Source organism: Pocillopora damicornis, chromosome 5 (genome assembly GCF_964200805.1).
Source record: "Pocillopora damicornis chromosome 5, jaPocDami1.2, whole genome shotgun sequence".
NCBI classification, from domain to species: Eukaryota; Metazoa; Cnidaria; class Anthozoa; order Scleractinia; family Pocilloporidae; genus Pocillopora; species Pocillopora damicornis.
In genome coordinates, this window is record NC_142674.1 from 17,309,945 (window position 1) to 17,438,767 (window position 128,823).

The 128,823-nt window shown below is 37.1% G+C and overlaps 3 protein-coding genes, 1 long non-coding RNA gene and 1 pseudogene across 6 annotated transcripts; 3 read left to right on the plus strand and 2 right to left on the minus strand.

The window, feature by feature from the left end:
• The first annotated feature begins 9,773 nt into the window (after nt 1-9,773).
• LOC149045700 (vascular endothelial growth factor receptor 1-like) lies at nt 9,774-23,337 on the plus strand. The gene is made up of 10 exons (XM_089205944.1): nt 9,774-9,780; nt 10,011-10,259; nt 11,350-11,622; nt 14,346-14,627; nt 15,073-15,207; nt 15,577-15,604; nt 16,474-16,661; nt 18,218-18,334; nt 21,974-22,158; nt 22,654-23,337. The coding sequence occupies exons 1-10, from the start codon at nt 9,774-9,776 to the stop codon at nt 23,335-23,337; spliced, it is 2,148 nt and encodes a 715-aa protein (XP_089062070.1).
• Nucleotides 23,338-31,922: 8,585 nt separating this feature from the next.
• On the minus strand, nt 31,923-68,544 carry LOC149045701 (cadherin EGF LAG seven-pass G-type receptor 1-like; annotated as a pseudogene). Its single transcript, XR_016186479.1, has 27 exons — nt 63,025-68,544; nt 61,093-62,019; nt 59,897-60,140; nt 54,943-55,067; nt 54,516-54,523; nt 53,384-53,544; nt 53,040-53,303; nt 52,100-52,384; nt 51,423-51,532; nt 50,401-50,469; nt 49,480-49,633; nt 48,753-48,899; nt 48,122-48,206; nt 47,127-47,238; nt 46,924-46,970; nt 46,123-46,243; nt 44,933-45,037; nt 44,438-44,544; nt 43,987-44,138; nt 43,429-43,495; nt 43,207-43,273; nt 42,267-42,379; nt 37,388-37,442; nt 37,020-37,209; nt 36,368-36,412; nt 32,776-32,936; nt 31,923-32,695 (listed from the first exon to the last, which is right to left on the minus strand). The product of XR_016186479.1 is annotated as a cadherin EGF LAG seven-pass G-type receptor 1-like (transcript).
• Nucleotides 38,478-40,662, plus strand: LOC149045702 (uncharacterized). Its single transcript, XM_089207428.1, has one exon. It carries the CDS (start codon nt 39,522-39,524, stop codon nt 40,260-40,262), a length of 741 nt encoding a protein of 246 aa, XP_089063554.1. The 5' UTR covers nt 38,478-39,521; the 3' UTR covers nt 40,263-40,662.
• On the minus strand, nt 38,510-41,935 carry LOC149045703 (uncharacterized). The gene has a single exon (XM_089207427.1). It carries the CDS (start codon nt 41,764-41,766, stop codon nt 40,699-40,701), a length of 1,068 nt encoding a protein of 355 aa, XP_089063553.1. The 5' UTR covers nt 41,767-41,935; the 3' UTR covers nt 38,510-40,698.
• A 5,553-nt stretch (nt 68,545-74,097) lies between the features above and the next one.
• Nucleotides 74,098-77,046, plus strand: LOC149045704 (uncharacterized). Of its 2 annotated transcripts, XR_016186911.1 has the most exons (4): nt 74,098-74,197; nt 74,938-74,983; nt 76,073-76,136; nt 76,936-77,046. It is a non-coding gene; the product is annotated as an uncharacterized LOC149045704 (long non-coding RNA). The 2 variants fall into 2 exon arrangements; XR_016186912.1 differs by lacking the exon at nt 74,098-74,197 and having other exon boundaries at nt 74,931-74,983.
• The last annotated feature ends 51,777 nt before the right edge of the window (nt 77,047-128,823 follow it).

A 128,823-nucleotide genomic window follows, 5' to 3' on the forward strand; every position in this document is an offset into this window, starting at 1 on the left:
GAAAAAGATTTTTAGAAAGGAGGGCTAGTTCGTCGCGTTCCGTGTGCAAAATCTCGGGAGAAAATGCGAAAATTCTTTCCGAGTGTATGCATGTTGTTTTGGTAAATAAAACTGTAACGTATTTCGACTTGTTTGTGGGCCCTTTTAAGCGAGGCGATATGTCTCTAATGACTAGAGTGCCAAACTTTATTCTTTAATTTTGATCTTCTCCACACTGCACGTAGTTCATGACCAGATATTTCAATGAAAACTATCTCGAAGGCGCCTTCCGATCACCTTTGTCTACTTTGTAAGTCACGCAAGCGCGCAAGCGTTACGACCGATCCGTTTACGCAACGTTTTAGGACAACTCGGCATCTTTTCTTCATTCAGTTGTTATGAAAACCTGAAATCCTCAACGTAGTGGATAAACAAACGAAGTTTGATCGGTCAAAAGGAGATCTTGGTCGAGTTTCAGAATTATGCAAACGATCATTCACAAGAGCGCAATTAAGCAAACACGTGGATTTGCGTTGTCTTTAAGATGTTGGTGGATGAAAGCTTCGGATATACCCATGGGTCTGTGGCAATCTTTTAGCCCGATTAACGCCTGCATTTTGAGAATTCTTTCGTACAAATTGGTGAATTTTGATATGCAAATAAAGGTCGAATGAAGAAGAGTTGTATGAAAAATATTTCTGCTGAAGTTTCCATATTTTCTCATTGAACTGATTAAAGGCACCTTGTAACTTGTAGCAAGATAGAATTGCGTGAGCTATATTATTGCAGTCGCTGCGCGCTGGACAAAATCTGTGAAATTTACACTTTCGATCGCTGTCCACACAGGTGTACCAGCCAAAAATCATTTTTGGCTTCTAGCGACCCAAAAAAAGAGAATTGGAGAACAACTAAACTATTTTTGAGACATGTGTCCTAAACCCTTTCCATGGGCAAAAAATAAAAGAAAACTTTTTCCCGACGGGAAGTCGAGAGGACCGTTCTTAGCGAGAGCGGCACTTAATAGTTATTAGCGTAATGATTGTTACTGACTAAATAAAATTGCTACAAACAAGTCGAGTCGAGTAATTGTATTTCGAGAAGAGTAAATATTTCAAGGTTTTTACCATACATTACATTAGGAAACAATTCAAATTGTGTTTACTTTGTTGCTCTCAGAATAGCACAGACAGTGTTAAACATTATGCAAAAAAGTATAAGTTTTTAATTGCTATCATGCAATTAACTTCACAAAACATCTGAAGATTAAAATGTCCTTTTTGGGGGGTTGTATTTAATGATTATAGGTATTCATCAAATTGCGTTTGTACTCTAGTGTACTTACTTCCTTTTCTTTCTTTCTGTATTTTCCTTTAAATCTTGCGCATTGACCCAAATTTGGGAAATTAGACAGTAAGTAACATTTTCATTCCTTCTAAGTAGCTATTAGTTAAGATAATGTTTTCTATAGGATTGGAATTGCTTGAGGCGAGTTGAATATCTATTTTGATATTAAATGTAATTAACAAGTGAAATGTAATGCCAAATTTGCTCTCTGTCTGTTCGTAACCTCTAATTGAGTTTCATTGACTAATTGTAATACGTGTTCTAGTTTGTTTACTGTCTCTATAATTTTCGCGAAAAAATTTGTGCGACATCTTCTGACCAGTTCAGATCTTCTTTTCAGTAAGTTGAAATTTCGGGTGCTTAAGACGCATAGTGTAGCAGCCGACACAAGCGAAGCAAATTTCAACGACAACTATGAGTTTCGCTGGTGAAGACGCACTATGAAGCGAGGATATATTTTTCGGAAAAGACTTGAATCGTTTTATCAGCGTAGTCGAAGTATCCAAGTACTTATTGTAAACTGAAATATGAAATTATAAGGAAGAAGCTAAGCTAAATTCTAAGATACGGACCGACATTCCAATCATTCTGATATAAAAGCAAGATCCCAAAAGACTAGCTAAAACTCTAAAACAAACTCACAAAAGACTATCTTCAAGGATAAAGGAGAACCGCTTGCAAACGAATTCTAACAAAACTATTAACCGAGTGAGAAAAAACGAGCGGCTTACTAACAAAGCATGAACAACGTAAGCCAAGTGTTAGAAAGTTTCAAAGAAACTGGTATAAAAAACTGGGCGAAACTACCGAAAGACTAGATGTTTAAACAAGTACGAAGAGAAGGAACATAAGCATAACATAACAGTCCCGCTTGTAAAGGTTTGACCAAAACGAACTTCGAGATAAGGTGGGCAAAAGGGCGCTTTTCGATAAACACGTCTTATCGCTATCCCAACGCAAGATAACTAACTAAAATGCGGTTTTGGGTGGAACTTAAAGAACACGTCCCTAATGGACAAACAGTAACGTCACTATTGCGGTTTAACACGTTTAACACGAAACAAACTTATAACAAATCAATGTCCGGTAGCAAAGGCGTGGCAGCCGTTACACATAGTTTCTTCTCGCGATCAATAAAAGAAAGCGCAGTTCGAACCGTTACTGAATTTTTTAAATTTGAAACTTGTTAAATTCTGCTCGCGCAGAAAATTTCAGTCAGATGATCGCTTAGTATGTGAAAATCCAGTTACAATTCATCTTGTCTAGAATTTATATTTTGCGTAGCATATCTTTTCTTAGAGCACTTTAGGGTGAGTGAAACAACCTACGCACGGCACGTTCAATCTTTTAGTTAAAAAAGTAGAAAATCACTCACGTAGGAAAGTTTCATTGTGTAGTGGTATTTGCCTTTTTCCTTTTGCGATCATTGGCCTTTCGGTACGTTTAAACTCTAAGCAACTCATAAACTAGGTTATACAATACGGTGAAAGAAAACAAAATTCTATAATTTATAGAATTTTGTTATCTTACGCCATATCAAGTATTTAAAAGTATCAATTTGTTGCCTTAGTATTATTATTTTGTATGAAACACTTAAATTGAGCTAACAATTTATTTCTGTTGCTCTTTCCTCTGTAAAATCATGGTTTGTGGACGATTTAGCGGGTAAGAAATTATTTTAGTTCATACCTAGATCATGTTATTGAGCAAAAAAAAAGTGAAAAGTAAACAACCCTTCTCGAAGCCCTTTTCTTTTATTCTGTTCAATTCAAAATTCTTTGCAAGATATTATAACCTCTTGATGTCTGAAAATATGCTCAAAGACATAAATTAATTAGCATTAATCGATTTTATCATATGGCCCGTCTGGCCCTGCTCGCGCGATTCCATAGAAAAGCTGACGTGTGTAGGGCCGGACGGGTTTGCGTGAGCCGGCGCCCGTTTCTCGAAATGCCTGGTAACTTAACGGGCTCGAGGCAATACTTTAAAATCAAAATTTTAGGAAGAGAGAAGCAGCCTGGCAACCTTAGTATTCCATTTTGTTTCTTTAGCTAAAAGTTTTATTGTAGAATCTTTAAAGCATTTGAAACCATCTTGAAGAAAAGCAGAACAGCTTTACGGGCCCGTTGAGTCACCAGGACCCTCAGAAACGAGCTACCGGTACGGAAAAACCGCCCGGCCCTAGTGTACTTGGGCAAGAAATATTAAATGAAAAACATTGTCCTCTTTTGTGGCCAAAAATGAGAGACAGCAGAGAGTACAAATGGAAACAAATGCCACGTTTTTCGATGAAATGTGAGTTTCCTGTTCTAACTCGAAAACAGAAAGGAAAAGTATTCATTGTAGAATCGCTTTTATGGTTATTCCGCGCGCGCCAGTCTATCGCGTAGTATTTAGGAAAAAAAAATCAAAATTTTCCACACTGAAAAGTCATACGATAAAATGCGTAACGACTTAGTTAGGTCGGGCTGGATGGGAAATAGTTGGCTTTCGGTCATAGCACTCGGACCTCTGTGTTGTGCACGGTCCGTACGTCATGAGCTCGAGCCAAATACTTTCCCGTCCGGCCCTCCCACTCAGTCAATTAGTACACAGTATCTCACAACGGCTTTAAACTGATAGTAAATTTCAGTTGATTCATTTTCTCCTCTTTTCCATCGGGTTCACCAACGTCTAATTGACATAACAGGTCGTAAGTAGCTTTTTCTTTACTTTTCCTCATTCATTTTTACATTTCTAACAAACCAGGTACTATTCGACAGTCATCATCAGTCATCATGTGTTAGACTCTCTTCCGAGTTATCATCATTTTTGCGAAAGAGTAGATTTGTAAAAGAAAAAGCTTTACTTACAATGAACTGGTATAGTTCAATCAGCCCAAGTCAATATTTTTGATTGCGGCCAAGAGTTATACTCCTTTTTACTATTGGTGGCCGACAGCATGTTAAAGACTCTTATCTGGTCAGACTTCACCATTGACTGCCAACATGGTAACCATTTGAAATACCCAACAGTTGTGGCTAGTGTAATAGGATGCGTAGTCATACTACTGGCTGTTCCATTAACAAGACACTTTTACTTAACGATACCAAACTGAAGAACAATGTCGGCAATAACAAATGTGCATCACTAACTAACATATCTCTTTCTCCTATTTCCTACCTTAACGGGCGAATAGATCGTAAGTATGTCTTCTTTTTATAGTTATTTGGCGGATTTCACATGTCTTTTCACTACTGCAGTAACAGTCATGTAACATATTTGTGTCACTGTCGCTTACTTTTGTAATAACGAAAGCTACAATTTCGTTTTATTGATATTATTATGGATGAGAAATTATGATCATCAATAAACATGGCATTCTGATATTCGCCTTGCTTCCTAACTTATGGTTGGAAACTTGTTGACGTCGTTTTGAACTAGGCTATGTGAAAATGTATATTCAGTGTGAACCATAAGTAGATAAGGATCAGATTTTGATTCAGTGGCTCAGTTTACGAAAAGATTTAATGTCGTCTGTGGTAGACTGTAAAATTGAGGTGTTAGTTACTTGAAACTAATTATGAGAATTAAAGCCATAATCATGAAAATGGTTTCATATCAGAATTATTTGTAGAGCAGAGGTCTTAGCCGACTGATAAATGAATATCAACTCTCTTAGCAGTTAATTACTTTCCTTTTATTTATTTTTCTGTTCTTGATGTATTTTTTTTTCTTCTTCCTTGGCCTTGGCAACTGTGAAAAACTATTAGGACGTAAGTACATGTTTCGCTGTGATTTAAAGCATATCTATTTGCATGGCACTTTTACAGTACGTTTACGTTAACATATTTAACTAAAGTACAGGTGATAAAGGAAAGAAAAAGTGTATAGCATTTCTCAATAAACAAATGAATGTTTTGAGCAACAGATGCACGTTTTAATTTTATTTTTTTTAATAACTTTTATTTACATGCCACTTCTGCAATCACATAGCTGGTAAGTTGAATTTAGTTTATCTCGCGCAATTCTTATTCTTGATAATCATGCTCAAGACAATTTAATTTTCCTTTAGTACCTAAGATCCTATTTACAACCGGGCCGCGTATGAATTGTTTACTCTTTTCGGAGTGTATGTCGATTAAGTGTCGTAAAAACAAAGCTAGGTTTTCACCACAGCGAATCAGAACAACGAAAAATCATTGGAGCCTCAAGAATCTCATATTCAAAGCAAACATTTGGCATGGAAAACGCACGAGATTATGTGAAATCAAATTTGCTGAGAAGCTGTAGTGGAGGACGAGGCGTAACAAAACTCCGATGTTATCAAGGATTACTTCTGAAACCCCCATTGAAAATCGCTTTCTCTTACAATAATACAGTTTCAACCAATAAAATTTACGCTGACATCCATGTCATCAATGTGTTTTTAGTCTACTTTTATGCTTTATTTTGAATTTTGAGCTCAACTCGTGCTTTCGGTACATTTTTATTGGTAGAGACTTCCATAACTGGCCCCTCATCCTGTGATCTGCTGGTGATAGCTAACGAGGAACATTCGATTTAGCAATGCTAACTTTCTTTACTTCCTGATAGCGACTAAATCTCGTCCAAGACCGCAAACAAAAAAGTTCACGGTGTCTACCACAGGATCATTATAAGGCGTGACAAACGCAGAACCATTATAAGGCGTGACAAACGCAGAACAGAAGTAAAACAAAGTTTAACACAAGTAATTCAAGGGCTGGTCATACCACCCATAAAATCAGTCAAACCCTTCACGCGAAACCGGCGTGAACGAGGTTAAACAGAAATTTATAAATGCAACCTATCCTTGACAATTTTCTCTTAAGTTTCTGGAGAATCTTTTTCCAACATCACATCCTTCTCTGGGAAATGTAAATTTAGGCGCTGATGCTCGCTTTCCATGTGTTGAGAAAGTACTGGAACCTAATTCCTTTCCCAAAAAAAAAGGGGGGGTAGAATTTTTCGATGAATTGTTATTTCATAACTTAAGCTATGTTATTAGATCATTAACCGCTCCTCCTTTCTTATCTCGTCTTTTCTGCCTAGCCAAAAGGGAAGGTAATTATCAATATCATCCGTTCCTATAAATAAAGAACTCTCCTGTGGCTCAATATACACTATTGACTCTCTGCACCGGCTGATTACTGATCAGGAAACTGCAATCGTAAATAGCAAAGAATTATCTACCTGTGTATCAATGACAGTTACTGATAGCTGTTAATGTTATAATATTACTATCCAAACGATTTTACTGATGTGGACGGTATAAGTATAAAATCAGTACCTAAATTCTGTAATAAACGATATTTGTATAATTATCATCAGTAATCAGTCATAATTGGCTGATTGTTTGTTTGATTTAACAAATTCTGTTGCATAGTTATCGAATTCAATGTAGAATATTGACGTACTAAACAAACTGGTTGGTTCAAATAAATAAATGAACAGATAAATGGATTAACATCTTTTTCAAATTTGTTTTTTTCTTTCACGGCGTTCTTTTCGGATTCAAAAGCGGGTGAGTGCCACGAGTTCAGTTTGTTTGTTAAGCTTATGATGTGTTAGTCAAGTAATCCAAGGCTATATTAAGCCACTAATTTACTCATCAAATGTGAATATTTTTTTTCATGTTCACCTAACATCCTCATCCTAACTGATATAACAGATTGTAAGTAGCCATGCTTGAACTATCATTTATCAGTAGGCAGGATAAAAGGTCGATAAAGATGGATGAACAAACGAATCGATCCCAATAGAGGGATTCAGACAGGATACTCTTCTCTGTGGATCAGTGGATGTGTGGAAAAAGATGTTACATAGAAATAAAACTTTTAATTGTTGCAACAATTGAATTTCAACGTTTCAGGCCTCTGCCATATACTGATGGAACTTTTACAGTAAAGTTGAAAATTAAAAATTGAAAACGTTAAAATCTTAGTTTGTTTCTTTTAACATTTTTGCACAGTCATCCATTTGAGCAATAAAAATCAATGTCACTCTCCTTGGCATATAACATGATAAATCCCTGACAGGTGTTTAGAGAACACCAATGATGCGTATAAATAGGGAACTGTAAGTTGGGTGATTTATAAGCTTTAAGCCATCAATCTTTTTTAACTTGGAGATGTTACTTCGAAGTCTCCCCGGAAATTAGAAACTGGGGATATCGACGATAACGATTACGTATTTTGGTATCCTTTATGAGTAAAGAGCATAGGTAGAGTGATATCATGACATATGACTCTTTGCGCAAAATTTGTTGTTTTCAAAGGTTGTATGGCGTGGTCATTTTGGAGTGGCTGTAAAGAGTGCGGTCAGTACCGGCAAAGAGTCGGTAAGTAACAAGAGGGAGTGTTTAAGAATTTGTCACTCGAAAGTGTAATGGTGGGTTTTCGCCATTGTTTTACAGCTTCCAAAACTATACAGCATTTATAAGTTTTTATTCAATTGGGTTAATTCTTGTGTATATATTGCATTTATAATTAGGAAGGAACCTTCAGCAGTTACTGCCAATGGATGTTTTCTTTACTAGAAATAAGATGACTTAATCTCCAACCGTTTATTACTTTTAAAAGATTATCTTGATATCCTTACTTCCAGAATTTAACTGCTCAAGAACTCGGGAATCACGACCTTGTAAATGTAAGTGGTTTTATATATGAGGAGAAAGTAAAATATTCATTTGTTGGTAGAAAATACTGCACAGATATCCTTCAACCGTCCTTTTATTAAACGTCAAACTCTTTGTTTAATATACTTTGGTTTTATCAACAGAGTTGGTAATTTAGATTGGCCACCGTAAAAATTATCAAAGCTGACGTTTCGAGGTTTAGCTCTGACGAAGCGCTAACGGTCGAAACGTTAGCTTAGAAAATCTTTACGGTGGCCATTTTACATTTTCAATTTAGTTGATAAGACCCGAGATATTTTGGAAACTTACCCCCTTTTTCTTTATAAAAAGAAAAAAAATGGCTCGCACTGAATTAAAAAGATTTTATTTTTTCTGCAGGAGTTTCATTACTACCGATTAGATGCTAGATTTACATTTGGTCACAAAAAAACAAAGGCAATTTTTCTTTAGTAGAAAAGAAAGATCATTACAGTTTCATGTTCATGTAGAACAGGCGTGATTTTCGCGAGCGGGAGCTGAGTATTTTTCCTTGGTGAAAATCATGGTTGCAAACTTTGATTTTAAGGGCAGGGGAGAGCTGAGGAGAGAAAGAAAGTTGCACTTAGATTGTGAACGACGGTTAAAAAGAAGTAGAAGGGGAGGGGATGGGGATCAAGTTTTATATAAATCATTATTTTCCTTTTCAAAATTAAAAAGGTCCTCCTGAAATAAATTCTCAGCGAGAGAAGTCTGTCAAATTACATTCAACACCTCAAATTCAGTGCTTCGTGAATGGTTTTCCTAAACCAGAGGTGAACTGGACAAAAGATGGAAAGTTACTTGATACCAGGAACATGCTCACAACTAATCGAGTGACTTATGGCGATGCTGGTCAATACAAATGCAGCGCTAAAAACAGTGAAGGGAAAAATGAAGCAGCTTTTCAACTTACAGTCACAGGTAAATGTTGACTTACTTTTTTTATTTCAGTTTCTATTCTCATTTTCTAATTTTTTTTTTATACTTTCACCTTTTTTGAATTGTACTTTTGAATTCTATGCCCAGGTCCTCCTGAAATTAATACTGAGCTCAAGAATCAGTCAGTTGCCTATAACTCGTCTCTTAAGTTCATTTGCTCTCTGAACGGTTTCCCTACACCTAAGATACTGTGGACTAAGGATGGGGTTAATCGCGGTAACAAGAACACTCTCACAATTAATCGAGTGAGTTATGAAGATGCTGGTCAATATAAATGCAGCGCTGAAAACAGTGAAGGGAAAAGTGAATCAGCTTTTCATATTACAGTCCCAGGTAAACGTCGACTTAATTTTGTTTCCTTCAGTTGCTCTTCTTATTTTCTGACGTTTTTTTTTCTTTTTTTTCGTACTTTCACCTTTTTTGAATTGTACCTATGAATTCTACGCCCAGGTCCTACTGAAATCAATACTGAGCTCAAGAATCAGTCGGTTATATATAACTCGTCGCTTCAGTTCATTTGTTGTCTAAGCGGTTTCCCTACACCTGAGATACTCTGGACTAAGGATGGGGTGAATCTCGGTAACAAAATCATGTTTGCAAGCTTTGATTTTTACGGCAGGGGAGAGCTGAGGAGAGAAGGACAGTTGCACTAAGATTGTGAACGACGGTTAAAAAGAAGTAGAGGGGAAGGGGATGGGGATCAAGTTTTATATAAATCATTATCTTCCTTTTCAAAATTAAAAAGGTTCTCCTGAAATAAATTCTCGGCGAGAGATTTCTGTCAAATTACATTCAACACTTCAAATTCAATGCGTCGTGAGGGGTTTTCCTAAACCAGACGTGAACTGGACAAAAGATGGAAAGTTACTTGATACCAGGAACATACTCACGACTTATCGAGTGACTTATGGCGATGCTGGTCAATACAAATGCAGCGCTAAAAACAGTGAAGGGAAAAATGAAGCAGCTTTTCATATCAAAGTCACAGGTGAATGTTAACTTACTTTTTTTATTTCAGTTTCTATTCTCATTTTCTAGTTTTTTTTTCGTACCTTCACCTTTTTTGAATTGTACTTTTGAATTCTATGTCCAGGTCCTCCTGAAATTAATACTGAGCTCAAGAATCAGTCGGTTGCCTATAACTTGTCTCTTAAGTTCATTTGCTCTCTGAGCGGTTTCCCTACACCTGAGATACTGTGGACTAAGGATGGGGTGAATCGCGGTAACAACAACACTCTCACGATTCGCCAAGCGAGATTGAAAGACTCTGGTTCATACACCTGCAGCGCCAATAACAGCGAAGGAAGCGAAAACTCAACTTTCTGGATCCAAGTGGCGGGAGGTACGGTTCTCATTTACACATAGAAAGAACTGCAGTCGATAATCAATTTAGATCTTTGGTTGTATGAGGATAAAATCGTTTCCATGATACCAAATTTAAGGACTTGAAACCACAAAAATTTCCAAATTGACTAAAAATAATAAAAAAGTACTTAATTGATGATAACATTTAAAGGGCGAGAACATGCCAACTTACACACCAAATGTAAATGAATTTCGTGATCAGACACATGCAATTAATTTTTGGGCAGTTTAAACTAATTGCCTTTTGGAACGTCGAGCAATTTTGACTTTATAGATATCACCATATTTTGTCACGGCATTTATTATAAAAGTCCGTTTAAATTTTTTAATTACCTTTTTTTCTGCTTCTTAAATACCAATGACTGACAAGTCACGATTCATATACCATTTTAGAAGTGCAAAAATGTCAAAGTGGCTATCAGTGCATTATTATTTAAGTATTTATTACTGAAGTTGGAAAGCGAAACATCCATGTAAACTTTTCATTGAGTTGAAATTTGAAAATTCGGCGACCAAAACTGCAAAGAAATACATGAAAATAATCCCGCTGTTACGTCGTTATGAACTTGTACTCCTGCTACAATGGACGATCTGAGCGTTTAAAATGACAGATTTAACGCAATCTTTTCATGGAATGCAAACCTTTTAACCATTACTATTTGGCTATTCTTCAAAGTAAATGTGTAGTTTGAACTTAGAGAAACTGGTACTCTTGAACATGGTAGCACGGGGTGTTGATATTACACCTAACAACCAGTAAGAAAATGACGAAGAAATTAATAAATAGGTAACTAAATTATTACTTCTTGGGCTGTTGCTAAGATAGGAAATCTTTTAAGGAAATAAAAAATGTTTTGATGTCACATTGGGCTGACTTATACCTTCCTATATCAAGAGTGAAGAAAACTAATTTCAAAATAACCTTGGATTAAAAATAGACTTGGCAATAACGTAGTTTTCTTTTATTTTGAAACTAGTTAATTTAGGGTTGTATAAGGGAAGGGGGAGAGGGGCTTAAAATGGAAAATGCGACCCTTTGTTTAGCTTGGTGATCTTTTTACTTCAAGTCTCTCCCCAGATCATTGAGCCTCCGAAAAGCCAATTTCTTACCGAAGGATACCCTGTAAACCTTAATTGCGTAGCCTCAGGTATTCCAACACCAACCTTCGTCTGGACTTTTAATAATGGTGACCTGCCATCTGGTATCAATCAAACCGATCACGAAGAAGAATCATTCCTAGTTTCGCCAAGTGTTACGAAAGGGATGAGTGGGACTTACAGGTGTACAGCAAAGAACAAAGCAAACAAAACCAGTTCCTCAGCAACTCTGCGTGTTTATGGTAAGTTCAGTTATAATGATATTGATGATGATGATGATGATGATGATGATGATGACGACGACGATGGTGACGTTGATAATGACGATGATAATGTTGAAGATGACGAAGAGAAATAGGGAGAGAACAAATTAAGACAGAAAAATGAACTTGTAAATCCATGGGCAATAGCGACGGAGAAAAGGAATAGCGCGAAGAGAATTCAGGCAAACTCGGCCCAGTTGTATAAATGGCAGATAACGCTATCCAACGGTTAAATATTTATTCGGTGAATGAGTGAGAGTAAAACATAAAGCGTTATCCACCAGATAGAGTATTATCTTGTGGACAGTGTTATCTACCCTTCGATCGACCGGGGCCTGACCTTAAAAAAAAACGGGTGATACCAATGCTTAATACTAATGTCCTTGGATCTTTATGATTCCAAACGCAAAGAACTGCGTAGATCTGAGTAGGAAAGAAACGCAAAGGAAAAAGGACAGGTGATGGCGCTATAGAGAGAGTTGATTGATTCGAAATACTTGACGATGTGCAACGTACTTTCAAGCTAGAAAAATCTGAAGAAGAGAATTCCGAGACGGAGAGATCCAGAATCTCGGAAGAAAGCAAAAAGGAAGCGAGACGCAAAAGTCAAAGTTACACACGACACACAATTGTAATCTCTACATTGAACAACAAGACTAAAACAGAGGAAACTACTTAAAGCGAATACGCTTGTATCCGTGATCGAAATCGGAGGTCGAATAGCGATTAAGCATTCGAAAGAATTCCCTCGCACCCTCAATTCTATTAGATCTCTCCAAAAAGTTGATTTATGGCTTTGTAACTCGTAATGTGGCTCAGCCAATGAGGATGGAAGATATTACAGAGTTAAGATTTAGGGATTTACAAGCTGAAAACGCATGAAATAAAATTTTTTCTCAAGCTGGTCCAAGAAGCCGAGAGTCAATCAAATGGCGCATATCGCTTTTTTTTACGCGGGAGGAACTGCGTATCGTGCTTTTTCACCCGTGAAGCGTATGTTATTCTTATTTATCACATAAACTGCGGTGTTATATTGGGATTTCCGGCTCAGAGAAAAACCGAAACAACACACGTGAAAAAATACGTTGATATAGCCAATCGGCTGCTGATACGTCACTCGCCTTTGGCGCCACTCGGTCAGGTTGATGAATGAATGGCAAAGCGTTCACGATTCTCGATACAACTTGTTTGTCGGAGCTTTCTCGAATTACGGCAGCTAAAACACTAAAAAATCCGTATCGCTAACAGACAGTGAAGTTCAAACTTTCCTAAAAAGCAAAGAAAACCAATATACTAAAAGAAAAACCGAAAGTTTCATTTTCAGTGGCTTTAGTGTTAGCATTTCTCTCGGCTGAGAATGAAAATCGACAACTGGAAGATTTTCTACTAGCAGATTTTGGCCGTTTACCTGAAAGACTTCTTCTGTCGGTAAGGACAAAGTCAATAAATGAGAATTTTGTTAATTGAAAATTACGAGCATTGTTGTTTTTGTAATCGTGATTCAACGCATTTTTCCATCTTGGGAGTTAGCGCCAACGCACTCTACGATTGTTATTCGGGGATTGTCGATTAATTTATATTCATTTATAAATGAAGCCGGCTTTTCTTCTCAGTAAAGGGCTATTGTGTTTATATGATAAAAAAAAATAATACATGGGTGCTTATAGATATGGAATTTCTCTTCTCGTGTTCAGCTCGACATCTCACTCATTCGCTGCGCTCACTCGTGAGCTATCGAGTACACACTCTAAGAGAAATTCCATATCTACGCGCGCCTATGTATTATTCTCTATTAATCCTTCACCGGCATAGTTTCCGTTCGTAACATTATAAAAATCGGCTTTCAGGACTGTTTATTAAATCAAATTACTTATAAAAGATGACTGAGGAACCTCTGTGGAGAATTATGCGGAATAGAAAGCATACAGAGCAAAAACACAAAAGAGATAACAGCGAGTCGGTTTGTACAAGAAATCTCATTGGTTCGCTGCGCACACCTGTTCGATTTCCGATACTACCAACTCGCGCGTAAAATACCATACGGACAGACTTTCCATGAAGTATTCTCTGTCGATGGAATTGTCATAACAGCTCTTGGTTCTAGTTCCGTCTATGATATCCACAATTTTTCAATGGAAATTTAACAGTGTCAGCTTGAAAAAATGTTGTAAGTCCACTCGAGAAAATGTAGTAAGTCCACTCTCCTCAGGATGTGATAGAAAACCACCTAATGAAGTTGTTGTAGTACTTTAGAATTTAAACGGACGATCATCTACTTGAAATCAGACCCGCTACCGCAGTGCTGGAAAAGAAAAAACTTCGTGTTGCATGACTCACTTGTTGTGTCCATTTGACACAAGGGTGTAGAAGAAAGAACAAGAGAAGATGGAACATTACCGAGACCTTAATTTAGAAGTTCAGCGGAGGATCTGGGGCGGTTAAAACAGTAATCAGGAAATTTAAAACATAACGGTTTCAAGCTTGTTCTGAAAATCTTACGAAAACCTTACGAAACTCACAAGGAAATACTTTTCTTTTTTTTTTTTTTTCATCGAAAGCAACATATTCGAGGCATTATGCAGAAGGTCACATTTGATTCGTTCCGTTTCAATGTTTGTGTGTGTTTTTTGGTGTGTTTATAATGCAGTTGTAGTTTTAATGAGAAACCAGCATACTAATGAATTGCCCCTTTTTCAACGCAGGAAAAGCCTCTGCTCTAGTTTTTCCAGAGAAATACATAACACTCACAAAAGGAGATACCCTCAAATTGATCTGCATAGTCAACGAAGAAACAATCAACATTATGTGGAAAAAAGATGGAGACCTAATAACAGAAAAAGCAGTTATAGAGACACGATTAGATAAGGAAAATAGTAAACTTGATATTACTGAGGTTGTGGAAGAGGACAGTGGTGAATATTCTTGTGAAGCACGTAACAAGCTAAGAATTGTGGCTCGCTCTGTTGTGACAGTAAATGTCAAAGGTAAGCTGTTTAAGGAACCACATATAATTTCAGTAATCAACTATGTAAGGTCATTATTATAAAATACACGCCCACCTCTTATGTTCCTCACAAGCTTTTCCAGTGGTTTTTTGGTCTTCTGGGAACTAGAAATTTTAAATGAATTAAATTTGAAAGAAATTTAAAAAACTGTTTCAAAACGAGTTTCAAACAGTAGCAGCATGTTATACATATTCTATAATTCTTTCACCAATCTTTCTCTGTCTATCTGCCTGTTTTTTGTAACTTAACACATCTGCGTCTGTTTTTCCATGAGTTATTCCCCGTCACCCAACGCAAGGAATGAACAACGTAAATTGTTGGAACAAAAAAAAGTTAGCTCTCTATCTAGATAGTTGGTGATATCAATTTTTTGCCGACCAGCAAATTACTTTCCTATTAAGCTTCTTCTATTATTGTGTTTCAGGAAATTCAGAAGCTCCTTCCAGCAGCTCATTTTCCTCCAGCAGCTCACTGGAGTGGTACTACATTGCGGGACCTTTGGCTGCTGTCGTTTTTCTACTGGCGTTCATTTCATACATTAAAAAACGCCGTGCTACAGGTAAAATGTTACCATACGAAAATAAAATTTCTTCATATGGCAGATTGTGGCTTTTAATACGTCAGTGTCTTGGAGCACGAAGGAGCTATTTTAAGAAGGTCATATTCTGCATTTCCAGCACTGATTTTGAAGGTCCCTCTACAGTCCCGGCAAAGCCCATTACTAATCAAATTACAAAAATGTTGCAAATTATATGAAACTAATTACCATGATAACCCACCTTATTCCTTCTCTCATTGTTTGACTACAGAGTCAAATATAAGTCACACGTGGTTTCTGAGTCGCAAGCTTCAACTTAGTTAATGATGTCATTCTTACTCACAACTAAACGATTTCTTTCATCTCTTTTCACATATCTTTTGATGATAGCCCCACCCGAGGTGCCACCTAGGCTGAAGTAAGTAAATTCTCTCTTTTTGATGCTCATTGTTTGAACGTGTAGTTGTATTCGAAATTTCTAACTCTTGAATAAGTCTCAGGTGAGTAGCGATAATCGCCACTGTTGAGAAAATAAGTCTCTTTTTCAGTTTGGACCGATTATATTCACAATCAAGAGCACATGGGCCAAAATAAAAGATTTTCCTTTCGAAGCAGCAGCAGATTTCGAAGCAGTTCTTATCAAATGGCAGTCAACTATTTCCCGACGTTCTTTCTGTTTTGAATTCCTCCGTCCTTCACTTGTTTTGATACCTTGTTTAGTATTTTTTGTTTTTGTTACCAGTATGCTGGGTTGTGGGTGGCATACTTGTAAAGAAGAAGAGAAGCTTTGACCCTTCGTCACTGTTTGTTACAGAAACTACAGTTGAAACACACTCGGAGTCTTGTAGAACGATTTAAAATACCACTCGATATATCGATTGTAGACAATACTTCGGATGGTTTTGGTTAGTATTTCATTTCTCGCGTAGGAGGCACGATATTTATATGACGTAAAATGCCGAAAAACACAGTCGGCGCTAGATTATCTTCAAGCGAGGTTTATTCAATCTTTTTCTTTTTTTTTTTCAATAAAATCTCCTCCCTGGGTCGATGCGTCGAAAAAACGGGTTCAGTAAATTAGCATCCAAATTTCACCTATTTCAATAATTTTTCATTGGCAAGTGATAATTTTCTGAAGCACCCGGAAATGAAATGAAAAGAAAAAAAATTTAAATTGAAGATATAGAGGATATCTTTACCACGTTATGTTAAACCAGATTCAAAGAAGGAAAAGATAGATAGGTAACACAGATAGTTAAAGTCTTGTTTTCATCTGCAATTATTCAGTGAAGGGGAAGATGAAGTTGAGATGGATCAGCTGAACGCAAACACAGACGGATGGGAGATTACAGCTGACCGCCTTAACCTTCGTGAGCATATTGGCAAAGGGGCATTTGGTTCAGTGTGGCGAGCGCTTCTGGGTCGTTCCCGTGGCAGACCTGGAAATCGCACAGTTGCAGCGAAATGCTACCTACGTAAGTACTTTTTCAGGTCTTTCTTTCGTACAAACTTCATTGAACTATCCTTTATTAATTTTTTGAGTAATTTATCTCAATATAGAGCATTTCTCTTAGAACATGCTTTATTAACCTACCTAATACATAACATGTATAGCTTAAAAACTATGCGCTGTTCAAATGATTTATCAGCTGGCATGTCAAATTAATTGTTAGCGGATGGTTACCGGGGGGACCAGTTGTTAAATCTTTTGTCATACAACGCTACTAAAATAGAAAAGAACACGAATATCATTTGGAGTATAAGAAGCTGTGGAGAAAAATGAAAATTTATCGATTAAATTGCATTCAAGTGTATAGAAGCGGAAAATACTACAATACTAAAAATGTCACTCTGTCGTATATTTTGTAAAGTTGCCCGCTTAGAAACTTTTAGTGGGAAATTATGTCATGAGACCTCAAAGAAACCTTGAGAGGGTGAGTCTAGCGGAAAAAGCTCGGAGCCATTTGCCAGTCTAGTGGTGGTAGTATGATCTTCTTGCGCTGGACAAGCTGAAAATCACAATGCAGTAGAGCCTGAATTAAGCGGTCACCTTATAATAAGCGGTCAGTTTTGAAAGTCCCGAAACTTTCCTCCTTTACTTATAGTACTTTTTATATCAAGCGGTTGTGGTCACCCTTTACTAAGTCCCAACAGCCTATTTGTAATGTTCCCCACCTTTATCGAACGGTCACTAAAGCGGAAGTAATCAAATAAAATTAAGAATAATCTTTCAAGTAAAATTTAATCCATGTTTATCTCCCGAAATCAATGTTAGGAATGTTTTTGAGCGAGGTTGTGTATGTAAAGTGGTCCATGATAGCATAGAGTGGCATTTTTAAACTTTTATCAATAGTAGCTCTATTCCGTGGAACCTATATTAAACGGTCAACCATCCCCGCGCGTGACCGCTAAATACAGGTTCGACTGTAACAAACTTACAGAGTCAAATAAATTTACAATAACTCTGGGAATGCTTACGAATTATTGTAGCTTTTTGTAAGATAAAAGCAAGGATTATCTAATTTATGAACGATGGGAAACAAGAAGGCGCAAACAGAGCATGTATTTTAAAAAAACTGTCTCAAATATATATTCGACCGACTATTAGGTATTATAACAGATGGAATTTCTAGGCTTAATTGCGTCTATACTTTTGAAAGTTATCTGTAAACAATTGCACGGTTTAATGAGCTTGTTTAGTTAACAACAATACTCGAGATGCGTAGCGTTTTCCTAGCAAATGATTTTTTCAACGAGGATGAATCTATTTTGGAAATTTCATGTTCAATACAATTGAACAATACGGCTAACTGACATTTTGGTGGCAAGTATGGATTATATATGGATTATAATCATCAATCAATTAGTAAACTAATTTTTTTTTATGTAGACCAAATGCATCATAATTTGCGCTGGTAATATAACACCAAGCATACAACAATTCGAGATGCGGATGTTTATCACATAATTAATTGTGTCTCTCTTGACATGCAAAGTTTGTTTGTTTATCCAGTTTTTTGTGATTTCCTAGCAATCTCCGGAGAGAAAGGAAGGAAGGCCCTGCTGAGAGAGATCGAGTTATTAAAACTCTTTGGAAGGGAGGGCCATGAAAATGTTGTTAAGTTCATTGGTTGTGTCACAGTTGGAGGTAATCAGCTATTGTTATGATTATAATCAGCTAATTCACAGCAACGATAGAGACATCTCTGAGCTCAATCACAGGTACAATCACTTCTATCAGTATTCTTAGTCCTTGCTAAGATGGTGTACTAACTCAATGGTTATTTTCAATTTTTTGACTGTTTTAAATGAAATTACTTCGCACTGTATGAGGGGAATTTTACTTGGAAGATGTTAGCTCTAAAATCTACATGCTAATTGTGATAAAAACTTCAACTTACGATGGCAAGTCTTTGTCTATTTATCTGCCATCTCTGTTTTTTCTGTCTGTCTGTCTGTAGATTTCTATCGGCCGTATTTGTCCGTCTATTTTCTATCTGTGTGTTTTCTTCTTTCACTTTCACTCTCTGTCTCTACTTTGATTCATTACAGATATAACTTGAGGTATAACTAGATAAAGCATGTACAATTCAAAAACGTTTTGGAACTTCTGCACTGCTTGCCGTAAAATAATGTTCTTGTTTTTCCCTTTTAGCTCAGCCAATACTTATCATGGAGTACCTGTGGCGAGGTGACTTGCTGGGTTATCTCAGAAAATCCAGGGGGGTTTTCGACCAATATCATCATGGGGTCGGAGGGGTCGACCACTTGACAACATATGACATGGTGCTGTTTGCTAAACAGATTGCACATGGTATGACTTTCCTCGCGTCCAGGGGGGTAAGTGCTCTAACTCTTTCTGGTCAGCATGTGGTCCTGCATGTGATAAAATGGCATGACTTGCAAATCGTCAAAGTAATACTCCATACGGCTAAAAATATCCAGCACATTAGAGTCACTATTTCACAGAGAAATGGTCTGACATTAGCATGATGTTAAACTTTCTACCTATATTTTACTTTTTTATTTTACGTAGTTTATAAAAGTCCCTTTTAGCAGATCATATAATTATTTGTTTTCGATTTCAGATAATTCATCGCGATCTTGCAGCTCGTAACATCCTTCTTGATGAGCATCGTGTCTGCAAGTTGACTGACTTTGGGCTCTCTTATCAGGATTTCAAATACGGCCCAGGAAATGCCAAGAAGGTAATTTTCAGGATTTTTTCATCATTTAGTCAATTGGTTTTGGAACTGCTGGTATGGAAGATAAAAATGTGAAGAATTAAAATATTACTGTCCTTACAAACCTTTCTTTTCAGTTATACAGTCTTACTGCAAAACATATTTCCCTTTAATGGGAAGCCATTCTAAGCGTATCGAAGCTTTCACAGAAAAAAAAAATTGTACCTAGGGAGTGAACCCAGGAAATAAAAAGCCGGAAGAGATATCGTTCTCTGAATAACAAAGATACAAACTCGAAGGGCAAAGTAACACAGGAAATTTAAAGCAAAAGGAGTGTGTGACTTGTTTTCATAGAATTTGTACAAAGGTGTCTACTGCTGTTGCCTTTATCGTGAATCCTCACGTCACGGTTTTAATCTTATATGCAAATTATTTTAGGAGCTGTATACAAGCCTCTTTAGATTTCAGATGTTTATAATATTTTGGTTACCCATCCAGGGATGTATCCCAATCAAATGGACTGCACCCGAGATTCTCTTTGGACATGTGGAGCAGCTGTCAACCAAAAGCGATGTGTACGTACTGTATTGGTTATTATCTATATATATTCCATAAGTAAATTTTTTTTACGATTCTACCTTAACGTAGCAAGGGAAACTAGAATATTCAGTGCTCTATTGATTAGAGGGTCATTAGGAAACGTCAAGCTGAGGAACAGCTGAGGTTACAGCTGTAGTATGTGACTTTATATGAATATTAAGTTTAACGAGCAATATCCACAATCTGTTAAGGACGAGAAAAGACTGATGAAAGGATGAGTGGATAATCAAACTAAAAAATATGGCGTTTTCTCTTAGGGAGGTTGCTTATATCTTGAGGGCATGTTTCTAAACATCCCAAGTATCTGAGTAATTATTATCTTTCTAACCCAGTTGAGATATATCGTATCCTTCCATTTCTTTGACAGGTGGTCCTACGGCATCGTCTTGTATGAAATCTTCACTGTCGGTACTTAACTTATTTGTTACTCTATATTCAGGAAATATACCTGCCGAAATTGCACGCATAATTACTAACTGATGAGTGATACCGAGCGGACAAAAGAGCATTGTACAATAGAGAAGTAGAAGCAACACTCATTGTCGCTGATAAATAATATTATGACGACGCATAGCAACTTGAAATAAAGCTTAAGTTTAAGTAGAACTGAAAGTATTTAGTACATTATTGAAAAACCTTAAATCCATCGCTACACTTAAATTTTTTTTTTTTACAGTACTCTTTCATCTGATGTAAAATCGAAGTGTATTTCAGCAATTAATTGTCGTTTTGACAGAAGAATCATTTCGATCGAGCTGAGAGAAATGAAAGTGATTACAACAAAAAAAGTGTGCTTTTTTGGCCAACAGAAAAAAACATTATTTTTCCACAGGAGGCATTCCTTACGAAGGATGGTCTCAATCCACGACAATGAAAAAAATCGAAGAAGGTTATCGTCTACCAAAGCCTGAACATATCGACGACAGTTTGTAAGTGTTGCTTCCTCTCTGTGGAATGTTATATAAGTCAAAAGCAACATCAATTGCTGCTGTGGTCAGGTGTTTTTGATACACTCGCTCTGAATAAGTAGCCTTCCTAAGAAATTAATTTTATCTAATCACTACAAAAATTAAAATGAAAAGTTGTTTAGTCAAATAAAGAATACGATGGGTTTTTCATCACAGAATTCGTTTGAGCTGCAATGTAATGAGATAAACTTAGCATTTCAGTTATTTTGGTAATTAGTTGTGGTTTCTCAACTTTGCTACTCGCAATATTAATGCCTCCGCAGAATTACTGTGATCATATGTCCCTGTGTTTTTCTATAGATACGCGGTGATGTTAAACTGCTGGAAATACGAAAGCGCCAGCCGGCCACACTTTGTGAAGCTCTACCAAACAATGGATACATATATTAAAACAAAGGTTTGCCTTACAGCGTCTAATTCAGTATATACTTAAGAAATTGAGTCAATTGCGAATTTCTTTCCACGTCAATGTGATGTCAAAACGCATTAACTACCCAGCCGCTAACAATTTGTGAATTCAGTTTCATCATGAGCCAATGTTACTTTTAAACATATGCAAATGTGGTTACGTTGTGTCAGTCTGGATCATCCTTATTTTCCCTCTGTTGTCTACAAACAAGAAAGAACGGAAGAGATCTTAAAATAACACTTTTGGAAAACTTTGACAGAAAGGAAGACCATACCTGACTTTCAATTCATGCAAGTACTAATGGTTCTTGTCTTTGTGATTGATATCTGATCTGCTCTTTTTTTTCATTTTAGTGACTCATTTTTTGGAATTTCTTCGTTGAATTTTTTAAATTCATTCGTTCAAGTTTTATTAACTCCTGCAGTTCTTGATTACCCTCTAATCTTTTTCATAGACATATGTAGATATCTTTGACGATGACAAGTATGATCAGGATAAGTACAACTTTGTCGATGACCGTGGAGCTGTTGCAAACCCAGGACCAGAAGAGCTAGGAGCAGCTGCAGCAAATCCCATCGGTGAAGTGGGTGAACACGGTGCTACGGCACATCCCTTTCTGGTTGCAGTGGACGATGATGCTACAGCTTTCCCTCTTGGAATTAACGCAGGAGACGAAGGAGCACCTGCAACAGATCCCGACAGTAAAGTGGGTGAACACGGTGCTACGGCACATCCCTTTGTGATTGCAATAAACGATGGTGCTCAAGCTTTCCCTGTCGCTATCAACGTCCCAGAGAAAGGGGCAGCTGCAGCAAATCTCTCCCATGAAGTGGGTAAGCACGGTGCTGCTGCATATCCCTTTGTGGTTGCAATTGACGATGGTGCTACAGCTTTCCCTTTCGCTATTAACGTACCAGAGGAAGGAGCAGCTGCAGCAAATCTCGCCTATGTAGTGGGTAAGCACGGTGCTACTGCACATCCCTTTGTGGTTGCAATTGACGATGGTGCTACAGCTTTCCCCCTCGCTATTAACTTACAAGACAAAGGGGCAGCTGCAGGAAATCTCGCCCGTGAAGTGGGTAAGCACGGTGCTACCGCACATCCCTCTATGGTTGGAATTGACGATGGTGCTACAGCTTTCCCTCTCGGAATCAAAGTAGAAGAAGGTTGCGCAGCATACCCTTTTGAGAGTGATAAGAAAGATATGGATGCCCAAGCGTACCCTTTGGAGAGTGATACTTTACCATACCTTAGCGAGAACGAGGAAGAAGATGTTGATGACTCCGAGTGCCCTCTTGCGATTGAGGAAGAACAAATTGATCCTTTACCATCCTCCCTGGTGATGGACGAAGACGGTCTAGCTGCTTCAGCATGTCCCCTTGTGACTGACGAAGAAAATTCTGATTCTCTAGCATGCCCCCTTGTGGTTGAGGAAGAAGATTCCAATAACTCAGCATGCTCCCCTGTACTTGGGGAAGAAGATTTGGAAGCCACAGAATGCCTTTCTGTTACTGAAAAAGAAGATGCTACCTCTTTCGCACGCTCCGCAAACGAGGCGAACAAACCCGATGCCTCACCATTCCCTTGTGTGATCGAAGAGGAAAATCTTGATTCTTTAGAATATAATCCTCTGATCGAAAAAGAAGGCCTCAGTGTTTTCGTCTTCCCTCCAGAAAATCAAACTAATGACGAAGAAGGTGTAACAAGTGAACCTGAAAATACCGTTAGTTATGAAGGTGCTGTAGCAGTTCAATCTGAAAAGGAGGCAGTAGAAGAAGAACCTAAGACTTGCCAGCTAGAGTACACGAAGGATGAACAAGACGATCTTGGAAACTATATGGACGACCAAAGTGATGCTGTAGACCTTTTTGACGGAGACGTTGGCGTACGAGAGTATGATGGTAATCAACTTACTGCTGCGGATATAGACGAAACTGGAAGTGACGAAGACGAGGAGTCATCTGAAGCAACTCCTCTTGTGCAGGACTGAGGCTTAATAGCAGAATTGCTGAACCTCTAAGGTTGTAGTCTTATAACACTTTGTGGTAATTTGTAGTTTATATTTCGAGAATTTCAGCCTCAATATTTCATAGTTTTTTATTTTAAGACGTAGGTTTTTTCGTACTTTTACTTTAGTAATGCTTTGGTAGTGATGATAACCATTTTCATAGTTTATAAATGGAGGTTAAGTGGAATTTCCTTCAAAGAAAAACTTGTTTATTTACTTCACTTTTGCATTTCTTAGTTTACCGTTTATTCACTTGGTGCACTTGTTAGTGCTTTGTTGATGTTATTGACTGTAGGCTGATAGAGACAAAAAAAAGAAAAAAAAAAAGAAACTGCTGTTAAGATAATTTTTATAACTGATCAAGCCAGAAATGCTGCGTAAGTTTGTGAGTGTTGTTCCTAGTATAAGTAATATTTCCTAATCTTATTAAGAATAATTTACTTGTTGTAAAGCACTCCATAAATGCTTCAATAAACTTATTTAAGCTAACTCGTTTCGCTTACTCCATTCATTGCAGCAAAATTGCTGGTCTGGATCTAACTGTAGATTTGAAGGATACCATAAACTAAAATGACATCTGGCCTCCATCAAAGAGTAAGATTGACGAAAATCCAGTAGCGCTGCGTTAGTTCTGATAAGTGTATATATATTTTTCTATTCCCAGCTTACACTCGCTTAGCAACCAGGAGTAGCATATCCTCAAAACTTTATTAACCCAATACATTTTATCCTTTTTGTAGACAGCTACTGACCCACCGTTCTCTATTCCAATTTGTTGATTAGATAGGTGGTATTAAGCTGATTAGTCTTGAATGTTGTTATTTCACATCACTGCTTCTAATCATTGTCTGAGAAAAGTGTTTTCGAAGTTTGAAACATAAATGACCCATTGTGACGATTCTTAGTGCAGAAGTTGGCCTAAGGCAGATATTCCAAGTCCCAAGGAAGCATGATTTTTTACTTTTTATCTCCACAGTTTCAGGCATTTGGCGTCTCGGGATATTGTGTTTGAATATTGTTGACACTAATCGTGCCTTCCTGGTGCACTATGTCAGCAAATATGTCGAGTTTAGTCAAGCAATAGATGGTGTTTTCGAGAAACACAGACGAGCTAATATAATAATGGATTCTCATTCAGTCATTTTCAGTTGTTTTTTTCACGAGCACTTACATATAACGCTGACATTGCCTAATCCATTACTTCAACTTTCATCTTGAGAAGTACTGTGCTATGATTTTTAGAGAAATAGGCAACGGCAGTTATTTTCTTACTGTCCGTCGTCGTGTTTCTTGACATGAGCAAGTCCTTTGACAAAATAAACGAGGGCATTTCGGCGTGGCTTAGTTCATCATTAATCCATCAGCAAGAAAACAAGTAGCGCTCATAAATTCTGAGTCCCTGACTCTCTGGTCTTTGAATCCAGAGTGCCACAAGCGGTTATTCCATGACTTGTTTTGTTCAGAATTTATGTAAATGACTTTTCATATGCCCTTCAATCTTGTTTTACTGAATATTATTGGATGATACTAAACTTCAGATTTCTCTCCCAGTTCAAGGCTGGGCTAAGACAACAATTCTTTTCTGAGACAGGGAGTGTCCTTTAAATGAAAGTGAAATAACACCACGATCTTCGATCAAAAGATCGGTGGTGACTCTGATGTCGATCTCAAAAATTTTGGTTTTTGCCTTTTTTCAGTATTTATTTACTGTTTGATATTCTTATAAGGAAGTATTTATCATTTAGATAGGATTTTGAAATTTCTGCACACGAAATTAAATTAAATTATTTTTTTGTTTGTATCTTCCGAAAATCTGACATATTTCGATCCATATATAGATATAAGGAACCCAAAAGTAGTAATTAAAACGTTACTCCGCACATCCTTCTCCATTCACTTCCAGGGGATTTGCGCCCGAAAATGTTGTGATTATTACAGGAATATATTATTCAAAATCATGTTTTTGTATTATTTTATCTCACAGTATTAAATTATATACAAAAACAAATACTCATCTAAGTGCCGGTGGCTAGGGGTAGATATTAACATCTCCACTTGGCAGCTTGGTAAATATCCACCACTAGTGTTATAAAAGTATAACAGCTTGAGTTCGCTTTAGTGTCACAACTTGTCTGTATCTCAGCCTCAATAACAGATCGAGAAGTCTGTCAACACTGATGGCTGTTGATATCAGTACAGTCACTCCAAACAAAACATAGTTGGATATACAAACAACCTCTTCGACGTAATACAAAATATCTATGTCGGTGTTACCAAGATCAATGTAAAGAAATAAAAAAGTTACGAACAGAGGTTGTGAAAATTGATCCACACAAATATCGGTAGTGGCTAGACATTCAAACCAGACCTTTGCAGCGGGATGCAAAGAGGACACTTTATAAAATGCTAATAGAAGCAGAGCATTACCAAGAGATGCAGTGAAGGAGAGGACAATGTTGAAAGCGAGGAGAAATGCTACTACTCCAATTGGTAATTGTGAAGATAACTGGCTTGTGAGGGTCGCCATTGGCGCTCACGTTCACACTTGTGGCTCTGTCTTTCCCTCGTTTGGCCGCAAATGAACGTTTATTGGGCGATCCGTCTTCGATATAAGAGTATTATTGTTTTGTTGAGAATTCTAACAGTTTCTATTGGATAAAAAATTCCTCCTGTTGTCTGATTTTACGATGACAAATGTCACAGCTATAATTAGACTTGTTTTTAACTCTTTCGTGTTTTATTCAAATTCTTCGAATTTTCATCATGTTTAGTGAGCGGGTGCTACATTTATTTAACAAACTAAATGACGTAGAATCTGCGAGTTATTTTTCACCGATACTATGTAGAGCTTCCTCAACAAGTCAGCTTTTCTTTCCAGTTCTTGACCCATGTGTGTCTTTGTCCTTCTTAGCTATGCTTGTTTTGTTTTTAAGGTAACATATTTGTGGTTCCTTTATGATGAGCAAGTGCTTTTTAGATAAAAAAAATTTGCATAATATACTGATGTTTAAGAACATTGAGGTCAATTCTCATAAAATAAAGGCATCCTTGAGCTATAAACAACAACAAAATGCTCTGATTGTCTTCTTTACTGCAATTCTCACTCCTCTGAACTTCCAGCACTAAAGAAAGAGATTCAAATTTAATTTAATGTTATCAACTGAGTTGATAAAGTAAACTGGCTACCGTATGCCAGTTCCCAATTATTCGTAACAGAAAAATTAATTACTTTGCCGCGAGTGTGTTCCCTAACTTCAGAACTCATTAGCGAGAGCCAATTTGCCGGCACGTCATTATTAATTATCAATTCGGGCAGGATTAGCTGATCCAATACTAAATTATCCGAACTAACATTAAAAGAATTCTATGGTTGACAGTAAGGAGAATTACAAATTTGATCTGGGAGTTGAAGAGTTAAAGTAGTGTTTTTCAAGAGGGATGAATGTGGTAGAGTATCTAAAGTTTCGTTTACACAAAAGACAGAATTGGTGTCGAATTGTTCATTAGTCGTAGGAGTGCCAGTGACCCAGAGAAAATCGAGAGTCGGAGTCGTAAGTGGAGCCAAAAGCTTGACGAAATAGGAGTTGGAATATTCCGAGCAATTTCTTTTCTTCCGATTCCGCTAAGAACTCCAACGCTTATGATCCAGTGAAAACTCGATTGTCGGAATCACAGGCAATGCCAGTTCTTAACTGAGCTAACCGATGGCTCAAAACTCCAACAATTTATTTTTCACATGTCATTAGCGAAGGAGTCATAAGTGGCATCAGTATTTTGCTTCTGATTCTTTGGTTTGATTTCACAAGGTCATATCGCTCTGCTCTTTTTTTTTCTTTAGAAGTCGATCCAAGTTGATAACGAAGGAGAGACAAGTTTGTTTGTTTGTGAAGTCTCTTCGAAAATTCAACATCCGTTTTCAACACTAAGCTGATTGTTCTGCACTGCAAAAAAATATTTGAGGGATAAAAAGCAAAAGAATACGTCCTCAATTTGGCTGTAATATATACACGTATATTTTGTCTTTAAACATGATCCGTTCCTAAAAGCACACAGTTTTCCTCAAGCTTTACTCTCCGAAAATTCTTGGCCTCTCTAGACAAAATAAATGTCCACCAAAAAAAAGTACGAGCATATTTTTACACTAAACAGCGGCTACTGTTTAATAGTCGATCCTCGCTCAAACTTGTTAAGTTTCTAAATTATCCTTCAGATTGAGTACACGTTTCTCACAAGCTTCCCACAAACTTCAGTGAAGAGAGTCTTACAGTTCTTCTCATTACATCAAATGATCAAGTGACTTGTTACAGCACATACCTCCTGATATTCTCCCAAGGGAGTCAGATAAGATATCTATATCTTAACCTTGTACACTACCTTGGATCACCTAACTAAAACAACCTTCTACTTACACCCAGTTAATAAACATGTACACAAAATTGAGTTAATTCAGAAGCTGAAGCTGTACAAGAATGAGATAAATCTAATTTTCCCCAGGAGGCCACTTGATGCTAAATATTTTGTCAACTAAATTTTCTTTTTTCTCTTTTTCAGGTGTGGTGACCAAAATGTTCAAAGCCTGAAGTGCTGTGTAAAGTAAGACCAGTAAACTATGATATAAATACCTGTAGCATATGATCTTAGGGTTCATATATTTTTTTTCATCCATAGAAATAAAGTAGAAATTGTGCAATTTAATATTAAGTATTTAATTTTTTTCTAAAAAGGAAGGGAGTGCCATGCCACAGAAACTGGACACAATTTCTGGACTTTAACATGGAAATTAAGCTGATGAAAAAATGTCACATCTTAATATTATTAACCATTTAACTCCCAGAAGTGATTAACAAGTAACTTCTCCCTATAATATTCATACATCATCCAGCAAAAAAGGTAATGAGAATAGTCAGACTTATCAGGAAGAAGTTGTCATCTTGATCTAATATCTTGCAAATATGTAAGAAAATAAAAAAAATAAAAGTGTGAAAAGTGTGAAACACCAAATTCTCATAACTAATTTACAAGGAAATGTGTAGCAGCTAGAGGAGAGAATTTAAATCAGATCTTGGGAGTTGAAGGATTAAGAATACCTTGCTAAACTTACCATATCCTGAAAAACTGCAGCACTTTCCAGCCCAGGCATGGCATTTAACAACACTCTGGCTGCAGTGCAGTTCAGATCAAACTGTTCCACAGTGCTCATGATGTAGGAGTTCAGTAGTTTGTCCATAAATTCATCATTTCTGAACAGTGCGTTTCCATGCTATGTTTTATTCGTTCAGAGAGAGGAAAAGGATTTTTTTTGGTGTGTAATTACAGCCACATGCCAATTCAACAACAGTTTTGGTTGGATAGAGAAAACAATGACAGAAACAACACATTGCCATTGGGGAAACATATTTGTTTTGCGATAGTTGGGGGCTGTGCGGAAATTTTACCAAAAATACTACTACTATTACACTTCACCAACCTTTGTAGTGTTTTAACGGGTGATACATTATCCTGATCTTCCTTTCGCCAAGTATCCAAAGGATTACTGAGTTCAGAGGTGCTATCCAATGCAGCCAAAACAAATAGACAGTTTACTACAACGAATCCACAACGTGTAGAGTTTCGAAGATTGAAAAGCCCGCCATTTTTGATCCGAAAGATATAATGATAAAGGATTACATGGTCTTCCTCTTCGAAAGTGATCTCGCTTTTCTCGGCATAATTACTCCGATATTACTGCAAGTGATTTTGTTGACTGTGCGAAGATCAGATGTAATTCCTGTGTGTAAACTATATTTACGACGATTAGTCACATGGCGAGTTCCAACACAACACGCGCTAAGTCCCAGGCTATTATCAAATTTGCGCGCGGAATGCCTAGTTGTTATTGACCTCAAACAAGTCTTTTTTATTTTGCGACTCGGTCGGCTGTGATCTTATTTGGAATGGTTCACCTTTAACGACCAAAAATAATCAGGAGAAATGAATGACTTCCATTGTATTTTGCCCTCTTTAACTTTTGATTCTAGTTTGATAAATTTTTTGAAGTGCTTAGGAGGAAATTAGAGTACCACAACTGAAGTTCAGAAAGGTTAACGAAAGTTACTTAAACAGTTACAAGTTCTTTAATGATTTTACGTTTCCTTCTTTGAAGGCTCATCACCAGATGATTATCCGGACAAGTTGAGGCAGTTTTTCTGTGTAAGGTATGGAGAAGCATGGGGATCTCGTTTTTATGCAATGTTTATCCAAATTGTTGTTTCTGAATTTTACAGTAAATGTCTTACTTTTTGGTCCATCACTTTCTGTCATTTGTCCTGACTTTCTCTGATACTTGTCTTCTGAATTTTTCAAACTGTTCATTAACAGAGTAAACCTGCAAAAATGTTCCCCGGCATCTGAAACTTGGAAAATATTGACCGATCAGCTTGACAGGTATGAAACCATCTTTTGGATTCTGCTATATTTACTCCCCTGGTGTGGGAGCTAAATGATCTTTACGTAAGGATATTAAAACGGTTTTCAAATGAGGTCCACCAAAACAAAGTAAAGTACTCGTTACCAGCCACAAAATCTACAAATAGCTAATCATACAAGTAAACAGACAATCAGGCAATCGGGCAATCAGAATTATGGACAATTTCATGCAGTTAAACGTGGAAGTCGTTAATGGTATTTTACTTGGTTCTCGGGGTAAGTTTTTTTTGCCGATCGCCACGGGAAAATCGATTTCATTCCTTCAAACTGTGGGTTGAACAATGGTCTCTCCGTCATCTCTGTCGTAATTCAACACCGTCTGTATGTGGGCTTTGAGATGGTACATGTCCTCTTGTCCTGTGAGAAGGGTGCCATTAGCTCGGAAATTGACTTGTTTGAAGAGTGTGTGCGCCAGGTTATTGGCTGGAGTTGTCATGCGATTCACAGTGTCATTGCGTGAAGTGAGATTGGCATTTCCCGTTGTCTTGAATCCCGAATACAATTTCACAAAACTCCGCTCCAGATCAATGTAATCCGATTGTCTTTCTATGTAAACGTGAATCGGTGTAATACTCGCTGTCTGAGGTGGTACTTTGACGTACCTGTAACTAGCAGTAGAAAAATCCGTAGGTGGAATCGTGAATAGGTTGAGATTAGGATTGATAGCGGCTTGTTTTCGCGCCCATCTCGCTACAGATGATGTGTTTACTTCAACGTCTCCATCGTTTAAGGGTGCGTCAGCGAGTAGAACGGTTCTTAAATGGTCTTCTCTTCCTCAGAAACCCACTGCCTTGCTGACCATGATACTTTTGTCTTCCTTTATACTTTTTTAAAATAAATTTCTAAAATAAATTTCAAAAAAAAAAAAAAAAGAGATTTTATTTGTTGCTCTCAGTCACCTCACTTCAGTGGAAAGCACTTTAAAAAAAATGCAAACTTTTCAGATTTACTTTCATTTTTCCTTAATTAGTACGAGTACACACGTCACTTTAAATCTTTTTTTATGGATCCAACTATTATATTTAGCGGGATATCCTTTCCACTTGACGTACAATTTATCTTTTTGTCGTTTCAAGACTTTCTCCACTCTAAAATACGAGGATTCGTCCAATTGTAGTTTTTGTAAATCCCAGGCGTAAAACGTACCCTGCAAAGGTGTGTCGTCGAATTCTTCCATTTTATTGGTGGTAGTCATAACCGGTAAGACTTTGCGTACCACAAACACCTCTTCAGTCCAACCAGGTAAGTATCCTTTTTTGAAAGTTCTAAATTTTTTATTCAATCTCACTTTACCCCCCACTTTAAAGGCAGGAGGTTTTTTTCTTGAGATTCACATACTTGCCGTACAAATTGTCCCAAACTTCTTTGGGATTGAACATAGTGACTTTGGCGGGAGTCATGCGAATACTTCTATGATACGTGTGATTATATTGGTACACGAGTTTCGGTAAGTTGTCTACATACTTTAAGGTATTAGCCGCTGTAAAATATTTGTACATTTTAGATTTCACACTTCTATTAAATCGTTCGACAATACTGTCTTTGGCATCTCCGTGGGTGGAAAAATGACGAATGTTCTGCTGTTTCATCAGAGTCTGAAAGACTTGATTGTAAAATTTTCGTTTTGGGACGTGAAATACCTTTAGCTTGAGCATACTGAGACACGCTCCCTCGACTGCCGACGACACCGGGTGTATCGTAATCGAGTATCTTCTTTGTATCGGATTGAGTCTTCTTATTCTATTTAGCCATAACAATTTGAACAAATGATTCACACAGTAGTAACCAATCCAATACCCTCCCAAACACCATGCGTACAATCGATTCCACACATTGTATGTGTACTTTCCCTCGTAATGTCGCATGAGTCATCAAGTGACGAATACGAGTATGGGGAAGATACAAATGAGGTTTCATAGCATGTTTATACACATCTTCTATCATAAGAGAAGGAACCCAGTCGTAAGGTATTCTATACACGTCATCGTCTTCGTACACGAGTACCTTAATGCGTACACATACCCACGATACGAATCGGTAGTGAGCGTAACAATATAGACGACGCCACCAAGAACCCATGATTGAACAAAATGAGAACATGATTTCAATTTACACACATTTTATTTATCTGCATTATAATACTCCAGACACATGACCTCGTTTTCTAAACATTCCAGCTCACTACTAGTTAGGCTTAGTCGTGGAGCTAACCTCCTAAACAATGATAATCCAATCCTCTGCGCAATATGTGCATGCTCTTCTTCAGAAAGCTCACCTATTAAAAAATCAAAACAATTACAAAATTCATTTTTGAAATAAAATCGTGAAAAATTCTTCCACTTTTTTAGGATCTTCTTTGGCTAATTCCTGAGCTAATAAGAACAGTTCTTCATCTGTGGATATGCCTTCCTTAAATCTACGCTCTGAAAAACGCGAATTATACCATTTTACTTAAAATTGATATAAATGTTAGAAAATCTCTAGGATCTCCTTGTTCTAAGGCATCGAGTTCATGAGGTTTAAAACCCATAAGTTCTTAGGCGTAACTTCGCCATTTACCGTCCGAAAATTTTTCAACCTATGCATCTACTCCTTCTTCTTCTACAATTTAAAATAAGGGCAGTGTAAGATGACGTCGTCTATCTACGACAAAAAATGTCATTCTATGTCAGCACACAGAATTTGCTGTGTTTTCCTGGAGGGTTTGTAACGCCACCAATGGAATAGATTACAATTCTTCTGACGAAATTTCAAATACATCTTTTGATAATTCATGTCTGACTTGTGATGCCACTGGGTACCATTCACCGCTATGTGAGGCAATTTTGAGAACCAACAACTCTTTGTAGTTGTACGACAGTTTACCATCAACCAACTGAAATAGAAACGAAGTTCACGTAAGTATATCAACGTTCAATGGCTTTTAAAAAATGTATCTTGATTTACATAACTTACCTCCGGCACCGAAGATGATGACGAAAAAGAGATTTCAAACAGAGTTCCTGAAGGCTTAGCTGTGCGGAATCTCATTGAAACACTCCACAGAAGATTGACCTTTGAGTTGGCAGGCACCCTCTTAAAACTCCGTCTTGAGAATCTCCTAGTGTACTTCACACCTGTTGAACAAGGAAGTTTGTATGAATTATTTACATCAAAGAACCCGTGATAAGAAATTGACGTTCTCCTTAGTTGGGGTATTTTAGGGTAATGCGAATCCCAGAAAATAAACGCTGACTGGAGGCCTGGATAATTTCTCTCCAATTTAACCCTTTAACTCCCATGAGTGACCAAGACAGTATTTCTCCTTACAATATTAATACAATATCAACCAGGTAAGTGATGAGAATAAAGAAAAACATCAATTTGGGAATAATTAGTTGATCCAATACTAAATTCTCTGAACTAACATCGTAAGAATTGTGTGGTTGACAGTAAGGAGAATTACAAATTTGATCGGAGAGTTAAAGGGTTTAGGAAATTAATTAACCCGAGTTACATCAACCTTTACCTGCCATAAATGACCAAGACAGAATTTCTCCTTACAATATCAAAACAATATCAAGCACACAAGTGACGAGAATGAAGAAAAATATCAATTACAGAATTATTAATTGATCCAATACTAAATCCTCAGAACTAACATCATAAGAATTGTATGACAGACAGTAAGGAGAATTACCAATGATATCTTGGCAGTGAAAGGGTTAAGAAACAGAAATTGCTGACACAACAGAAGACAGTATTTGAGGAACTCGGCCCTTAACGTTAAGGAAGGGAATCTTTCAACTCTGAGGATTGTTCACAGGGTTTTTGAAATCGGCAGATCTTCGTCAGATGTACAGTAAAACTGATTTTTCGCTCTTTTCTCAGAACTGTCGGGTCAAAATCTGGTATGGATCAATAATTCAAGGCGAAAATACCGGTGATTAAGTACGTGCATTTATTAATTGAAGATCCACTAAATCAGATAAACTCGACGATACATTTCTCATAACAAGGAACCGCATACATTTAAATGCTCATAAGGTGTCCTTTATCATGCACAACTCATGAACTGTTGTCTGCATCTTAGATACTAAGTATTTGAAGATATTTCAAAAGATTCCGTACTCTTGCGAACGCTTCAAACTAAAGTAAGTGCGAGAGGAAAGATTACTTACATATCCGTAAAAAAAATTCAATACCTGTTTCACCGCGACTTCCATCAAATCCAGTGGAACAGTCACACCGGCGAGTACCAAGTAAGTTAAAACACGTGCCTCGCCCGCAAGGTTGTTTATAGGCGCACGTGTTGCCCATTGCTTTACATTTAGCACTGGTTCCGTTGTTGTACAATGGCTGACTGAGGTCCAAGAACTTGTGATCGATGTAAACATTTCTGATGCAGCCAGTAAAATGTTGTAGGGCACTGGGAATATAATTGGTAGCGGCACGAGCCCACCGAGAAGAAGAGGGCCTGTCAAATGCAAGGGGCTAAAAAAAAAAAAAAAGGATCACAGTGTTACTATTTACAGTTCGCTTTTAATTACAAACACAAAAACATTCCATACACGATTTTGTGAATTTAAAAAGCAAGTAGATATCTAGAATTATGTATAGGTCAAGTACTGCAAAAAGTGTACACTTGTGATCAAAGAGCACTGATCAGGAAGTTATAGCCCTCAAGATTACAGTTAGCCCTTTGACTCCCAGAAATGAGAACTCCAACAGCAGTTTGACATAAGTAATCTGACAAAAAAATCACTGCTTGGGGTCAAGAACTCGTCAAAAACATCTTACAATGAAGGTCACCCACTATACTAAAATTGTTGCATATATTGACCCGCTAATAAATACCTAAAGCTCTGATGATGATGATGATGATAATTAATAATAACAATAATAATAACAATTAATTATAACGATAATAACACTATTAACAGTTCGTATGATATATTTCTCTATTCTCAATTTGCTTACAAATTTTAGAAATAATTAATTCAAACAAATTGGAAATAAACATAGTAAATAAACGTCAACACAGTTTTTAAGAACCTCAACTAGTAAAAGGCAGACAAATTGGCTGTAAACAGAGCAAAGCCAACGAGTGGAACTCAGTGCAACTGAAAACAAATCCAGTGAGTAGCAAAGTGGAGAACTACAACCTGGGACCACCGGATGACAAGTCCCTAAGCACTTGGCAAGTCCCTAAGCAGGTGGCCAGTGCCCTAAGTACTCAGCCACTCTGCCTACTCCAAGGGTCTTTCTTGATGGTGTGCATTTATATAAAAATATACCTTTAATTTTTAGATTCATCTTTAATTTGAAGCTGCCGTGCTGCGGCACATGAGAAGGAGGCTGCTTTGGTCCCAAAATTCACTGCAAAGTTTACATTCGTCAACAATGATAACGCCAGTCTAAACAAAGAAAAAAATGATTTACTGGGTAAAAAACATTTCGAAAAAGGGTTACTTATCCTTGTATGTATTAAACTTTTTCAATATAAAATGAAGACTAACTCTGAGATCATGAAAGTACAACACAAGATCACTTGAGATACTGGATAGTAACAGGGGGTTAACCCTTTAACTCCCACGAGTGACCAAGACAGAATTTCTCCTTACAATATCAATATAATATCAATAAAATATCAAGCAGACAAGTGATGAGAGTAAGAAAAATCTTAGGGATTTAGGGATTATTACTTGATCCATTACCAAATTCCCCAAACTAACTTCTAAAGAACTATATGGCAGACAGTAAGAATTACTAATGAGATCTTGGGAGTTAAAGGGTTACCGGTAAAGGTGAAAGTGTTGTTTGCGTCCTGATCTTGACCACAGTGCGTCGCAAACTCTTTTATTTTGCCGGCACTTTTCTGAATCACCCAAATTTTTTAATTTCATATTATTTTCATATAAGGACCAAACTTTGTGCCCGCATGTAATTTCTTATATACCATGACATGATTTCTTATATACCAAGACGCGTTTTGAAGGCTTCAAGTTGCTTTATTTTTCGCTTTTTGCAACAAGCATTTGAGAGTACTTTGTTAAAAAATCATGTAAATTTTAAAATTACACCAAAGCTCCTAAAAGTGCCACAAATAAAAATCAAATGAATTATATTTTGAAGTAAAAACACCACCGATTTCTTACGAAAAATCTTCCTTCAGCACTAGCACATTAAAGTCGGTCAATTTTACTGTATTTTTTGCATAATTAATTGGGTAAAAACCCGAACGCATTTCTTCCTGCAACGATTACCATCTCTCCGGGCGCAAATCGCGCGCGCGTTGCTCGGAGGTGATTAGCAAGGGATATTTGGAGTTTGAGTAGCCAATCAGAGTGCGCCTATAATGCTACCCAATCTATATATACTCACAAGACTGTTAGCCTTTAACTGACTGTACCAAAGATGTGTTACAGATGTTTCGTTGTACAATAATATTGCGTGACGAAGTAATATCACCCCTTATTTTCCTCTTCGTTTCGTGACCATCAAAATATTGACTACAAAGGAGTTTAAACATAGAAATGTTTGAGTTTACGCATTGTAAACGACTTACCGAGTTCAGGATTATCAGGGTACTTGGCCTTTCGCGATTTTCCATCTAAAAATTTGAACAACCAAACAAAAATTAGTTCCCAGAAATGAGGAATAACTCCATTACAACGTATTTTCGCTGAGCGAAATGAAAGACTTGGACGACACAAACAAACAAACAAACAAACAAACAGAATGTACAGTTTCTGCTAGCCATAAGTCATTCCTAAAATGGTTCAAAGGAGTTGGTTCCTTGAAAAAAAGCAATTATAAATTCCACTATACAGCAATCAATGCCCAGCCCCTTCTGCCCTAAACCAGTTAGCCTGGCTCCATGTATGATTGTGGTTTGAGATTGCTTCTGATTGCTTTTGTGTTTTAAGTCTTGTCCTTACTTTCTAGGTGATTCTTCTTTTCTCCCCACCGAATTGAATTGCAAAGGAACATTTCTTGTAGGACGACTGTAATTAAGGAAAACTAGTCTTCGTAGGGCACAAATCTGGTCTTCATTGAAGAAAAAGAAAGGGGATTTGGCGGGGGCACTTTTCTTCGGTCTCTAGGGTATAGAGGCCGACTAGAAATCACTGTAATTTATTTAAAGCCACGTTCTTACTACTTGGACTGAGCAGAATGTATGGTGCATATTTGAGAGAAATTACATTTCAAACACACACCTGGTGCACTGGTATCTTCATCTCTCATAGTATCCGTGACATTGTTGTCTGTAGTAAACCGACTCGTTACACTGCAACGGAAACCACTGCTGGATGGCTCCGTGGTAGATGTGCTGGTGGCGTTTCCATCATCGTCAAAATCATACGGGAATCGGAGAGGTGCCGTCTCCCCAGGGTGATAGGAGCGTTTCTAAGGAAAAAAAAACGGAAATCGAACTTTTCGTCAAACAGATGAAATCAATAGGTTGGGTGAGAAATTGGAATGAGAGAAAATGGAATAGTCTCGCGAATACGAACAGGGAGGGGAGGGAGAGTGCATGAATTGAAAAGTGGGAAAGAAGAAGGGGAAAAGAAAAAGGTTAGTTCACCCTTTCACCCTCAAGATCCAATTGGAAATTCTCTCCTCTTACCACGATGCATTTCCTTGAAAATTAGAGGGAAGGGTTTGGTATTACTTCAGAATGATATTCTCCGGCTGATAAGACTGACTGTTCTCATGACATGTTTACAAGATAACAAACTGGAACCTCAGGGAGAAGTTACATGTTGATCAAGTCTGAGAGTTAAAGAATGAAACGAAACCTACTTGTTTTATTTGTTGGTAATTGACAATGAACTTTAAAAGGACGTGACAAGCGGGAGAAGGATAACATTGTGGTACTCAGAATGGAGATGAAACAATGAAAATTTGCCAAACAGTATTTCCTCAAACAAGCGGTTATTTAAAATATCGGCCAAAGGAGGGGGAGGGAAGACCGAAGAACTACAACACAGCAAATTAAAGGTATTCAGCATTTATTAACTTCGAGACGAGTCCTCACATCTTTTGAGAGTTGAAAATGAAAAGGAAACAGGCATTTTGCTTATTGTTGATTATATGTGTTCAGGTACCGAATTAAATTTTCGTCTCTACGCTTCCTTAGCCTGTTTTTCTCTTTAATAAGCTTTTCAACCCAGTTCCTTTTTGCGTGAAATAAGAGTTAATTAGGACTAAAATTTCGATCACGCTCTGATGGGGTAGAAGCGGTGCAATCCCGGTTTTATTACCGAAAACAACTAGATGAGAGAAATCCTCCATTGCCTTTCCGCATTAAATTAAGAACTACTCTATAAAGAACAGGGCACCTCACTTCAGATGGGGGATCATTAGAATACTCCAGAACCTTATGGGAGGGATTCGGTAAATTTCATTTTATCATTTTAAGGTATTATAACATTTCTCAGTTACTGAGCAGTTCGAGATTGGTCTTTTGAGGGAAGCGGTTTTGAATACATGGTCTGCATAAATCTGATGTCTTCCGTTATCTATCGCGTGGTAGTTAACTATTGACCTCAGTGGAGGAAGTTAGCGGTTGATATTTAATCTCACCGCTTCACAGCTCGGTAAATAGGGACCTTACGATCCGACAACGGCGACGGCGACGTGGGACTTTTTTACTTCCGGTTACATACTGCGCATGAGTAGATTTCTGAGACGGCGGTGTCCCTTCACGCGCGGACGTTTAGAAGCCTTGTTTGACGTTGTGCGAAAACGTGGAAATTAAAACCCAACTATGGCAAAGGAATCAAGGTAAAAACGAGACTTTGCGACTAAATTTAAAGAATACTAGTTTGTTTGAAATATCCGAAACGAACAGAGCGTGGAGTCTTTAGTATACGACCACAAACTGAATGGAGAGAGATTTGACTTATTTTGCTTTGTATTTGTTTGTGATTGTACTTCACTCGCTATCACTGAGCTTCCTTATCACTTACTTTCCAACTTTTTTCTCGATCAAAAAAAGAGAACAATTAAGCTTAATTTTATTTTGGGTTTGCTAGGAAATAGTAGAGAGATTTTGTCGGCAGCGGTACTAGATTCGACCGATGCAAAGTGTATAAATACTTTCATTGAGCTAATTTTCATTTATAATCGTAGATTAACCTTATTTTACAAGGAACTCACTGGCTGGGTTGAACAGTTATATCGACGAATTCCGATACCGCAAATATTGCTTTATTTATAACTGAATCAAAAACAAATACAAAACAGAGACATTCACATAATTTCCACTGTTTCCTAATTAAATAAGAATTATTTTACAAAATCCAAACTTTATTGATTGCCCAATATTTTGCTCCAAATGCTACACATTTTTTTAGTAATTCATGACTGTCTTCATTTGAAAGCGTCCTTCCAACCTTAATTGTATGTTTCCCTCATTTGGAAGGCAAAGGATAGCCATCATGTATTCTCATGATCATTTCTTTATCTGTCAACAAGTTCAGCTAATTTATTGGAGGACTAAAGAAAACAAAGATATTGTCTAATATTATGATGATCTAGTTAATACCACCCAAAGCAAGTTATGTTATTTGTTTTAAAAACTTTGATCATGATTAGGACCAAGTGCTAGTAAATCTCAGATACAATGATAATTTTATTGTTAGCAAATTTTGCTGATATACTGATACTTCTTCCTCATGAAGTAATTTTTGTTGCACTGCACTTTCAGTCAATCCATGAAATGGAATGAAGAACACGAATTGCTTATGTTGAGGGAATTGATGCTTTTGCAGCCATGGCTGCACAAGAAAGGAACTAGTGAGAGAGGAGATGATTGGGAAAAGCTGGCAGTATCCTTAAATGCTATTCCTTATCCCCAATTCCGTGTTACTCAACGGTCTGTTCGTGACCACTATTCAACAATGGAAAAGAGAAGAAGGAAAAAAGTCAGGGAAGAAGACAGAGCCTCAGGTATTGCCCCTGAAGAGGACAAGGAACTAGATCAACTGTTAGATGAAACCATTGAACTCTTTGATGAGTCTGACAAAATCACAGATCAAACAAAACAAAAGCAGGAAGAAGAAGCAAAGAAAGCAGAGGAAATGCGGAAGAGATCATTGGAAACTTTTAAAGATAGTGCCAAAAGGAATGCCGATGAACAGCAAGGAGCAAGACCGAAAAAGGGCAGAGCTAGTGGTGCAAGCACTCTGGCTTACCTGAAGGATAGGGCAGCAGTAGAAGCTACTTTAAAACGTGATGAATTGGAGATAAAAAGGCAAGAGTTAGCACTGCAAGCAAAGGAGCAGGAAGGAAGACAACAGCAATTGGATATGATGAACAAGCAAACTAGAGATACCCAGCAGCTTCAGCAGCAGCAAATGCAGCAGTTTATGCAAATGAATGCAAACATGATGCAACAGCACCAACAACAAACCCTTGCACTTATGGAACTAATGAAAAAGTTTGCTGGGAAGTGATGCTGGTCAATCTCTGCAAGAGGTCATTTAAATGCACAAAGAGTTCACATTTTTATTAACTTGAACATTTTCAAGGAAGTTAAAAATTAAAGATTTATAATAATAACTACTTGTTTACATATATAGTTGTAAAGGAAATGTTGCTTAATTTTGCCAACCTTTGAAAGTCGCCGAATTGATGTTATGCCAGTATCAAAACTGGGGCTGAGCCTTTATCAAGGCAATAGGGCTTATCCAACTATAGAATTGCATTACTCTCTGTAAACATGCTCACCATTATTTGTTCTCATTTAATAGTTTGTTTTGGTGGCATTTATTTCACTTTAATTCCAATATGTTAGCCTTTCTCGATTGCATAATTTTTTTTTATTAAAAAGCAGTTCAATTTTCGAAAGGAAAAGTGTTATGTAACTTTTGTAAAACCTGTTTGGCAGACTTAGTGAAAATAATCCCCAATTTCTGGGGGAGAAACATCAAAGTAGTCTGATGTGGTGGATCCGTAACAACAAACACGAGCATTGTGAAGAAGGGCACATGTCACATACATTTTGCCAACAGCACTTAAACTTATTTTCAAGTTTTTTTTGAAATCCAGAAATTTAAAATAATTTATTATATCACCAAAAATCCATTCAACAGAAACTCTGACTTCACTCATAGATTCATTCCATGCAGACTGTATGAGAGTTAGTCCAGCCCCTCGAAAAGGTCCTTGCAGATGTAGTCGAAGAGGATATGCCGGATCTCCATAAATACACAGGGGGTTCCCATTTGTGTCCACTGAAAATCGTTGCAATTGGTTTAACACTTCAGATCTAGCTAACATCCCACTGTCATGTCTCTTTCCCTCGACAGGCCCAAACAGGTTGGCAACAAGGCCACTGGGTGCTGCGATAGATTGAAACTTTATAGCATGGACTTTTTTGTGACCATTGTATAAGCACTTTTGGTTTTGTCCTGGTCGGCATATGGGCCTCACAGTACCGTCAACAAACCCCCAACAGTTGTCAAGAGCAGCTCCCCTGTTGTGAACTGCAACGGCAAACTCCTCTAAATGATCGGGTCTTAACCAATCCTGGTTCAAATCATTGAGAAGTCGGTTCCATGTTTGATACATCTTGTTCATAACAGCATTTGAGATCATACACAATTGTGGTTCTGGCCTTCCATATCTGGGTATCATGTCTACGTATCTACAGGGATAGGCAAATCTTTTAAGAAAAATGCACAATGCCTCAACCATGTCGACATTTACACCATTGTAGCAAACGATCCGATCCGGTAAAGTAAACACCTCTGCCAAGTTGTAAATGTCATTCTTGTAAAATCTAAACTCAGTTTTACATTCATCATCGGTCATCTTGTCGAGATCGAAACACTCGTAGTTAGTGTACGGTAAATCCGGATTTTTAGGCTTGTGTAAATCGTAGAGAAGCACGAATTCTTCAGCGTTAATCAAACGGGAAGCATGAGCCAGGAGAATAGTGTCACGGAACTTTGGCATGGCTTTCTAAAAAACTTTCGTTGACTTAAACACGATAAACATCAATGACCGTCGTCAACGTTCTCGCTCGTAAAATTCGTAATCTCAATTTTGGCGGGAACGCCAACACGACGTGGCCCCGCTCGACCCAGACTTCTCACGTTGCCGTCGCCGTCGCCGTTGTCGGATCGTAAGGTCCCCAATATCCATCACGAGCCACCTCTACTTCGGTGAAAAGTTGTTTAATAGTCTTTTACGCTTAAGTCTGGTTTTCCCCAGCGACGCAAACACAAGCGTAAGCACAAACGCGAGCATCAGGAAAGTATGCCAATTGAAAACGAACGTCGACGAGCACAAAGAGTAGCACAAGAAAAAGGACAAATTTTGATCGTTGCGCTTGATTCGTGCTTGCTTCTCTTTGAGCTGTTATGCTTGTGTTTGTGCTCACGTCGCTCGAGTAAACCAGGCTTTAGCAAGAGACGATTAGTACGCTCATGAATCAGTCAAAAGTGTTATCTTACGTCAAGTTAGATTGTTCGTCGTCATGGTGATGGTGGTGATGCCGGCGACGTCTCTTTCTTGTTTGTTTTTGAAGTGATGCGAACAACGCCATGATAAATACGAGAGTGTTGAGCTAAGATGATTAAAAGAAAATCAATGAACAACACGACATACTAAATCAATTAATGTAATAATATTCAAATACTGCACCATTCCACAAATACAAAAGGTGTGTGTAAATATGGACAATTTCAGACCGTCATCTCTATGTAATTGTTTGTTTTGTTTGCCACAGCAACATGCATGTCAACTGAGCCAAAGAATGCCATTGAGGGAAACACTATGGGCCGGTTATTTACACGACGTCTAACCCAAACCGCGATTTTGCGCAGGCAGCGAGCCTCAGGTATTCTCTATAAGAGGGTTGATTTAATTAAGATAAATTTTATTTCCAAGAGGTTCGGCTAAATTATGGATAGCTTAGTGCGTGGTTTTGTTAAACAACGGTTAAACTTTGTCTAAATAACCGGCCCTATGTCACAAAACGAAATAAAACGGGCCCACCGTTCATCAACACAGTATCTGCAACGAGATTATGAGTGGAGAGGAGGATGGGAAAACAAGATGAGGAAGAACGGGTGAAAAGTGGACAGTTGACATTAACTCTCCTCATTAGTACGACAATTCTTATGATATTAGTTTGGAGAATTTGGTATTGAATCGAGTAATAATATAATTGATATCTTTTTATTTTTTTCCTCATCACCGCCCTGCTTTATAGTGTGATGATGTTGTAAGGAGAACGGGAATGAGACCAGCTTCCTAGAGATATCACTGGATGATTTTACAAAGATTTTGAATTCAATTTGTAATCAGTTTACCACAGGAGATTTACCTCTGGGTTTGCCGTTAACATTGACATGTGTTTTCAGGAGTGGGATCATTCGTGAAGCTACTTACCGCGACAATGATGCTGACAGGAATCGTAAACGTCCAGATAAGTGTTCCATCTGTCGACATCCAGCAGCTGCAAAATAATAATAATAAAATGTCAAATGTCGCGAAATTAATGGGAACTATCACTATCTATTGCGTGGTCTAGGAATGTTAAAAGTACAAACAAACTGTTTACGGGGACTAGGAAAAAGGTTCTACAGAGACCATACTTGTAAGTTTACTTACAACCTCTGGTTTCCGTAGCCCTCGTTCGCTAAGCCAGCGGAAACTCCGACCACAATAGCGGGACATCCTGAGACAAAAAAAAAACACACTCGTTGCAAAGAAATCCTTGTTTTATAATTCAGATATGTTTTATTATTATTATTATTTGAAAGCATTAATTTTCAAAATCAAACTTATCTTCAAATAGGTGATGGCGAGTGAATATTTTAAAATTTGTGACTTTTGTTAAGTTTCTTGTACCAATCATTCCTCTTCCATCCCCCCTACTCCGGTTTTTTTTTTTTACGAAAAATGTCTGCTTACAACTCACGAAATTTAAACTATTTACTCCCACGATGTAATTGTTAATTCTCTCCTCCAGTTGCTTAACATTTCCTTGTAAATAAGTCCCAATCATTTGGTGTTGGATCAAGATAACAACTTCTACCTAATAATTTGGGTATTCTCACTTCCTGTTTGCTGGATAATGTATGGATGTTAGAGGGAGAATTTAAGGGTTAGTCACTTCAAAGGATTGATACCATACATTCCCTGTTGGACAACATTCGTACCACTTACCCCACCCCATGAAGAAATAGAAGGACAATTCGCCAGTGTCTATATTCCTCTTTTCCCTGAGCCTGCGATACATGTGCAGACCTTCGACGAACATTCACGAGAAGGAGGCGCTGAAGAAATAATGCAGCACTATGGCGATCAACTGACACAATCTCTGCAATGAAACAAAAATAAAAGCAACGTCTTAAGATCAGAAGCCAAACTAATATGTTTTAAAGAAAGCTAAAGCTAGATTTCCAATGTTGCGTTTTTGCGCTAATGAACATGCGTTAAAAAAAAAATTGGCCATAGTTGAAGTAGACGTTTACTTGCGTAAAAGTATCCATTGAGTGAACGCTGTCATTTTTCAAAGCTAGCTTTGAAACTATTTACGGTGACCAATTTACTTTATCAACTCAATTGATAATACTTAATCACCCTACTGTAAACATAAGTTAGCTTTGTATTTGACCCAATCTGATCTGCCGTTCTGTTGATTCCCAAGAGGAACGTCAGCTCCGAAACGAAAACCGCTACAATAAGGTTCTTATGAATTGTTATTGAGTTGCTCTTCAAATTGTTGTAAAGACAAAATAGTGATGGTACAGATAATAATGCGTTTATACAGCGCATCCTCTAAAAGAATATGCTCTAATGCGCTTACAACTTTTTGCAGCGGACTTTGACCGGACTGCACTTAACACCTTACAATTTTTTTGAAAGGGAATTTTGCAGGTGCCTCCAATTTAGGAATTTTTGGAAAACAATACTTCACCAAAACACCGAGAGCTCCGCTTCCTACGCTTACGAGAAGTGCGTGGGCTCAATATTGTATTGTTCAATTTTGTATTAGAAGTGCCCATGGGAGATGAGATCATGATATAACGATATGGAATATTTCCATAATTGCTTACGACCGTTGTGAGAAGGTCAGGTCAGTAAAATGACAAAAATCAAATAAAAATTACCTTAGACACAAGAATAGTATAAAAGCTCTCAATAACAGAACCAGGGACACCGAAATACCAATGTACGTCACCAAACGCATGGCAAAGGCTGCTTGCTCGGGATACTGGTAAAAAATCGAAAAATAGAAAAAATTATTTGTGACACTGAAACAACACGCCACCTCTTTCAGAAAAACATCAACCACAAAATCAACAACAAGAACAACAAGAACAACAACATCAAAAACGACTTAAACAAGTTGAACTCAGTTTTCTTTCACGATTCTCAATTTATGAACTAATTTCATTTCAATCTTTCCCCTGGATCATTTGGATCAGTTTTTTCCAATGTGTATTCTCAATAAAACTAGATTTAGACTCTGATAGATCTACCAATTATAATAATCTTGTTCGAACTAATTATTGACAATTTTACATTCACTTTCCCGTTGCAATAGTTTGGAAACTCAAAACAACCTCCTCTGAAGGAAAAACTGAGATTCACCTTCATAGAGATTTAAAAATAAATTAACCCTTTAACTCCTATTTGTGACCAAGACAGAATTTCTCCTTACAATATCAACCAGATAAGTGATAAGAATAAAAGAAAAAAAAGATCAATTAGAGGATTATTAGTTGATTCAATACTAAATTCTCTGAACAAACATTATAAGAATTGTATGATCGACAGTAAGGAGAATTACAAATTTAATCTGGGAGTTATAGGGTTAACTGATAATCCATACGAAACATCAATTTCATTTCATTTCTTTATCTTTAAGTTAACCCTTTGACTCACAGGATCTGATTGTTAATTCTCCCTTCTGACTGATACGGTTTTCTTCTAAATAAGCTACGAGAATTTGGTATTAGATCAAGATAACAACTACTCCATGATCAGTTGAGAAATTCTCATTACCTGTTTGCAGGATACGGAATGGATATTATAGAGAGAAGTAACATGTTAATCACGTCTGGGAGTTAAAGGGTTATATATCTTTATCTTGCAGCTCTTTCTCTTTCCTTTCTTATTTACAATCTACTGCCAACAACTCAATTCTAAATATCTATCATGGTACTCGACCAGATTAGATTTTTAGCTGTTCTGGTAACCATCGTTATTGTACATGCATGTCTTCTGAAAACAAGGTAGTAAAGTTGTCGTTGTTGTTGCTTTTTGCTGTAACAGCTTCACAATCATCAACCTCACCTGAAGATTTAAGTCTGACAGGACTGCAAAAGCCGTTTGAGTGCAAGAGCAAACTGTGTGAGTTCTATTGGACTTCACTGATTTACACCCGTAACGTGACCATCCACCACCACGCGTGTCTCTATGGTAACGAAAAACAATAGGCAGGCTTAGCAATCACAACGTGTCTTCTGGTTCCTGAATAACTGTTTTCATTGTGTCCGTAGTGGAATTTTTGCGGTAGTCTCACTATAGACTACCATGTAGAATATCGAAATACTACTTTAATGCTACTTGACGTAATCATGAATTGAGAATCTTTTTGTATGCAAAGTTTAACCTTGCACATTGGGATGCAAGGTAAGCGTACTTAAGCTAAAGGGCAGCCTTTTTGTGATGTGGGTATCCTTAAAGAAAAAGAAGGGCAAATGACGAATGGTTGTCTGGATCCTTAGATCGCAAGAGCGATGAAGCTACATCTTAGCAAACGCCAGTATCACTCTTGTATATGAAAACCGTTCGGAAGTTGAAGCATAGCCAATGTTTTTCGTAATGATGGCAAAAGACGTCAACCAAAAGTACCTGTAAATGTCATATTCGATTATAGTATATTTTATAGCGGTTTTTGCCATAACGACGACGTGCAACTCTTGTAGTGTCTCCGATTGGCGGTTTCTAGGTTACCATGTTCTCCCGCTCACGACAACTCGTAACGAAAATGTGTACACGGGCCCGAACGCGGCGCGACTAAACAAGTGTCTCTATGGTAAATTAGACAGTATGCAACAACATAAAATTAAAGCTATTCATTATTATACTCACGGTACTGAATAATTCCAGTGCACACAAATGTAAGACGATAGATTCACCTAACAGAAAGGAAAGATGACAAATAAACCAACATGACGAGCAGTTGAATTGATCACAGGGTAAACCAGGCTTATTTAAGAGAAGACAACTTAAACATTCTTCGGTTAGTTTCTTAAACAAATCCTAGCTAAAATTAGTAACAAATAACAACTAACAATTCTGTTGGCAAAGGCAATGCGGACAGGATATGTTAAGGGAGCCATTTCCATCTGAGGTAACTTGACAGAGACGACATCAGAGCTGACTTCAACGTTGTACTTCGAGTCGCTGTAAAAGTAAAAAAGGGACCTTGATTATATCATAAAAATCCTCATGAGGCAATGCGAGGATAATTCGCCTCGCTTTTGCTGATAAAAACACAGAATATACACATTGGGGGAGAAAAAATAGTTTTCAGAGATTATATCAAACAAGGAAGAAATAAGGAGAGCTAAGCCCGAACAAGATTAACCTTGTACTTCCAAGATCTCAGTAGTAATTCTCCTTACTGTCTGCCATACAATTCTTACGATGCTAGTTCGGAGAATTGGGTATTGGATCAACTAATAATCCCTGAATTTATATTTTTCTTTATTCTCATCACTTGTCTGCTTGATATTGTATCGATATTGTAAGGAGAAATTCTACCCTCGTCACTCGTGGGAGTTAAAGGGTCAACAGGAACTGCAGATGTCAAACTTGGAAATCATTTATGCTTATAACACTCACAAACTACAGCGTGGCTCGCTTAAAATAAATCAATATATGAGTTTTATCAAAAGTAAAAAAAAGACAAGCAAAAGCAGTTAGAGCAAATCGCAAACTGCTTTTAATTATTTCTAGCACATATTCCATTTCTCAATCAAACCACAATATACACTACCAGCAGTCCCTTCTTCTCGGTGCAGTCCGTCGCACGATTAAAATAAATTCCGTGGGGAAAAAAAGACGTTATCGCCCCTCACACCCAAAATTCAACGTGGTGTGCTTACATCAATTTCTTTTCTTTCCTCAATTTCTTTTAACTCGTGCGACAGACTTCGCTTCAAGGCAGGGACTGCTCGTAGTCTAACCACGAAATAGTCTCTTCTAAATACTAGGGGGAAAAACCAAGATTGTTTAAAAATTCTATCCAAACGTACTTTCGATGCATTTAGTGCATGTAACATACCACGTCTTCGCGTCAAACGCTTTGGGTAATAAATCTCCGATATTTCGGATGATCATGAAGCCAACTCCTATGTTGTCTTCCACATCTGAAACAAAATTAAATAAAAAAATATTTAGATCTCTTAAAGAGCTGTCACACACAACATTATCATAATCATTGCAAAAAAATATTCAAACAATCTTAAAATTGTTCAAATCCGCCTCTCTTTTTTACTATTGTTTGCCAGCTCTCCTAAATATCCTTTTTATCCTCGCGTGCGCGCGCGCGGAATCCAAACGCGCATTGATTTTGCTGTTTCACGGTTTATTCTAGTAACTACCCACGAAGGCCTGGCAGGCCCCCTTCTTTAGTTTTAGGGAGGCCCTTTACCAAGAAAAGGGTTATTAAGCTCGAACTGAGTTTTACAGAACAGATGCCGTATCAGTCTTCTGGCCAGTTATGTCTGCGAATACTTTATAAAATAGTTCTTACAAAATAGAGTTATCCTTCGGCACAATTTTTAGCGCCTCATTTGATATTTAAACGTCCCTTTTATGAGGCAATTTTTTTCGACTAGTGGCGACCCGCAAAACCGTGCTCAAGCATAAACCCAGGTACTTGTTATGCAAGTTACGTCAAATTCACGACTTACCTTTTCCATGAAAGAAAGGTTTAGGAAGGTAAATTCTATTGGAGATATTACGCCAAATTTTATAAGGAGAGTCGCTGTAAAGGTCTCTTCTCGCGGGGTACGATAATCCAGAGAATCCTTTGACATACACTGGATGAAGTTCCATAACTATGAAGATTAAAGCGTGGATATTAGCAAGTGAAAGCAACCGTTTGTTTACAACGAAAGCGTCTGCTTGGTTAATCCAAAACAGTTTCCATAGTTTGTGGAAAACTCATAAAAAGGGCGCAGTTACGGTATTCTAAAATATAGGCCTCTACGATTTTCGCATATATAAGACAGGACAATATTACGCATGTTGGGGTGGTGATTGATGTAAACCTTTCTTTTAAGTATCATTCGTGCGCATGTTAAGGATCAAGATCAGGACCAAGTGTTGTTGCAGGAACATTAAAATATTCTCTAGCGTTAAATGCCGTTTAGAAATATTTAAAAAATCTCTGGTAATAGCTACTGTGCGCTTCTTAACTCAAACACCACCAATAAAATCCTCAAAATGATCAGAAATCTCTATTGACATCATCTGTTTTTCATAATTTCAAATTCCAAAAAACGCAGTGATATTGTTTGGAACATTTCAGTCACTTATGAGACAGAGCGGAGGAATTCCCCGACAAGTACTAAAATTACCTCAAAATGCGACACAGCCCTGTTACACACAGCAAACTCAACAAAATATATTTCTTACCAATATTGGGAGTAATAATCGGGTACGGTGGCAAAATGCTTTCGGTAGAGCGCCTGTATCTGCGCGAGTCTCGTTTTAAGTATGGTAGACTTCTGGCTAAGTTTCCGCTGAAGTTTTCCATCTGTTTTAACAGAGCCGCTGTCCCTGCGGAGTGCTGTCAAATTGAAAGAAACAGCAGTCAAGATAAGAGGCTTATACGGCCAACGGAAGGTAATTGTAGAGTAAGTGTACATAAAAATATCTACTGCTCCCAAAAATCGCCTTACAAATCTCTTGACCTCACTGCCAGTGCCTCCGAGCTAGTGTCGGTATAAACAAGGAGCTCACAATCCACTGGTCATGTGTTTCTAGGAAAAATATTCAAATGAATTTGAAGAGAAATTTTGTGTGCTTTGTGATGCTCGGCCGAAATTTTGTGTTCTTTTTTGCGTTCTCGGAGAAATTTTGTGTTCTTTTGTGACGATCGGCCATTAATAATTGCGTCTTGGTAGCTAATGTCTGCCCACGTTTGCTACGGATTGCGCATGACAACGGTTTGTGCAAGTCAACGAATGAGCACAGACATCTGAAAATATCTTGGTAGAAGCGCACTTTCCGAACAAGTATGATGACCACGGTTAAAAACTCATTATTGCCTTCTGTTTGCAGTAATGCGAATGGCTGAATGGGCGCGAGTTTCACAAGCCAATTGGACAGCATAGCGAAATAAAAACCGGCGACAAATCGACCGTGGATTATTTGCAAAAAAATAAAATAAAATAACGGCAAAAATAATTCGGATCAATGCAAGGACCTGCGCAACTGCGCACCTACCCCTCCCCTAGCCCAACAATAACACTAACTTGTTATTGGTTGACTGTTCTGGGGTTAGGGGGAGGGGTAGGTACAGAGTTGCTCAGATACTGATCCAATAATTATTACCTGTTGAACGTCTTCCCACACATCTTTGTTATCGGAGCTAAACAGCGTTCTGGCTGACTGAAGAAGGACCTGTGGATCATATCAAATAATTACTTAAGTTGTTGTTCTTGAGAGACGCAGAAATTGTAGGAGGAAGGGATTCCGGATCGAAAAGTCGGTTTTGATCCGTAAACTACTCTCTTGGTTGCGTTTTCTGGCAAAACTTTCTTTAACCCTTTTCACCCTAACATCAGTATGCATATTCTCCATACTGTTCTCTTTACAATTCTAAGGTGCCGACAAGGAGAATTGATTCAACGATCCTGAGCTTCTGTTGTTGTTGATCATTTCCATTATTCTCATGACCTTATTTTGTCATTCAGGGCTGATATTGTAAGGAAAAAGTAAATGCTATTCACTCTTCAGGGTGAAAAAATTGACCAGTGAACTTCCTCTGCACATTTGCAGCTGCACACTTGAATTAAAAGTGGATTTTCCCGTCCTAAAAATTTGTACGTTGTCTCACGTCATCATTTCGAAACAGCTCTCTTAGTCACAATTTCACTTCTTGACTGTGGGTTTCTTGTGGCTTGGCAAGAAATAGGAAATTTAGACACCATAAAACTATTATCTCCGCCACCAAAACTTTTTACACAGATAAGGCAGTGAACGCGTTACCCGATTCAACAGGTCTTCTTCACGCGAGGAGGTCTGCCTTTGAAAGTGGCAAAAGTTCAGGCAATGTTTGCACAGTTAACTCTATGCACCCTACGATCAGTATGCATAATCTCTATACTGTTCTCTTCACCTTTCCAAAGGTCCTGACAAGGAGAATTTGTTAAACTATCTAGAGCTTCCTTAACTGGTGATCAATTCGTTCATTCTCATGACCGTAATATTTGATTCAGGGATGATATCACAGGGAGAAATTAGATGCTAGTCATTCTTAGGGGTCAAAGAGTTAAGAGCTAGGCATGATGGGATCGTTGCTTGAGGTGCGAGCGTTTCCCTCGTTCTCCTGACTTCTTAAACGGACCACAGACGGACCACAGACCACCACGGACGGACCACCACGGACCACAGACGCCTATACTTGAAGCACCAAAGTACTTATCTCGACAGGGTATCTCCATGCGAACCTCACAAAATTCCCCTAAGAAATTATACAAAACATTCAAACTTTACATTTAAGTGAATCTTAAGTTCAACAGTGAGAGATTTGCGTTGCATATCGTTAACTGGTGAATTCGCCCCACGGCAAGTTCGCGCCTAATCACCAGTACCAGTTCGCCCGCAAATCATTAAGATTTTTTTATTTGTTTACTCGCCCTAGAGTGATTTTGCGGCTTTGCATTACTCGTGCATTAGTGGTGCCTTTTAACACAGCTAGGAATTTGCATATTGATCGAACGTCGTCATGGTTTCGCTGTAGAGATTATTGAGAGTTAAACATCTCTCACATTTGACCCTAGTGTAAAAGATCCTTCGAGACTGTCCTCAAACACCAAAATCGTGAGCTATCGAATTAAACTCTCGAAGGGAAATTCCATATCTACGCGCGCCCATGTATTATTTGCTATTTATTTACTCATTTATTTCATTTATAACAACTTTGTTTGCATTAAAATTGTACCCACAAAGGTCCAATAGGGAATAAATTTCAATGAAAAAAAATAAATAAATAAGATAAAAAATGAAAAAAAAAAAAAAATCCACTTACCAGTGTACTGTTGAGGACAAACACATCGGAATCCCTTTCCATGGTTTGTACTTTCACATTTGCCATGTCGGCACGGCTTAAGAAACATACGCGCACGCAGTGTTTACCAACGTAACCTGCAGGACATGTGCATTTGTAAGAGTCGAATTCCTCTTGACACGTGCTGTAGTCTGGACAAGGGTTCGATGAGCAGTGGCTTCCCATTTTCTCTTCACAACCAGATGGATGCTGTTTTGTGATTGACTCCAGAGTTCATGTTGATCTCAGTGCTCCCGACAAAAACCCCTACGGATAGGGAAAGAGGGAGGTTAGTGTCTCCTCATATAAACGGGTAGCCGAGTTGGACCATTTCCGAGAGGCCTCAGCCTCTGTTTTAAAACGAGCCCAGATACGATACTTCTCATAGAAAAAGAAATTACTTTGCAAACGAAGCTATTTTCACGAAAAAGTAGTCGGAAATGGCCTAATATTCATACATCCACTATTGCCATGCTCACTCCAATAGCACAGTTCCAGCCCTTACTACATAAACAAGCACGCACGAACACACATGCACGCGCTTGAACGCACCTGCTCGCACACGTACACGCACGTGCACACGCACATACGCACTCACACTATCGCTCCAAACCTAACGTTTAGTCTGTCTTGCCTTTCTGTGATGTTTTTTCATGTAAATTATTAACATGTAATAACATGATTTATCATGCAATTTGGTGTAATAAGAAATTATAAAATTTTCAAAGACTACAAAGTTCACTTGCCCCACAGCTCGTGCAATTTTGTGGTATTGAAAAATTTACTAGAGCGTATCAACACCAAATTGCACTCCAAGCTTCGGAAAATCAATCAGTGCATTGCTGCTAATCTAATACCTGGAGCAGGCTACAGAAACATAAACCTAACAGTTTAACTAGAGGAATTTGTTAGAAAAGCATACCTTGTTTACAGCCTCTACATCCACCATACACTGCAGACTTGGTAGAATTCTTCCTCGCTCCCATGAAAAACTGTCTGACAACTCCAAGGTCTTTTCCTCTGTATGCATCTGCAGAAACTTTGTAGATGTAGTCCATTGTTATGTTAAGGGAACATCTGTCCAGAGGACCTCAACGTGATGCCACTGGGTATCATTCACCGCTATGTGAGGCAATTGGAGAACCAACAGCCCTTTGTAGTTGTATTACAGTTTACCATCAACCAACTGAAATAGCAACGAAGTTCACGTAAGTATAAGAACATTTAATGACTTCTAAAACATGTACCTTGATTTACATAACTTACCTCCAACACCGAAGATGATGATGAAAAAGAGGTTTCAAGCAGAGATCCTGAAGGCTTGGCTGTGCGGAATCTCATTGAAACACTCCACGGAAGATTGACCTTTGAATTGGCAGGCACCCTCTTAAAACTCTGTCCTGAGAATCTTTCAGTGTATTTCACACCTGTTGAACGAGGAAGTTTGTATGAATGGTTTCCATATAAGAACTCGTGATAAGAAATTGACGTTCTCCTTAGTTGGGGTATTTTAGGGTAACGTGACTCCCAGAAAATCAACGCTAACTGGAGTCCTGGATAATTTCTCTCCAATTTAACCCTTGAATTCCCACGAGTAACCAAGACAGTATTTCTCCTTACAATATTAATACAACATCAACCAGATAAGCGATGAGAATAAAGAAAAACATCAATTTGGGAATAATTAGCTGATCCAATACTCAATTCTCTGAACTAATATTGAATTGTATACAAGCGGACAAGCGACGAGAATAAAGAAAAATATCAATTAGAGAATTATTAATTGATCCAATACTAAATTCTCAGAACTAACATTATAAGAATTGTATGACAGACAGTAAGGAGAATTACCAATGATATCTTGGCAGTGAAAGGGTTAAGAAACAGAAATTGCTGACACAACAGAAGACAGTATTTGAGGAACTCGGCCCTTAACGTTAAGGAAGGGAATCTTTCAACTCTGAGGATTGTTCACAAGGTTTTTGAAACCAGCAGATCTTCGTCATATGTACAGTAGAACTCAGAACTGTTGGGTCAAAATCTGGTATGGATCGATAATTCAAGGCGAAAATACCGGTGATTAAGTACGTGCATTTATTAATTTAAGATCCAAACACGAAAACATTCCATACACGACTTTGAGAATTTAAAAAGTAACTAGATATCTAAAATTATGTATAGGACAAGAAGTGCAAAAAGTGTACTTTTGTTATCAAAGCGCACTGATCAGAAAGTTCTAGCCCTCAAGATTCCAGTTGACAATTTGACTCCCAATAATGAGAGCTCCAACAGCAGTTTGACATAAGTAATCTGACAAAAAAATCACTACCTGGGGTCTAGAACATGTCAAAAACATCTATACTAAAATTATTGCATATATTGACCCGCTTATAAATACCTAAACCTCTGATGATGATAATAATAATTAATAATTACAATAATAATGACAATTAATGAAAATAATAATAATAACACTATTAACAGTTCGTATGATATATTTCTCTATTCTCAATTTGCTTACAAATTTTAGAAATAATTAATTCAAACAAATTGGAAATAAACATAGTAACTAAACATCAACACAGTTTTTAAGAACCCCAACTAGAAAAAGGCAGATAAATTGGCTTTAAACAGAGCAAAGCCAATGAGTGGAACTCAGTGCAACTGAAAACGAATCCAGTGAGTAGCAAAGTGGAGAACTACAACCTGGGACCACTGCATTACAGGTCAAGTGCCTTAAGCAAGTGGCCAGTGCCCTAAGGACTCAGCCACTCTGCCTACTCCTTGGGTCTTTCCTGATGGTGTGCATTTACATAAAAATGTACCTGTAATTTTCAGATTCATCTTCAATTTGAAGCTGCTGTGCTGCGGCACAAGGCATGGAGGCTGCTTTGGTCCCAAAATTCATTACCACTGCAAGTTTACAGTTGTCAACAATAATAATGCCAGTCTAAATGAAGAAAAAAATGATTTACTGAGTAAAAATCATTTCGGAAAAGGGTCACTAATCCTTGTATGTACTAAATTTTTTCAATGTAATAGAGTGAAGACTAACTCTGGGATACTGGATTTTAACAGGGGTTTAACCCTATACCTCCCATGATTGACCAAGACAGAATTTCTCCTTACAATATCAATTCAATATCAAGCAGACAAGTGATGTAAATAGGAAAAATTTTAATTGGGGATTATCACTTGATCCATTACCAAATTCCCCAAACTAGATTCAGAAGTACTATATGGCAGACAGTAAGGAGAATTGTTAATGAGATCTTGGGAGTTAAAGGGTTACAGGTAAAGGTGAAAGGGTCAAAGGGCAAAAACCCTTAAATCCCTCCAATATATGTACAAACAAATTGGAAGTAAACGTAGTAAATAAACATCAACACAGTTTTTAAGAACCCCAACTAGTAAAAGGCAGCCAAACAGAGCAAAGTCAGCTGGTGAAACTCAGGGCAACTGAAAACAAATCCAGTAAGTAGCTGAGTGGAGAACTACAACCTGGGACCACCGGATTACAAGTCCAGCACCCTAAGCACTTTGCCAGTCCCCTTAGCACTTGGCAAGTGCCCTAAGTACCTGGCCAGTGCCCTAAGCACCCTAAGCACCTAGCCAGCACCCTAAGCACCTGGCCAGCACCCTAAGCACCTGGCCAGCACCCTAAGCACCTGGGCAGCACCCTAAGCACCTTGCCAGCACCCTAAGCACCTGACCAGCACCCTAAGCATCTGGCCAGCGCCCTAAGCACTCAGCCACTCTGCCTCTCTGATGGCGTGAATTCACATAAAAATGTACCTGTAATTTTCCAATTCATCTTTAATTTGAAGTTGCTGTGCTGCAGCACAAGGGAAGAAGGCTGCTTTGGTCCCAAAACTCACTGCCACTCTGAAAAAAGGTAAAAAATATTAACTGGGTAAAAAACACTTCAAAAAAGGATTACTTATCCTTGTGCGTATTAAATTTTTTCAATTTAAAGTGAAGACTAACTCTGAGATCATCAAAGTAACACACAAGATAACTTGGGATACTGGATTGTAACAGGGGGTTAACCCTTTAACTCCCATGAGTAACCAAGACAGAATTTCTCCTTATAATATCAATACAATATCAAGCAGACACATGATGAAAAAAAAAAAACCTTAATTAGGATTACTTGATCCATTACCAAATTCCCCAAACTAACTTCTAAAGAACTATATGACAGACAGTAAGGAGAATTATGAATGAGATCTTGGGAGTTAAAGGGTTACAGGTAAAGGTTAAAGTGTTGTTTGCTGAAAGGGTCACAACCCTTAAATCCTCCAATATATGTACATAGCAGTTTAACTCCTAAGATGTGATTGTTAATTCTCCCCTCTTGCTGCTACACATTCCCTTTTAAATTACAGTTGTAGTTACCAGGATTTGGTGTTAGATCAAGAACACAACTTTAACTGATAAGTCTGAGTATTCTTATTACCTGTTTGCAGAATTATGTATGGATACCATAGGGAGAAGTTACATGTTAATCACTTCTAATAATTATGTATGGATACCATAGTGAGAAGTTACATGTTAATCACTTCTAATAATTATGTATGGATACCATAGGGAGAAGTTACATGTTAATCATTTTTAATAATTATGTATGGATACCATAGGGAGAAGTTACATGTTAATCACTTCTAATAATTATGTATGGATACCATAGGGAGAAGTTACATGTTAATTACTTCTAATAATGAAAAGGTTCATCTCAGGAAAGTCACTTACTGAATTAAGGGCAGAAAGATTTATTGAGTTATCCCTCAGGCATCTGAGATCAGATCATTTTTTTAAAGCCAATTTGTAGAATTATCTGTCAAAATTAAAGTGGCCTAGGCTACCATTCATTCAGATGAGGGCATGCTGGTTATACAATTGTACAATGTATGAAGACATGATGAGGAAATGATAAAGGAAAAACCTAGATGGAAAATTCTAATTATTAAAACTAGGCAGTCAGGATGAAAGATTCAAGTTTGAAAAACAATAATCTGATTAGGATTCTGTACAGAACTAATAACAGTAGCACTCCACTACTACATACTTAATGCCCTCCAAAAGTTTTTTTGGGCTCAACTACATTCTTTTACATTAATGGTCCACAACTGTTATTTCAATGAGATTTTACATCTACAGTGATGCAGTTTTGGAATATGGCTCTCCCTTATCAGCCGCAGATTATTTGGTTTCTACCAGTAATTGCCATGCCTACACCGGAAGAGAAATAATTCCAAAGTCTTTTTGTTTTCTTTTCTCTACGTTAAAAATTAAGTATCAACAACATTCAAAAGGGATTGATATATTTTAGTATTTTCTCACAAGTTCAAACTCTTTGTTGTGTGATGCCCATTCTTTTCCCATGACCTTTTCATTTTTTTAAACAATGCAAGTTATACTTCAACTTGTAATTACTTTTGAAAGAATACAATGAATTACTTATAGGTCATACATTTTCATTGCACACCACTCAGCGCTATTGCAATGAAAAACAAGAAACTTTTAATTCTCTCCAATAAATAACAAATAGCAACTGGAGGGGGAGACAAGACTATGTCCCAATTTCTGTCCAGCCCCCACTAATGCCATTTTTTAGCACAAAGAATGAAATAAATGATGTGCCAATATCATTGTAACATGACCTCACCCTGTAACTATTTTATGTTCATTTGATTCCTAGTTTTAAATATTCAAGATTACAGGAACACTCATTTATGTGAAAGATGATGTATTCATCATTGCATTCATACTTAGACTAAAAGCACTCTGAATTCTCAGAGTTGAAACTACAACCTTTGGATTCACACTTCTGATGTTCTCTCATACATACTAAAGTATATGTACTGTATGTGTTTACTGCTATCCCCAGATTGTTCTTCTTTTTTACTTTTTATTACTTTTGCTGCCCTTCTTTGACCCTTTAATCCCTGAGAGTGACCAGCATCTAATTTCTCCTTTCAATATCAGCCTTGAATCAAACATTTAGGTCATGAGAATAAAGGAAATGATAATTAATTGAAGAATCTCTTGATTGTTAGACAAATTCTCCTTGCCAGCACCTTACAAAATGTATAGAGAACAGTAAGGAAAATATGCATACTGATGTTAGGGTGTAAAGGGTTAAGACTTTTTATCAATATGAAGTCAATTTGTTCATTTGTATACAATGTGTTTGGCAAGATCATTTAAAACACTGGTTATCTTGGCACATGTTGTGCATGTTCATACATGTTTCAATGCTAAGTTTTTTGTCATAGCTGTGCCAGGTTGAAATTTTGAATTGCTTATCACTGCAGGAGTTGTCTACATCAGTATGTATGTTTGTTTTTTTCCAAACTTAAACAGCTTGTTGCTCTAAGAAGCTGTGATACTTCCAAAATGATTTTTGGATTATTGATCTGAGAAGGAAATATTTATCTTCATTCCTTTACATTTTGACTTTCTTTAAGTTCAGAGGTTATCAATGAAGGTAGTAGTTGTTTTCATATTAAAATTTCAAGTTTGGTTTTTTTGTTTTTGTCTTGCGTGGAGTTGTTGCTGTTGTTTTTTTTAATGGATGATCGAGAGGAAAAAAGGGCAAGTGTTGTTTTTCATGAAAATTTTCTTGAAGTCAAGAGTTTTACCCTAATTGAGATGCTCTATGAAATAGTCCTGTAATATCTATCAAAATATTAGCACAGAGAAGCAGATAATTGCAAAGTTGATCATGTCTTTTGGGTGGTTTGTTTAATCACTGATGAAAAACATATGTTTTAGATTTTTATCAGGTTTTGGCTTCCATACAGTGAAATTTAACCAAGATTGAGAGCGTGATTTTATGAAATTGTTCCTTAAAAAAAACAATTTTCAACTCTAAAAGATAAGGCTCTCTAATCGATTTAAATGATTGGAATTTGTGCATTGTAAGGGATGTCAAATGAAAAGTATTGTGCAACATACACCACTCCAGAACTGCACTCTTCACATCAGTAAACAATTCCATATATAATACAATTTTTGGCCATTTTTTTTCTGATATTGAGCAACCAAACACACAATTGTGCAACCAGCAAATACCATGGTAATGTGAATGGTCAGATATGTTTGAGACGTGACCCTCAACACTTGAATCTCAACAACTGAAGATAACATATTTACCCTCAAATTACACAAGAGTTGTCTACAGGCTATTGGCCACCAAAAATACATATAACCTTTAGAGTAAAAAAGTTTAAGCCACAAAATCACAGGACACCCATAAACATATTGAAACTATTATGTGAATATTGCTCTAGAAAAGCTCCAATCTGTAGTTTTACACTTTACCTGTAGGTACATGTCAGTTTGAATTAGTTTACAAATTTAAAGTAACATCTAGTTCAGAACTTTGCAAATTGTAAAGTACCAGAAAAAAAGTAGCAGACTGTGATACAAAATAAATTAAATTTCTCATTGCCTCCTTCACCCTTCAACTCCCAGAAGTAACAAACCTGTAATTATAATATCCAAACATTATCCACTACACAGGTAATGAGAATACTCAAAGTTGTTATCTTGACCTGATACTACCAGATTCTTGTAACTAATTTAAAGAAAATGAACAGCAGCTACAGGGGAGAATTGACACTCAGATCTTGGGAGTTAAAGGGTTAACTGAACAGAAGACTTACATGGTATAAAAGGTTCTTGATGAAATAAAATATAACTCGACATTCATGTGCATATACACAAACAAAATGGAATTCATATCGCAAATTTTTTTTCAAAAAAGATTCTTACCCTGTTCTGCAATGCCACTTCTACTTTATGCCAATTGCCATCAATGACACCACCATTTACATTTGATGTAACAATAACTTCGTGGGAAAAAAGTGAAAACCTGAACCAAACTTGTCCTTGCCTGGCACCTCCATGGCAATAAAGTTGTGTTTTCCATCATACCGTCCGTTGAGGAGCAAGAGCCCACTGTGCACAGTGGTGGCAAACTCCATCTGTATGTGTAAACGCCATCTTTGTTTCAGTCCTAGGAAAAATTAACGTCATCATTATCATCACATCAAAACAAACTACAAACAGTGACATTGAGTAACAATGGATTCACCCCTAAGAATGACTAGCATCTAATTTCTCATTGCAATATCACCCCTAAATCACGCATTAAAGTCCCTAGAATAAAGGAAATGATCACCAGCTAAAGAAGCTCTTGATTGTTGTACAGTCTCCTTGTCATTAACCCTTTAACTCCCAAAAGTGATTAACATAAAACTTCTCCCTACAATATCCATACATTCTTCAGCAAACAAGTAATGAGAAAATTCAAACTTATCAGGTAGAAGCTGCTATCTTGATCTACTGTAGCACCAAGTTCTCATAACTAATTTACAAGGAAATGTATAGCAGCTACAGGGGAGAATTAACAATCAGATCTTGGGAGTTATAGGGTTAACTTAGGAAATGTACAGAGAACAGTATGGAGAATATGGGTACTGATGTTTGGGTGAAAAGGGTTAACATAAAATTACCTTTTAGAAGGAGCTACATGAAGGATAGTAAACCAATACACTTAAACTCACAAAAAGCCTCACAACAATTGAAATTCCATCCTCCAACACAAGGTAGAAGTATGCACCTGGATTGGAACACAATGCTCCTAACATAGCATATGTGACTAACTTGTTTGATTTCAAGTCACCTCCCATATTAATAATCTATTCGTTACACAACACCAGCACTTAACTTTAAAAACCTCAACATTAAAAAATTCATTGTGTCTTAATTCTGTCAGTTTTTCATCCATTTTCAATCCTGTGTGAAATTCAGTCAAATTCAGTAAAAAAGAGTAAAGTCTACCTGAGTATCAAGTGGCCCGTGCAGTCATGCAGAAGTGGCAAGTTTTAGAAGGGGTGCTTACCAAAGTAAAGTAGAAGAGCTTATTCTAGGAATTATAGTACATGTAACTACAAATAAATCCTTACCAGGAAAGTCAACAAATGATCCTTTTTCAAAACTGCACGTTTTTTTAGTTGGCACAGTGACCCATCAACTTCATTCAGATCTTTGCACTGACAGGTGAACCTGCTTCCAAGAACATTTTTACAACCACCATCACTATGGCATGGATTTGCATTTAGATGATTTTCTGTCACTTTTGAGTCTGTAGGACACTTGCTCTTTGACATGTCAATCTCACAGTTTACACCAGCTCTTCCTGGATTGCATATACAAGAGTAGCCTTCCTCTACACACACACACTTCCCATTGTTTCCACAAGGATTGGAGTAGCACAAGTTTAAACCTGTGTCGCAACTTTCTCCTCGATAGTCAGTAGCACAGGGGCATCTGTAATTAGTTTGCACTCCAACTGAGCGGAATACCACCTTTAATGAGCTGTAGGTGTTGGATTTGTCAGTATAGTCAGTGTGTGACAAGCAGCTCTTTCTGGATGTCGGTAAGGGGAAGTTGCATATTTCTTCGACTTAATTATCCTTGATTCTATAAGTATATACTCAGAGTTTGTTTCATAATCCAACAATCTCTTGGTCACAATCACACCATTTTTCTGAATGACAAATGTTAATGGATCATTGCCAGACACAATGCTGTAAAAAATCTCACCATCTTGAACAAGGTCTTGGGATACTGCTTTCACGGTGACCACATTGGAATGCATTCTCACATCTTCATCAAGAAACACTACATACGGATCCTTTTCAAATTTTGGTTTACTGTCACAAACATCTTCCAATGTTATCTTGACTTTCACAGTTGACTTCATTGATGGTCTGCCTTTGTCGGCAGCAACCACAGTCAGTTCATATTCGGGAATTGTTCACGATCAAGTGACAGCAAAGTTCTGATGACTCCCTGATTGCTGTCAATTTGAAAAGCACCACCTCCATCACCTAGATGAGTATTGAAAAATACAACAACAACAACCAAAAATATTAAAAGGAACATGATCATAAATGGCTTAATCAATACCTGTACTTGAAACCTATCAACCCTTTAACCCCTAAGAGTGACTAGCATCTAATTTCTCCTTAAAATATCCCCCAGAATCACACATTAAGGTCACAAGAATATAGGAAATGATCATAAACAAGAGAAGCTCTTGATGGTTTATCAAATTCTCCTTATCAGCACCTATGGAAATGTATAAACAACAGTATGGAGAATATGCATACTGATGTTAGGCTGTAGAGGGCCAACAACATTGTGCTTTTATTATTATGTAAAAACAAACACATTCAATGTTGCCATGGGTCTGTTCAGATCACAGCAGATGTCAAAATGTAAATAAAACAAAAAAATAGTTGAACACAAGAAGCAGCCAAGAGTGTGACTGATTAGATTTTTCTTCACCCACTCTTGCTAAAACATGTTAACCAATTTTAGACATGCACCTGTGTTAGACAGTGTAGCTTAACATGAATTTTAAGTAAAAAAGATTTGAAATGTTGTAAAACAAAGCTACAGTTTTTACATCTTTAACCCTTTAATCCCTAAGAATGATAAACATCTAATTACTCCCAACAGTTTTACCTCTGGATCAAACATTGAGCTCATGAGAAAAAAGGAAATGATCACAAACCCAAGAAACTCTTCATTGTTCTACAAATTCTCCTTGTTGGTTGAAAATGTAAAGAGAACAGAATGGAGAACTTGTATACTGATGTTAAGCAGCAAAGGGTTAGGGATTACTAAGCTAAAAATGTCTACAAAGCTAATGTTTCAAGCCTTGGCCCTTTCTCAAGGCCATGATAATGGGCTAACACTCGAAACATCAGCTTTATAACTTTTTATGGTGAGTTACCAACTCAGTTGATAATACTAAATTACCCTATTTGAGGGTTACTTACGCATGTAACTCATGATGAAATATCAAACAGTAAATTAGATATATTTACCATTTTTTGCAAATGAGTAGATAATGGCTTTATTTGAACCTACATCATCATCAACTGCAGAGACTTCCAAAACGCGTGTTCCAGGCCGTACATTTTCCAGAATGGATTTTTCATAGTTGGACTGTAAAAATCTTGGTGTGTTGTCATTTACATCTGTTACTGTTATATGTACATTAGCAGTTCCTTTAAACGGCAGATTACCATGATCAGTTGCACTCACTTCAAACCTGTACTGTGAAGTTGTTTTGCAATCTAAAGGGTGCAACACAGTGATCTCACCAGTTTTAGAATTGATTTTAAAGTCTCGCAGAGATTGTTCAATTGCATAGGTCAGTTTAGCATTCAATCCTTGGTCACCATCAGTTGCCTTGACAATAAGAACCCTTCCATCAACTGCGGTAGCCTCGCTAATCCTTTGTCGGTAAATACGTTGTCGGAAAATGGGCTTGTGAGTCTTAGAATCAGTTACATTAATGCGCACACCTGCAGAGCTTTCCCAGTGACTGTACTAGCTTTTTACTGTTAATGAGTAGAATCTAGTCTTGCTGAAGTCCAGTCTACATGATGTTATAACACCATTACCAGAAATTCAAAAGCATTGTCTTTGACTAGGGATAGACATCTGGAGACTGTAATAGATGGTAGTCTGACCAAGGTCAGGGTCAGTAGCTGTCACCTGAACAATGGTTGTTCCAAATCCAGCATTCTCCTCCACTGAACCAAAATAAATGGATTTTGAAAATCTTGGAGGATTGTCATTTATGTCTCCCACATTGACGGTCACTTAAGTTTGGCTGCTCGTTGGGGGCCTGCCCTTATCTTCAGCCTTGACGTGAAATACATATCGATTCACTGTCTCTCTGTCTAATTTTCTGGTAAGGTACAGGTCCCCAGTTTGGCTGTTAATACTGAATGGTAAATTGAACTCCACTAAACTGTAAATGATCTGTTGGTTTGTACCATCATTTGCGTCAAATGCAGTAACATGTGTAAAGGTGTGTCCTACACTCTCACATTCCGAGACCATTTCTTGAAAATCAAAATTCACAAACTGAGGTGGATTGTCATTGACATCAATAGGATATCTCTCCACCAAGGTTTCATTGTAATTTGGTGACTCGCCTTTGTCCAAGGCCATCACAAAAAGTGTATGCACTGGAATGTACTCATAATCAAGTTTCTTGTTTACTTTGATCTGACCATTAAGATGATTGATAGAAAAAAGTTCCTGGTCATTACCACTGCTAAAACTGTAGGTGACTTCACCATTGGTGCCAAGGTCCTCATCTGATGCACTTACAGTCAAAACTAGCTCCCCTGTTTTGATGTTTTCAGGAATCTTTTTGGAGTATTCTCTCTTGACATCAGTAACAGTAATTCGCACAGTAGCCTGGCCTGTCTTAGGAGGGGATGCACTATTACTTACCTGGACAGTAAGGGAGTATTGCTGTACAGTTTCTCGATCCAGATGTTTGTCTATAGTTATTGAACCACTACTCTGACCAATTGCAAATGCACTGTTAACACCACTATTATTAATGATGTTGTAAGGGATATCTGCATTGGAACCTGTATCTAAATCGCGTGCCCGCACATCAAGGACCGTCTCTCCGATATAAATATCCTCTGGTATGACTTTTCTGTAGGAGGATGATTCGAAGTTCGGCGTGTTGTCGTTTACATCATCGACATATATGGTCAGATCTGCCTCAGCATACAACGATCTATCTTGTTCGTATTCGGCTTTGATACGAAAATAGTGCGTCGGCATCTTTTCACGATCTAAAGAAGCTGAAGTTTTTATTAATCCCGTGTTAGGATCGATCCCAAAGAACAACAGACTGAGTAAATTCTGGGACGCTTCCATCGAGTATTTAATTTTCCCAGTGTACCCATTGTTCGTATCTTGTGCTTGAATCATAATAACGCTTGTTCCTACGATTTTCTCTAACCTTAGCAATTAACTGAGAGCTGGAGAAACGGGGAGCTGTTTTCTGTGGTCGACGACGAAATCGGCGTACCTTCTTGGCAAAATTGTTTGCGTTTTTATCGATAAACAACTCAAGTCGCGCTACAAGAACTTGACGTTTATTTCCACTCGCATTCTTAGAACCAACCGGAAATACCAACTCCACTACCAGGGTGTTTTCTTGAAGTCTAGGTAACGATTTTCGAAGCACCAAATAATCGGATTTGGCGTCGAATCTGAAATACTTTCTCCATGGTGTATCTCTAAGCCTTGGTGACGCAGGATCTTCTTCGTGAATGAAGTCTTTCAATCGAAGCACACGTGTTCCGACTGGAGCGGTCCAAGACACTTTTCTCTGAAGCTTTCTAAAGCAGTTTTTTCCAAAAATTGTCACGGTCAGAGGTCTTTGAGTCCTCTCTGCTGAACTAAATTTGGAAGTCGATGATACATAACTATTAAACGGATTGAGCTGTAGAGATGTGCAGTCTGGCTTGCGAATCATTCGCAATAACCGTTTGTTAAACAATAGACAGAATTTGAAGAAGAGTAGTGTGTTCGTCGGTGTTCGATGCTTCAAGCGTGTAATTCGTCCATCCCGGTCTACTTAAATTAGCTAAAGTACTATACGGCTCTAACGATGAATAAATATTAATAACGGTGCCGTCCACTCGATGAAAAGGCCACAGGCACAAGTGTAAAAGAAAACCCAACGATACGCGGTCGAAACAAGCCATTTGGCGGTGAGTCTGTTGACACCGTGTTAAGATAAGCGCTTTTCATGAGCGAAGTTGAAAATCACCAGTTCTTCCTTCAGCATACGTAAATGAATAACACTCGCTATTTTACTTTTCCATAAACATGGCCCAAGATTGGATAGAGCACTCATCTTAGAGCACACGAGCTTTGAAATACCTTTGATCTTTTCACTTAGCTTAGTCGAGTGTCGGCAAGAGGTCTAATTTGTTTGACTGACAAGTTTCAGCTAATTGGCTTCCTCGCCCTCACGTGATCCCTTTCTGTAGCCGCGCGAGTTATTGAACCCAAGGTTTGCATGACGAATAAAATTATTTGATTTTCCACAAGCATTCTTGCGTGATTTATTTGCAAACAAAAGAAGAACTAGAGGCTCACTGTGTGATCAATACATTTATTTCGTCATATTGAAAAGTTGTCGAAAACATCGTTCAAATCAAGAACTTTCGCAAAATTGACAAGATTTGTGCGGAATTTTACAATTTTTTTTATTGGAAATAAAATTGATTGAAATCGCTTTTGACAATATGTTTAACTCTGACTTGTATCTTAAGGCTTGAATGCCTGTCACACAAGATACCTTGATGATATTGCTTTAGCGTAAGCGCAAAAGTTAGTCTCTAATTTTTGCAGCTGAACCAAAAAATAAAAAAATATATCTATTATTGCACATGATTATTATTATCACTATTACAATAACACAACCAGACATTTGCCTGGGTCATCCTTCATCTGATTTGTGCTCAATCCCCAGATGAAAGATCGCAAATAATTAGCAAAGCGAAATTGTACTTGTAAACGAAAGCGTAGCGTGCGTGACTCTGACATTTCCTCTCAAATTCTTGACGTGCCAAAAATTTGCAGTGCGAAAAAAAACTCTCTAGAATATTTTGATAAATATGTTGTCTTTACAAGTGTTTGTAACTTTGAACGTGTCAAGACTTGCTAATGATCAGTTGACGATAAAACACAAGAGACAGGATCCAAAAATATGTGATATTGAGGCCGCCTATAATTTTATCTTAGCCATAATATATCTTCTCATTAAACAACGAAATTCTTTTTCTTCTTTCCAAACTTGGAATAATAAAAAGATCGATTAAATTTCAAACGGGGAGATATGTCCTTAGATTTTAAAAATTCAAGGAATAATTAAGTCGCTAATTAACGATTGACAGAAATACGATATAACGCGAAATTAATCAAATATGGTTACCAACAGGTATGAATTCGGAAGTAAATATTCAAGAAGGAAGTTGATGCGACTGGGTTGTCATCTTGAAATAAAAAAAAAATGTGTCCTGAAATCTTACAAAAAATGACAGCCATCTGTTTTGAAAGCAAAGTGCACTGCTTCGGCGAGTCATTCTAAGTACAGGCGTTGAGTGCAGATCCGCCTACACTTGCTATGCGATATCTGAAAAATCACAAGACACTCTCGACATCAAAGCCGTAATCAATTAAAACAGAGCTTACACTGATTTAAATTTGACGCAATTACTCAAGAGCCTTGAGAGCAATGCAACTTATAAAGCATTCTCTGAAAAAAAAAATACTCTTAAAGAGAGCGATACATATCATAGCGCGAATAATTTTCACGCTGATACAGTTTGAATGAAAACGCTAATTTTCCATTTGTGACTTCCTGATAGCACAGCCAAGAATTCAAGCTGAGAGTTCAGGGGCAGCAATGCTCATTTTTCATGTTTTCAAGAGAAAAGGATAAAATAAAGCTTCAAAGGAAGGCCGCTGATCGCAAATAAACGCTTGCCAATTACTGATAACTGTCTAAAAAATGAACAGAAACGTTATAGAAAAAGCAAGACGAATCAATATACACTTGAAAAACAAAACGAGACCAAACTAAAACGACAAACAAAAACAAAAAACAAACGAAGAAAGACAAAGAGAAAGGAAATTAGAAACTGTTGGAAATGGGAAAATTGCTTGACAGCTGACGGTTGAAACAGTCTAATGACGCCACTAAACTTTGTTTGTCACCAAATGGCTTCAAGCTTCAAGGATCTCTCACTTGATTGGCTGATTCAAAACAATGATGATGTCATGATTCTAATCTTTGATCAACAAGAAGAATATTATGCTAATTTGCCGATCAGCAACGGTATTCGAAAACATTAAAGCTACATGAGAATTTACCCATCTATAGATTATCATTAAACATTTTATTAGTATGGTTATTGGTATTTTTATTATTTACATGTATCATCATCGTCATTATTGCGATTGTTATTGTTATTCTCGCCTTTTCTATCCCAAAAGAGCAGTGTTTACCTATCTGATAACTATCTAATTTTTTTACGGGGGGTTTCTCCTTAGAATTATTCAGCGTCAAAGGTGTTTGCTCATTTAAAACGCCTTGAACGTTTTATTCTTAACAGTGTTATAAAAAATTTCATAAGAACCGTAAGGTGCCTCAGTTACTCTCGATCTGAATTTTCTAACGTGTTGGATTGACTATCATTACGGAACCAAGTGATAATAAAATTATATTTATAGAAACCCGTTTATTCAGAAGTTAATTGCATTCTCCAGATGGTTGCAAGCTTATAATTTTCTTGCCCTCTTACTTGCTCGATTCGAGGTGAGGTCATCAACATTTAAAGAGAATTGGATTCTGAAATACATCTTTATGCAAAGTTAACGTCACCGTCTTCCTTGTTTTGGTTTTTGCTATCACGGAAGGAATATTTATATTCAGCGACTTTCGACTTTGTTCGGCAGGAATCTATTCATTCTCAGAGAGACACCTTAGAGAAAGGTAATTTTTTCTAGGCTATTTTTGTACCGTGTGGAACATTGAAAACATGGTTATTCTAAATATTATATAATTCAGTTGTGCCGTGTATAATTGATCATCGCCTATGATCATCATCTCTATTATTCGACTCGGTTGTTAAACAATTATTTTAAAGCTGATGGTTTTTAGTACCATACAAGTACTGATTCTAATTCTGAACACGGGGTGACTTCGACGGACATAAGATTATTGTTGTGTTAATACCATTATCTCAGTATATTTAGAGTACTTTAGTTTAGAGTACTTTGATTCTGTATATTTTATCTCTGATAAAGTGCTTGTTAAATAAGCTTTGCTTTTATAGTTCTAGATCTAAGTGTTCGTTATAGCTGAACTATATTCGCACATTTACCTGTTTCCCTCTTGACAAAAAAAGGAAAAACTGCTGAAATATTTTTTCTTAAAATAGTTCACTAAATAGGAAGAAAACAAGACAACATTGGAGGGACAAAAATCCGTGGGAGAGATCATGCAATTCTGAGGTAATCCACTTATTGTTATCAACGAACTGTTCTTGGCCGCTCGTTCTAAAGGAAACGGCTAACTACTAATAACTTAAAGACTATTATCATTTCCTCTTCTATCTCAAGAGAACGTTCTATCTATTTTCTCGGGGGGTTTCTCTCTAAGACACCTTGCATCGAAGGTAATTGCTCATTGAAACGCGTTGAACTTTTGATGTTTAACAATGCTCTATCAAATTTCATATCAAGAAGTCTCGGTTTTTGTCGAATTCAGTTTCTTTTACCGTGTCGTTTGCCCATTTCATGCTAGCAACCGGCAATATAAAATTTTCATTCTAAGTTCTAAGGGTAAAATGTCAAATTGTACAACATGTTTTCATGCGTTACCTGCGTATCTTAGTGATGAAATTGAAAGGGTCCAAAGACGCGCATTATCCATCATTTCACCAGAACTGTCATACCATGACTCTTTAGACAGGCACGGTTTAGCTTCGCTCTATGACAGACGCATGAAATTATGTACGGATCTGTTTTTGTCTATCTCAAATCCATCTCACAAATTATATAATTTGCTGCCAGATAGGCATTTTTCAGCTTACAATACTAGATACCGGCGCGTTTTTAACATGCCGCGCTTTCGCACTGACCGTTTTAAATTTTCATTTATCCTGGTTATGTGCGCGTGTGCTAACCTAGATTTTTAGCTTTTCCGCTGCTGTATATTAGCTACATTAGTTACATTAGTAATTTTATTTAGGTTTTAGCATTTTTGTAATAGGTAGTCTTATATAGTCTTATATAATCAATGAGTGCGAAAAGCACACAATTTAGCCTATGGCTGCAATGTATTTTATTTGTTAATAAACTATCAATCTATCTCCATCTATCTCAGTTCTATCCACAAACATTGCCCTATCGACATTGCTAATCCTCACAGTATGCAGGACGCGTATCATATGAACTTCGTAAGAGACTTCACTCACCATGGAGTCTCTGTGGCTCAGTCGTAGAGCATCGGAGAGCAGAATCCGAAAGTCTGAGGTTCGATTCCTCATGAGGACTCAGAAGTTTTCTTTGTCCCACGCTCGTCACAAGACCAAAAGCAAAACTTACTTCGCAAGAGACTTTGCTCACCATGGAGTCTCTGTGACTCAGTAGTAGAGCATCGGAGAGCAGAATCCGAAGGTCTGAGGTTCGATTCCTCATGGGGACTCAGAAGTTTTCTTTGTCCCACGCTCGTCACAAGACCAAAAGCAAAACTTACTTCGCAAGAGACTTCACTCACCATGGAGTCTCTGTGACTCAGTGGTAGAGCATCGGAGAGCGGAATCCGAAGGTCTGAGGTTCGATTCCCCATGAGGACTCAGAAGTTTTCTTTGTCCCACGCTCGTCACAAGACTAAAATCATCTTCATATCTTAACCGAGCTCAAAACTTACCATCTCTCTTATTTCTCCCTAACTGCTTGTTTATGAAATTGCAACTCTTCGTAAGTGCTTATATGAATGCATTATGAATTCACTCGAAAAATTGTTGTAAATACATTACACATAAATATGCATGCATAGGGAGCCCTCAACGAAACAAATCTACATATATATGTTATTCGCCCGTCGGGAGGTCCGTATTGGGAAAAACTGTGCCCTCCGCCTTGAGTACTCAAGAAAGAGGGCACAGTTTTTCCCAATACGGACCGACCCTAGGCTGGTGAATAACATTTTACATTTTACTACATAAATGATTCCTTATATACATTCACAAAGTGTTCTGGAACATACCAAAAGCTTACAAAAGAATTATTTTAGTAGTATTACGTAATAACTGCGTCACTTGATGTCAGCATGAATAAGCAGTCTGGGGATTTCTAGAAGCTTCTATTTGCAACAACAATTACTCATAACAATAGATTCTTGCTAACGAAGTGGAAAGTCGCTAAATATAAATATTCCTTTCGCGATGAAAAAAACCGAAAAAAGGAAGAAGGTGCCGTTAACTTTGCATAAAGATGCATTTCTGAATCCAAAAATCATTCTCTTTAAATGTTGACGACCACATCTCGAATCGAGCCAGTAAGAGGGCAAGAAAACTAGGAGCTTGCAACCATCTGGAGAATTCAATTGACTTATGAATAAACGGGATCCTATAATTAGAAATTTATTATCACTTGGTTCCGTAATGATACTCAATTCAACACGTTCGAAAATTCAGATCGAGAGTAATTGAGGCATCTTAGGTTTATTATGAAATTTTTTTTATAAGACTTCTAGGCATGAAACGTTCAAGGCGTTTCAAATGAGCAAACACCTTTGACGGTGAATAATTCTGAGGAGAAACTCTCCGTAAAAACATAGATAGTTATCAGATAGGTAAACACTATTCTGTTGGGATAGAAATGGCCAGAATGACAATAACAATTGCAGTAACGACGATGATGATGCATGTAAATAATAAAAATACTTATAACCATACTAATGAAATGATTAATGATAATCTATAGATGGGTAAATTTCGTATAGCTTTAATGTTTTCGAATACCGTTGCTGATCGGCAAATTAGCATCATGTTCTTCCTGTTGATCAAAGATTAGAATCATGACATTATCATTCTTTTGAGTCAGCCAATCATGTGAGAGATCCGGAGACAGAGTGCATTGTTTAGCAGCCTTTCCTTCTTCGAGAGACCCCGGGAGAAGGGGGAGAACGAAAAATGAAAAACAGACTTCGGTGAAGTTTCTTTCTTTAATTTGCATTACTTCATCGATGTCATTTGACTTGCGTTATTTTTTCCCTAAAGTTATCTTTAACATTATTCCATATGTTCGAGCCTTTCTATTAATCCATTGTTTCTTAAACTGAGTGTTTTATATCTTTGCCAGATGTTCCTTAAACCATAAAAAAATCGACATGCGTCACTCGGTGGACGTTTAGATTAAATTTATTGCCAAGAGATATTGTTTTTCTTATCTTTTCATTATTATTATTCCTTTTAAAAATTGTTCTCAGGGGAAGTGGGATTGGTTAGCCTTTCATTCCCAGTGGTGATCACTATGAATCTTCTTCCTATGATATCCATACATTATTCAGCAGACAGGTAATGAGAATATTCAAACTTATCAGGTAGAGGTTGTTATCTTGTTCTAACATCAAATTCTTGTATCCAATTAAAAAGGAAAAGTGTAGCACATAGAGGGGAGAATTGACAATCAGATGTTGAAAGTTAAAGGTTTAACCTCCCCCCAGCCCACCCCTGTTTGCCTATTATCTTTCCTGAGAGTAAGCCAGCCAACATATTACATCTGCACGCTCACGCGATTCTCTTCTTGAAAAAAAAAAATAGAAACGAAGGAAGCATTTTTGTCTTTAAACACAGTACATCAAAAGAAAACAGAAACAACGAAAAATAAAGGGAAAATTAAATAAAAAAAATTTTGAAATTCTGTGGTGCCCCTTTTTGTCCCCAAGAGATGGAAACAAACAGTGCCTTAGTATGCATATTTGTAGGAGACTATATATGTTGGACATTGTTCTTCTCGGCGCCTGTCGGTGAAGTGAACGTTTCATCTATTTTGGTTTAATTGCATTGTGGGCATTAAAATTTCATTTTTTTGTTGACCGCTTGATCGCAAATAAAAAACGAACAGAAACGTTATAGAAAAAGCAAGACGAATCAATATACACTTGAAAAACAAAACGAGACCAAACTAAAACGACAAACAACAACAAAAAACAAACGAAGAAAGACAAAGAGAAAGGAAATTAGAAACTGTTGGAAATGGGAAAATTGCTTGACAGCTGACGGTTGAAACAGTCTAATGACGCCACTAAACTTTATTTGTCACCAAATGGCTTCAAGCTTCAAGGATCTCTCACTTGATTGGCCGATTCAAAACAGTGATGATATTATGATTCTAATCTTTGATCAACAAGAAGAATATTATGCTAATTTGCCGATCAGCAACGGTATTCCAAACATTAAAGCTACATGAGAATTTACCCATCTATAGATTACCATTAATCATTTTGTTAGTATGGTTATTAGTATTTTTATTATTTACATGTCTCATCATCGTCATTATTGCAATTGTTATTGTTATTCTCGCCTTTTCTATCCCAACAGAGCAGTGTTTACCTATCTGATAACTATCTATCTTTTACGGGGGGTTTCTCCTTAGAATTATTCAGCGTCAAAGGTGTTTGCTCATTTAAAACGCCTTGAACGTTTTATTCTTAATAGTGTTGTAAAAAAATTTCATAAGAACCATAAGATGCCTCAGTTACTCTCGATCTGAATTTTCTAGCGTGTTGGATTGACTATCATTACGGAACCAAGTGATAATAAAATTATATTTATAGAAACCCGTTTATTCAGAAGTTAATTGCATTCTCCAGATGGTTGCAAGCTTATAATTTTCTTGCCCTCTTACTTGCTCGATTCGAGGTGAGGTCATCAACATTTAAAGAGAATGATTATTGGATTTTGAAATACATCTTTATGCAAAGTTAACGTCACCGTCTTCCTTTACTTGGTTTTTGCTATCACGGAAGGAATATTTATATTCAGCGACTTTCGACTTTGATCGGCAGGAATCTATTCATTCTCAGAGAGACACCTTAGAGAAAGGTAATTTTTTCTAGGCTATTTTTGTACCGTGTAGAACATTAAAAACATAGTAATTCTAAATATTATGTAATTCAGTTGTTACCTGCTGATGATGTGCTGTGTATAATTAATCATCGCCGATGATCATCATCTCTATTATTTCGACTCGGTTGTTAAATAATTATTTTTAATCTGATGGTTTTTAGTACCGTACAAGTACTGATTCTAATCCTGATCGGGGCGACTTCGACGGACATAAGAGTGTTGTTGTGTTCATACCAGTATCTCGGTATATTTAGCATTTTGGCCAATTTTTTTTGAGTACTTTGCTTTTTTTGAGTACTTTGCTATCTCTGATAAAGTGCTTGTTAAATAAGCGTTGCTTTTATAGTTCTAGATCTAAGTGGTCGTTATAGCTGAATTATATTCGCACACTTACCTGTTTTCCTCTTGACAAAAAAAGAAAAAACTGCTGAAATATTTTGTCTTAAAATAGTACTTTAAATAGGAAGAAAACAAGACAACATTGGAGGGGAAAAAAAATCCGTGGGAGAGATCATGCAATTCTGAGGTAATTCACTTATTGTTATCAACGGACGGGAAACGCACTGTGCGCTAGAATATATATAAAAAAAGATTTTTTGGACATTTTTCTTCATAACAGCTATCGGTTAAATTAGCTATTATATTTTGGTTAATTTACATTATTTGTTCTTGGCCTCTCGTTCTAAAGAAAACGGCTTACTATTAATAACTTCAAGAAAATAGAAGATAAAATGATGGTGATAATAGATAATAATTATTCGGCATTAAAGAAAACGTAATAATATTATGACTGTTTTTTTTTTTTTTAACTATTACAAGTATCTTTTTCATTATTATCCTATATACTATTATCATTTTCTTTTCTATCCCGAGAGAAAGTTCTTTTTCCCGCGAGTAACTATCTATTTTCTCGGAGGGTTTCCCTATAAAGCACCTTGCATTGACGGTAATTGCTCATTTGAAACGCGTTGAACTTTTGATACTGGACAGTGCTCTAGCAAATTTCATATAAAGAAGTCTCGGTTTTTGTCGAATTCAGTTTTTTTTACCGTGTTGGAACCAGTATCTGTAAGGAGCAGATTGGTGATACACTTCTCGTTAAGCTTGCCTATTCAGAAGTCACTTCAAGTGGCTTCAGGAATGCTGTGACGAACAAGTAACGTAGATAATCAAAATGTATTTATGAATAATTCAATTTCTATTGTTTAGTTTTCTTAGTTTGATACAAACTCCAATTTCTTAATTGATTTTGTTTTACTTTTTCAGATTGTACAAGTGTTTTGCCTCAGATCACTGCCAAGGTGCAAGAAAGGTAAAGTGTTCCTTTTTTGGCTCCCTACAAGTAGAAATGCCATAATATTATTATACAGGTATAAGTGACCACAAATTTCAATACATCAAAAAAAATGCAATAAATAAATAAATAAATAAATAAAAAGAACAGTCATATTTTTATCATAAGACAGAAATATTCAACACGATAACTCTCATGGACGTTTTCATAATTACTTTGCCCATGTCATGCGAGCAGCCGGCGCTTTTACAGTACCATCTTTTTTTTCTACAACTCAATGCCACTCAAAGCACAGGTAGAGCTATGAATAACAAAGGCCCATACGGGAAGGACATACGCGTATTTATGCGAGTATGTCGCTTGATACGTGCGCATGGTACTTCTATACAATGTCCCCTTATCTTTGAGCTGCACTGTGTATATCAGAACATTTCATTGTTGCTAATGTCAACATAAAATCTTCTTTTCAAGTTCTAATGGTGAAATATCAAATTGCACAACAAGTTTTCAAACGCAATTTCGATCGTTTCCCAATAGCTTCTGACCATAGTAGCATCATTATCATCATTATCATCATTATAATTACTAATTTGGCATTTTTTTTTTGGTATTTATTTTTTCCTCCATTTCAACAGATTAGAGTCTAATGAATAATTACAAGTAAGATAAGAGGATGGAGAAGGGCATAATATAGCAAGCTAATTAGATGCCCTTTACCTTAAATTCCTTTTTTTTACACAGTAAAAAGAAGCGATACAATAATATAAGATATAAGATACAAATATAAGATACAAATGTAATTACTACAACAACAACAACAAGTCTATTTCTCACAAAAATGGAATTACAATGAAATAAGAAAAATGATTATAATGAACAGGCAAAATAAACATAATTCTATCATTTTAGAGCCTGGAGGCTGGAGGAACCGTTAGGTTTTCGAACTAGCCCTCTATGAATTATTATTAGTAATAGTAATTATTATTTACCATTTATTATTACTTACCTTTGAATTATTGGTTAAAAGTCAATTGATCACTGTGCTATATTAGTAGCTACATGCATTCGATTTTGATTATTTTTTACCTTTTTATTGTTTCCACGAAGATTGTCATGAATCCCCAGGTTGTTCTACTGCTCATGCTGGTAGCCGTCCCCTGCACATCTGCGAGTATGTTGTCACTGCCATTTTGCAATGTTTAACTTCGAGCCAAGCGAGTGATTCCTTGTGAAACCTCATTACCAAAAGAAGTTTAGCATGATAGACACATTACAAATTCCAACCCTATTCTAAAGAGGCTTTTCTGTATCTGAAGGAGACCTTGGAGGACTTAACCCGTTACTCCAAATTTTGACAGAACTGATTCACTAAGTACTTGTAACAGCCAGTCTAAACCATTCAACATCTTATGCTGACGTTAAATTTAAAAAAATAATGAGAAAAGATTTAAATCTCAGGTAAGAAGCACGCCGCGATTGAGGCGTATCTTACTGATATTTGCGACATTTCATCAAAAACTCACGATCTTGAAACGTTTCCATGAAAATCTCATCGAACAATAAATGTTTATTTTTAATGATGGTGACAATAACAATGATGGTTAAAGTAAATCTCATCACATACTGGCGAATCAGTGAACTTCTGAATTGCGTATGATACTTTTTTTGTATTTTTGTTTTTAAGTAAACTTTCAGAAGCTATGAGTCGACGAAAAGGTTATTAAATACAGAATTCGATAACATCATAACGATAGCCTGAAAAAAATGTAAAGTGGAAGTTGACGGTTATCAAACTTTGTATTTGATGAAAAGTCAGTGCAAAATGTCAATCACAAAAGATCAATCACTAAAAGTAAGCTGCTCTAGTCGTTGAGTAGCCCTTAATATTCATTATATATTTTTGGTGAAAAATGTACAAGAAGTGTCAACGTTTTGTCTCGGTTCATGTGTTTCTTTTAATCATCTGCTAGTAACTTGTCGAGGCGATCAGTTTGCTTGTGCAAATCAACAAAACTGTGTCTACGCGTCTCAACGCTGCGATGGGATCATTAACTGTAGTGATGGATCAGACGAACAATGCAGTAAGTCCTGTAGTTGATAGGTAACTTCTACATCTGTACATCTTCTTATTCTTTATATGGGCTTAGCGAAAAAATGCTATTCTCAAAAAGTAATATTAAATTGGAAGGCTAACTCTCTTTTCAAAAATATAGAAAATAAGCTATATTTTCCAAGAACTGCTGTGACGTAAATCATATGCAGAGGTAGTTTTACAAAACTGAACTGGCTATTGGTTGAATGCCGTCACATTGGGCCATCTTTAGATTAAGAACTTTAACGGAATGAAAACGGTTCTTGTGATGGCCAAAGTCACTTTAAAATCAAATGAAATAAACTGGGCCTAGTTGAATGAGATAGCGGAGATTTCATATGCGAGATAACTCCTTTTGTATCTTGCAGTTGGACAAAGTCAAATGAATTAATTGGGAGACCGGAAATGATGATTTGTACTTTGCAACGTAAAATGCTCCATATGATAAATTTTTAAAGCAACCATTATTACGCATGCATGCAGTGAATGAACACTTCAGGATTTCTCGAGTATATTGAGTTCCCCAAGCGTTTGCATATTAATTTGAAAAAAAGCTTTTCTAGAAATATAGTCATGCACCCATCGGCATTGCCTTAATTGACTGTATGAATTGACCGCGAAAAGGCGAAAACGCGAACGATCGCAACACAGGGGATGTTAAATTGCTAATGTAGAGCTTACCAATAAATTTTTTTTTTACATGTAAATTTTGCCGCCAGTGCGCCAGAACCAAAATTTCATAGAGCTTAACGGTATCGTAATGATACTAATAGACCAATTGAGTAACTTTTCCTTTTCTTTCATGTCTTACCTGCGCCAATTAGCTGGCCGTAAGTATCATAAATCTGAATCTATCTTTGTGGCGTTTCCTTGTAATATTGCTCGGGTAACCGCATAGAAGGAATGGCATATTTTGTACACGTTGCTTGTATTTATTTGATTTACATGCAACTATCAATAGAAAATCTAAGATTGAGGATCTTTGAAGTATTAAAAAATGATTTCAAGAGGGGGATTGAAACGACAAAAACGGAACAAAAACCAAAGTTAGCTGGTCACCTCCTGCTTGATAAGGAGGCTGTATGAGATATGGAGTAAAGAAACTAATCAAACATGTTCATCGATTTCCATATATATTTACAAAGCCTTTCTGTCAAGACAGCTGAAATTCACGAATATTCATGTGATCGAAAAAAGGATAAAGTCGAATCCTCGTCTCTTCCTTTTTTCAAAATTAGTCTAAAAGTCAAAAGAAGGAAAAATGACACAGAGAGACCAAGGGTCAGCGGCAATTTTCTCCTTTCTGTAGACGACAGGGATTCAAATTTAGAAAGGGAATCTGTGTTAACATGAGCTTGCGAGTTGCTTATTGGTCTGCCTATCGGTTCAAACATATTTAGCAGGGGAGAATTTTGAGGCAAAGGCATAACTTCTGAGATGAAAATTACTGTCCTATAGTTTTTGACTTCAGAGCTAAGAAGTATGTCTAAATTGTTAGGATTATTTTTTAGGTTTTGTTTGTTCTTTTCCTTTTCCTTAATACACAGGTTCAATATTTTGTCTATGAATTTAAGTTGTTTTTATTATCATACAGCAAAGTGTGCAAACTACATGTTCACTTGTGCTAATGGAAAGTGTCTTGATAAATGGAGACGTTGCCTTTACGGAGATGACTGTGGTGATGGTTCAGATGAACAGCAGTGTCGTAAGTTTGTTATCACTGTCACCGTTGTCCAAATAGTGCAGTCGCCTTTCCTATGGGCTGATGGCTAACTATTCAAGTTGTGCTGTAGTAATCAGGTCGACATACAAACAAATATTGGGAGCTGTCTCTCCGCCTTCTCTCTTTTTCAATGAATCGAATAATTCATAACTATAACTATAATATGGACCGAGTAGGCTTCGACAATTCAGTATGTTTTTCTTCAGTTTCCATTTCATTTTTATTGTTTATTTAGTCGTTTGTTGTTGCAATTTTTTTCTTTCAACTGCAAATGCAATAAAGAAATCTTGGTTACTACATAATTTGAGATTGTTTTCTTTTCTCTCCATGTACGAAACATTTTCATGGAAATATTAGCTCAAAGTAAGTAATCTTTTGGATATTTTATTAATTTCTTAACTTTGAAGTGCAAAACAATGTGGTCGCTTATTTAATCACTTACTTATTCTATGCCATTTATACTTTTCTGTAATTATTTCAGTGCAATGGTAATCACACTTTTGTCAAAGAGAAGTGTAGCAGCTACCTGTTTGAAGCATTCGCGCTTGCGGGCGAGAAATTTTTTAGAAAGTTTTCTTTTTTTAAATTGAAACTTACTGTTGACAGTCACTAGTATACAAAACATTTACTAAAAATAATTCAATGTGTTTTTATGTTTTCCCAGTAAGTTTTTAAATGAGGATAGTTTGACGTCTTTCACGTTTCCATTATGATGGCGAGGCCCCCTGTTTTTGTATAAAGTGGATTTGTTTTATTTGCCCTGGCGAGCAGGATAACAATATGCTCACAGGTCACCAAGTTTTTGCAACACGACTTACAATAGCTCTTCCTTTTCAGAAGGAGAATGAAATATAAAACAGTGCGCACCTTTGCTGTCAGGGCGTTGATATTGATCTTTCGGGAATTTTTAAAAAGCACAAGGAAGGATTAACTCAGCTGCATCATTCACTATGATAATGAAAACTGCATGTCCAAAAGAAAAGCATTTAAATATTTTGATTAAATTTCTGGTACTGTATAGGAAATATCTCTTTACTCTTCCCACTTTTCTATGCTTTGTTAACACGGGGATGTGATGGCCGATGATTTTCTTTTCTTTCCTTTCTCTATGTTTTTCATGGACTGCACTTCGGAAACATCAGGAAGTAAGTGCTACTTCAATTTCTTAATGTAGATTTTACTCCTAACCTGTCACGTGACCAAAAAGCTGCAAACCACTCCCATTCTGTAACCTTTCTACCAGCTGAAAACTAATAATAACAAAAGAAAAGATCAGGGGTGTTGTACTTCGTTCAGAAGTCGAGATTTGCGTTTCGGCCTGTAAAATAACCCATGTTTCAAGGTCACACACTGAATCGTAAACCTTAATGAATAATTTTACCTTAGCCTCTCTTCAGGACTCACTTAATTTTGCTTTTGCATTGTTTTGAACAACAAATGATTGTTAAAATTAGAAAAATAGCTTTATCTTGTGGCATCATATTTAACTTTGAATGCAAGTTAGCGTGGATTTGAGTCCATTCAATGTTGAGGATTTGGTTTTTTTTTCATTCTTATTCTCTGCAAAGGAGATATCAAAGCGTCACCATCTTAGACTTAACGAAACTTGCTTTCGGTAAAGGTCTTGAAGAAAGACTTCTCCATACTTCTGTTCCACCGAAAGAAAATCAAAATCGTTTAAAAACAAAATACTTCCTTTTTAACTCGTGAATTGCGCGCATGCGCAAGAGCGAGTTACAGATACGATGTGGGGAATGGAATTCGCTCGCTCGCTCGCTCGCTCGATTGGTCGATTCCTGTAAACTTTTTTTAGATTTTAGGCTTTTGAGTGCATTTTATAGTTTTTGGCGAGCAATAAACAGACGAAATGGCGACCTTTTTTGCTAAGAATAGTGGTGGGGTGAAAAAGAAGCCAATGATAATCTTTAAAGGGTTTTTTTTTTCGTTTTAGTTTCAACAAGCGGCGCCAGCGACTGGCAGGCATGCAAGGATTCACACTGAAAGAACAGAACAACCTTCGTTTTTCATAAAATTGTAATTTACAATCCTTGAACTTGAAAACAATCCGAAGATTCATTGAAAATATCACTTACTGCGAAGCGCTCGGAGTTTACAGATGTTCAAAAGCTTTTTCTGTTATAGCGTGAGATTGAGGACAAAATTGATCATTACGTTTCGTCGCGGGTGTTTTTCCTGTGTGAAGCAACAAAAGATGCCGGCGACTGACGAAATAACAAGTTAACACGAAAATCAGATAACACCTAAACAAACAATTTTAGCTACCGATTTCAGTGAATGTTTAAAGAAAAATTTTCTTTTAAGTTTTTAGGACAATTTGAAGATTCAACATACATACAACGTACTAAAATGCGAAAGTTACACACCACGAAATTGATAACTACGCCTGAAATGAAATTCTATCTTGTTATTGATTATACGTTGCCTAGCACGTGACTTAAATCTACCCAGGCGGAGATCCAAAATGACGGTGGCAGGCTTGGCTTAATTATATCACTCAAAACTCGTTCCCGTTTGTCTCATTTGATAAAGAGGGAATCGTTAATGTTTTTATTAAGACAGTATTGCCTTGATTTTCTAATATTTACAACGAAAGACAGTAAATTTCACTTTTCACCCACATTTACTTCCAACCTTTTCTTTTGAACCAGAAACAAAAATGATAGACGTTTAAAACACATGACATCATCCACCTTGTCAAATGTAATAGCATAATCATTTCAATTGTAATCCCTTCTTATCCCAACGTTACTTTGTTTCTTTGCTACATTAGCGAACTCTGAACTACTGCTCGTACTCTAGATATGACAATCAACCACAAAATTCCCTAAACCAGATAACATTAAACATAATCTAAAAAATCATGGGTCAATTCACGAGTTTGCTCACAGAGCACTTTGATTCTTTTTTCAATTGCACCACATTGCATAAAAAAACGTTTCAATACTAAACGACTTCGCTTTTCTTTCAGTTATTGATTAATGGGCCGATCAATTTTAAGCTTTAACATTCCCCGTTGGAGAACGGTCGTTCGTGCCCAGGGTTAGGGAATGTGAGCCTCGCCTGGTTGGGGTGGGAATTTGAACCGGAAGTGTCGAATACAAGTGTTTTAACTTGTAATGTGGAGGTGTTTTAATATAAAGAGTTCACTTTTGGGTACGAATGGCTCCGGAGAAAAGGTCTACCAGGTCTAGCTTATAGGGCTTGGCAATGTATAGAGCATCAGGATCGCTCATTTTGCCTTTTCAAAAAAAATTTACCATCAAGTACAGCACTTGGGTAGAGTATTGAAACACAATTTTGGCCCCGGGGGCTGAAATTTGAACGGATCCACGGGTTCCCCCTGGGCGATGTTGAAGCTTCGAATTAATTCATTGCATAATTCATTTATTGGCCTACTCATTTTTCATCTAATCTCCCTAACTTAATTGTCATTCTGTGCTTTCTCTACTCATATGCGGCCTTTGTGAAATACACCAGCGTGTAAGTGATTTTTGATTAGATTACTGAAGTTAATAATTTAGTTATAACATCTGCTTCTGCTCCACTTCCCATAACATTCCTAAATACTGCAAACGTGCGTGAGTAGCAAAACACAGGATGAGGGGATGAGGACGAGAATTTGATGTTCTTATACCAGTCGTTGTAATAGCAAATTAAATGACATATCTCGAAAACAGTTAATGAAGAATAACCGAGGCCAGCTTTCAGTCCCATATGATGATTGATGGGAAGTGTGTTAGTATTGCCTACTTTAACTGTAAATGTTAGTTGAACTGAACAATGTTTTATAATACTTGAATTCTGCTTATCCCTATCGTTTTCTTTGCTCTCGATATCGCCTTCGGTGGATCAAATACATGTAAATACATCAGGCGGTAGGTAAAAGCTTAGAACTAATTACTTTAAGGATAATGACACGTTTTCATCTCCTTTTGTTCGTTTTTGTTTGTTTGTTTGTTTAAGAATATTCTTATGATTAAAGCATGAATGACCAGCTGCATTGCGGGCACTTCTGCGCCGCTGCGTTTAGTGGACAACTAAGAACAACGAGTGCGGAAGATTTTCATAAGGGGGGGGGGGGGGTGGGAAGAGAGGGAGAGAGGGGAACGGGGGGGGGAGAGAGAGGGAGAGAGAGCAGAATGTCAGCAGAAGATAATGCATTAAACACAGCTTTCAGGGAACTGGGTTTAAGTAAACAGAGACGGAAAACTGAGAAAATTGAAATATCGACGTAAAAAGGGATGATCAAAATACAACATCGACAGTACACCAGAATATTTTTTTTAAATTGGCATTTTTCTCCCCTCATGCTGACTTTAAGGAAACTTCTAAGCAGAAAGAGAGCAAATTAGATAAAAATCTGGCAATTACTGCAAGCTTCCTTCCCATTCAGCAAAAATGCCATTGTTGACAAGTCCGCTTATAAGATCGAAAACAACTTTGTCCCTCAGTGAACAAGCGGAAAGACACGTATCAAACAGTTGCCCATAAATATTGTCATATCATTACCTTTAATTGTTGGTCATTCATCCTCTATGTCTGCAGCCCAATAAACCTTCAAAAGTGTGATACGAGTTCTTATCCCTTGTGTTTAACCTAGTTTCATTGATTAGTTTTAACATTACTGCATTCTTTTTCTTAAATTACTCTTTCCTCACTTAAACTAACATTTTTTGTTACTTTTCTGCCCCTGGTTACTGCTCAATACAGCATGTGAGTATGATTTTAATCGTCTATTCGAATTGTGAACTGTTGAACTAAAACGATTGTTAATTCAGACACAATTTGCTGATATATGATTTTACTGTCTTTTCTATTCTCTTTTATTATCTTACCTGACCTTGTGACAATAAGGCCGTAAGTAATCATTATTTTTTATTAACCCTCTTTAGCATTTTTGGTTTGACCGCTTACATAAGTCAACTAAATTTTTTATCCCTTTTTTTATTCATTCAATTTGATTTAATCGAATGCATATATGTTGGTTCATCGTCACCATTTAAACATAATAAAATATCGGCGATTTTTTGTTGAAAGGAAAACCTAATGTAACTAAGGTGCGGATTAATTTTTTGTAGCGTGTGAGTCTTTGGTTGTGATTTTTATTGGTATATTGGCAAACAGCATAACTTCGAAAGAGGAAAAAATTATGTAAAATGTACTTATCGACTGGATGGGAGGGCCGGACAGGTTAACTTTTGGCTCGAGGTCATCCCAGTGCTTATTATCCGGTCCGGCCCGACCAAACTCAGTCAATGAACATTTTACCATTTAGTGTTGAAGATTTCGAAATTTCTGTCTCAACCTAGTTAGGATGTACCTGCATATAAAAGAAGGGCGCGCGGGTCCGTACGGGTCATATAATGAGTAAAATTACAATAAATGCCTCCAGCTGAGTTTCGGGTGTAATTCAGGCAAAGCGTCCACTTTGAAGGGTCTCAATGGATTTAACTGTCAGCCATCAAACAGCCCAAAGTTTAATCATCAACCGTAGAAAAACCAGTTCAGTTTTAACCTTCAAACGTTCAAAGACCTTTTAGATCTTTCCATCTCAGCCGCTTGCCACGAACAGTTCTAAATGTCGAAGTACTTTTGCGAATGGTAGTCTACAGGTTTCCAAATACACTCACTTCATGACGAGAGATTATATTCTCGTACTTCGTAATCATTTCCATTTTTAACGTGGTAGTTCAATATTTAAAAATGTCTTTCTAATCGATAACCTGTTGCTGACTATGTCACAACACGCCTGGTCTTGCTTGCAGAACCGGCGTAATTTTTTTGCTTCCCATTGGCGAACGGAGACAAGCGTTAGGTGAGCGCGAAGGAAGAGCGCAAAAAAAAAAATACTTTCCACACTTCTACCGTTCCCATCAAATTGATTAGTGAATATCATGTGATAATCGAATATCTTTCAACAAAAGCGTAGCGTATTATGTTCTATGGACGAAGCTATTCGAGAAGCCCTTCGTTTAATTCCGAACAAGCCAACTGTAAAGGATAGGCAAAGGAAATGCATCGCTGGTGTATTTACAAGCACATAAAGAAGTAAATTGGGAATAGGAACAGAACTTACCTTAAAAAAAATAACAACAACAACTGTAAACAATGGGATGGGACAAATGTCATTTATGAGATTTATCCTCCGAAGATAGCAGACGCACTAGGTTTACAAAATTTGTCCGCATACGCATTTGAAAACACCAAAATAACTATAAAGATTTATTTACGTTCAAATATATCACCTTCTTATAGGTTTCGCTCGCATAGAAGAATATATTTACTTGTAACATTTCTTTGGAGAAAATGTTGCCTCGACATGTCTCCGCCGATGTTTGGGGAAAAATTAGCTTGAATGATTGGCGTAGGTACAGGGTACAGCTGGTTTTACCTTTCTTTTTTTGTACTCCTCCTTCCGTGCGTGACTCACTCTTCGTGCTCGCTTCCTACTTGCTTCTATTTGTCGGAAAAATGCAATAAATTGCGCCTGTTCTGCGGAGCACAGGTGTTTTTCTTTTCCACTCCTCCTCTCAAGCGTGACTCGCACCTCATGGTCGCTTCCTGCATGCCTCTGTTTGACTGAAGAACGCTGAAAAATTGCACCTGTTCTGCAGATCCAGGCTTCCTCAATTAAACTAAGTGTTCATGGTTTCCTCTTTCTTGTTTCTTTCTCTACATGAGGGTGTTCCATTTTGTTATTAAAAAAAGGCAAAGGGCCCTGAGACCGGATTCCTTTCCTTTTTTTGATGATTCTGACATTTTTTTTTAAATATTTGAATTCTAATCATAACCTCCCTAGGTATTCATTATTCTTAAAATGTTTTTCGTGGTTTTCCTATCTTGGTGTGCAGAGGGGTACAGGCGTTTTTTCGTGGTTTTATTTTTCACTCCTCCTCTCGCACGTGACTCGCTCTCGCGCTCGCCGCGCGCTTGCCTCCGTTTGACCAAAAAAAAATAGTCAAAAATTGCGCCTGTTCTGCAGATCCAAGCCTCCTCAATGAAACTAAGGGTTCATGGTTTCCTCTTTCTTGTCTTTCGTCATATCATTTTCATTCGTTTCTTCACTTCATGTTTTTTTATAACCATATCATCACTCAGATAAGGAGGTTTTTCTCGGAATTAGTCGAGAGTAAAAGCTGTAGAAAATATTACCCGATAATAATCGGAATTGGAACGAACACAGCTTTACTGGCCTTTCCCCTGGGAATGTAAGTGAATGATTACTAAGCTAAAATTATTAACAACACTTCACTGAACAATTGTTGTTTTCTTTCTTTCATGTGTAAGTATCTAATTACTGTGCTACGTATGTTTATCCATTCCCTGATCTTAATTCTAATCATCTCCCTAGCTATCCACTAATCTCAAAAGGTTTTTCGTGGTTTTTCTATCTTGGTGTGCATAGGGGTACAGGTGTTTTTTCGTGGCTTTTTTTTTTTTTTTTTCAGTCCTTCTCTCGCGCGTGACTCACTCTCGCACTCGCCTCGCGCTTGCCTCCGTTCGACCGAAAAACGCTGAAAAATTGCGTTTGTTCTACAGATCCAGGCCTCCTCAATGTAACTAAGGGTTCATTGTCTCCTCTTTCTTGTCTTTCTTTATATCAAAACGGATGGTAAAAACAAACCTTTTTTTTTTTCACAAGCACATCAACATTCAGATAAGGAGGTTTTTCTCGGAGTCAGTCGAGAGTAAAAGCTGTGGAAAATATTGCCTAATAATAATCCGAATTGGAACGAACACAGCTTTACTGGCCTTTTCCCTAGGAATGTAGGTTAATGATTACTAAGCTAAAATTATCAACAACACTTCACTGAACAATTGTTGTTTTCTTTCTTTCATGTCAACTGATGCTCAACAGACTGTAAGTATCTACTTATTGTGCTACGTATGTTTATCCATTCCCTGATCTTGCTGTTTAAGATCAATTTTATTTCTTTTAAAATAGGCCTTTGACTAGTATTTGCGTAAAATCCAATTCGAATACTTATCACTTTTTTGAAAACTGATATGTAACTAAAATTAGATTAATCTTACGTTGTGTTTATCACTTGTCACATAACTTTCGGGCAGCCGAGTAATTTTGTTGGAGGTAGCCTGGAAGTTACAAGAACAATAAGAAATAATAAGCCACATTTTACATGAGGATGTTCCATTTTGTTATTAAAAAAAAAAGAAGAGGGCCCTGAGACCGGATTCCTTTTTTTCTTTTTCAATGATTCTGATATTTTTTTAAGTATTTTAATTCAAATCATAACCTACCTAGCTATTCACTATTCTCAAAATATTTTTTGCGGTTTTTCTATCTTGGTGTACAAAGAGGTACAGGTGTTTTTTCGTGGCTTTTTTTTTTTTCACTCCTCCTCTCGCGCGTGACTCGCTTTCGCGCTCGCCTCGCACTTGCCTCCGTTTCACCGAAAAACGCTGAAAAATTGCGCATGTTCTCCAGAACCAGGCCTCCTTAGTGAAACTAAGGGTTCATGGTTTCCTCTTTCTTGTCTTTCTTCATATCAAAACGGATGGTAAAAACAAACCTTTTTTTTTATAACCACATCAACATTCAAATAAGGAGGTTTTTTCTCGGAGTCAGTCGAGAGTAAAAGCTGTGGAAAATATTGCCCGATAATAATCCGAATTAGAACGAATACAGCTTTACTGGCCTTTTCCCGATCCTTGGGGACGGAATTGAATGATTACTAAGCTAAAATTATTAACAACACTTCACTGAACAATTGTTGTTTTCTTTCTTTCATGTCAACTGATGCTCAACAGATTGTAAGTATCTTCTTATTGTGCTACGTATGTTTATCCATTCCCTGATCTTGTTGTTTAAGATCAATTTTATTTTTTTTAATTTTTAAATTTTTATTTTATTTTTACTTTTAAAATAGGCCTTTGACTAGTATTTGCATAAAATCCAATTTGAATACTTATCATTTTTTTTGAAAACTGATATGTAATTAAAACTAGATTAATCTTACGTTGTGTTTGTCACTTGTCACATAAGTTTCGGGCAGCCGATTAAATTTGTTGGAGGTAGCTTGGAAGTTACAAGAACAATAAGAAATAATAAGCTACATTTTACATGAGGATGTTCCATTTTGTTATTAAAAAAAAAAAGAAGAGGGCCCTGAGACCGGATTCCTTTTTTTCTTTTTCAATGATTCTAATATTTTTTAAAGTATTTTAATTCAAATCGTAACCTACCTAGCTACTCGTTATTCTCAAAATGTTTTTTGTGGTTTTTTTCTATCTTGGTGTGCATAGGGGTACAGGTGTTTTTTCGTGGTTTTTTTTTTTCACTCCTCCTCTCGCGCGTGACTCACTTTCGCGGTCCCCTCGCACTTGCCTCCGTTTGACCGAAAAACGCTGAAAAATTGCACCTGTTCTGCAGAACCAGGCCTCCTCAATGAAACTAAGGGTTCATGGTTTCCTCTTCCTTGTCTTTCTTTATATCAAAACGGATGGCAAGAACAAATTTTTTTTATCACAAGCACATCAACATTCAGATAAGGAGGTTTTTCTCGGAGTCAGTCGAGAGTAAAAGCTGTGGAAAATATCGCCTGATAATAATCCGAATTGGAACGAACACAGCCGGTTACTAGCCTTTTCCCTGGGAATGTAAGTCAATGATTACTGAGCTAAAATTATTAGCAACACTTCACTGAACATTTGCTGTTTTCTTTCTTTCATGTCAACTGATGCTCAACAGATTGTAAGTATCTTCTTATTGTGCTACGTATGTTTATCCATTCCCTGATCTTGTTGTTTAAGATCAATTTTATTTCTTTTAAAATAGGCCTTTGACTAGTATTTGCAAAAAATCCAATTTGAATACTTATCACTTTTTTTAAAACTGATATGTAATTAAAACTAGATTAATCTTACGTTGTGTTTGTCACTTGTCACATAAGATTCTGGCAGCCGAGTAATTTTATTGGAGGTAGCCTGGAAGTTACAAGAACAATAAGAAATAATAAGCCACATTTTACATGAGGGTGTTCCATTTTGTTGTTAAAAAAAAAAAAAGGAGAGGGCCCTGAGACCGGATTCCTTTTTTTCTTTTTCAATGATTCTGATTTTTTTTTTCAGTATTTTAATGCAAATCATAACCTACCTAACTACTCACTATTCTCAAAATGTTTTTCGTAGTTTTTCTATCTTGGTGTATATAGGGGTACAGGTGTTTTTTCGTGGCTTTTTTTTTTCACTCCTCCTCTCGCACGTGACTCGCTTTCGCGCTCGCCTCGCACTTGCCTCCGTTTCACCGAAAAACGCTAAAAATTGCGCCTGTTCTGCAGAACCAGGCCTCCTTAATGAAACTAAGGGTTCATGGTTTCCTCTTTCTTGTCTTTCTTCATATCAAAACGGGTGATAAAAACAAACTTTTTTTTATCACAAGCACATCAACATTCAGATGAGGAGGTTTTTCTCGGAGTTAGTCGAGAGTAAAAGCTGTGGAAAATATTGCCTGATAATAATCCGAATTGGAACGAACACAGCTTTATTTGCCTTCTCCCTGGGGTTGTAAGTTAATGATTACTAAGATAAAATTATTAACAACACTTCACTGAACAACTGTTGTTTTCTTTCTTTCATGTCAACTGATGCTCAACAGGGAGTAAGTATCTACTTATTGTGCTACGTATGTTTATCCATTCCCTGATCTTGTTGTTCAAGATCAATTCTATTTCTTTTAAAATAGGCCTTTGACTAGTATTTGCATAAAAGCCAATTTGAATTCTTATCATTTTTTTGAAAACTGATATGTAACTAAAATTAGTTTAATCTTACGTTGTGTTTGTCACTTGTCACATAAATTTCTGGCTGCTGAGTAGTTTTGTTCGAGTTAGCTTCGAAGTTACAAGAACAATAAGAAATAATAAGCAACATTTTACACGAGGGTGTTCCATTTTGTTATTAAAAAAAGGAAAAGGGCCCTGAAACCGGATTTCTTTTTCGTTTTACTTCCCTAGCTATTCTCTATTCTCAAAATGTTTTTCGTGGTTTTTCTATCTTGGTGTGCATAGGGGTACAGGTGTTTTTTCGTAGGTTTTTTTTTTAATTTTTCACTCCTCCTCTCGCACGTGACTCGCTCTCGCGCTCGCCTCGCGCTTGCCTCCGTTTGACTGAAAAATTGCACCTGTTCTGCAGATCCAGGCCTCCTCAATGAAACTAAGGGTTCATGGTTTCCTCTTTCTTGTCTTCCTTCGTATCAAAACGGATGGTAAAAACAAACTTTTTTTATTACCACATCAACATTCAGTTAAGAAGGTTTTTCTCGGAGTTAGTCAAGAGTTAAAGTTGTGGAAAATATTGCATGATAATAATCCGAATTGGAACGAACACAGCTTTAGTGGCCTTCTCCCCGGGGATGTAAGTTAACGATTACTAAGCTAAAATTATTAACAACACTTCACTGAACAACTGTTGTTTTCTTTCTTTCATGTCAACTGATGCTCAACAGGGAGTAAGTATCTACTTATTGTGCTACGTATGTTTATCCATTCCCTGACCTTGTTGTTTAAGATCAAACCTATTTCTTTTAAAATAGGCCTTTGACTGTATTTGTATAAAATCCAATTGGAATACTTATCATTTTTTTTTAAACTGATATGTAACTAAGATTAAATTAATCTTACGTTGTGTTTGTCACTTGTCACATAAATTTCTGGTCGCTGAGTAATTTTGTTCGAGCTAGCTTGGAAGTTACAAGAACAATAAGCAACAATAAGCTACATTTTACATGAGGGTGTTCCATTTTGTTATTAAAAAAAAGGAAAAGGGCCCTGAGACCGGATTCCTTTTTTTTTTTGTGTTTCCTTTTTTTTTAATTGCGCCTGTTCTGCAGATCCAGGCCTCCTCAATGAAACTAAGGGTTCATGGTTTCCTCTTTCTTGGCTTTCCTCACATCGCGACGGATGGTAAAAACTAGACCGTAACGCAGCTTTCCTGGGTCCCTCACGAAAAGTGATATGTTCACTCATTTAGATATGGAGATTATTTAGACAACTCATTTGAGGATCAAAATTGTGAAAAAAATTATCCATTCGTCGGTCTTGCTGTTCAGCTCAATTCAAGGTTTTAATGGGGAAAGTTTGAGGCAAAACTCTTTCCGATGTGAAATGCCTTGGACCGCTCTTAAAGAGATCGCCACTTAAATGTTTCCCCTCTCTCCCCCCTTCCCCCCCCCCTCCCCCATAGAAAACATACCAATAAACGAACAAACCCATAGGTCCTTTATCACTTTAGAAATAAGAAAATAGCCAGGTTAATTTCATAATTTTGATCTTTTAAGGAGCAGGTTTATTACACCTTAGTACCAAATGAAGGAGATAATTAATCGAGAGTAAACACTGTAAAATCAAAAACAAAAACAAAAAAACAAAAAAAAAAAACCCAGCCTGAGTGTAATCCAACTAGGCCGTAAAAACTAAAACGAAATTAATGAATACATAAACAAATGTCATGAAAGCGATCCAATTAAACCAGGTTAGCCCAGGACATCCTCAGTGACAATCATGATCAATGATTTCTTCGCTCGTATCGTTGAGTAAGATTGTAGTAAAAAAAGGGAAAAAATCACCTGATAGTAGTCCAATTAGGGCAGATCGTACCACGCTAAAATCATAAAGCAAGGGAGAATTAATTTACTTTTGTATCTTTTCTTTCATTTCACCTGATTCTCAACAGTTTGTAAGTATCTATTCATTGTGTTATGTGCGTTTATCCACTCGTTGACCTTGCTTTCAGCTCCAATTCAATTTTATCTAAAATAGGCATTTTGTTAGTATTTGCGTAGAATTCAACTTGGATATATATACATTTTAATTACTTGAATTGAAAAACCTTACGCTACACAAACGTATCACTGTGAAAGAACTCATCTACTGCACTACTCAATTTTATTTTATACTTAGTCCTTCTGTAAGTTGAGCTCAATCAAACTAAATTTATTTTCCTCCGAGTCGTATTTTCCGAAATTTGAAACTATAGATATAAAATTGAATTTCATTGAATATTTTTTCACTTGTGATATTATATTTAGTGAAGCAAAATAATGTTGCTGAACATGTCAAGGAATTCTTTGCAATAAAGTCTTTAAATAAAAGTTTTAGTACATCACTATGCAATGTTTGACTGATAAGTCACTGAGCTATGTTATGATTAATAATAGAGTAGTAATACTTACAATGGCTCTTATCACTTAAATTTATATCATTAATGAATCATTTTAAAGTTTTCCCAATCAATGAAACTATTGGCACCTTTATTAAAGCAACATAGCGAATTTCTGAAATGCAGAAAAATAGGTAACTCGAAGAATAGACCGTGTTGTTCTAAATGGTGCGCATGGAACTTTCATACGTTAAAATTTAGATAAAGCGGTAGTTAGAAAAATATATTAGTTCATAAGCTTTTGCATTCAATACTAACAATATCTTCTTTTATCATTATTTCTCTCTATTTTCCAAAATGAAATTAATCTCCAGGCTGTAAGTAACCACCATTTTATTTATTTACGCGAATCACAGACATTCTAGCGTTTGTACATATCAAAAGTGTTTTGAAGTCAGCTGTAATTTTAAAACACTAATTCTGCTTCTTTATTTCCTTTTTCTCCCTCAATCTTACCGGATGTATCAAGGGGGTAAGCGATTTTTACGTTCATCATCAAAACGAACTTTTATCGATAACATGTTTTACTCAGGCGCTCCGTAGTGGGGTCGGTTCATTTCCAAATCGCTGTCAAGAATGTAGGGAACAAGTGTGAGTGCAAATATTTCACATCAAGCGTTCAAGAACTACTAAAAAAATATGTGAAGTTACTCTGCTGTGTGGAAGTGATAACTCCTCCACATACCTTCCACACGTATTTAACTTGCCTTATGTAATTCATACATGAGCAATAAATAATGGTAATAGGACTGAGTGGAGTCCAATTCGGTCTCTAACCATACGAGTGATTATCAAAATCGGAAGACCGCGCAGCGGGAGTCGGATTTGTTGATTACGAGTATGATTACAGATAGAATTGGACGACTTGAATTCCTGTTTTCAATTAGTCAGAACGATGACAAAATTTGAGAGGGAAAATAGACATCAGTTGCACGTTTTCATTAAAAAAACAACAATTAACTCGGCGAAATGCGCAACAACATCGCTTACTGTCCACTTACACAGGCATGACGTGTCCACTGTCCTGTTAGTGCTTAGATCGGGCTGGTGATAACCAATCACGCTCGAGAATTTTGTTATGGTTTTAATTAGAGTGAAAATTGTGAAGATAGTGATCAGAACTCCCCGTTACGAGTACCTGAGTACACGCCCAAATGCGTCTAGTGGAGTAACTCCCTTTTAGCGGTTGAGGGAATGGGATTGATAAGAACTGTGTCACTTGAATCGGGAAAGCACTGGGTGGAGATGGTATTAAGATAAACATTTTGGAAATGGGATCAATATATCCCCCATCCTGACACTAAATTAATTGTAAATTACTATCAGCCTTTATTTCTGGTATTCCGCAAATGGTTAACTAGTCGTTCCTAAGACCTCCAAAACATTATTTAAATTTCCCCCTTAATGATTATTCTAGATACATTTTCGACCCTCTGGACACCAGGGAATAATATAATTTTCAATGCGAGCACTTTGATTCCTTAAAAGTTCGTTGGCATACAATAGGACGCTACGAGTAGTTAGATTATCCTTTAGGTCAGTTTCATCAAACTATTCGCTTGGTAGAGTCCTTCGCTTAGTTTAGTGCTTCTTTCGCATTAATTAGCCTCCTTGGGAAATACTTCTTCTTACAGCTCGCCTCAATGCTAGTCGTGTTGATAAATACATGTTAGATTCTCTTTAAGGACTTGTCGATAATGATACCTTTTCCCTTCTTGGTTGTACTCAGCATGTCATAAAATATTAAAATTGTTTTAGTTTGCACAATGACTAATCCAAAAAGTGTCCTTTGGCAGCTGACTATGTTTTGGTGGGCAAAATACTATCAAATGACCACAATTTTTTTTTATTTTAGCTTTTTTGTTAACGGTTGAATTATGGATTCGTTTTCTCAAGCGACAGTGACAATTGAAGATCTGCTTGTGCACCTCGTTGCGTGTCATTGCTAGTGTCTTTGTTTTTGTTATGGTTCTGAATCAGGCGAAAATATTAAGCAAGCAATAATATAAAATGTATTCTTAAGCAAAGAGTAACTTGTCAAAATATTCCTCCTCATCTTTTCCCCCTTTGAAATCTGCGTTGGACTACAGAACGTAAGTAAAATAAAGTATTTCTCTTTTTCCCCTACTTTTGCGTTTCACTGTCTAAGAAGTCCAGGTTAATATTCGACCACAAGCGTTATCTTATAGGCAGCACAATTTGAATCCAGGCCTGGTGTGGGAGAAGGACCAGTTTGGATACAGAATTGATTCATTTGATCTTTATGATAATAAACAATTCCTTCTTCTAGCTGAAGTCAATGATCAATATCCGTTTGACTGACTCAAATGCATTTCCGCCTTCTCAGCAATAAAATTATGTTGAGCCCTTTGGGATGAATCCAATGAGTTGGATTAAAATGTCAAGGCATTGTATTTCATTTCTGTGTATGCAAAGTTAGTAAAACTTGATATTCGTCATCTTTTTTCTCGAAGTAGTTGATACAGTATAAGCATCCAATACGATTTCATTCTCCTTTTCCTCGTAATTTGAATATATATTACAAGGAATTATTTCTGCTTTAGTTTGTTTTTTCGGTTGCTTTGTTTATTTATTCACTGTTTTTTTTCTTTCCTGTACTTTCATGTACACGATGGAATGATTAGGAAGGGGTAAGTGCCAGTTTTCTTTTATATGTCTTTTATCAGTGTTTGTATAATTTTGAAGTCAAGCTGATGTCCAGTCTTAAGATGCTTTGTACAAAATTAGCTATCTAAACTCGACGGTTCGTCATGTTTCTCCTTTATTTCTCGAGGTGGGTGGTACAGTCTAATGCGTTCAAGAAGATTTCACTCCCGCTTTTTCTCAGATTTTGAATAAATTGGTAGGAATCCCGTTTCAGTTAGCTTGCTGTTTTTCTATTTATCTATTCTTTTTTTTCTCACTCCTGTACAACCATGAATATGATGGACACACCTGTCGTAGGTAAGTTCCAACTTTCTTTTCTTTGCTTTTGACATAGTGTCACTATAAATTCAAAGTCGAGTTTAGGTCCAGTCTTTAGATGCTTTGTACATCTTACTGCTTTTTTATTGATTTGTATATCTCTTTTCTGTTTCGCGTGAATGAAGATACCCAAACTCGACGGTTCGTAATGTTTCTCTTTTAATTCTCGAAGAGTGAAGCGTGAAGCTAAATGTTTATCGAAGCTGTGCGACTCATCTGATTTAAATTCGAAAATGAAATAGTAAAATATAGGCTGTGTTCTTTATGACGACGATCTTTCAACTTTGAATATATATGGTGGTCCTCCACACTCTATTTCTTTCCCCGGTTATCAAGTTTTGGATAAGTAATACACCAAATGCGAAAATGCCTGACTAATCGGTCGAACTGAGTTAAGCTGCATCAAAGCGAGGCTAATTAGTCCTAGGGTTTTTAAGAATGTGGTTCTTATGCGTGGTTGTCGATCTCATTCGTCTATTTACGCTATGCCGACGAGTTTTTGTGTCCCTTAGTCCAACAATAGGGAGGAAAATCAAAATGCAGGTGGTTCTCGTGAGATAAAAGTTCTTTCCGAGGAACCATTTCATATTTTTCTATCAGAGAAAAATTTGGCACTGCTGTTGTCATTTTGTAATGAAAAAGCCAGAACTTGATTTGTTTCATATGGATTTCCTTCCTACCCCTAATCCTCCATATATTTTCAAGGGAGTGGTATCTTAAGACGAAAGATAGGTCACGGTTTGTCATCGGAGTGAAAACACCGTTTAGATGAACAACTTTTTTTTTTCCTCTCGATGTTGTCACTGCGACTATCTGTTAGTGAATTGATCTGTTTTAGTGAAGGTATTTAGATCTCTAGGCTCAAGAGGTCCGCGATAGTCGTTGTTTGGTTTTTTTTGCTTTCCATCTTTCGTTTCTTTTTCCTTTTTATTTGATTGAAGCTACCACTTCCCAATTATTATCGAGCACGTTGTGATAAAAAAAGATTAAATAAAAAAAAAAAAATAGTGAGATATATCTTCTTCGTGTTGCATTTGATAATTCTATGTTGTAAACTAATTATAGTTTTTGCTTTAGAGTGTTTACTTTCTTGATTGGTTTTTTATGATTTTCTTTTTAATCTGCTGCATTGGCCCTCACTTGTCAAATCAGGGCGTAAGTAATGTTTTCGTTGTGTAATAATTTTCTCTTGTCATTAGTAAAGATAATGGTTAATGTTTAAGTAAATCGGTGTTCATGGTTTCTATTACATTTAACTTGCTCAAAACAAGTGGAATATCTATATTGACACCGCCCAACAAGTGAAACGAGGCAGAAGATTTGCCTACCTGTTCGTAACTGATAATTGAGTTTTATTGATTACTTGTAGTTTGTAGTTGATTAAAATCCATCGCATTCTGTTAGTGTGAGAGAGACTCGTTAAAAGTGCATTTTTCGAGCTGATTTTAGCCTTTTACCCCAGGGATTTATTGTGGGGGCTTTTATATCCCAGGGATGAGCCTGGAGCCCGAAGCACTCTGTATTCTTGAATAACTTAGTGACCCACAGAAACTGTGAAAGTTTGAAAGAAATCGGTGAGATGACATGCGTCACGCCTGCCTGGTCTTCTCGCGGACAGACTTAGAGAAGCTCTCTCTGAGGAACCATTTCATATTTTTCTTTCAGAGCACCATGATTCACAAACGATATAGCGCCTTCCACCTTTTTTATGTTGTTTGAATCGAACTCTTCGAGGAAAATCCAAGGAAGTGTCATTTTCATCAACCACGGCTTGTGCCAGCCCTGTTACTCCCTAACGATATGGCCGAAAATTTCCCGCGCTTTCTGCTTTTGTGCTTTTTGTCGATCAGATCGTGTTTTTTCAATGTCATTGCTGCTATAGTGAAAGTATTTAGATTTCCAGGGTCAAGAGATCCGCGATCTGGCCTGGTACTAGTACCTTGAAGTCGGGTGGGCTGAGGTTGTTTTCCAGTTTCTGTAAAGCTGTTTATACAGCTGCCTCGATCGAAAAGTTTGTCAACAGTTCCATAGACCCCGAAACGCATTATTATGCTTAGTTTGGAGTCAATTTTTTAATTGCGGCAACAGTTACCGCAGGATCATTGCAAAATGGACTCTTGCAACATCTGTATTTTGAAAGGAAAATGGCAGAGTTCAGTGAGCCCTGAGAAATAAATAATATTAATGGACCAAGTACGATTAAATAAGAAAGAATACTCTTCCCATGTGGTACTAATACACCTCGCCTCAAAGGAACGAAATTAAATTCCCGGTTTTTCATTGATATCTAAGTTTTGTTAATTGAATTTAGTCGTTGCTTCGCTTTTTTACTTTCCATCTTTCGTTCCTTTTTCCTTTTTATTTGATTGAAGCTACCACTTCCCAATTATTATTGTGCACGTTGTGATAAAAAACATATAAATAGTGAGATATATCTTCTTCGTGTTGCATTTGATAATTCTGTGTTATAAACTAATTGTAGTTTTTGCTTTAAAGTGTTTACTTTCTTGATTGGTTTTTTATGATTTTCTTTTTAATCTGCTGCATTGGTCCTCAATTGTCAAATCAGATGGTGAGTAACATTTTCCTTGTGTAATAATTTTTTTCTTGTCATTAGTAGAGATAATGGTTAATGTTTAAGTAAATCGGTGTTCATGGTTTCTATTACATTTAACTTGCTCAAAACAATGATTCGCAAATGATACAACACGCCCTCCCTTTTTTATGTTCTTTTAATCAAAATATTCAAGTAAGATCCAAAGAAGTTTCATTTCATCGACCACAGCTTGTGCCAGCCCTGTTACTCCCTAACGATATGGCCGAAAATTTCCCGGGCTTTCCGCTTTTGTGTTTCTTGTCGATCAGATCGTGTTTTTTCAATGTTATTCAACTCCTGTCTTGATGCATTGGCCCACTATGTCACTGAGATGGTCGGTTTTTCTTTCTAAGTGGCAACGTTCTCAAAAAATTGGCAAACTGCTGTTGTCATTTTATAATGAAAAAGCCAGAACTTGATTTGGTGGATTCTAATTCGGTCCCTAATCATACGAGTGATTATCAAACTAGGACGAACGCGCAGCGTGAGTCCCATTTGTCAATTATGACTATGATTTTAGACAGAATCAGGCGGAACGAAGTCCCGTTACCAAATAATCATAACTATTACAATTTTTTTCTCTTTAGTTTGTTTTATATAACTTTCTAATTCCCTTACTTTTTTTCTGTTTCTTTTCCCTTTCATTTGGGCAACTTTGAAAAATTAGGCTGTATGTAACATTTCTGTTACAGTTTGAACCCTTATTAGGGATAAGTTTTATCTACTTTGTAGATCTCAAAATAGCCAATGGGACTTTCCAATGAAATAAAAAAGAATACCTTCCATATGGTACTAGTACACCTCGCTTGAAAGGACCGAAATTCAATTGCCTATTTTTCATCGATATCTGGGTTTTACTAATTAAATTTAGTCTTTGTTTCGCTTTTTTACTTTCCATCTTCTGTTTCTTTTTCCTTTTTATTTGATTGAGGGTACCACGCCCCGATTATTAAAGAGCACTTTGCGATAAAAAACGCATAAATAGTGAGATATATCTTTTTCGTGTTGCATTTGATAACTCTTTGTTATAAACGAATTGTAGTTTTTGCCTTAAAGCGTTTACTTTCTTAATTGTTTTTCTTCTTCTTCCTTTTAATCTGGTGCATTGGCCCCCACTTGTCAAATCAGATGGTAAGTAACGTTTTCGTTGTCTAATAGTTTTATCTTGTCATTGATAAAGATAATGGTAAACGTCTAAGTAAATTAGTATAAATGGTTTCTCTTACTTTTAAATTGCGCGAGACAAGTGGAATATCTGGATTGACACTGCTCAACAAGTTAAACGAGGCACGAGATTTGCCTGCCTGTTCGTGATTGATAATCGAGTTTTATTGACTGTTTGTAGTTTGTGGTTGATACATACTTTAGTGCTTTTACTTTCTTTAATATTTTTTTCTTCATTTTCGTTTTAATCTGGTGCATTATCCCCCATTTGACAAACCAGAAAGAAAGTAATGTTTTGGTTGCTTAAGGGCCACTTTCGCTAGGAGTGGTCTTCTCGACTTCCCGTCGGGAAAAAGTGTTCTTTTACTTTTTGCCCATGAAAGGGTTTAGGACACATGTTTCAAAAATAGTTCAGTAGTTCTCCAATTCTTTTTTTTCGCGTCGCCACAAGCTAAAAATGATTTTTGGCTAGTACATCCGTGTGGACAGCGATCGAAAGTGTAAATTTCACAGATTTTGTCCAGCGCGCAGCGACTGTAATAATAAAGCTCACGCAAACCTATCTTGCTATAAGTTACAAGGTGCCTTTAATTAGTTCATAGAGAAAATATGGAAACTTCAGCTGAAATATTTTTCACACAAGCGTGATCAGTGGAGATCCTTCTCTTCGACCTTTATGTGCATACTAGCATCAAATTTACCAAATTGCACGAAAGAATTATTAAAATTCAGGCGTTAATCGGGCTAAAAAAGCATATCAGTGTCTAGTCTATACAGCTATGAAGTTACCGATTGCCTCAAACCCACGGGTATATCTGTAGCTTTCATCCACCAACATCTTAAAAACAACGCAAATCCACGTGTTTGCTCGATTGCGCTCTTGTGAATGATCGTTTGCATAATTCTTTAACTCGACCAAGATCTCCTTTTGACCAGTCAAACTTCGTTTGTTTATCGTCTATGTTGAGGATTTCAGGTTTTCATAACAACTGAATGGAGAATAGATGCCGAGTTGTCCTAAAACGTTGCGTAAAGGTAATCGGTCGCAACGCTTGCGCGCTTGCGTGACTTACAAGGTAGACAAAGGTGGTCGGAAGGCGCCTTCGTGATAATTTTCGTTGAAATATTTGGTCATGAACTACGCACAGTGTGGAGAAGATCAAAATTAGAGAATAAAGTTTGTAAAATGTGAGGCCGTGAAAGAAAGCCAGACTGACTGGAGATGTTTTCGAAGTTTTCGGAATTATGGTTGTAATCGGATCACACGAGTAATATATTTTCAATTTCTCGAATGTGAAGGCTATCATTTAGCTAAAAATTGATTCGTAAGGGCCTTACTGGGCTATGTGCACGAGTAGACAAACCAGAATTCTCTGAACAAAATCAAAGGAAAAATTGTCATGACAAATTTTTGTCTCGATTTTTGCATCCATTTAAAAATTTCAAAGTTGTCAATTTTTTTCGTCAAGGCTTGATCTGCTCATGAGACCAGCCGGCATATTTTGCCAATGGACTCAAATTCTAGTTGCGAGGATTTATCGTACGTCGTTTCAAAGTTCTAAAATCCACGAGTTTCGCAACAAAAGAAAGTAAAAGCCTTCCAGATAAATTTTAGTCAGTTCAATAACAAGCTGGTTGTAGTTTTTACGACAAAAATTGCGTTGAACACTCAGTCTCCTTACACTACCTCACATTTTCCTTTGTGCTCTGGATGCTCAAAAATACTTTTACTACATTATCAGTGTCTTCCAGGTGTTCCCATGTTTACAACATATAAACATCTGTTTTGTTTTCCATTTCGAGGCCAAAATGACCGGACCAAAACAAGCTTGGCTTGCACTCATAGAAATCAGGGCTGAAATATCAGCAGCCACAACAATCTTTACTTTCCATGGATCAAGTAAATATTTTAAAAGAAAATGTTCTCTGTAAAAAATGTGAAATTCTTAAGTCCATTTTAATAGCTTTTAATTCTAATTCGTTACATTATCAAATTTTGGTTCCTCGATTTAGGTCATATGATGAGGGAAAAATTGCACAATCACGTCACGCAATACATCATGCTGGGTTTGTCCAGTTGATTTTGATGATTGCAGAGAAATGTCTAGTTTGTCGGTCAAAACCGTTGTGGTCCATAACACCGTAAGATCATCAATGATGGAAAAAAATTTGTAGAAAGGAGGGCTAGTTAATCGCGTTCCGTGTGCAAAATCTCGGGAGAAACTGCAAGAATTCTTTCAGAGTGTATGAGTGTTGTTTTGGTAAATAACACTGTAACGTATTTCAAATTGTTTGTGGGCCCTTTTGAGCAACGCGATATGTCTGTAATGACTTGAGTGCCAAACTTTATTCTTTAATTTTTATCTTCTCCACACTGTGCGTGGTTCATGACCAGATATTTCAATGAAAACTATGTCGAAGGCGCCTTCCGATCACCTTTGTCTACTTTGTAAGTCACGCAAGCGCGCAAGCGTTACGACCGATCACGTTTACGCAACGTTTTAGGACAACTCGGCATCTATTCTTCATTCAGTTGTTATGAAAACCTGAAATCCTCAACGTAGAGGATAAACAAACGAGGCTTGATCGGTCAAAAGGAGATCTTGGTCGAGTTTCAGAATTATGCAAACGATCATTCACAAGAGCGCAATTAAGCAAACACGTGGATTTGCGTTGTCTTTAAGATGTTGGTGGATGAAAGCTACAGATATACCCATGGGGCAATCTTTTAGCCCGATTAACGCCTGCATTTTGAGAATTCTTTCGTACAAATTGGTGAATTTTGATATGCAAATAAAGGTCGAATGAAGAAGAGTTGTATGAAAAATATTTCTGCTGAAGTTTCCATATTTTCTCATTGAACTGATTAAAGGCACCTTGTAACTTGTAGTAAGATAGAATTGCGTGAGCTATATTATCGCAGTCGCTGCGCGCTGGACAAAATCTGTGAAATTTACACTTTCGATCGCTGTCCATACGGGTGTACCAGCCAAAAATCATTTTTGGCTTCTAGCGACCCAAAAAAAGAGAATTGGAGAACAACTAAACTATTTTTGAGACATGTGTCCTAAACCCTTTCCATGGGTAAAAAATAAAAGAAAACTTTCTCCCGACGGGAAGTTGAGAGGACCGTTCTTAGCGAGAGCGGCACTTAATAGTTATTAGCGTAATGATTGTTACTGACTAAATAAAATTGCTACAAACAAGTCGAGTCGAGTAATTGTATTTCGAAAAGAGTAAATATTTCAAGGTTTTTACCTTTCATTACATCAAGAAGCAATTCAAGTTGTGTTTACTTTGTTGCTCCCAGAATAGTACAGACAGTGTTAAACATTATGCGAAAGAATAAGTTTTGATTGCTATCATGCAATTTACTTCACAAAACATCTGAAGATTAAAATTTCCTTTTTGGGGGGTTGTATTTAATGATTATAGGTATTCATCAAATTGCGTTTGTACTCTAGTGTACTTACTTCCTTTTCTTTCTTTCTGCATTTTCCTTTAAATCTTGCGCATTGACCCAACTTTGGGAAATTAGACAGTAAGTGACGTTTTCGTTCCTTCTAAGTAGCTATTAGTTAAGATAATTTTTTCTATAGGATTGGAATTGCTTGAGGCAAGTTGAATATCTATTTTGATATTAAATGTAATTAACAAGTGAAATGTAGTGCCAAATTTGCTTTCTGCCTGTTCGGAACTCCTAATTGAGTTTCATTGACTAATTGTAATACGTGTTCTAGTTTGTTTACTGTCTCTATAATTTTCGCGAAAAAATTTGTGCGACATTTTCTGACCAGTTCAGATCTTCTTTTCAGTGAGTTGAAATTTCGGGTGCTTAAGACGCATAGTGTAGCGGCCGACACAAGCGAAGCAAACTTCAACGACAACTATGAGTTTCGCTGGTGAAGACGCACTATGAAGCGAAGATATATTTTACGGAAAAGACTTGAATCGTTTTAATAGCGTAGTCAAGGTATCCAAGTACTTATCGTAAACTGAAATATGAAATTATAAGGAAGAAGCTAAGCTAAATTCTAAGATACGGACCAACATTCCAATCATTCCGATATAAAAGCAAGATCCCAAAAGACTAGCTAAAACTCTAAAACAAACTCACAAAAGACTATCTTCAAGGATAAAGGAGAACCACTTGCAAACGAATTCTAACAAAACTAACAATCGAATGAGAAAAAACGAGCGGCTTACTAACAAAGCATGAACAACGTAAGCCACGTGTTACAAAGTTGCAAAGAAACTGGTATAAAAAACTGGGCGAAACTACCGAAAGACTAGATGTTTAAACAAATACGAAGAGAAGGAACATAAGCATAACATAACAGTCCCGCTTGTGAAGGTTTGACTAAAACGAACTTCGAAATAAGGTGGGCAAAAGAGCGCTTTTCGATAAACACATCTTATCGTTAGCCCAACGCAAGATAACTAACTAAAATGCGGTTCTGGGTGGAACTTAAAGATCGCGTCCCTAATGGACAAACAGTAACGTCACTATTGCGGTTTAACACGTTTAACACAAAACAAACTTATAACAAATCAATGTCCGGTAGCAAAGGCGTGGCAGCCGTTACACATAGTTTCTTCTCGCGATCAGTAAAAGAAAGCGCAGTTCGAACCGTTACTGAATTTTTTTAATTTTAAACTTGTTAAATTCTGCTCGCGCAGAAAATTTCAGTCAGATGATTGCTTAGTATGTGAAAATCCAGTTACAATTCATCTTGTCTAGAATTTATATTTTGCGTAGCATATCTTTGCTTAGAGCACTTCAGGGTGAGTTAAGCAACCTACGCACGGCATGTTCAATCTTTTAGTTCAAAAAGTAGAAAATCACTCACGTAGGAAAGTTTCATTGTGTAGTGGTATTTGCCTTTTTCCTTTTGCGATCATTGGCCTTTCGGTACGTTTAAACTCTAAGCAACTCATAAACTAGGTTATACAATACGGTGAAAGAAAACAAAATTCTATAATTTATAGAATTTTGTTATCTCACGCCATATCAAGTATTTAAAAGTATCAATTTGTTGCCTTAGTATTATTATTTTGTATGAAACACTTAAATTGAGCTAACAATTTATTTCTGTTGCTTTTTCCTCTGTAAAATCATGGTTTGTGGACGATTTAGCGGGTAAGAAATTATTTTAGCTCATACCTAGATCATGTTATTGAGCAAAAAAAAAGTGAAAAGTAAACAACCCTTCTCAAAGCCCTTTTCTTTTATTCTGTTCAATTCAAAATGCTTTGCAAGATATTATAATCTCTTGATGTCTGAAAATATGCTCAAAGACATAAATTAATTAGCCTTAATCGATTTTATCATATGGCCCGTCTGGCCCTGCTCTCGCGATTCCATAGAAAAGCTGACGTGTGTAGGGCCGGACGGGTTTGCGTGAGCCGGCATCCGTTTCTCGAAATGCCTGATAACTTAACGGTCTCGAGGCAATACTTTAAAATCAAAATTTTAGGAAGAGAGAAGCAGCCTGGCAACCTTAGTATTCCATTTTGTTTCTTTAGCTTAAAGTTTTATTGTAGAATCTTTAAAGCAATTGAAACCATCTTGAAGAAAAGCAGAACAGCTGTACGGGCCCGTTGAGTCACCAGGACCCCGAGAAACGAGCTACCGGTCCGGAAAAACCGCCCGGCACTAGTGTACTTGGGCAAAAAATATTAAATGAAAAACATTGTCCGCTTTTGTGGCCAAAAATTAGTGACAGTAGAGAGTACAAATGGAAACAAATGCCACGTTCTTCGATGAAATGTGAGTTTCCTGTTCTAACTCGAAAACAGAAATGAAAAGTATTAATTGTAGAATCGCTTTTGTGGTTATTCCGCGCGCGCCAGTCTATCGCGTAGTATTTACGAAAAAAAAAAATCGAAATTTTCCACACTGAAAAGTCATACGATAAAATGCGTAACGACTTAGTTAGGTCGGGCTGGATGGGAAATATTTGGCTTTCGGTCATAGCACTCGGACCTCTGTGTTGTGCACGGTGCGTACGTCATGACCTCGAGCCAAATACTTTCCCGTCCGGCCCTCCCGCTCAGTCAATTAGTACACGGTATCTCACAACGGCTTTAAACTGATAGTAAATTTCATTTGATTCATTTTCTCCTCTTTTCCATCGGGTATACCAACGTCTAATTGACATAACAGGTCGTAAGTAGCTTTTTCTTTACTTTTCCTCATTCATTTTTACATTTCTAACAAACCAGGTACTATTCGGCAGTCATCATCAGTCATCATGTGTTAGACTCTCTTCAGAGTTATCATCATTTTTGCAAAAGAGTAGATTTGTAAAAGAAAAAGGTTTACTAACAATGAACTGGTATAGTTTTCGCCCAAGTCAATATTTTTGATTGCGGCCAAGAGTTATACTTTGGCAAAATGTCCTTTTTACTATTGGTGGCCGACAGCATGTTAAAGACTCTTATCTGGTCAGACTTCACCATTGACTGCCAACATGGTAACCATTTGAAATACCCAACAGTTGTGGCTAGTGTAATAGGATGCGTAGTCATACTACTGGCTGTTCCATTAACAAGACACTTTTACTTAACGATACCAAATTGAAGAACAATGTAGGAAATAACAAATGTGCATCACTAACTAACATATCTCTTTCTCCTATTTCCTACCTTAACGGGCAAATAGATCGTAAGTATGTCTTCTTTTTATAGTTATTTGGCGGATTTCACATGTCTTTTCACTACTGCAGTAACAGTCATGTAACATATTTGTGTCACTGTCGCTTACTTTTGTAATAATGAAAGCTACAATTTCGTTTTATTGATATTATTATGGATGAGAAATTATGATCATCAATGAACATGGCATTCTGATATTCGCCTTGCTTCCTAACTTATGGTTGGAAACTTGTTGACGTCGTTTTGAACTAGGCTCATGAGAAAATGTATATTCAGTGTGAACCATAAGTAGATAAGGATCAGATTTTGATTCAGTGGCTCAGTTTACGAAAAGATTTAATGTCGTCTGTGGTTGACTGTAAAATCGAGGTGTTAGTTACTTGAAACTAATTATGAGAATTAAAGCCATAATCATGAAAATGGTTTCATATCAGAATTATTTGTAGAGCAGAGGTCTTAGCCGACTGATTAATGAATATCAACTCTCTTAGCAGTTAATTACTTTCATTTTATTTATTTTTCTGTTCTTGATGTATTTTTTTCTTATTCCTTGGCCTTGGCAACTGTGAAAAACGATTAGGACGTAAGTACATGTTTCGCTGTGATTTAAAGCATATCTATTTGCATGGCACTTTTACAGTACGTTTACGTTAACATATTTAATTAAAGTACAGGTGATAAACGAAAGAAAAAGTGCATAGCATTTCTCAATAAACAAATGAATGTTTTGAGCAACAGATGCACGTTTTAATTTTATTTTTTTTGATAACTTTTATTTGCATGCCACTTCTGCAATCACTTAGCTGGTAAGTTGGATTTAGTTTATCTCGCGCAATTCTTATTCTTAATAATCATGCTCAAGACAATTAAATTTTCCTTTAGTACCTACGATCCTATTTACAACCGGACCGCGTATGAAATGTTTACTCTATTCGGAGTGCATGTCAATTAGGTGTTGTGAAAACAAAGCTAGGTTATCATCACAACGAAAAATCATCGGAGCCTTAAGAATCTCATATTCAAAGCAAACATTTGGCATCCAGGACTGGAAAACACACGAGATCATGTGAAATCAAATTTGCCGAGAAGCTGTAGTGCAGGACGAGGCGTGGCAAAACTCCGATGTTATCAAGGATTACTTCTGAAACCCCCGTTGAAAATCGCTTTCTCCTACAATAATACAGCTTCAGCCAATGAAATTTACGCTGACATCCATGTCACTAATGTGTTTTAAGTCTACTTTTATGCTTTATTTTGAATTTTGAGCTCAACTCGTGCTTTCGGTACATTTTTATTGGTAAAGACTTCCATAACTGGCCCCTCATCCCGTGATCTGCAGGTGACAGCTGACGAGGAACATTCGAGCAATGCTAACTTTCTCTACTTCCTGATAGCGACTGAATCTCGCCCAAGACCGCAAACAAAAAAGTTCACAGTGCCTACCATAGTATCATTATAGGGCTTGACAAACGCAGAACAGAAGTAATACAAAATTTAACACAAGTAATTCAAGGGCTGGTCATACCACGCATAAAATCAGCCAAACCCTTAACGCGAAACCGGCGTGAACGAGGTTAAACAGAAATTTAGAAATGCAACCCATCCTTGACAATTTTCTCTTAAGTTTCTGGAGAATCTTTTTCCAACATCACATCCTTCTCTGGGAAATGTAAATTTAGGCGCTAATGCTCGCTTTCCATGTGTTGAGAACGAACTGGAACCTAATTCCTTTCCTAAAAAAAAAGGAGGGTTAGAGTTTTACGATGAATTGTTATTTCATAACTTAAGCTATGTTATTTAGATCATTAACCGCTCCTCCTTTCTTATCTCGTCTTTCCTGTCCAGCCAAAAGTGAAGGTAACTATCAATATCATCCGTTCCCATAAATTAAGAACCCTCCTGTGGCTTAATATACATTACTGACTCTCCGCACCGGCTGATTACTGATCAGCAAATTACAATCGTAAATAGCAAAGAAATATCTGCGTGTGTATCAATGACAGTTAGTCATAGCTGTTAATGTTACTATCAGAACGATTTTACTGATGTGGACAGTATCAGCATAAAATCAATACCCAAGCTCTGTAATAAACGATATTTGTATAATTATCATCAGATATCAGTCATATTTGGCTGATTGTCTGTTTGATTTAACAAATTCTGTTACATAATTATCGATTTCAATGCAAAATATTGACGTACCAAACAAACTGGTTAGTTCAAATAAACAAATGAATAGATAAATGGATTAACGTCTTTTTTCAAAACTGTTCTCCTTCACGGCGTTCTTTCCGGATTCATAAGCGGGTGAGTTCAGTTTGTTTGTTAATCTTATGATGTGTTAGTCAAGTATTCCAAGGTTATATTAAGCCACTTACTTACTCACCGAATGTGAATCTTTCTTTTCATGTTCACCTAACATCCTCATCCTAACTGATATAACAGATTGTAAGTAGCCTTGCTTGAACTATCATTTATCAACGAATGGATCCCAATAGAGGGATTAAGACAGGATACTCTTCTCTGTTGATCAGAGGATGTGTCAACAAAGATATTACATAGAAATAAAACTTTTAATTGTTGCAAGAATTGAATTACAACGCTTCAGGCTTCCGCCATATACTGGTGGAACTTTTACAGTAAAGTTGAAAATTAAAAATTGAAAACGTTTAGAATCCTAGTTTGTTTCTTTTAAAATTTTTGCACAGTCATCCATTTGAGCAATAGAAGACAGTGTCACTCTCCTTGGCTTATAATATAATAAATCCTGCACAGATGTTGAGAGAACACCAATGATGCTTTTAAATAGGGAACTGTAAGCTGGGTGATTTATAAGCTTCAAGCCATCAGTCTTTTTTAACTTGGAGATGTTAGCTTGAAGTCTCCTTGGAAATTAGAAACTGGGGATATAAACGATAATAATGTATTTTGTTATCCTTTATGACAAGATGCAGATTAATGCAGCAAAGGAAGTAAGAGCATAGGTAGAGTGATAATATGACATATGACACTTTTCGCACAACTTGCTGTTTTCAAAGGTTGTATGGCGTGGTCGTCTTGGAATGGCGGCTGCAAAGAGTGCGGTCAGTACCGAAAAAGAGTCGGTAAGTGACAAGAGGGAGTTTTTTAGAATTTGTGATTCGAAAGTGCAATGGCGGGTTTTCGCCATTGTTTTACAACTTCCAAACTATACAGCATTTATAAGCTTATATTCAATTGGATTCCTTCCTATGTATAGACTGCAATGATAATTAGGCAGGAGCCCTCAACAGTTATTGCCAATGGATGTTTTCTCTAGTAGAAATAAGATGACTTAATCTCCAACCGTTTATTACTTTTAAAAGATTATCTGGATAACCTTACTTCTAGAATTTAACTGCTCAAGAACTCGGGAATCACGACCTTGTAAATGTAAGTGGTTTTATGAATGAGGACAAAGTAAAGGACCCACCTTTTGGTCGAAAATGCTGTACAGATATCCCTAAACTGTCCTTTTATTAACTTCCAAACTATTTGTAAAATACGCTTTGTTTTTACCAACCGAGTTAGTAATGTAGATTGACCAGCGTAAGTAGTTCCCAAGCTGATGTCTCGATTGTTAGCTCTGACGAAGGGCTAACGGTCCAAACGTCAGCTGGGAAAATCTTTACGGTGGCCAATTTAAATTTAAATTAACCCTTAGCACAAAAGTCAGTCGGTTACCTCCAAATCATCGCCTTAGTTTAAATGCTCTTTAGGCGGCTTCCCTACACCTGAGATACTCTGGACTAAGGATGGGTTGAATCTTGGTAACAACAACATTCTCACGATTGATCAAGTGAGTTATGGAAATCCTGGTCAATAACATGCAGCGCTAAAAAAGTGAAGGGAAAAATGAATTAGCTTTTCATACTGCGGGGACAGGTAAATGTTGACTTACTTTTGTTTCCTTCTGTTGCTCTTCTCATTTACTAATGTTTTTTTCTCATACTTTCGCCTTTTTTGAATTCTTCTTGTTAATTCTATGCCCAGGTCCTCCTGGAATTAATCCTGAGCACAAGAATCAGTCGGTTACATATAATTCATCGCCTCAGTTCAAATGCTCATCTAGCGGTTTCCCGACACCTGAGATACTCTGGACTAAGGATGGGGTGAATCTCACTAACAACAATACTCTCACGATTCGTCAAGCGCGATTGGAAGACTCTGGCAAATACACATGCAACGCCGAAAATATCGAGGGGAGCAGAAACTCAACTTTCTGGATCGAAGTGGCGGGAGGTACGGTTTTCATTTGCATATAGAAAGAGCTGAAGTCGCGGACCAATTTAAATCTTTAGTTAGATGAGAAAAAAAAATCGATTCTCTAGGTACCAAATCAGATTTAAGGACTTGAAACTGCACAAAGTTCAAAACTGATTAAAAATAATAAAAAAGTACTAAATTGATGATAACATTTAAAGAGCGAGAACATGCCAACATATATATCAAATCTAAATGAATTTTGTAATCAGACACATGTAATTAATTTTTGTGCAGTTTAAACTGATTGCTTTTTGGAGCGTCGAGCAATTTTGACTTTATAGATATCACCATATTTTGTCACGGCATCTATTATAAAAGTCCGTCTGAATTTTTAATTACCCTTTTTTCTGCTTCTGACAAGTCATGATTTCATCTACATTTTTAGAAGTGGTAAAAGTGTACGCGTCACAGTATGCCAAAGCAGCTATCAATGCATTAGTTTCTAAGTATTTATTATTGAAGTTGGTAAGCGATTTTGTAGAAACATCCATGTAAACTTTTCATTGAGTTGAAATTTGAAAAATCAGCGACCAAAACTGCAAAGAAATACATGAAAATATTACCGCTGTTACGTCGTTATGAACTTGTACTCTTGCTACAACGGACAATCTGCGTGTTTAAAATGACAGATTTAGCGTAATGTTTTATAGAATGCAAAAATTTTGATCATTATTATCTGGCTATTCTTCAATGTAAATGTGTAGTTTGATCTTAGAGAAACTGGTGCTCTTTGAACATGGTTTTTACACCAAAAACTAGTAAGAAAATTACGAAGAAATTAATAAATAGGAAACTAAATTGTTACCTCCTGGGCTGTTGCTAAGATAGGAAATCTTTAAAGGAAATAAAACATGTTTTGATGTCACATTGGGCTGACCTATACCTTCCTATATCAAAAGTGAAGAAAACTGATTGCAGAATAAAATTGGATTAAAAATAGGCTCGGCAATAACGTAGTTTGCTTTCATTTTGAAACTAGTTAATTTAGGGTTGGATAAGGGAGGAGGGAGAGGGGGTTAAAAAGGAAAATGCGACCCTTTGTTTAGCTTGATGATCTTTTTACTTCAAGTCTCTCCCCAGATCATTCAGCCTCCGAAAAGCCAATCTGTTACCGAAGGATACCCTGTAAACCTTAGTTGCGTAGCCTCAGGTATTCCAACACCAACCTTCGTCTGGACTTTTAATAATGGTGACCTGCCATCTGGTATCAATCAAACCGATCACGAAGAAGAATCATTCCTAGTTTTGCCAAGTGTCATGAAAAGGATGAATGGGACTTACAAGTGTACAGCAAAAAACAAAGTAAACACGACCAGTTCCTCAGCAACTCTGCGTGTTTATGGTAAATTCAGTTATAATGATATTGATAAGGATGATGATGATGATGATGGTAACGACGACGATGATGACGTTGATAATGACGATGATAATGTTGAAGATGAAGAACAGAAATAGGGAGAGAAGAAATTAAGACAGAAAAATGAACTCGTAAATCCATGGGCAATGTCGACTGAGAAAAGGCAGTAGCGTAGAGAGAGTTTAGGCAAACTCTGCCCATTTGTAGAGAAGGCAGATCACGCTATCTAACGGTTAAATATTTATCCGGTCAATGTGTGATAGTAAAACGTAAAGCGTTATCCACCAGATAGAGTTTTATTTTGTGGATAGTGTTATCTACCCTTCAAACGACCGGGGTCTCACCTTCAAAAAACGGATGATACCAGTGCTTAATGCTAATGTCCTTGGATCTTTATGATTCCAAACGCAAAGAAGTGCGTAGATCTGAGTAGGAAAGAAACGCCTCTATCCTATCCAGCTATCCAGATAGCTCTCTATCTGGATGGTTGGTGATATTAATTTTTATTTTTAATGCCGACCAGCAAATTACTTTCCCACTAAGTTTCCTCTATTGTTATATATCAGGAAAAATAGAGGCTCCCTCCAGCGGCTCACCTCCCTCCAGCAGCTCACCTCCCTCCAGCAGCTCACCTCCCTCCAGCAGTTCACCTCCCTCCAGCAGCTCACTGGAGTGGTACTACATTGGAGGACCTTTGGCTGCTATCGTTTTTCTACTGGCGCTAATTTCGTACATTAAAAAACGACGTGAGACAGGTAAAATGTTACCATACGAAAATAAAATGTCTTCATATGGCAGATTGTGGCTTTTAATACGTCAGTGTTTTGGAGCACGAAGGAGCTATTTTAAGCAGGTCATATTCTGCATTTCAAGCACCGATTTTGAAGGTCCCTCTACAGTCCCGGCAAAGCCCATTACTAATCACATAACAAAAAACGTTATAAATTATATGAAACTAATCACCATGATAACCCACCTTATCCCTTCTCCTGTTGTTTGACAACAGAGTCAAATATAAGTTACACGTGGTTTCTGAGTCGCAAGCTTCAACTTAGTGAATGATGTCATTCTTACTCACAACGAAGCGATTTCTTTCATCTCTTTCCACATATCCTTTGATAATAGCCCCACCTGAGGTACCACCCAGGCTGCAGTAAGTGAATTCTCTTTTTTTTTAATGCTCACTGTTTGAACGTGTGGTTATTTCCGAAGTTTCTAACTCTTGAATAAGTCTCAGGAGAGTAGTGATAAGCGCCACTGCTGAGCAAATGTCTTTTTATCAGTTTTTCAGTTTGGACTGATTATATTCACCATCAAGACCACATGGGCCAAAATAAAATGTTTTTCCCTTTCGAAGCAGCGGCAGATTTCGAAGCCGTTCTTATCAAATGGTATCTTTGTATCTTTCTTTTCTTTTGTTACCAGTATGCCGGGTTGTGGGTGGCATACTTGTAAAGAAGAAGAGAAGCTTTGACCCTTCGTCACTCTTTGTTACAGAAACTACAATTGAAATACACTCGGAGTCTTTTAGACCGATTTAAAATACCACTCGATATATTGATTGTAGACAATACTTCGGATGGTTTTAATTAGTATTTCATTTCTCGCGTTGGAGGCACGATATTTATATGACGTAAAATGCCGAAAAACACAGTCGGCGCTAGGTTTATTCAATAACATCTCCTCTCTGAGTCGATGCGTCGAAAAAACGGGTTTAGCAAATTAGCATCTAAAATTCACTTATTTCAATAATTTTTTCATTGGCAAGAGATAATTTTCTGAAGCACCCGGAAATGAAACGAAAAGAAAAAAATTAAAGTGAAGATGTAGAGGATATCTTTACCTCGTTATGTTAAACCAGATTCAAAGAAGGAAAAGATAGATGGGTAACAGAAATAGTTAAAGTCTTGTTTTCATCTGCAATTATTCAGTGAAGGGGAAGATGAAGTTGAGATGGATCAGCTGAACGCAAACACAGATGGATGGGAAATTGCAGTTGAGCGCCTGAACTTTCGCGAGAATATTGGCAAAGGGGCATTTGGTTCAGTATGGCGAGCGCTACTGGGTCGTTCTCGAGGCAGACCTGGAAATCGCACGGTTGCTGCGAAATGCTACCTACGTAAGTACTTTTTCAGATCTTTCTTTCATACAAAGCTTGATTAAACTATCCTTTTTTAATTTATCTTAATAAAGAGTATTTCACTTAGAACATGCTTTATTTACGTACTTGATACATAACCTGGATAGCATAAAAACTATGCGTTGTTAAAATGATTTTCCAGCTGGCATGTCAAACTGTTAGCGGATGGTTCCCAGGGGACCAGTTGTGAAGTCTTTTGTCATACAACGCTACTAACACACAACAGGACACGAATATCATTTGAAGTATTAGAAGCTGTGGAGAAAAATTAAAATTTATCGGTTAAATTGCATTCAAACGAATAAAAGCGGAAAATACTACAATACTGAAAATGTCACTCCGTCGTATATTTTGTAAAATTGCTCGCTTATAAACTTTTGATTGGAAATAATATCATGTGACCTCAAAGAAACCTCGAGAGGGTGAGTCTGGCGAAAAACACTCGGAGCCGTTTGCCAGTCTAGTGGTGGTGGTATGATCTTCTTTCGCTGGAAAAGCTGAAAATCACAATGCAATAGAACCTTAGAACCTGTATGAAGCAGTCACCTTGTAATAAGCTATAGGTTTTCAAAGTCCCGAAACTTTCCACCTTTACTTATGCTGCTTTTTATTTCAAGCAGTTGTGGTCACCCTTTACTAAGTCCCAACAGCCTATTTGTTATGTTTCCCACCTTTATCGAACGGTCACTAAAGCGGAAGTAATCAAATAAAATTAAGAATAATCTTTCAAGTGAAATTTAATCCATGTTTATCTCCCGAAATCAATGTTAGGAATATTTTTGAGCGAGGTTGTGTATGTTAAGTGGTCCGTGGTGGCATAGGGTGGCATTTTTAAACTTTTATCAGTAGTAGCCCTACTCCGAGGAACCTATATTAAACGTTCAACCATTTTCCGTGCGTGACCGCTAAATACAGGTTCGACTGTAACAAGCTTACAGAGTCAAATGAATTTACAATAACTCTGGGAATGCTTACGAATTATTGTAGCTTTTAGTAAGATAAAAGCAAGGATTATCTAATTTATGAACTAGCATGTATTTGCAGCATGTATTTAAAAAAAAAACTGTCTCAAATATATATTCGACCGACTATTAGGTATTATAACAGATAGAATTTCTAGGTTTAATTGCGTCTCTACTTTTGTAAGTTATCTGTAAACAGTTGCACGGTTCAATGGGCTTGCCTAGTTAACAACAATGCTCGAGATGTGCAGCGTTTTCTTAGCAAATAATTTTTTCAACGAGGATGAATCTATTTTGGAAATTTCATGTTCAATACAATTGAACAATACGGCTAACTGACATTTTTGTGGCAAGTATGGATTATATGGAGTTTAGTAAACGAATTTTTTTTTTATGTAGACCAAATGCATTATAATTTGCGCTGGTAGTATAACACCAAGCATACAACAATTCCAGATGTGGATGTTTACCACATAATTTTGATGTTTACCACATAAAAGTTTGTTTGTTTATCTAATTTTTGTGTGGTTTCCTAGCAATCTCCGGAGAGAAAGGAATGAAGGCCCTGCTGAGAGAGATCGAGTTATTAAAACTCTTTGGAAGGGAGGGCCATGAAAATGTTGTTAAGTTCATTGGTTGTGTCACAGTTGGAGGTAATCAGCTATTGTTATGATTATAATCAGCTAATTCACAGCAACGATAGAGACATCTCTGAGTTCAACCACTGGTACAATTACTTCTATCAGTATTCTTAGTTCTTGCTAAGATGGTGTACTAATGCAATGGTTATTATCAATTTATTGACTGTTTTAAATTAATTTACTTCGCACTGTATGAGGGGCATTTTACTTGGAAGATGTTAGCTCTAAAATCTACCTGCTAATTGTAATAAAAACTTCAACTTACGATGGCAAGTCTTTGTCTATTAATCTGCCGTCTCTGTTTTTTTTGTCCGTCTGTCTGTCTGTCTGTCTGTCTGTAGATTTCTATCAGCCGTATGTGTCCGTCTATTTTCTATCTGTGTGTTTTCTTCTTTCACTTTCCCTCCCTGTCTCTACTTTGATTCATTACAGATATAACCTGAGGTATAACTAGATAAAGCATGTACAATTCAAACACGTTTTGGAACTTCTGCACTGCTTGCCGTAAAATAATTTTCTTGTTTTTCCCTTTCAGCTCAGCCGATACTTATCATGGAGTACCTGTGGCGAGGTGACTTGCTGGGTTATCTCAGAAAATCCAGGGGGGTTTTGGACCAATATCATCATGGGGTCGGAGGGGTCGACCACTTGACAACATACGACATGGTGCTGTTTGCTAAACAGATCGCACATGGTATGACTTTCCTCGCGTCCAGAGGGGTAAGTGCTCAAACTCTTTCTGATCAGCATGTGGTCCTGCATGTGATAAAATAGCATGACTTGCAAATCGTCAAAGTAATACGCCATACGGCTAAAAATATCCAGCACATTAGAGTCACTATTTCACCGAGAAATGGTCTGACATTAGCATGATGTTAAACTTTCTACCTATATTTTACTTTTTTATTTTATGTAGTTTATAACAGCCCCTTTTAGCAAATCATATAATTATTTGTTTTCGATTTCAGATAATTCATGGCGATCTTGCAGCTCGTAACATCCTTCTTGATGAACATCGTGTCTGCAAGTTGACTGACTTTGGGCTCTCTTATCAGGATTTCAAATACGGCCCAGGAAATGCCAAGAAGGTAATTTTCAGAATTTTTTCACCATTTAGTCAATTGGTTTTGGGGCTGCTGGTATGGAAGATAAAAATGTGAAGAATTAAAATATTACTGTCCTTACAAACCTTTCTTTTCAGTTTTACAGTCTTACTGCAAAACATATTTCCCTTTAACGGGAAGCCATTCTAAGTGTATCGAAGCTTTCACAGAAAAAAAAAATTGTACCTAGGGAGTGAACACAGGAAATAATAAAGCCGGAAGAGCCGGAAGAGATATCATTCTCTGAATAACAAAGATACAAACTTGAAGGGCAAAGTAACACAAGAAATTTAAAGCAAAAGGAGTGTGTGAATTGTTTACATAGAATTTGTACAGAGGTGTCTACTGCTGTTGACTTTATCGTGAATCTTCACATCACGGTTTTAATCTTATATGCAAATTATTTTAGGAGCTGTATACAAGCCTCCTTAGATTTCAGATGTTTATAATATTTTGGTTACTCATCCAGGGATGTATCCCAATCAAATGGACTGCACCCGAGATTCTCTTTGGACATGTGGCGCAGCTGTCAACCGAAAGCGATGTGTACGTACTGTATTGGTTATTATCTACATATATTCCATAAGTGAATATTTTTTACGATTCTACATTAACGTAGCGAGGGAAACTAGAATATTCAGTGCTCTATTGATTAGAGGGTCATTAGGAAACGTCAAGCTGAGGAACAGCTGAGGTTACAGCTGTAGTATGAGACTTTATATGAATATTAAGTTAAACGAGCAATATCCACAATCTGTTAAGGACAAGAAAAGACGGATGAAAGGATGTGTAAACCACAAGACTGAATTAATTGACTTTAATCGACGAATACTTAATCACAAACTTCTAACAGTAACTGAACAAAACGGGACGGCCACGCTTAGTAAAACACAACGAGTACATAACGAGTCCAAGTTCCAACATGGCGGTTCTCTCGTGCAGTCGAGCACGTTTTTTGTCTCTGCGCATGTGCCGCACGCACACCGCAGGTCAATAAGATTGCGGTCTAAACTACTAGTCACCAGATTCCACAAAGGATGAGTGGATAATCAAACTAAAAAATATGGCGTTTTCTCTTAGGGAGGTTGCTTATATCTTGATGGTATGTTTCTAAACATCCCAAGTATCAGAGTAATTATTATCTTTCTAACCCAGTTGAGATATATCGTCATCCTTCCATTTCTTTGACAGGTGGTCCTACGGCATCGTCTTGTATGAAATCTTCACTGTCGGTACTTAACTTATTTGGTACTTTATATTCAGGAAATATACCTGCCGAAATTGCACGCATAATTACTAACTGATGAGTGATACCGAGCGGACAAAAGGGTATTGTACAATAGAGAAGTAGAAGCAACACTCAATGTCGCTGATAAATAAAATTATGACGATGCATAGCAACTTGAAATAAAGCTTAAGTTTAAGTAGAACTGAAAGTATTTAGTACATTATTGAAAAACCTTAAATCCATCGCTACACTTAAATTTGTTTTTTTTACAGTACTCTTTCATCTGATGTAAAACCGAAGTGTATTTCAGCAATTAATTGTCGTTTTGACAGAAAAATCATTTCGATCGCGCTGAGAGGAATGAAAGTGATTACAACAAAAAAAGTGTGCTTTTTTGACCAACAGAAAAAAACATTATTTTTCCACAGGAGGCATTCCTTACGAAGGATGGTCTCAATCCACGACAATGAAAAAAATCGAAGAAGGTTATCGTCTACCAAAGCCTGAACATATCGACGACAGTTTGTAAGTGTTGCTTCCGCTGTGTGGAATGTTGTATAAGTCAAAAGCAACATCGATTGCTGCTGGGGTCAGGTGATTTTGATACATTCGCTCTGAATAAGTAGCCTTCCTAAGAAATTAATTTTATCTTGTCAGAATTCGTTTGAGCTGCAATGTAATGAGATAAACTTATCATTTCAGCTACTTTTGTAACTAGTTGTGGTTTCTCAACTTTGCTACTTGCAATATGTCCCTGTGTTTTTCTATAGATACGCGGTGATGTTAAACTGCTGGAAATACGAAAGCGCCAGCCGGCCAGACTTTGTGAAGCTCTACCAAACAATGGATACATATATTAAAACAAAGGTTTGCCATACAGCGTCTAATTCAGGATATAATTCAGAAATTGAAATCGGTATCCTACCAAGTCAATTGCGAATTTCTTTTCACGTCAATGTGATGTCAAAACGCATTAACTACCCAGCCGCTAACAATTTGTGAATTCAGTTTCATCATGAACCAATATTACTTTTAAACATATGCAAGTGTGGTTACGTTATGTCAGTCTGGATCATCCTTATTTCCCTCTGTTGTCTACACACAAGAAAGAACGGAACAGATCTTAAAATAACAATTTTGGAGAACTTTGACAGAAAGGAAGACCTTACCTGACTTTTATTCTTATCAATTCATGCAAGTACTAATGGTTCTTGTCTTTGTGATTGATATCTGATCCGCTCTTTTTTTCCTTTTTAGTGACTCTTTTTTGGAATTTCTTTGTAGAATTTATGAAATTCATTCGTTCAAGATTTTTTTAACTCATACAGTTCTTGATAACCTTCTAATCTTTTTCATAGACATATGTAGATATCTTTGACGATGGCAAGTATGATCAGGATAAGTACAACTTTGTCGATGACCGTGGAGCTGTTGCAAAGCCAGAAGATGCAGGACCGGACGAGCTAGGAGCAGCTGCAGCAAATCCCATCGGTGAAGTGGGTGAACACGGTGCTACGGTACATCCCTTTCTGGTTGCAGTGGGCGATGATGCTACACCTTTCCCTCTTGGAATTAACGTAGGAGACGAAGGAGCACCTGCAACAGATCCCGACCGTGAAGTGGGTGAACACGGTGCTACGGCACATCCCTTTGTGATTGCAATAAATGATGGTGCTCAAGCTTTCCCTTTCGCTATTAACGTACCAGAGAAAGGGGCAGCTGCAGCAAATCTCGCCCATGAAGTGGGTAAGCACGGTGCTGCTCCATATCCCGTTGTGGTTGCAATTGACGATGGTGCTACAGCTTTCCCCTTCGCTATTAACTTACAAGACAAAGGGGCAGCTGCAGGAAATCTCGCCCGTGAAGTGGGTAAGCACGGTGCTACGGCACATCCCTCTATGGTTGGAATTGACAATGGTGCTACAGCTTTCCCTCTCGGGATCAAAGTAGAAGAAGAAAGTTGAGCAGCATACCCTTTTGAGAGTGATAAGAAAGATATGGATGCCCAAGCGTACCCTTTGGAGAGTGATACTTTACCATACCTTAGCGAGAACGAGGAAGAAGATGTTGATGACTCCGAGTGCCCTCTTGCGATTGAGGAAGAAGAAATTGATGACACCGAGTGCCCTCTTGCGATTGAGGAAAAAGAAATTGATCCTTTACCATCCTCCCTGGTAATGGACGAAGACGGTCTAGCTGCTTCAGCACGTCCCCTTGTGACTGACGAAGAAAATTCTGATTCTTTAGCATGCCCCCTTGTGGTTGAGGAAGAAGATTCCAATAACTCAACATGCTCTCCTGTACCTGGGGAAGAAGATTTGAAAGCCACAGAATGCCTTTCTGCTACTGAAAAAGAAGATCCTACCTCTTTCGCACGCTCTGCAAATGAGGTGAACAAACCCGATGCCTCACCATTCCCTTGTGTGATCGAAGAAGATCTTGATTCTTTAGAATACAATCCTCTGATCGAAAAAGAAGACCTCAGTGATTCCGTCTTCCCTCCAGAAATTCAAACTGGTGACGAAGATGGTGTAACAAGTGAAGCTGAAAATACCGTTGGTTATGAAGGTGCTGTAGCAGTTCAATCTGAAAAGGAGACAGTAGAAGAAGAACCGAAGACTTGCCAACTACAGTACAAGAAGGATGAACAAGACGATCTTGGAAACTATATGGACGACCAAAGTGATACTGTAGACCTTTTTGACGGAGACGCTGGCGTACAAGAGTATGATGGTAATCAACTTACTGCTGCGGATATAGACGAAACTGGAAGTGACGAAGACGAGGAGTCATCTGAAGCAACTCCTCTTGTGCAGGACTGAGGTTTAATAGCAGAATTGCTGAACCTTTAAGGTTGTAGTCTTATAACACTCTGTGGTTATTTGTAGTTTATATTTCGAGAATTTCAGCCTCAATATTTCATAGTTTTTTTATTTTAAGACGTAGGTTTTCTCGTACTTTTATTTTAGTAATGCTTCGGTAGTGATGATAACCATTTTCATAGTTTATAAGTGGAGGTTAAGTGGAATTTCCTTCAAAAAGAAAAACTTGTTTATTTACTTCACTTTTGCATTTCTTAGTTTACCGTTTATTCACTTGGTGCACTTGTCAGTGCTTTGTTGATGTTATGGACTGTAGGCTGATAGAGACAAAAAAAAAAAAATGCTGTTAAGATAATTTTTATAACTGATCAAGTCAGAAATGCTGCGTAAGTTTGTGAGTGTTGTTCCTAGTATGAGCAATATTTCCTAATCTAATTAAGAATAATTTACTTGTTGTAAAGCACTCCCTAAATGCTTCAATAAACTTATGTAAGCTAAACTCGTTTCGTTTACTCCATTCATTGCAACAAAATTGCTGGTCTGGATCTAACTGTAGATTTGAAGGATACCATAAACTAAAATGACATCTGGCCTCCTTCAAAGAGTAAGATTGACGAAAATCCAGTAGCGCTGCGTTAGTTCTGATAAGTGTATATATTTTTCTATTCCCAGCTTACGCTCGCTTAGCAACCAGGAGTAGCATATTTTCAAAACATTATTAACCAAATACATGTTATCTTTTTTGTAGACAGCTACTGACTCACCGGCCTTTTCAATCGAGTTCTCTATTCCAATTTGTTGATTAGATAGGCGGTATTAAGCTGATTAGTCTTGAATGTTGTTATTTCACATCACTGCTTCTAATCATTGTCTGAGAAAAGTGTTTTAGAAGTTTGAAACATAAATGACCCCATTGTGATGATTCTTAGTGCAGAAGTTGGCCTAAGGCAGATATTCCAAGTGCCAAGGAAGCATTATTTTTTACTTTTTATCTCCACAGTTTCAGGCATTTTGGCGTCTCGGAATATTGTGTTTGAATATTGTTGATACTAATCGTGCCTCCTGGTGCACTGTGTCTGCAAATATGTCGAGTCTAATCAAGCAATAGATGGTGTTTTCGAGAAACACAGACGAGCTAATATAATAATGGATTCTCATTCAGTCATTTTCCAATTATGTTTTTTTCACGAGCACTTACATAAAACGCTGACATTGCCTAACCCATTGCTTCAACTTTCATCGTGAGAAGTACTGTGCTATGATTTTTGGAGAAATAGGCAACGGAAGCTATTTTCTTACTGTCCGTCGTTGTGTTTTTTGACATGAGCAGGGCCTTTGACAAAATAAACGAGGGCATTTCGGCGTGGCTTGGCTCATCATTAATCCATCTGATAGAAAACAAGTAGCGCTCATAAATTCTGATTCCCTGACTCTCTGGTCTTTCAATTCAGAGTGCCACAAGCGGTTGTTCCATGACTTGTTTTGTTCAGAATTTATGTAAATGGCTTTTCATATGCCCCTCAATCTTGTTTTACTGAATATTATTGGATGATACTAAACTTCAGATTTCTCTCCCAGTTCAAGGCTGGGCTAAGACAACAATTTTTTTCTGGGACAGGGAGTGTCCTTTAAATGAAAGTGAAATAAAACCACGATCGTCGATCAAAAGATCGGTGGTGACTCTGATGTCGATCTCAAAAATTTTGGTTTTTGCCTTTTTTCAGTACTTATCTCTTTGACTGTTCAATATGCTTATAAGGAAGTATTTATCGTTTAGAAAGGGTTTTGAAATTTCTGCACACGAAATTAAATTTAAAATTTTTTTTATTTGAATCTCCCGAAAATCTGACATATTTCGATCCATATATAGATATAAGGAACCCAAAAGTAGTTACTAAAACGTTACTCCGCACATCCTTCTCCATTCACCTCCAGGGGATTTGCGCCCAAAAATGTTTTGATTATTACAGGAATAAATTATTCAAAATCATCTTTTTGTATTATTTTATCTCACAGTATTAAATTATATACAAAAGCAAATATTCATCTAAGTGCCGGTGGCTAGGGGTAGATATTTACATCTCCGCTTGGCAGCTTGGTAAATATCCACCACTAGTTAACTCTACCTTGGTGAAGAGTTAAGAAATAATCATTTGATAAACTTTCAATAGGGCGATTGGCATCGCAACTTATCGTAATAATGCAAACATTTCCGAGAAGACAATATTGGAAAATGGATCATTTTTCTATCCATATCTTGTAAAATTAATGTCAATGAAGGAAATATAAATAAACTCGAAAGGTCTTGGCTGGCCACCAACACCAGTAATTGTACAACAACAACTGAAGTGTGTCAATAATCATGTATTGTTACCCTTGGTGTTATCAAAACACGCAGGCTGACATATCTGTCGACCAAAAACGGTTTATTTACGCGACTAAGAATAAAGTATTTGAAAGCCTAATGACCCAATTTGCCAGTCGCTAGCTAAATACTATAACAGGTACCGATAAGTAAGCAGGTAATACTTCTTAAAAACCGTCAGGAGGAGACAAATTGTGCCTTTCTGTGAGAGCGTAGCCGGTTTTAATGACCAAGCTATTGAGTCATTCATCTCGCCCTTAAAACCAAGACTATTGCCAAAATGGCCTACAGTATATTCTAGAGCTCGTGTGAATGATTTATTCGTATTACATCATTACACAGTTTACGCTTTGTTTTTGGAAGCAGATGTGAACTGTTTGTGGAAAAAAAATTTTGTTGAACATTGATAAGGGCTGAGACGAGCGCCGGTGTTTTCATCATAAAGTTAATGTTCAAGAGAACTTAAAGTTTAGCTAAATCTCGTTTTTTATTATTTTCGAATTTAATACCAAAATATGAGCCATTTAATTACCAATCAGCAATTTTTGTGGCACCCTCACTTTGTGAGATGTTTAATGTGGTCTTATTTGATATTCAAGCATGACGCATTTTAAAATAAAGGTTAGACATATTCATCTTGAGGTTTTTCCTCCTGATTGTGGGGGGGAAAGTCAGCTGAAAGAGGCAAAAAATGCAAAAGAAAGCAGTGGTTCACTGTGACTGTATAATAGAGAAGTCAGCAATGACTGAGGCGGCGAAAAAGGAAAAGAGAATAACAACTTTCCTTGTTTAAAAGCGCTGCCAGCAAGAGGACTAAAGGGGCCGCACAAATGTACGGGGTAGAATCTTTTAAGGTTTTATTCGACAAAGTTGCTTCGCACTTCGCCGAAAACGGTTTGTTCAGTCAAAATGCGAGATATTAGATTTACGTATGAGAGAACAGGGCATATCGAGCAAAGACAAGTCCACAATTAACGTTTATTTAGTAATTTTGTTTATGCATGGGCGATCTTTAAATAAATATTAGAAACCCGTCCAAAATAGATAAAGAATCAATTCTCAATCAATATCTCATTGTATTTCATGGCAAAAAAAAAAGAGACTAATTGATGTTATGTCTTCCTCTTCTTCTTATTCTCCTTCCTGTAAAGAGAACATGGAAAAGAAAAAGAAATTTGTATTCCTCCTCATATTGCAATAGAGTTTTCGACTCTGTAAGTGCAATTACTTGTCAGCATTCAATGATTCCTTATTGATTAATATGAAAATTCGCCAAAAATTATCTCTTTAAGGACATGGAAGTTTTTCCATATAAGTGAAGGCGACCTCGAATCACGAACAACAACAAAACGCCCTGGCTGTGTCCTTTACTGCCTTTCTCACTTCTGTGATTTTCCAACAGTAAAGAAAGGGATTCAGAGATGAATTCAGATAAACTAAAGTTTCCGTAAAGAGCCACAGAGCATGAACTGCTGATCCACTAAGTACTGTATGTCTCAATATCGACACAATTATAAAAGGGGTGTAGCATGCCACTAAAGCCAACTGCACCCAAAATATGCTGGAAACTGTTTTCTGATATTCTTTGATGTTTAGTTGAACTCTCCCGTTTAATCTTTGTTTGGATGAACCTTTTGCTGTCCATGCACGTACTCTTCCCTTTCCTGTACCTTTTACTCCTGTTCCTTCTTCTGTGGCTGTTCTTGTTCCCGTTATTGCGCCTGCTTCATCTTTTCCTACTCCTATATCTTCTTCTGCGTTTGACCGTCCTTCGCCAGGGTTGTCTTCTACTTCAGCCTGGTACCGCTGTAATCTCAGGTGGATCTTTACGTAGCAAAACACGGAAGTAACCAGAGATACCACAACGGCCACAAAAGCAACAATCTCCGAAACCGTTTGACTCCAGACACGAACCAATCCGCATAAAACAGCAATTATCCAGCATAAAAGTATAACAGCTTGAGTTCGCTTTAGTGTCACAACTTGTCTGTATCTCAGCCTCAATAACAGAACAAGAAGTCTGTCAACACTGATGGCTGTTGATATCAGTACAGTCACTCCAAACAAAATATAGTTGGATATACAAACAACCTCTTCGACGTAATACAAAATATCTATGTCGGTGTTACCAAGATTAATGTAAAGAAATAACACAGTCACGAACAGAGGTTGTGAAAAAAGACCCACACAAATATCGGTAGCGGCTAGACATTCAAACAAGACACTTGAAGGAGAGGACAATGTTGAAAGCGAGGAGAAATGCTACTACTCCAGTTGGTAATTGTGAAGATAACTAACTTGTGAGGGTCGCCATTGGCGCTCAGGTTCAGACTTGTGGCTCTGTCTTTCCCTCTTTTGGCAGGAAATGAACGTTTATTGGGCGATCCGTCTTCGATATAAGAGAATTATTGTTCTGTTGAGAATTTAAGCAGTTTCTATTGGATAAAAAATTCCTCCTGTCGTCTGATTTTCCGATGACAAATGTCACAGCTATAATTAGACTTGTTTTTAACTCCTTCGTGTTTTATTCAAATTCTTCGAATTTTCATCATGTTTAGTAAGCGGGTGCCACATTTATTTAACAAGCTAAATGACGTAGAATCTGCGAGTTATTTTTCACCGATACTTTGTAGAGCTTTCTCAACAAGTCAGCTTTTCTTTTCAGTTCCTGACCCATGTGTGTCTTTGTCCTTCTTAGCTATGCTTGTTTTGTTTTTAAGGTAACATATTTTTGGTTCCTTTATGATGAGCTAGTGCTTTTTAGATGAAAAAAATATGCATAATATACTGATGTTTAAGAACATTGAGGTCAATTCTCATACAATAAAGGCATCCTTGAGCTACAAACAACAACAAAACGCTATGATTGTCTTCTTTACTGCAATTCTCACTTCTCTGAACTTCCAGCACTAAAGAAAGAGATTCAAATTTAATTTAATGTTATCAACTGAGTAGATAAAATAAAATGGCTACCGTATGCCAGTTCCCTATTATTCGTAACAGAAAAACTAATTACTTTGCCGCGAGTGTGTTCCCTAAATTCAGAACTCATTAGCGAGAGCCAATTTGCCGGCACGCCAAAATATGTTAGTGAGTAGAGGTACTCTTTAACTTGGCGAAAAACATAAGCGCGAGGCTGTAAAATATTCGTGAAAATCCTACCTCGATATCACTTTTTCCTCTGAATGAATTCGATTAGGAACTGACGAGAAAACACATCTTTAAAATTAATTAAATTTGCTTTGAAAGGAGTAGGCTGTAGTGTGCGGAAAAACAGTTTTACCACTGCAAATAGCCAGCTGAAAAGAAACAATTACCTCCATGCTTCTTTTGAAGTAAAAATGAAAAAATAAGCCACAGGTAATATTAGAAAATTACCATAGGAAAAGAAAACAAAATGATATTGACCTAAAAAACTTCAACTGTGTTTTTCTTGAATATGGAAAACCCCCCTTCTGCAGTTGACAGTCTAAAGAGAGGTTGTCAGCAATTTTCGGGAATCCGGCGACAGAAGCAAGAATTCAACTTTTTTTTTATTTGCTCCAAAAGACCCTTTTAGTGAGTCATTTTCAAAAATAATATTCAAAAGTTCCAGCGAGTTTTTATTTTGGAAAAAAATACGAAAGTTCGAAATCGGCCAAAACGTACCTAATTTGCATAATTTCTATTGGGCTTTCGGTGCATTTCCACAACGCTCGTACAAGACAACGAAACATTATCTTGGATTCGTTTTTTCGTAAGTTGTTTTTCATTTCTTGAAGTAGCTTTGCAACTATATTTTATCTCCAACTGAACTTTCTTTCGTTTGTAACCAGCCGCGTAAAGTACACTATATTCTCTATTCCGCTTGTACGCTGAATTTTGCTATATTTCAGACGACCATTACATCGAGGGTAGACGAATGTACATAAAATAAAAGGGCTCTTTTCAACGAGAAATTCTTCGTCTTTATCATGTAAAAATATTATTTTTTGGCCCGTGAAAAGCGAGCGCGCCAGACCAAAATATATCGCATGCATTTTCACGGAGTTAGGGCATTTTCTTGCTCTACTCCTACTGCAAATCGCACGCTATAGGGACAAAACTCGACGTGATTGGTCTTTACTTCAGTTTTTATTCATTTAAATATATCAATTTTAACCTAAAAATTAGCCTAACTTCATTGTTAAGTGAAGAAACCACCGTTTAAGGTAAAGTTTTTGAGTTGATTTTTCTCGAGTGCTGAATAAACAAATCGCTGTTTAAAAAGATACCAGCTCTGTTGACGAGTTTTTAGCTGAAAATTCGATGGGAAAATCGTAGAGTTTCTTTCTTCTGTCGTTTAATACTTTAAAGATTTGCTAAAATCAGGAAATAGGGCACTTGTACAAAACCAAAACATTCATTATTCTACAATTTGATTGTTTATTATCATTATCGCAAAGTTCACAATAAGGAAACTGTAACAAGAGGAGATTTTAAATTCACATGTTGCGTGCTTGTTGACGTACAAGTTCCCGAGTGTAACAATTTCGGCTTTTCCAGAACGCGGATGACGGGAAACTCTGTCCCCCTTATTTGATAGGAAATATCAATTGCCCCATAAAATTCATTAACTGCGCCATGTTTCCAGAAAATAAGACTGGAAAATGGTTTTTCCACCTTCCACCATCAAGAAATTCCAAGTAGAAAAAGTAGTTGTCGCGTGACTGCGTGACCTTTCATAAGAAGTAAAAATTGTCTTTCTTTTTTTTTTTTTACTGGGATACCTGTGGTAGCCCAGTCATAAAATGCCTTTGTTTTTTTGTCGTCTTTTTTTTTTTTCCTCCGCCACAAAATTGAAAAATTGCGCAATAGTACCCAGAGGTCATTGGGCCCTCAACACCATGACAACTAATTGTGATACAATGAGGGTGAAGCTGTTCACATGCTGATCACGTGTTATCTTGATGATGATGGAAGTAGGCTATGAGAAGTCAATATTGACCAGAACTGAAACCTTTTCTATCACTATTTGTTTCAAAGAATCCCTGTTACTTATAACTTTATTTCTCAAGAGAATATGTTTTTATTTGCCATTTACTTACATGAAACTAGGTCCCGATAAGTTTTTTTATTTCGTGACTCCCAAAAGCTGTGTTTGCGACATCAGTTGAGAAATCAAAAGCAATTACACCCGAGAAATTCGCTTGTAGCCTTCTACGCGCAGAAGGCAAATCCAGGTAATGAAGCTTTCTAAGACCTCTGTAAACTAGAGACATTACGTGATGTCGAGGGGGTCAAATATTTACACTAAATCTGTGACCCTGAAACAGATTACGTACTCGTACATGAAACGTCCGAAAAATGTCACGCATGTATAATACCGTAGGCGCACCTGGCGAATTATATCCACTGGCTTCAATAGTAAAGAGATAACTTATTTGTATATGAGCAAGCTTATTTACCCTACCTGTAAAACTCCTTGATGAAGTCTACTATTGTCAGACGAAATGCGTGGGAGATAAATACAAGTTTTTACTTTCTCAGTTCGTGCGGTGATGCTCACTAGTTTGTTTCAAAAACGCTTTTAATGTGAAGTCACGTCGACCTCGACAGAAAAATTAAGCTCACCCCGTCATAATCAATGGTTTGATACCGTAAGTACCAATTTAGGTACATCAGTGGGCTTTGATCGCAATAATGAAAAAAATGTGCGTTTCCCCACGCTCGCCACATTTATTCTTTGGAAAATTATTTTACTGGAGGGCGATGTCACTTAGCTTGGTGCGTCTTGACTCTAACCGACGTAAATAATCGGGATGAACCCCATGAAATTCTTGTCAAATGTCTTATAAACTTTGTCTACCCTTGATTTGCACGCAAAAAAGGCAAATTCCAAACGATATTTCAAAATATTTTATTCACTGGTCAATTTATGACCTGTTTTATAACAGCCCGAGGAAAAAGTAAATTTGTTTGTAAGGAGTTTATGAGTTCATTTTTCCCAGTAAATTTAAGAGAGGGTCAATTTTTTGTGACAGCCGAAGATAGAAATCTCTGAAAAGTCTCTGAAGCTCCTAAAGAATTTACACTGCCGGTAATATTTTCCTCCCTCTCGCAACAGCGCAACAGACATTATTAATCCTATGTAATGTAGGTGTGTCAGTTGTATTACGTCTTCATAGGGATGGCGTATAAGAAATCGAGTGTCTAAAAAGCTCTCAATTCTCGCGCTGGCCAGGGACAGCAACAGTTCACACCTCTAAACTCGTGGGTGTACAGCATAAAAAAAAATTTTAAAAAAACATTTGAGAGACGTCAATGTATCCTAAACATGCGTTTCGTCTGAGAAGAAGCTTATTCTAGCGCTTATTGGCTCATTTGGAGATTACGAAGGCCGCGATTTCACGATATGCCTCAAATATCGTGCACAACTTGGTATGAGATTCAGACCTTCGGTTTGTAAATGCCAGTATCCTCGTCATAAAAATCGGAGACGTAAAGTTGAGAGACAGGTGAATCTGAAGATGGCAGAAGAAATCAAAGCTGGTGGCGAGTCTTCCTGGTGGCAAGGTGACTGT

Bases quoted from the DNA above. Each gene is read 5' to 3' on its own strand.
- LOC149045700 (XM_089205944.1), top strand. The intron at 11,623-14,345 runs GTAAGTTCAGTT...TTTTCAACGCAG, and splicing joins AGCAACTCTGCGTGTTTATG to GAAAAGCCTCTGCTCTAGTT. The intron at 15,605-16,473 runs GTAAGTAAATTC...GCAATTATTCAG, and splicing joins GAGGTGCCACCTAGGCTGAA to TGAAGGGGAAGATGAAGTTG.
- LOC149045702 (XM_089207428.1), top strand. From the start codon at position 39,522: ATGAAATGGAATGAAGAACACGAATTGCTTATGTTGAGGGAATTGATG.
- LOC149045703 (XM_089207427.1), bottom strand. From the start codon at position 41,766: ATGCCAAAGTTCCGTGACACTATTCTCCTGGCTCATGCTTCCCGTTTG.